The sequence below is a fragment of the Dendronephthya gigantea genome, unplaced genomic scaffold, assembly GCF_004324835.1.
Source record: "Dendronephthya gigantea isolate DGI-Jeju-01 unplaced genomic scaffold, DenGig_1.0 000194F, whole genome shotgun sequence".
Taxonomy (NCBI): domain Eukaryota; kingdom Metazoa; phylum Cnidaria; class Anthozoa; order Malacalcyonacea; family Nephtheidae; genus Dendronephthya; species Dendronephthya gigantea.
Window position 1 is genome coordinate 144019 of NW_021163204.1, and position 144179 is coordinate 288197.

General features: G+C 36.7%; 14 protein-coding genes and 1 pseudogene across 14 annotated transcripts; 3 read left to right on the forward strand and 12 right to left on the reverse strand.

The window, feature by feature from the left end:
- Positions 1 to 12521: 12521 nt before the first annotated feature.
- On the reverse strand, positions 12522 to 17171 carry LOC114539005 (poly(U)-specific endoribonuclease-B-like). Its single transcript, XM_028559840.1, has 6 exons — positions 17102 to 17171; positions 15855 to 15945; positions 14612 to 14808; positions 14171 to 14331; positions 13278 to 13484; positions 12522 to 12825 (listed from the first exon to the last, which is right to left on the reverse strand). The coding sequence occupies exons 2-6, from the start codon at positions 15935 to 15937 to the stop codon at positions 12607 to 12609; spliced, it is 867 nt and encodes a 288-aa protein (XP_028415641.1). The 5' UTR covers positions 15938 to 15945; positions 17102 to 17171; the 3' UTR covers positions 12522 to 12606.
- A 2710-nt stretch (positions 17172 to 19881) lies between these two features.
- LOC114539003 lies at positions 19882 to 34062 on the forward strand. Its single transcript, XM_028559837.1, has 19 exons — positions 19882 to 20393; positions 22432 to 23007; positions 23515 to 24033; positions 24548 to 24657; positions 24738 to 24787; positions 25208 to 25341; positions 25667 to 25942; positions 26326 to 26487; positions 26614 to 26723; positions 27477 to 27523; positions 27878 to 28017; positions 28486 to 28785; positions 29253 to 29537; positions 30063 to 30353; positions 30453 to 30743; positions 30828 to 31112; positions 31469 to 31588; positions 31725 to 32589; positions 33177 to 34062. The coding sequence occupies exons 1-19, from the start codon at positions 20033 to 20035 to the stop codon at positions 33313 to 33315; spliced, it is 5061 nt and encodes a 1686-aa protein (XP_028415638.1). The 5' UTR covers positions 19882 to 20032; the 3' UTR covers positions 33316 to 34062.
- Positions 34063 to 35930: 1868 nt separating this feature from the next.
- Positions 35931 to 38107, reverse strand: LOC114538992 (alpha-1A adrenergic receptor-like). The gene has a single exon (XM_028559828.1). It carries the CDS (start codon positions 37464 to 37466, stop codon positions 36423 to 36425), a length of 1044 nt encoding a protein of 347 aa, XP_028415629.1. The 5' UTR covers positions 37467 to 38107; the 3' UTR covers positions 35931 to 36422.
- Positions 38108 to 40091: 1984 nt separating this feature from the next.
- On the reverse strand, positions 40092 to 45932 carry LOC114538990. The gene is made up of 6 exons (XM_028559827.1): positions 44345 to 45932; positions 43593 to 43929; positions 43076 to 43339; positions 42507 to 42719; positions 41894 to 42387; positions 40092 to 41615 (listed from the first exon to the last, which is right to left on the reverse strand). Exons 1-3 carry the CDS (start codon positions 45505 to 45507, stop codon positions 43235 to 43237), a joined length of 1605 nt encoding a protein of 534 aa, XP_028415628.1. The 5' UTR covers positions 45508 to 45932; the 3' UTR covers positions 40092 to 41615; positions 41894 to 42387; positions 42507 to 42719; positions 43076 to 43234.
- Positions 45933 to 46208: 276 nt separating this feature from the next.
- On the reverse strand, positions 46209 to 54463 carry LOC114538991 (annotated as a pseudogene).
- Positions 54464 to 55296: 833 nt separating this feature from the next.
- On the reverse strand, positions 55297 to 62502 carry LOC114539004. The gene is made up of 3 exons (XM_028559839.1): positions 62372 to 62502; positions 58025 to 58150; positions 55297 to 56989 (listed from the first exon to the last, which is right to left on the reverse strand). The coding sequence occupies exons 2-3, from the start codon at positions 58142 to 58144 to the stop codon at positions 56117 to 56119; spliced, it is 993 nt and encodes a 330-aa protein (XP_028415640.1). The 5' UTR covers positions 58145 to 58150; positions 62372 to 62502; the 3' UTR covers positions 55297 to 56116.
- Positions 62503 to 62803: 301 nt separating this feature from the next.
- On the forward strand, positions 62804 to 69902 carry LOC114538994 (LIM and senescent cell antigen-like-containing domain protein 1). The gene is made up of 13 exons (XM_028559829.1): positions 62804 to 63043; positions 64547 to 64592; positions 64934 to 65000; positions 65285 to 65405; positions 66036 to 66076; positions 66809 to 66839; positions 66968 to 67048; positions 67909 to 68004; positions 68291 to 68345; positions 68475 to 68567; positions 68662 to 68713; positions 69094 to 69169; positions 69525 to 69902. The coding sequence occupies exons 1-13, from the start codon at positions 62907 to 62909 to the stop codon at positions 69694 to 69696; spliced, it is 1068 nt and encodes a 355-aa protein (XP_028415630.1). The 5' UTR covers positions 62804 to 62906; the 3' UTR covers positions 69697 to 69902.
- A 2399-nt stretch (positions 69903 to 72301) lies between these two features.
- LOC114539011 (5'-nucleotidase domain-containing protein 2-like) lies at positions 72302 to 87202 on the forward strand. Its single transcript, XM_028559848.1, has 15 exons — positions 72302 to 72460; positions 72974 to 73048; positions 74336 to 74391; positions 75052 to 75145; positions 75505 to 75579; positions 79360 to 79416; positions 79722 to 79782; positions 79937 to 80039; positions 81545 to 81646; positions 82094 to 82175; positions 82333 to 82419; positions 82538 to 82591; positions 83381 to 83467; positions 84506 to 84570; positions 86995 to 87202. Exons 1-15 carry the CDS (start codon positions 72302 to 72304, stop codon positions 87200 to 87202), a joined length of 1365 nt encoding a protein of 454 aa, XP_028415649.1.
- LOC114538997 lies at positions 76209 to 78733 on the reverse strand. The gene is made up of 3 exons (XM_028559832.1): positions 78253 to 78733; positions 76804 to 76957; positions 76209 to 76627 (listed from the first exon to the last, which is right to left on the reverse strand). The coding sequence occupies exons 1-3, from the start codon at positions 78698 to 78700 to the stop codon at positions 76555 to 76557; spliced, it is 675 nt and encodes a 224-aa protein (XP_028415633.1). The 5' UTR covers positions 78701 to 78733; the 3' UTR covers positions 76209 to 76554.
- Positions 87203 to 88295: 1093 nt separating the features above from the next.
- LOC114539018 lies at positions 88296 to 89013 on the reverse strand. The gene has a single exon (XM_028559856.1). The coding sequence runs from the start codon at positions 88866 to 88868 to the stop codon at positions 88296 to 88298; it is 573 nt and encodes a 190-aa protein (XP_028415657.1). The 5' UTR covers positions 88869 to 89013.
- A 2738-nt stretch (positions 89014 to 91751) lies between these two features.
- Positions 91752 to 92554, reverse strand: LOC114538999. Its single transcript, XM_028559834.1, has one exon. The coding sequence runs from the start codon at positions 92521 to 92523 to the stop codon at positions 91951 to 91953; it is 573 nt and encodes a 190-aa protein (XP_028415635.1). The 5' UTR covers positions 92524 to 92554; the 3' UTR covers positions 91752 to 91950.
- Positions 92555 to 96762: 4208 nt separating this feature from the next.
- On the reverse strand, positions 96763 to 97423 carry LOC114539002. Its single transcript, XM_028559836.1, has one exon. The coding sequence runs from the start codon at positions 97390 to 97392 to the stop codon at positions 96820 to 96822; it is 573 nt and encodes a 190-aa protein (XP_028415637.1). The 5' UTR covers positions 97393 to 97423; the 3' UTR covers positions 96763 to 96819.
- An 11144-nt stretch (positions 97424 to 108567) lies between these two features.
- Positions 108568 to 110310, reverse strand: LOC114538998. The gene has a single exon (XM_028559833.1). The coding sequence runs from the start codon at positions 110304 to 110306 to the stop codon at positions 108744 to 108746; it is 1563 nt and encodes a 520-aa protein (XP_028415634.1). The 5' UTR covers positions 110307 to 110310; the 3' UTR covers positions 108568 to 108743.
- Positions 110311 to 112150: 1840 nt separating this feature from the next.
- On the reverse strand, positions 112151 to 114223 carry LOC114538996. The gene has a single exon (XM_028559831.1). It carries the CDS (start codon positions 114083 to 114085, stop codon positions 112526 to 112528), a length of 1560 nt encoding a protein of 519 aa, XP_028415632.1. The 5' UTR covers positions 114086 to 114223; the 3' UTR covers positions 112151 to 112525.
- A 12390-nt stretch (positions 114224 to 126613) lies between these two features.
- On the reverse strand, positions 126614 to 137787 carry LOC114539012 (isoaspartyl peptidase/L-asparaginase-like). The gene is made up of 6 exons (XM_028559849.1): positions 137644 to 137787; positions 137407 to 137471; positions 132339 to 132529; positions 128249 to 128548; positions 126869 to 127041; positions 126614 to 126792 (listed from the first exon to the last, which is right to left on the reverse strand). Exons 1-6 carry the CDS (start codon positions 137785 to 137787, stop codon positions 126616 to 126618), a joined length of 1050 nt encoding a protein of 349 aa, XP_028415650.1. The 3' UTR covers positions 126614 to 126615.
- Between the last annotated feature and the right edge of the window lie 6392 nt (positions 137788 to 144179).

Genomic DNA, 144179 nt, shown 5'->3' on the forward strand with positions numbered 1-144179 from the left:
AGAATTTTAAACTACGGGACTATATAGACTTTTATAAATTAGTGAGTTTTAATAAGTTTGTCTAGTAATGGCACATTAAATGCATGAGCATGCTTTTATAGCATTTAAAATAATGGAACACTATAGACATTGCATACTCATTGGTAATTTAGCATTTTAATTAGTTGTATATAAATAGGAGGAAATATCATTGTAAACATTCCACTGAAGAAGCCATAACAGGCGAAACGTTTGGAGATACACCTCGTGTGCTTTAATTCTATGTCTGAAGAAATCTTAACCAAAACCAAGTTCATATAATATCCAGACATGTTACCTCATAACTATTCATATATATATATATATATATATATATATATATATATATATATATATATATATATATAGTCTACTACGAATCAAAGTATATTTGAATATAAATAATTATTAAAGCTTATATATTAAATTTTCGATCGTATTCCACAACCTTCATTAGAACTAAGACCTAATACAAAATTCAGCTAACGTTTATACAGGGTGTATAAAAAAAAACGCAACCACTTAATATTCATGAATATCCTCTTTGTTCTACAACACAAAAGACGTTTGGCCCCTGGAATGCGAGAAAGCTTGTAATCATATTCTAGCGGCACAATCAATTGTTGTACAAAATCGTGGCTACTATTCAAACCTTTCAAGTTGGTAATTAAGGTAACTATCCAAAAATTCTCCCTTTGTCTAACATTCTCATGATGTTGATCTATCAACATAAATTTAAGACTCGAGTGACCTGCCCCATGACAATCAATAAAGTGATTAACTATCCCACACGTTCGTTTCTTATGCTTAATATGTGACTTGTAATTAGCCAGTCTAAATTTAAAATTAGCTGTAGATCCAACTCCCTGCAAATCACAAGCCACACAATGGGCTAGATAAACAACATTCTGCGAGGTACACGTAAAGCCTGGTTTCCATATGACGCCGACGTCGGCAAAGTATTATTGTCGGTGATTATTGATGAGTGTAATCTTTTGTCTTTCTGAAATCATTTTCTCCTTGGTTGATTACAGACAATGAGTCGGCGACAGGTCGGCGTCATATGGAAACCAGGCTTAAGCGACTTAAAAATATTGTACGACCTACCCGTGATGGTAGAACGAAAGGACACACTGGGGACTAGGATGTTTTTACAACAATCACACCTCTTGGCCGCACATGCCATAGCTCCTTAGTTTTAAATGGATTAGAAGGAGCCAATAATTCTTTTAAATTGCTAGACCGTTTATATGAAACACGAATAGCACCTTCCGGTTTATGAAAGGTTTACAAAGGTTCACTTGAAAGGTTTGAATAGTAGCCACGATTTTGTACAACAATAGCATTTAGCCTTAGGTTTTCTTATTATTTATGCAAGTTTTTTACTATATAAACGTTAGCTGAATTTTGTATTAGGTCTTAGTTCTGATGAAGGTTGTGGAATACAATCGAAAATTTAATATATAAGCTTTAATAATTATATATATATTTATATTCAAATATACTTTGATTCGTAGTAGACTTTGTGTTTGATATATCTATGTTTCGTCTACTGAGCAGATCTTGGACATTTGTTACTATATATATATATATATATATATAATTATATATATATATATATATATATATATATATATATATATATATATATATTTTATAATTATTATAATATTATATTGATTTCCCACCTTTTGCAATAAGCGAAAAGAGATTGCCGTATTCGTGGCATCAAGCTAAAATTTTTGAAGCGCTTCATCGCTTCATAGATCTTTCGGGACATAATTTTCGATGCATGCAAGCAAAGCATGTTAGTTCAGTTATCTTCCATTTTGGCAAGAAGAAGAGAACCAGAAATCGTCGGGGAAAGTTTCTTGTTTTACTGAAACGAAACATTTTTTGCCTGCAACTATTGACTTTTGACGTAAACTCTTCAATCTCTGTAATATATTTGAGTAAATTGTACATTCAGCTCCCAACAACTGATATAGCCACCATTTTTAATTAAATTTTTTTTGGTAATCAAAGTATAATGTTTCTTTAGCGGGTAAATATTGCACTAGCGTTAAGCGAATCAAATTTTCCGTTTCCTATATTTGTCAATAGATGTTTTTATATATTTTCTTTTTGAAACGTCTAAACTTCGGTTAAACGTGTTCTTTTACATACCGTGGATATTATGACATTAATTATATCAATGCCAAAAGTGAAAAAGTTTCTATAATATATTCATTATTTCACAAATTTTATATAATTTCTTGTACATAATTCTTCGATAATAATGCTTAAGAACGGACACCGGATCGACAATAGTTATAATGCTTTGGAAAATTTTAATTAGCATGCAGGTGGAGTTTCACTGCGCATTTTATTAATCTCTCTTCGCAATGATTTTTCCAGCTAATTTCACGCAAGATTGGCAATAATTAATCCAACATGTTCATGTTTACCTCCTAATGTCTAGTACGACGAAAGACCATAGATAGAAGGCATATTTAATATTAATAATTACCTAACTTATTACAAAACTGGAAATGATATGTAAGAACTTGTAATAAAATTTCATGCAATAAAAAACACAGTGTGAAGGCCCTTTTTCCCTCGTCGCAAAAATCCACTCGTTCGCTCCCTGGGATAGTTTCATTCAATTAAATTAGGCCCTAAAACCATTTTCATTGGATTGGAACCCTCGCATTTTTATTGGATTGGAACCCTTGAACTCTCGGAAGGACTGGAAATCCGCCGTAACATGCCAAAATGAAACGAATAAATTTATTTAATTGATGAAAATACCTAACAATCAAACATGATGGCTTTAGGGATCGACGCATTTGTTCCCCGTGCTTGAACTCGTTTATGATGAAAACAGTAAATTCATTTCTCAGCTAGGGGAGTGAAAGCGCCATATGTTTACACGGCGACATTCGAATTCATCAAAAAAAATTCCTATTACGGCTGCTAGTAGCACTGAACTCTTGCAATATTGCGTCGGAAAGTAACGAAAGTAGTCTAAAATCCTCTAAAACCAGCACACATATAGTTTGCTAAAATGTTAAAAGCAACATGCAAACTCCGAAAATATTATCATGTTGCAAACTCAATACATAACTTATTAACACCTAGCTAAGATATGACCGGTGAAGTTCCCCAAGACCACTGAGCTATAGCTCAGTGTCCAAGACATGAAGAAATGAAACCTCGCATGAAAGAAGTTGACATTCAAGTGAGTTTTGCAGCAACAATCCTCTAACCTTGCATAACATATTGCTAGAATGATTGTACTGCTTGCGAAATTATGAATTTCTGATAATTTTGTAGCCAGTAAATTATCAACCCCCCCGTAATAGTCCTAACTATTTGGATTAAGTTTTTATTCCAGGAATGTAAAATCTTCATGCTAACGAATTATAGAAGTTCTAATTAGATAGATCATTTGTGGAAGAGTTAAAAATGTCCACTTCTACTTATACACAGAGGCATTCATGTGAAAAGTTTAGAAACATAAGGATTGTGCTTTCTGATAATCAAGCGTTCGGCGAGACTCGAGAGCATGCTTCAATAACGTATTTGCATATGGCTGTCCTCATAGGTGGATAGCAACGACAAAAGACAGGAACAGGGAAGTTTTGAAAAGAATGCATAATAACGAAATTCCCTGCCACTGTGGAAACCCTGCGTGTAACTCTTATACCAACCGTCTTATAATTTCTATTCATTTTTATTTCTTCTACTTAGCAACAAGAATATGGAGAGAAATTACACCGACTAATTTGGGGGAGGGATTATATATTTATACATCCGTATTGGTAATCCGTGTAAATTTTCTTTTGCAAAAAGAATAAGGGAATATTTTGACTTTAATTCCAGCCTAGATTTGCTTGTTTGCCTCATATTTTGGTCAGTAAAATTTTCCTTTTTTGAAAAAGAAATTATACGCTACAAACTATACAATGCTTGACTTTCTGGATATTTTACCAAAATAGCATAAGATAAAAGGCAAAAATACGTACTTACAGGTTTCGTGTTTCCAGGAATTACCCACCTCGGGAAACTTCTCAATAACCCACCTGCAAGTATTTTCCTTATATATGGTCCTTTGGTCCATTGGTAACTTAGCTAGTATCTACATATAGTTTTAATCAAGCGGTTTAAGTACGGCGCTGGCATGCGCCCTTTTTTGCATCATTCCTGGCAGTTCTTTCCACCGTTCTGCCCCGATAGTTAAAGATTCAACTGAGTTGAGATAACCGTGCTCTTCATTCCATCCACCAAACACGACAATAACATCATTCATGATCACGGCAGAACAACCTCTCCTTTTGTAAATCATTGATGGGAGCCTCTCACTTCGACCTGTCTCAGCGTTATACTTTATGACGTCATTTAATACCTGACCATTTTTACCTTGGCCGCCGACAACGATTATGATATCGTTACCCCAGATGACGGTGGAAAAGAAGCAAACAGGTTGAGGCAACGATGGACATGGTTTGAACTCATTCCTAATCAAATCATAGGAAACGACGTTGTCGGTAGCTTCTCCACTGTAGACGTTTCTGGTTCCACCCAAGATAAACAAATTTCCATTGACAATTTCCGTTCTGTGATTTTTTCTCGACCGAGCCATTGTCGTCAGCAGCTTAACAGTATAAGGTGGGGCAAGAGCAATCTCGTAAATGCAATCCGATATTTTTCGTTCGTCCGAGTTTAGTCCGCCTGTTACATATAACTTTCCCTGATAAACTATGACGTCATGGTCTGACAAATTGATAGGCAGTTTACCATCAAAAATTCTCCATCGCAAAGGATGTTGGCTCATATTTAAAACTTCAATCTTATCAGTAGCATTCTTACCATCGAAGCCACCAACGACAAAGATGTCATCGTTGTAAGCACACGATGCTGATCCTGCTCGAGGATGATTCAACCGTGGTATCGGAGTTGACTTTCTTTCTCTCATGACGTATTTCTCGACTGAATTTGACACCATTTGTAAGCCATACCAACCGCCAATAATAACAATATCTTGGCTGTTGGCTAAACCTGTTTGACCCACAGCCTTAGATTGGTTCATCATCGTCATTAGTTTCTCAAACTGCTCTCTCATCTCTCCTATACTGTGCTGAATAAAAAAGCAACGTATAGTCATACATGCCAAATGGCTGAAAAAGCACAGTCTCTGAGTGGTTTAAATTAGTAATACGTATATATTGCTTGAAAACGTCATTTGTGTGCCAACGATAGTTATAGTATAGTAATCACATACACTCATATAGGCCCTAAAAATATAACCAAGGAGCAGCGTGGCAGGGTTTTCAAACAACTCTCCTGACGAAGGTCCTCAAGTCGAAACGTTGAGAAGTGTTTTGTCTATTTTAGGCAGTTGTTATACCACATTTCATGCTATTTGAAACTACACATAAATTATGCATGATATCGGCCAATTCTGCCACGGAGCGGTTAAAAGCCTAGTGCAGAAACCAGTACGTGGCATAAGCCCCGTTTACATCATTTTTTATTAGCACGGCACGGTACCCGTACACTATTTTATTAGTCAGCTAGGCTACTAAAATAGGGCGTACCCCTCAAGTCGAAACGTCGAGAAGTGTTTTGTCTATTTTAGGCAGTTGTTATACCACATTTGATGGTAAGTTACTTATTTTTTGTTTAAAAATTCGTTTTTTTACAGTCAATCAAGATCAAACTAATAACATAGCCTTTGCTTGGGCTAAATTTTCAGGCTCGCTACGCCATTTTAAGAACAACAAACATATTTTATTACCATCACTTCATCCTGTTTCTCTTCCACTCTTGCAAAATGATAATTCATTTCATCGACATTAACCTTTATTAAGAATAGAGATATTTAATTCATATGTACAGCATACGTCTTAGCTAGGCTTCAGACATTCTTCGCGCATGCAATATCACATAATTAACATTTTACTCGAGTAAGGGGGTGGGAATTTTGTCTGCGCTGGCCAAAAAATTGCGCGCGTAAAGCTTTCTTATTACAATTTTTACGTTCAAAGTGGGTTTTTGCTGTTTTCAATGCGGCAAGTCAACGAGATTTTCCTGAGATTTGTTTTCAACAGGTAATATTTTTTCAGTTAAGTTCAGACCAACGAACATGCATTGCTAAAGTTTCGTCTGGATCAAGGATAACCAGGTACAATTTTAAGCTGCGAGAAGATGAGGCAATACGCTTGTTAAAAACATTTTCAATTTTTAGACAGCTATGGAGCAAGGAAATTTCTGTGGAAAACTACGGGTAAGTGAGTATATATATTTTAGCTTTTTAACTCACAGAAAATGTTTGAACATTTTATACTGGATCGTCACACAAGACGTGATTGCCATTCAAACATTGTTATTTTCGATAAAATCAGATATTTCATGAATTTTCACCGCAATTTTGTTAAAAATCTAGTCGAATTTCTAGCTTTAAAAGAGCCTTCATTCCATGGACTTTTTATTTCTAGAGGAATTGTAGTCGTAATAATTCGGACTGATGCGAATTTTGACACATTTTTAAGACTGGGTTCATGATTGTCATTATTAGTGGCTGCTCAAATCACCTTTAAAATTACTAGTACTATTTTGTTTAGATTGTTTCAAATTTATGTTCAATGCCATCATTTATATTACTATAGCAGTATTTAAAAGCTTGTTTTTTAATCTTGTGTGTTTTTACTCTTGTGTTTGTGAAGTTTGAAAATATCCTCTTTTTTACGCCCAAATTATGGAGATTTGTTTGAAAGAAAAGTAAATTATTTTAAGATTTTGCCTAGTGCCTCAAAACGAATCTGGGATAAAAAAAATCTCTGTTAATCATAGTTTTTGTGCACAAACTTTTGATTACTCTTAAAATTCGCCCTCTCTTGAGATCGTTAGCCCTAAACATAGGCCTATAAAACGAAATTTCAAAACGCATGGAAGACATTATGAGTGCTTTGCGAAGGTACTCCGACCACTGCCCGAGCTTCCAACGAGTGTGAAATTCCTATTGTCTTTATTCAAAATTCTATTTATCATCCCACAAAATGCGCATGCTTTGTTCCTCTTTGCTCTACCGGCAAAAGTCGAAAATATCGATACCCGTTCAAGAAAAAGCAAGTGTACAATAAGCGGGCTTTAGTTTTCTGTGCATTCATTTTGTTTGTTTTGGCTTTTATACTTTTAAAAGCCTTAATTTTCCTGAGCTTCTAAGGGAAAACTTTCTCGCGTGTGTCACGCGCACGCCACACGCACTTTTTTGTTCGCGCATGCTCAGACAAACATCCCACCTCTTGTATGTTTAAATATCGGGTGCGTCGCGGCATAAAAATCAATAAAAAGTTAGTTAATTTCAAAAAGGAAGAAGTATAGAGGAAAAGAATGACTATATGATGCTTCTCAAGATCTAGACCTTTCGAATTCGCAAAACTTGCTCTTAAAAGAATAAAACATCACTTTTAAATTTCTTGCACATTTGCCTATAGGACTTTACCTAGCGTAAGAAAACGTTTCTTACCATCACTTCATCCTGTTTTCTTTCCAAACTTGTGAAACGATCATTTAATCCATCCAAATCATCCTAAAGATATAAAAGTGCATATACTATTACACAGAACTATTACTCAGCTATGAGGGTTCGTACTTTTTGATCAGTTAATTTGTCCAGTTGCATGTTTTCAACGCAGTAATGCAGAATTTCTCCTCAAATTTGTTTTGATCACAGAATAAAATAAGCAAAGTTATTCATATGCATATATGTCAATAAACAACATGCACGGATACAAATACGAGTGAAAGAGGAACGATATATTACTGTATATATAACCTATTTGCTTCCTAGTGTTTTAAAAAAATTAATATTCCTTCGATATTCCGTGTTAGCTGTCATTAGAAACATATAGTTTATCTGTATGATCATGCATGGCTTGGTGTGTCGTCTCGCAAAGGTAACCAATTACAAAGGGCTATCATGACATTGCATTAACTTCAAAAGGGTAAATTTGTAGCTCTTTCGATAAAACAAATGTCACTGCAAAACTTTTCTGTCGACTAGCTACAATATAAAATGCACATTCGATGCATATATTATGTTCAGAGAACAAGTACTGGTACCAATTGACGTTTGGTCCTTGACGATTTTGTATCGTTTGGGGTGCATGTTCAATGCAGTAGAAAAACGGATTATGTTTACTTCACTTTTTATGACTTTTTTTCGAATAATAGTAATAATTATAAAATCGATAATATAAGCTTAGATCTAGCTAATTATTTCAAATCGTTTGATAACTAGATATCGTATTTATACAAATGCAGTTGTTTTCGATGGTTTGGAACCCCCTTTATAAGATTTAATCCCTTCAAATTTACCAAAAGAGGATAATCCGATACTGTTTCAAGTCGTAATCTGCAGTGGGCTTTCTTAATTTATCAAATAATTATCTCCTCTTTTGACTTAATACCTTGATATCTTTGCAGTCGTGACATTTGGCAATCCTAAAGGGACAAAGATCTTTTTCGTGGGTTTCAATGTCTCTTCTGTTGACCTCATCCCCACACCCTTCATTACTACACATGACAGGTGCGTAACCACATTCCTGGACATGTTTTCGAAGATGTTCCAGACGGACGTATTCAGGACATCCTCGATCATTGTGATCACATTTGATTTTCAGTTCATCCAAACAATTCTTCAGAAATCCTGTTGGACATCGTAAGGTTGCTTGATTGAGAGGATCTCTGCAAACTGGACATGTTTCAGAGTTTTCGACGAGATGTCGTGATATGTGAACAAGACAAAATACATGATCTTTGTGCGAACATTTTCTTGGATCCTTTGGAACATCCTGACAAATGGCACAAAGCAGGTCCTCTTTCACTTCACTCTCAAAACGGCTGACATCATAACCTCCCAAGTCTTCTTGCCACATCTAGATCTCTGTCATGCATGTGCTAAATTCGTAAAAAATAGGCTTTTATAATAATTATAACATTTGTAGTACGCGCGTGCTGATTGATCGAGAAGCGTGTTTCTATAACTGTATAACTTTTCCCGCCGAACTTGACGAGCGAAGTACTGTATAATATTTCTACTTAATGTGTTTATTGAGTTATTTTACAAACGAAATAGAAAACATATTTTCCTGTGTTACTATACAGTTATATAAACACTTGTGGGAGTTTGGGAGAACTCGAAATAACGTGATTATTTCTCGTTCTCGCATGCTCCCACGCGTGTTTCTTTGATTGTATAGAAACACGGAAAATGTTTTCTATTTCTTCAATACAACCATTGATATCCCACTTATTTTTATATTAACATTGTGATTGCTTTCTTCCTGTGATTGGCAGTGGCGTATCCAGCATCGATAATTGGGGGGGGGGGCATATTCATATATTAATGTAAACAGACGGTAAAGACAATTGATTTGAAAAGAAATTAAGCCTGAGTATCACGAATGTATGAATATGGGCCCCCCCAATTATATATCGTTCTGGCTACGCTACTGGTTATTGGTTTTTGATTGATAATTATTGGCATTCAAATGCGTTTGATGTTGCAATGATAATTAATAAAGTTAAGCATAAATTATTCCACTGACCTTGGTACGATACTGTACTGATTAAGTGTAATATATATTCTCAAAAAGTTCAATAAGGATATAAACGATAAATATCGGAGTTCAGGTCGGAGGGCGTGTTTAAAACAACAGTATTGAAATGTGGGAATTGAACAACTCTGTGTTTAAATTAAAGCTTAATTTTGCATGCAGTTTATAAGAATGCCAATTATGCAGTAATTATGGAGTAATCAACAACAATAACATACCTAAATATAAATCTAGAAATCAGACAAACCTCACAGTGACTGGATACATTGTCTGACTGAAAATAGGTCACACTTTGCTCGGTTGCCATGGTTGTAGCACGCATAATACAAAAATTGAAACATATGGCAAATATTGGCGTTAATCTCAGAAAAGTGTGCAGTAGTCAGTGACCCATAATCCTCATCTGTTCAACGTTTTACAGGAATATTTTTAAAAGTATACCGAAATTATACTAAATGGTTTTAAAAAAATTGTTGCCGTAATAGCTATATAATAATGATATCATACTAAATGAACTATCTGAATGTACAGATAATATTATTCTGTTCGTATTGTCGTTGTTATAGATACGCAATATGTATAAAAATTTTATTGTTTACTTATTGACATAAGCCTACCTGAGATTAAAAGGGATAAACGACAGGAAAGGATTTTGCTTACTAACTACACTATACTTTCTATGGTTCACTTTTGTATGGTTATTGGGCCCTAAATCGGAATGTTATTCCATAGAATATTTCCGGCAAATTTCCAAGTCCATCTATTTTCAGGTTATCAGAAAATTGGAATTCTTATTTTGCATATCAATTATTAAATATTTTAGCGCGACGATGATATCATCATGATTCTTGCCCACGGTTCAAAATTTCCATCATGATTCAAAATTTCCTTTTCGATGACTGGGCTTAGCATAAACGTTATCCTATTCTACTGTTCTATCCACTATATATATATATATAGAACGTAAACAGTGCAGATAAGAGAAATACTTTGTTCTTCTACTGTTGCTATATATGTATGTTTATATAAGCGCAAACGAACTCCATTCCAACACCTTTTTAATTAGTAACTACGAATGATGGAATTTCAGCGCAAAGCAATATATACGCAAAATCCCGGTATTCTTTTGCATTTTAGCGCAAATACGAACCTAATTAACTGCAGATATTGTTTTAATCAAGGCGTCCATCAAATACCGCATGATAATCCCGATGTATTAAATTTTTATATTCAAAGAAGCTTTGTTTGTTGTAGTTTGTGGCACTCGCTGGAAGCTATATATTCAAATAATTAACGATTAGCGAAAGCATTCATGCATTTTTACATAATTCTTTGAAAGATCAGACGAACCGTCTGCTAATTCATTTGTCGGGTTTTATTCCTTCTCCCTCTTTAGTTCTGCTCGCATTGAGAACCCGATGATAGTTTTATATTTTGGAGGGTAGAATTTCAATATTTGCGCAAATGGTGCGAAGCATTTCCCATGGTAGTTCACTTAGATTCCTGATATCTCCAGCTAAAATGTTATCTAAGAGTAAAGCAGTCTTACCATTAAGAAGCTTACCAATAATTTTTCGCTGCAACAAAATTCGATTCTCGCCCTTTCCTTGTGTATGTAATGCAATCTTTGACAACGGCTTTCCTACATTGCATATTATATCAAAGTGTCAGGCAAGTCAGTCAACCTTTCCTGACCTTAAACTGCTTAAAGCACTCCAATTTCCTGTGCAGAAATGTGGTAAATTTCAACTTGGGCCAATTATTTCACGGAAATTACAATTTTATGAATGAATTTGCATATGATCGTGAATAATAGCTATAGTGATTAATTTTGGTAATTATGTTTTGCTGATTCTATTGTGAAATGTTGCATTTCCTGTACACCGTGACATAAGTATAAAATTACATATTTCAATAATGGAAGAGTTAGGGATTTCCAAGTAATACGAGATTTCCAAATAGGAAAGCTGACAGGAAAAACACGAAATTACTTTGGATTAGAACGTCGCTATATCTGCGAATCTGGTCCGTACATGTCGCGGTTGAGCTATCAAGCTTCAAGCGAGAGCATTTTATGCAAGGCATCTCAACATTACTACTTATATTGATATTCATTGTCTGCTGGCCACTCTATCAATCGCTGTCAATGTACTTTATCCCGGAATAAGCCTCAATAGTGAATCAAGTGGCAAGTGACGTGTTTGGCGACACGTACGTTGACCGGAAGTAAATTTTGGTTTTTCGTTAAATCACAATCCTTGCCCCGTCTTTAGCGTTACTCGTGCCGTTCGTGCTGTCAAAAACGTCACCTTCTTAAGCTCACTAATACTTCGATCTCCTCGTCCTCAACCCTTAACAAATTTCGCTTTGAACGAATTGAACCTTCGCATTGTGAAAGCAGTGGTTTACTGTTAACTACTTCAAATAGGGTGAAATAAGAATGTTTTTCCGATAAATGATATGCTATCTGGCCATGTACGTGTATAAACATGCAAATTGTCTTGGAATAGTGCAAAATTAATAGACTTAACTCAATTGCAATCGTTTTCTCCTGGCTAAACCAATACTAAACGAGGTTGAACGAGGTTGAAGTGGATTGGATCGAGCCAGAGTCTATTAGTCACCAGTTTATACGATGACGAGTCTAGGCACGATGCTATTGCTATGTTAACACAGTATACAATCACAGTAGTGTACCTGAGTAAAGATTTGCTATAAGATGCGTTTCTTGAGCATAGAGTTTGCTTTGTAGTGCATCTTCGTTTGGATTTTACCATTCTTGAGTTGATCAATTAAGAAATTGATTTCGTGGTAAATCATCACTGGCTATTGCCGTCATTTAAAAAAGGTAAAGCTAGCTACTCAGCAATTATAAAAACTTCATCGCAGACATATTTGCCTAACATCTATTGATTTAACCAACACTCGAGTATTATTTAATACTGATATTTCACAAAGATGCTAAATTCAGCTTTAACATGAAAAATTAAATTCTTAAGTAGGCGGAACCAACGTATTTCCCCAAGGGATGGGTTGTGATGGGGATATTTTGCCCGTTGATTGTACACGAGCACGACTTTCCTGGGTTCACCAGGAAGCACAACGTATACACAGCGATATCAAATTCAGGACTCGTTCCAAGGAACATGCTCGTCACGAGCTTTTTGTATCTTCCCCAGTACAATTGCAGTTTCAGGCGGCTGGGCTATAAATAGACATAATGACGTAACAATCAGTTATCAATCAATCCTTTAAAAGTCAAAGGGCTACGAAACTACAAAATTTTTAGTGCATTCACCACACTTCAAAATACATGCAACTCGAAAGTATTTCACTAACGTACATCTCGTATCACAAGCGTAATTTTGAATCCGAACTTAGGTCATTTGGCGTTTCCTTATTTCAGTAATTTAACGTCAAATGGTTTGCACTGAAACTTCACTTTGCAGTTTTAGGATGGGAAGAATCAATCACCCGGCAAAATTCAATTGAAAACGCCTTAATATATACGCGTTATTGGTTGTTGAATTTATATGTAAAACAGTATTAATTTTGCAAATTTAAATCAACCATTTACAAGTCAGAGCTGCAGTGAATTATTCTGAACTCGACACTGCAAACTGCCATGGACGACGCCTTAAGGGAATGTTTACTTACTTCAACATTATAGTAACGCATGAACCCGCGATAGTCCAGTTGCTTATTCTTTTCCAAAAAATAGAACTGAAGCCAGTTGTGAAATCCAGTCACCGCTCCCCTCGATATCTCACCAAGAAAGACGTGCTCGAAACCGGAGGAATCACGGTAACTAAGTCGTCTGTATCGATAAAACCATATTTTAAACATTTCTTGCAAAAAGTCGTTCTAGTAGGAATAATTGCACGTAATTAGTTTTTATTTCGCGTTGTTCACCACTTTTTTTAATGTAAGTCATTCATAACCTTCTATACTATATAGTTAAAGGTGATGCTCGGGTACACACTTCTTTCTTTTCACTCGTTATGTCAAAATGGCGCATGAAAAACTAAGAAGCCCTTCTCGTGCATGCGCTGTGGAGCATATTTTGTATGGCTGCTCGTTAAAAAGACTGGTAAACATAATAACGAGACACTAATTTTGCCGTGTTTACTTTTTGCTTCATGTCAACAGTAATTCGGATCTAATTTGGTAGCAGGGATAATAATCAGATCTAATTAGTAGATTAGAAGTTAATTATCATGCAGAATAGCAGCATTCATAATTAAATTTCATATGTATAACTTGACGCGATAACTGATAGCATTGCGGATTCACATTATTATTTGTTCTTGGCCTAATTACTTTTCTTGGAAAACGTATACGGTCTCGATGTACTTCTTTCCATTAAAATCGCGTCAGATCGCGTTGACAAACTTTTTTATCAAAGTAACGCCTGGTTGTTGCGTCGCATTTGAGTCGTATCGAAATCGTTTAAATTGCATTGGAAGCTATACCAAAATGCAACGCACAAACTAGGTCGAAAGAAATCGGCGAAATACGGAGAATACTCCGTGTTAACAGAATTACATTACCATCGATGGTGGTGCCTTCCTTTTCATCACAAGATATTTATGCAGCTCTCTGAACGGTCCAGTCGAAGATATCGCATGTAAGAATGCCCAACTCTCTCTTGTTTCACTCGAGGTCATATCCTCAGTATTTCCAACAAAACGGTCATAGTTGTCTAGCAAGGCTGGGCATAAATAAAAGACTCTTAATACTTCAATGGTAAAAAGGAATCGTCTGAACTGATAAACTTCTATATATGAGCCTCGAAATGGCCGTTTGACAGCTCTCAGTGGTGTATAATTTTCCTCTATTTAACTTTTGACCCTCTTTCAAAAAGATAATCAGACCGCGATATTAATTAATTTCATCCAATTAATGAATAACTCTTTTTGACTTAATTCATATAATGCCTTTTCCATGCACACGAACTTCAGGCGTAGGTTTTAGATGATATATTCACATACCAATAAAGGCTTTGAAGGTCGGTTTGTTCAGCACATTTCGATCAACATAAGAGAATAACGGTGCATAAGCTCTATCGGTGTTCGATGAGGCGTCATAAATGCGTCCCTGGATATTGACCTGATAATGACGCCCAAGGGAAATGCGATTTCTGTCCTGTGACCAGAGCTTGTTACAAACATTGTTAAATTCTGAAGTGCTATTCAGGAAAAAAGAGAAATGGCCAGTGTTCGTCGACCCTCCCGACGTAAGGTCTGCGGTAGGGCTTATATAGGTGTATTTAGGCAGGAGTTAGAGCGCCCACTGCCCCGAGTTTATTTTAATAAGCAATAATAGAAAAATTCTAAATCGTTAAAATGAACTGCTTCCAAGTTTTGATCCTAGTTTCGCAAAATTTTGGCCTTAAAGGATTATGTCTCAACGCATTTATCACAAAGCCTTTCCCTGCTCCAAACACGAAGCATCACAAACCGTCTATAACTAAGTGGTGTTACTCCAGTGGTTTCTAACGAACTGTAACCCAATGCATTGACCCGATCATCAACAAAAAATCCCTAGTCTTTCTTTCGTGTTATATGGCGTATCTCTACATTCATAATCAAAAATAAGAAAAATTCCTTTGCGTGTGTTAATAAAGAAAGACGCATATGTAATCTTTCCTGACAACCACGCTCTCTCGAGAGAGAGAAACTTGAAATGGTGGTAAAATATACAACTGTTATTAATTTCAATATTCAGCTCTTTTTTGTAATGGTTCCAGTTTGATCAGAATACCTGTGTGTAAAATGTTTTAATTCTTTGCACTATGGTGAAAAATAGTAGGTTCAAGAATGGTTCCCATGCTCCTCGCGCTTATTCCAATCTTTTTAACATTTCATGGAATTGAACGTACTGTTCGTTGAAACCTGTATATTTATGCGATATAACAGCTATCTTGTAGTCAGAGAAACGAGCCTGGAATTTTTCAATCACTGTGTGTCATCCAGACACAATACACCTGAACAATTCTGCTCAAATTGAGATTAAAAACACAGTCTCAAAATCCAAACTTAAAAACGGCTGCGCTCGTCGCTGGCGAAACCAAAAAAGGCGATAAATGTGAAAAGCATCTCATGGGTAATGACTTATTCTTTATTTTATAACTTCAAACTCGCGATGAATTTCACGTATTGATATTCCAAAATAAGCAAATCATTTATATTAATTACATTGACATAACTGAACAAAGATTATTACTATTGTTACCTCGCGTGTGTAATAACGAAGAAGTTTCCAATTAACATCATGAACAAAACGACATTCATATTTCGTCCCGTTTCTATTACCATATGAATACCTAAGAGCAAACATTTTGGATATCATTGAAGACCACCCGCGCTATCAAAAAAATATGAATGTTAAGTATTCAATATTTACAGAAGCTGTTTAAACAACAACCAATCTCAGCTTGCGTTTAATTCCTATCGATATCGAATGTAAGCTCTCGTCATTATTCACAGCTCCCATGGATAAATGCTATTGATTTGGTGAAAGCTCAGTGTTCAAGTTATAAAATGCTCGAACTGCGTTCTAGTCTGTTCACCGTTCTTACCGAGAAAACTGTTGCCGTTAATAAGGCGCAATTTATGTAATAATATATATTACGCAGATTGACAGGTCTAAATTTATTATATGCTATTATATTGCTCATATTTTATCCGAATTCCATTAGCCACAAAATGTGAATTTTAAATCGGCTTCCCCTTGTATATCTAATCCCCGTTCGGCGTTCAGGGGGGCAGGTTTTCCGTGACAACTTTTACTTGCCAAGTTTTATTTGCCCGTGTATACGCAAAAAAGTTGAAAAGTTTTCCTTGACCTTGTCAAGGAGCCTTGTTCAAAACGTTCATGCCAGCTTTTCAACAAGGAAATAATGCTCGTGTGTACGGCCGTCAAGGCCGAAAACTTGAGAAGGAATTGCGCAACAATATCTTCGAGCAAGTTGAGCGTTTTTTAATCATTTTTTTTTTGTTTTAAGATTCGGTCGTATTGTCGTAAAATATACTCGACATATATATTTTAGTAAAACTTCTCAAGAATTATTTGTCAAATATTTCGCGTACAAACGAGAAAATAAAACTTCGCAAGGAAAGGCTTTATATGGTTCTACCAATTGTTGATGGTTCTAAAATCATAGCCGATTGTAAAGGAAGGGAAAATTCTAACGCTGTTAAATCTTTCAAGACTGCCGGACAACGGAAGAGAATAATACTTTGATACACAACTCCGTCAAAACACTTGAAATTCCGTTTCGATCGTCGCTCTGTTATGTCCATCGCTCGGCTGTGCGAATTATTATATTAAATCATAGATACTACAGTCACACAGCATGAAATAATTATAATATCTTCACGTCTTTCATTTTACACACACAAAAGTTTATATTATGAGGGCCGGATGTTTATTATAAATGGCTTGGTTATATAACTGGTATACTTTATATACATACTTACCATAAATTAGACACGCAGCCTCACCACCAGCACTCCAAAACAAGAACGACTTCCTACTCGACAATGTCTTTGAAATGTTGATAATATTTTTTCCGACGTCATGTCGCCTGTATTTTTATTGGATAAAGATAGGACTGTTTACCATAAAACGGCCAATGAAATTTGAGGGTCAATCTGGCGTCATTGGGAAGGTTCGCTTGATGAATCTATCAACATGAGATTAATATTGAAATATAATTTCGGGCTTTCTCTTGATCAGGATAAATTCAGGAGAAAGGTTTGGGGTCGAAGAGGAATTTACAAACTCTGCTCAATTTGCTGTCAACCATGAACTATCTGATAGGTATTAGCGCGCTTAGGTTTTCTACAACATTTCTCTCATATATCATGGTCAGACGGCGATGGCCATTGTCCCTGATCAATGACGAAATAAACGATTTGTTATTTGGAACAAATTCAGTGGCGTAGCCTGAATCGATAATAGTGGAGAGGCGTATACATATACTCATGTGATACGCGATCAATTTCTTTTGAAATCTTTAAAATCTATTTACATGAATATATGAATGAATTATGAGCCCGCCAAAGTATTGATGCTGACTGCGCCACGGAATAAATTTTCTTGTCACCTGCAATGCCAACAATGCACGATGCCTGTCATGCAGTGACAAATGAAAACCAAGCTGGGCAGTCACGATTTGGGAAGCAGTATTAGAAATTAAAGTCACTATTAGGCCTAAATCTTTGAATCAATATCTATTCTTAGGGTGGATTTCCACTCGCAGAGAAATAGTTGCGTATAGCGAAATATTTGCCTATTTTTTTTTTAGAATTTTAACGGATGTTAAACTTGACTCCTTTCGTTTCAAAAGAAAACAATATACAAATAATATACTATTAAAACATTAAAGATGCCTGCGGAGGAAATACAGCCTTACTTTTTCATGTAGTACAAGAATCATGGAAGATCGTGGTTGAAGGGGAAATTACAAACTCCGTTCAATATTATAAGCTTCTTTTGAATTGATTGTTCTTACAGTCTGCTAACATGCATGAATATATTTATATTTCCATTATAGCCTTATAGTTTCCATTAGTCACCGTCAAATAGCACGTACTTATTTCTATGATAGAAATTTCGAGCAAATAGGGCAATTATATTCCCAAACCACTTAAGTCATTCTCGTATTATGCGATTTACCGTGCTCGTGTTAAGAAGACCTTTATGTACAGCTTGCAGTCAATGAACCCGGGTTGGTTAGCCAGCACTGTTCAACCCAACTACGAATAAATCACTATTAGCGTCTGCGCGATAGCCGGATCGACCTTTCACACGTATCAAGCCCGCAGGAACCCTTCTCGAGACCCTGGTCGAGGTGTGAAGACGTGAAAAGTTTGCTTGTTTCTTGATACAAAGTTGGGCTTGATCCGTGCTCGTGTAAAGCGTGAAAGTCTGTTGCTCGGAATGTTATCCGAGCCAGCCCGGTTCAGATCAGAATTGCTGACCCGGGTTGGCAAAAATTGTTCTTATAGCCTGTGTTCAGGTAAACAGAAGGTAAAAAAATGACCATCTATCGCGTGCTGAAAATCAACCTGGGCTCGTGTAAAGGGTGCCTTGCAGTTGATGTAGCCCGCAATATATCGAGTATATTGCGCAAGTGAGAGAGTTATGATACATGCATGGATCAACTTTATTATAACGATAATCTTTGAATCTAAGAAAATTCAAACAAAGGAATAGCTACCTTAAAAAAACACATATAGAAAATACCCCAGCTACCTTTATTCACTAAAGATTTAAGGCGGTGTTACAGAACGTTACTTTGCTCGCAACTCACATGCAATACTAAGGATATAATTTGTGCATACGAGCGTCGTTTTCGAGCGTTTTCTAAATCGTTTTTTCTATAATCATTATTGTTTAGACGCAATGTCTACACGATCGAAGGAAAACATGCTTAATATACTAAATTAATTTTAACTTTTATTGTAAATATTGTTTTAACTTTTATAGACGGTTTTTGAAGCCGTTTTTGCATAAAAACGAATGCGAATAACCTCGAAATCATTACCGTGTGCACATAGCCTAATTTCATATAGGTACATATTATACTTATAAATTATATTCAGACCCATTTCCATTCATCGTAAGAGGGGATTCATTAGGTCTAAGAAACCTGCAACTAGTTGAGAGAAGTTTAATGTTATTGTGATACAAAAATTGAAAGGTACAAAAGAGTTGAAATCCCTATTAAAACCTAGTTTTCATTGGGTAGAATGTACATGTCGTTGATGTTCATGCCGGATGTGATAAAGTTGCATTCTACGACGTGCGCAGCCAAGCGAGGGTAACTTGAACGCCGAACTTTAAAGAAAACATTATTATTATTAGGCGGATTAGTTTCCTTGTGTGGAAAAACAAATGTTTGGCGACAAATATTGACGGGCAAATAGAGTATATAAACTGCCAAAATAAATAAATAACATAATCGCAAAACTTGTGCAGAATATAATATAGTTCATTTAATATTAGCAAAGTGCTATAGCAAAGTTCATTAAAGGCGGGCTTCTAAAAAAATATTAGAGATAATGTTATATACCTCCTGTGACTAAAAATGCTTGCTAATGGCGTTCGCGCAAAATATTGACAACAGGTGACTGGTGCTCAGCCAATAGCAATAGCTTGCGGTTAATCATTAAAAAGATGACCTGCAAAACAGATGCGACGTGCTAAAGCATTAGTAATTCTAGTGTCTCTATTTATAAAGTACGAAATATTTTGCAGGGAAACCAAGGAAACAGGAAACAAATTGCTTGAAAATTCAATTCTCTAAAGTTCTAGAGGCAATACATACAGATTAAAAGTTTGATAAAGAAGGTAAAAGAAGTCTTCGTAAGGGGAAAGTTTTGGAAGCACTGACGGTGTTAAAAATGTCGACTTCGTTCGATAATTTGGTGGCAAGGAAGGGAAGTCCAACGCATAGCCTGCGTAGTGGCAGCACTGAGGCATCGGGCTCGAATAGAAGCGAGACTCGAGATCTTTCTCGACAAACAGCCCAACAACAAAGAATTAGTCAACGCCGCGCGATCCAAGCAAGAAAAATTGTGTTTTTGGTCCTGATTCTGCTGCTTATTCTCGGCGGACTTGGCTATGCCATCTACAGAGTTGTTAGCAACGATTCAGACGAGACAACAACAACAAAAATAAAACTGGATGAAAATGACAAGAAAACGACGACCATCAAGACAAGTTCTATACACGAGATGAAAAAGGAAACATCTGTTTTACAAGGTGCGTATATGCGATTCATATATACTCGTGTTGCATTTCTTTGACAAAATAGATTTTAATTCATGTTTGCAGTATAGTTCCGTCCTCGTATTGAAAATATAAAATAACAATTGACCGAAACCTACATGAACCAGTATTGAAGACCAAGATTGTGTGTATTTTATTTCATTGGAAACAAACGCGTACAATTTGTATACCTCGTGTGTGTATAATTACATAGTTAACCATATACTTGCATGTATTGATTGAGCACACTCGCATATGTGTATATATATTTTAATTTTTAAGAGCCTTGAAAGCGATGGCAATATTAGGCAACTTTATTTCAGATAGCCTGATCGATATTTTTTCTTGAATGCACTGGATTTAGCTATAAAACGATATAATTTATGGCGAATGTAATTGAATCGGTGATGGGATAGCGTTTCATTATTGAAAACCATCCATGCAGACGTGATCTCATTAACACATACCTAGCCTTGGAATTCAATCAAATTTAATCGCAATCGCAATAGAATGCTCTGTTTAAATATACAGACCAATATTATACTGAAATATCTGTAAACTTAGTGGCAACGGGTGTCTTGAAAATCTGCATTTTTGTTCGTACACATGCATGCACATATAATGTACAAGTCAGTGCCAGTGGCCTATATATAGCCAGCCTGACGATTTTTTTCCGCTATGTAAATTTCGAGTTATTATAATTATTCATTTCTGTAGAAATTTACTTTTTTCACAGTCAATGAACACAAAAATATTAGCATAGCGGGACAAATCGTCAGGCTGGCTACGCTACTGCATGAATTACGAGTTTGCTATTAGATAGAGCAACCCAAAACATACACGGCGCCTCTCTTTTTATTTGACTTGATTTCTTCTTGTAAACGGAAGCTATAGACGTATAAATGAAATTAAAAGAGCTCTAAAAAATAAACTGCATATAAAACATGCAAGCAGAGAAGAGATTATCGGAAGGAAAAATATCCCGCTCCCACGCGGCCTGGGAAATACGCCGGTGGAAAACCGAAAAAAAGTTAAGGTTAAACGAAAAAGGTTATAGGGGAATATTTTTACATTTATGAACTGTATGGCTACTCATGTGAAATCTTATCCATATTGTAAAATATAATGGAGTCTTTTACGCCCAGTCAAACATAATGATACGATGATTTTTACATATGAAATAATGAAAAAAGTATAATTATAAATTCCTCATAGCAACTACACGCATGCACTCCAGCTGATTTTTTTATTGAAAGTATAAGAAGTCTTGACTTTTCTCTATCCAATTTTAAGTTTATTGTAATTTTTTATTTCTTTGAAACTTGTTTGTTTTTATACGGTCTATGAGTTTCCAGCAATATCATTATATAGCGGGACTAAATTGCCAGACCGGCTACACTAGAATCTGCTCATTATAGTTCAACGACGCTTTTTGACTTGCAATTGAATTTGTTGACCCGGGTTTTATTCTATTCGAAATCAACTTTGTAGTTTTCCTGTATCGTCTAAGATTTAGGTTCAAAATTGTTTCGAGTTTCCGTTTTGATCAGCGGCTAAATAATTATTAGCTACATCTGTCACCCTCATTTGATATTCAGTGAGGAAATATAGCAGCGGTGTATAAAAGCGTATTTCTGTATAACAATAATTAAGATGGTAAATTAAATGCGTCTATCGAAAGTGGTTTAAAATGAGTTTTTAAGAAGGCAATTTTGGTAGACTTATGTATAAGAGCACTTTCATCATTATGCATGCATATACTTGTTCCAAAAATTTGTCGCGATATATACTCATTATGTTTCATTTGTTTCCGTGGCGGGAATCACAATTTAAATTACTAATCACATTTAAAATACACAGCACCTATATAACAAATATATATATTCGTCGCGTTTTCTTGGCCCCTAATATGGGGCGAAGAAAACGCGACGAATATATATATCCCTAATTGGATTTGTAAAAATAGTTACTAAAATTTCACCCCCAGTATTTTTCCACAATTTGGGTTAAAACATGTGATATATTTTTTAAGAATCAACAAGAACGGTCATGGTGTCGAAAAAGAAAGAAAAGCGGTACAGTACTGATCACATTACCTCAACATTCTCGACAGTAAAACAAGCTCTAGGGTCGGATCAAGGAACAACCTCAATTTTAAATGCTCATGCGACCCCGAACCTTCAGTCGACCAAAATGCATGAAAGTTCATATATCGCTCAAGGAAATCAGGCAAGTTCATCTGCTGCACCGGATATGAAGTCCAGTCTGGATAACATGGCCCAAACGACAAATAATGGTATACAAACGCCAGCAGCTGGTGAGCATCCTTCAAGTGACTTTATTAGGAAAACCAGCAGTACGAATCTAGGACTTAAGATTACTAAAACAACATTGCATCAAAGTTCAAAAACCAAACAAGCAATTCAACCAACAACATCTGTGGATCCAGCCAAATCTTCAAAAATCAGCAATGTTGAACAAGTTAATACCAGAGAAACAAAATCCTCAATCATGGTTACGGAAAAAGTTAAGCTCACCACAACGAAAAACTTAAATCTTAAGGCAACCGAAACTAATCTTCCTTTCCTTTCGGACTCAGTCACAAAAGGTATGATTTCGTCGTCTACAATAACTAATTCAGTGCATTTAATTAGCTCAACAACCCTTCGCAATGACCAGAACCAAATCTCTTTCTCAACAAATGATTTAATCAAATCGTCAATTGCATCAAGAAGCGAAACATCTTTTTTGACGCCATCGAAAGTTGAGAATGACCTATCTTCAACTAGTGCAACTAACCAGTTTTCTCAGCACTTAACAACACAGTATTCAACAACTCAGTATTCAAAAACTTACTATTCAAAGAATCCGAAATCTTCAGTTAACATAATAAATAACCTCCAAACCACGACCATCTCTGAAAACACTCCATCTTCGCTCGTTGCAAGGGATTCTGTATCCTCTGTTTTACGCTCAGAGGAACCCAATGCAACGATCCAATCAGCAAATAGTATTCATCCACAATCTTTATTGACCAAGAATGATAGCACCATCATGGTTTTCTCTCACACAGTTTCTTCGGACTATAACATAATGCTCACTTCCTCTCCAACAGTTACCCCAGAAAACGAAGGAGTTACTTCTAAAGTGCTGCCGTCGATACAATCGTCGATATCTGCTGTGAAAAATATGACTGCCTTGTGGAACGTTGAACATGCGACGTCTACCAATGTCCTGCCTCTGATTTTGCAAACAAGTAATGCAACAACGCATATGACATCCAGTAGTATCCTCGGCCAATTACATAGTTACAACGTTACCACAACGAATCCCCTTCATGCATCTGCCAGCGCTGTGGTTTCTGTTGTATTAGAAAATGGGACCAATTCCTCCTTGGGCGATAGCGGCATGGCAGCTACAACAATTCAACCAAGTAAGACCTTTGTAACTCCAGTGGTTTCGAGCTCAGTGACCATCCCCCCTTACTATCATCCATGGAGTAACTGGACAACATGCACGCGAAAATGCGGTGGTGGTTACATATATCAGACCCGTAATTGTTCGGAAGAGGGGCAATGTGGTGGTCTGGGACCAAGTGTAAATACAACCATCTGCAACTTACATAAATGCAATGGTAAGTTTATGAGTAGGTCATGCAGCAATTTTTATTATCTTTTAGCTACTCGATTTTTCAATTCCGTAGCGTAGTATGTAGAAGCTGTAAGAAGACAGGAAGGTCCTGTCTTCTGGGTGCGCTTTTTAACCGCGTTATAAATGGTAAAAGACAGGAAAAATACTCATATGGAAAATGTGTGTGACAAACGCTATTTGAATGGTAAAAAAGGCGGGATTACAGGTTTCAACGAGTATTTAGAATTTTTAGCGCGTTTCTATATTAATAAAATACTATTTATTACTAGATAACAGTGTTTATCCCGCACAAGTTCACTGGAGAGCAAGTTTGCATAGGTTGAAAACGTCAATCTTGCTATTAATTGCAATAACGAAAAAATATTATGCAAATAATGATAATCCCTACGTGGAACAATTACGGACAATTTTAGAAAAGTAAAAATATTATTACGCAGTCACTAGTGCAAGCGGTCCTTCGCATTAATTTTTGATAATATTTGTTAATCTGTTTATAGAGACAGTATTTGATGTTTCGCTTAATTTAACTGGTTTGGAATGGACCGATGATTTCCGCAACACATCATCTGAGGCATATTTGGAACTCGTAGAGCAGTTTATGAAGGAGGTAATCAAATTAATGCTTGTACAAAATGTTAATCATGAAGGTCTATATAACATTCGATATCCTTTATGTTATTTTATCAGCTGCGTTCACTTTATGGACCAAACGTAACGATTCAGGTTGACAACATAAGGTACAGTAACGTTCATTGTATGAACCTGATCACCTACTGTATGTTACCGAGTTTTCAAATGTATGTTGTCGAGTTTCCGACATTTTTATGTAATATTCCACCTTTGACTTATGTACGAGTAACATTTGTTTCTGATTCGATCATTTTTAATCACATTTTTTTAAATTAGCGTTGTTTTTACTTATGCATTACTGGTATATTGCTGTATTGTCTCTCAGCTAAAAATCATAAGTCAACTCAAAACGAAATATTCAAAAATTATCGAATATTTGCATTCCAACAAATCAATTTCGTACAGTTTTTTCACACACCGTTGCTAAAGCTTTGGATCATTCATTGCTGATCCGTAAACATAAGGATCTTTCTCCGTCGATCAAAAGTTATTCTGATATTAATTTCGTTTTTACTTTCTCCTAACAGCAAAGGAAGCGTCATTATTTCATTTACCATCACCTTTGCTACATCAAGCCATATCAATAACCTAACAAATGCAATTAATGAAGGAAAGATTGGCAACCTCTCCGTTTCTCTGGTGGAGATTGTTAACAATATTGGTAAGCGAACCATTTGGGTTCTATTTCAACTTGTTTTCTTACCTTAATTGCGGCAAAAGGTAGTAGTGAGAGTACGTTTCCTCTTGGTAAAGGGTTCATACCGTCAGCAGATATAAAGATAGCACGTTGTTATTAAATTCTACCGTCAATCGACAAATTAGTTGCGTTGAATCAAACATTTATCGCACGCGTATTATTTTGTAAACTAAATTGCATGCGCTCATTTGTTACTTAACCACGAATGTTTCTTACTCACATTCGAACATACTAAAAATTAATATCTTCGCACAAAATTTTTAATGGAATCTGTTGATTGTATATTCAGTGCCAAGAGAACCAGATTTTGTTCTGGTCCACAACACCACGACAAATTCAACGATGATACAATGGAACAGGATTCAGCCAAGCAATGCAAACGGAATTCTTCTTGGCTATAAAGTCACCTTAACACCTGGCAATGCAAGCTGGACGTTTCATAGTAATGACGCAACTTTAGTGAGTGTTTCCGATCTCATTCCTAATACAGAATACACAGTCAATGTTTTTGGATACAACGTCAATGGCGATGGAGAAATGAAAACCGAAACATTCAAAACAAAAGGTAGTTTTGATAATACTTTGATAATTTTCTTGTATGATTGCATGGCGACTTTAGTAATTATAATAACTAATGATAATAACTAATAATTATAATAATAACTAATAATTATTATTATTGCACTGATGAAGGTCCGGGTTAACGGACCGAAAGCTTTGCAGTATTTAATACTTACGTGGTGTACCTACAAGTTATTATAAATACTTTGATAATTGTCGAATAATTACACAAGAAGTGCTTATTCTGTTGCAGATATCAAATAGATGAATCTCTCTTTCCTTTGCATCGTTTTTTACAACAAATTAAATCATTCTTCATTAGTCTTTCCTCTAACCGATGTGTAATGTAATCAGTTTTATGACAGTGTCTCTAAAATACTTTCCTAGAACTCCCCCCGTACTTTCTGCTCTGGGGTGAATGGAGTAATTGCTCGCGTGACTGTGGTGGAGGTGTGATGTCACGAAATCGTACTTGTTCAAAAGAAGCCATGTGTTCACATCTGGGAGATTATCAGGAAAAGGAGTTTTGTAATGTTAAAAAGTGTAATGGTTAGTATGAAATCACAATCTATTTCTTACAATTGTCGAAGGGTCATCCTGACATGCATGTTAACGTGAAGCAAAGTACCCGTGTTACCTGACGTATGCATACCTAAAACCATTAAGTTCATTTAGAAACAACTTACGACGTCAGCCTGAATATGACTAATGTCGAGTGGACAGATGACTTATACAACACAAGTTCAAAAGCATATCAAGACCTTCTAGCAAAACTTTTGGAGGAAGTAGGTTCTGCAAATATCTTTTTTCGCTGTTTCCTGTTAAACGCACTCGGGCAATATTAATATGATAATTTCATTTCGGGTGACACTCACAGATTCGTTCTTTCCAAAGCGACAATAACAGTATGAAATAATCATTATATAATAGCCTAATTTATTGCATGATTTAAACTTGCGTTCAATGGACCTTTTGCTTTATAGACCAACTTTTGATTAAGGCAACAAAAAAAGAAATTTCCGAAAAGTGCATACTAAATTTAGTAAAATTACCAAGTTTTGCTGCAAAATATTGTAAAGTACGTAAACTACGCTTCCGGCCGTAGTAAAAAGTTATAAAAAAATGGCAAAACTTTGGATGGCTATATTTTCCGTAATACTTGACATTTTGCGGCCAACTTGGCAATTATACTGAATTCGATACGCTCTTTTTAGCTGTGGTGACCTATTTTGTTCTTGTTGCCTAGATTGTAAGTTGGTCTATTATGCAAAAGGTCCATAGGCTGGGCCTCGGCCGAGACTAGATTAATGGGGCGGGGGTGCATGCATATTGCTATAATAATACTATTCGTTCTTCTCCCCGACGGAGTTCTTTTGTACGTATATTATTTAAATGCTAGTTTTGGCTCTATTAATTCGGGAAGAGTCTCCCTCCATTTTTGGAGGCCTTATAATTATTCTTTTGGAGTGCTGAGTGTATGTATATAAGGTTCGCATGCGATGCAATTGTAAAAGCCGTTTTGATCTTTTTATATGCAGCTGAAGAAGAAATACCCAAATGCAACGTTTGAAGTTGATGGCATTACGTATGTACCAAGTACAGTCATCTTACATAATCTTAATAAAATTTGAAGCCATTTTCCTCATAAATATTTCTACAAACCAGCTCGATCAGAATGACCGTACTAAAAAACAAGGAAATACATCCCACATGCAGACAGTTAGACAACTGAACATCTGAACTTAATAGTCACCCATATTAATTGGAAGATTTGTTTACTAAGTGTACATGATGCATACAACACAATACATAAGTAGAAAGTGTGCATGATATCCATCGTACCCTTACGATATCCATCGTACACTATGAAATGTTGTCAGCATGCGGATTTAGCCAAAAAAATCTGAATCATTCTTTATGGCGCAAATATTTTTTTCAGGAAAGGAAGTGTACTTTTTCTCTTTAAAATAAAATTCAAAGAAGACACGGAGACTGACGCAGAAAGCCTATCCGACGATCTTGAAAATAATGGTCTCGGAAATTACACAACCACGGTTAATAAACTTGAAAACACAAACCGTAAGTTCTTGTTGGGGAATTATGTTGTTACATAACAAAACAGAAAATTTCTTTCCGATAAAACGATTTTATGTAATGTGATTTATTTAAGCACGGATGCATTTATTGCCAGCCATGAATGTGGGGTACACCTTGCCTTGCTAGTCTATTTATTTTATGAAATGCATGACATTACATAAATATTTCATTTTGAAATTCACGCGAACAGAGCAGTGACACACTCCGTGCACTGTTTAAAAGCGTTTTTCCTGGTGGAATGATCTGAGTTTTTTTTATCTAAGTTTACAGGTTATATAGTTCAGTGGCGGATCTAGGGGTGTAACAATGCTATTGGTTATAGATTTGAAAAGAATATTTTTACATTAAAATCTACCAATGCGATTCCGATTTAAGCTGTAGTAATTTATTCTACACACCCCTGAATTCGTGACTGATATAGTTAACTAAGATGTTTCGTACGTTACACAGTGCCACGTGTGCCACCTGGTTCAATTGAGGTTACCATGGTAACTCATCACTCAGCTGTAATAAACTGGCTAGCGATCTCCGATGAAGACTCGAACGGAGCAATCCTTGGTTATAAGATCATACTGATACCTGGGATTAACAAAACAGTGGAGTTTAACGAGTCCGCTAAGGCGTCGGACACTGAATTTAAGCACGTTCTTGAAATGCTCACTTCAAACACGACCTACCGGTTTCAAATTTATGGATACAATATAAATGGTGATGGTCCTAAAAGTGAATCAGTGATTTTCACAACAAAAGGTATATATTTGCACCGAACAGTTTTCTGTTTACAGTATTTTCATGTTCATGTTTACAGTAAATGTGGATTTCCACTTACAGCGAAATCGTTCGCTAGCGAAATATTAGCATATTTTCTTTTGAATTTAAATGAGCATAAATAAATTAGTGCGACTTGAGTGTTCTCACTTCTCAATTCAAAAGAAAATATGCAAATATTTCGCCAACGAACGATTTCGCTGTAAGTGGAAATCCGCCTTTAAACAGTATTTTCAGGTTAACTCGACATGACGTCAAATCGGGAATTTCGTGCAACTTAAACAAAAACTTATTGGCAATTCCTAATTTGCTCATAGAAGAAATGCTTATCAATTTTAATCGGATTAGATGTCACTTTAAATCCAGAATGCCAAATTAAAGTAACATCCAATCCGATTATAATTAAATTGCCAGCATTTGACATCAATTTATTTCTTGTTTGATATCAGTGCAAATACCAAAGGTTGTCTCGGCAAATATCTCCGAAATTACAACAACTCGTGCTCTTTTCTCCTGGCAAAGAATAATCGACAATAATGAGACGTATGGTATTCTAACTGGGTACAAATATATCATCAATCACCAACCAGGGCAAAGTTTTGTAGTCACCGCACACCAAAATGAAGCTTATTTGGATAATCTCCAGCCAAACATGAGCTACGGAGTACAAGTCTTTGGATATAATCATTTTGGCGACGGTGTAATCAGCGATCTATTTAACTTCACTACAAGAGGTAGGTGCCGCCATTTCCTGCTTTTTAAGTCTTTTGTCGACCATATATAGCCTTGTCGTGTTTGGGTTATTGTCAGGGACTCCGGAAAAGAATTCGACCCCCCTCGATTAACGTTCAATTGACAGCTATGCCAGCAGCCCTCCCTCCCTTGCCTTCTATTGTACCTGCCGGGGAAAGACGGTAAAGATGTGCTTTTATTTCGAAAGATTACATTCTAGATCCAAAGTAGATAAAGAATGTGGCCACCAATGAGCTACAATTAAGAGCTCATAATCGACTTGTCAAAAACTCCGAGACACCAAAATTATATATCTTTGGAGACAGAAAATACGACGTAATGAAGCTCCAAAGACCATGTTTTGGTGACATCTTTTTTCAGGCACCGCTACTGGAGTGCCCCTTTGCACTTGCATCGTTCCGGTTGTCGCCGTGTAAAGTTCACTTGCGTGTTCACAAATTTCCAATCAAAACTCTAAACAAAATTAACTGTCGATAGTTATTGAATAAATCATATCTTCCTCCTAGTTCAAATACCAAAAGTTTCTGAGGCAAAGATTTCTAATATCACGAGAACTGGTAGTGTGTTTTCGTGGAAAAGCATTATGCACAGTGAAGAATCCTATGGTGAAATTTCTGGATACAAGATAATTATAGTTTCATGGCAACATGGATCCTGGAACATGACAGTTTTCCCAAATGATAGCTTTATTGAACTAAACGATCTTCGCTCTGGAACTAGCTACAACATAACAGTTCTTGGTTTCAATGAGTATGGCGATGGAATTATTAGCGATATTCTTCAATTCAAAACGCGAGGTAGAGAGTTTTTTATAGTTTGATATAAAATTTTAGATATATTATTATAATTATTATTATTGCCATCATTATACAATACGTCTTTTTCTGCTCTTATAGCTCAGATCCCAAAAGTATTGGGATTAAGTATTTCTCACATTACGAGAACCAGTGGTGTGTTTTCCTGGAACACTCTGGAACACAATGAAGAAACCTATGGTGAAATATCTGGCTATAAGATTCTTATAGATTCTCTTGAGCATGGTTCCAAGATTCTGATAGCTCGCCAGAATGAAAGTCTTGTTGAGCTGCAAGATCTTCACTCTGGAACAAGTTACAACATAACAATTTTCGCCTTTAATGCGTATGGTGATGGACCTTTCAGCGACGTTCTCGAATTAAAAACGCGAGGTATGTTATTTATTTCATATGTTATTCTGATTTACATGCATTCAAGCCTAGTCCGGTACATAATACCAATTTATTAATTCGTAGGCATCATCCCAAAACCAAGCCTAGTTTCAGTTTCCAACATAACAACAGCAACGTCAAAGCTTTCCTGGATTTCGATCCCACCCAACACTGAAACATATGGCAACATTGACGGTTACAAGATTATCACACGTGTTGGGTCTTTCGTCAATAACACGATTATTAGAGATGTTACATCTACTGTTTTAAGAAACCTTTCATCCAATTCGACGTACTGTTTCAATGTTGTTGCATTCAATGAATTTGGGGATGGATTACCCAGCGACGAGACGTGCTTTACGACATTAGGTAAGTCAATAGCTCTGACTGGTTGTATTAAAAGGAAAGTTGAAATTAACTCAGGCAAGGAAAAAGTTAAGCAAGAGTATCATAATAAAGAATTATAGAGTAAATCGGTTAAATTAACAGTGCTAAATAGGCGGTTGATGTGTTTTATACATTTTGAAATGCCTTCCTGAACTTCTAGAAGTTGTTCATTCATTTGTTAAATGCTGCGAACTGTGTTGAATGATTGGATATTAAGATTTCATTCCGCAATTTATTTTCGCAATTTCCATGTCGAACGTGAATGCTCTACTTTTCTATATGCCTAAATATCGTCAAAAAATTCAATCTCAGTAAAATACTTCAATTTATCACCACAGTGGAAAAAGAAACTGTTATTTCGAGCTCTTCCCAACCCGAGGCACTTGTGAGTACAACGATGACAGGAATGAAACCAAGTAGCAGTGTGATAGCTGAGAGTAGCATTTCACAAATACAAGGTGAGGTATATCTAAGTTTATGTCATATATCAATAACATCACAGACGAAGAACATTCTGACAGGTTCCATCATTTTCATGCGTTTTATATTTTATGTATGTGCGTATTATACTAACACGTGTTTCGCATATACTAGCATATTCTACACAATCATCATCCGCTATGACAACAGTTAACGATGTGTCTTCGTCGATGGTTATGATGCCACACTCCTCGTCACCACCCATATCATCACATTGGTCCAGCTCGTCGTTTATTTACAGATCTACAGATTCACCAGCACTCGCATCGATCGACACAAAATCATCGTCAAATGTTGCTTTAACCACTGTTAAACTAACTTCTACTATTGAAAATCCAGTTACGACGCCACCGTCCAAAACTACGTCTCCTCAGGAAGCAAAAACATCCACCATTATTCCAACAAAGCCAAAGACGGCAATCTCAAGCGTCGTCAATGCGACGGACGTTGAATACATTGTCGGTAAAATTCGCCTAGTCAACGAAACATTCACCTCGGATTTAAATAACCCAGAAACAGAAGCTTTTAAAACTCTTGCAAGCCAGATTGAAAAGATGCTTGCAGATTTTTTCCGCTCCCACAGTCTTGTAATCGTCAGCGTCAAGGTGATAGAATTTCGACAAGGAAGCGTGGTCTTTGACTTCTACGTCGTAACTCAGAAATCAAATGGATATCAGACGACAAATTTTTCAACAGTCCTCCAGCAAGCTAAGACCAGTGGTGAAGGACTGCAAGGCCAACAGTTTGATTTTGATCCAACCCATTTCTCCACAAAGCAAGTCGAGCCTACAATGGCACCAACGTTAGCGAGCGAGGCGAATAAAGGGTTACAGAAGAATGACGAGGAGGAGGACGATGCGTTGATTGTCGCTGTGGTAATTTGTGTTCTTCTGTTCCTTGGGGTAGCTCTGGTCGCCTTTTACGTCGGAAAGAAAAAGAATTGGTTTAAGAGAGGAAAGAGGAAGATCGTTCCCGAAAAGTAAGTCAACAAATATTATAGATCCTTGTACTGAAATTGTTAGGAAGTCAGGAAATGGTCCCTTCGATCTCGTTCTTTCCCTTCAGCACATGCAATTTTTTCGCTGATCCTCAAAAAAGATTGCCCCAATCTGGTAGCAGCATTATCTGAGCATTTCACTTCAACGCTGTGACAAACTTGATTCAAATTAGAACATTGTTATATAACAAATTATAAAATAAAATTAAAAATTTTAAATTAAGGTACAGGAGAATAAGGAAAAAATGAGCACGCCTGTTCTCGAGAAAGAAGATAAAAATTTCTTCTGGAGACAAAATTATCAGAATTTTTTTCGGTTTGAGTAAGAAGAGAAATTAATAACAAGTCATTGCTGATTAACGCGCTATTGATGCGAAAAAAATTTTGCCAGTCGGTCTGAATTAGCTGCTATAAAATATTTGAAATCCTCAAACGAACCTTAAGCGCAAAAATCATTTGAATGTCGGAAAATAATGCAATGAATCCCCCATTCTTAGGACAAGTGCGAACCAGGCCTTACTACACATAATATAATGTAGAATGTAAAATATGAGTATTTTCCTTTTCAGCGATGATGATGATGATGACGACGACTATGGCGACTATTCTCCGCCCACAAACGATAAGGTTCGACTGAAAACAGCCCGGGCTGGAAGAAGAAGTCATGGGGCGAGAATAAATGAGGGAAACACCACAACAGAATGTTAATATAAAGTAATATTTATAACCATTTTAAGAATAACATGAGACGATTGTTGTTGACCATTCTCCAAGAGAAAATAGGCTAAATTCGTTTCAAATAATTCAATTGTTGAAGGTGGGCGGCAACTTTCATAATTTGCAACAAAGATACCTGGCCACAAAACCTTAGCTTTTTTGTAGCTGCATTAGTTAGTCTTTTTGGATTGCAAAAAATGAAAATGAGCCGTCAATAATTTTAAAATCTCACTGTTATTCCTGAGCTGTCTGAGTAGTTAGTTTAATTAACTACTCTTATTCCTATAAATTCATATTAATTCGAAATTAGGTTAAAACCACTGTGTATCTCTAGGAGGATGGTAGCAATTATTATATAAGGTTGTTTTCGTATGATTATAAAAGGTTTATAGCAACGATACAAAATGGAACAGGTGATAATGAATGCACGTTCTTTTACCATACGGAAATCACAAATGACTGCAAATGTGATGATATTAAGCAGTTTAAAGAGATCCTATAATTATACAGCACTGATATGATATATCTTAAGCACAAGGGCCCAGTCAAAACACGTTTATCATTCATGCAATCTATGCATGAATATTAAATTATTACTATAAGAATAGTTTATAATAGCTAATAGTTTAGTTGAAAAGACTTTAATGCATGGCAGTCTGCTGAGGCTGAAAAAACTCACATTAAATTATACTAAAAGTGAAAATCTATCCCATATATTACAACGATTAAAAATTAGAAACACAAGAAAGTTTAAATATTCTACGCCAACATGCGCGGTATGTAGAAAATGGGAGCATTTTTGTGAGAAATAACTGGCGACCAATCAGTAATCACAAGGCGTCAAAGAAAGGTTGACAATATTCATGCTACCAATTTCGCGATTGAAAATAATGGCATTCAAATTTTTACAATAAGGTACGACTGATTTCTATACATAATTTTACTATTTCTATATCTTTTTCATAATTATATGCCGTGCATGTAACAGCATGTATAGAACGAATAAATTTGAAAGTTGTTTACATCAAGCGCTTGCATATGCATGTAAATAATAAAACAGTTGTTTATGTATAAAAATTAGTTATTTATAAGCCTACGTCTTTATCACGTTCAGTTTCTCCTATAAAGGCCGACACACACCGGACGTGACCAGCCAACGCGATTTTAATGAATTTTTAAATTTTCAAAAGTAACTACATATGTTTGATCATGTTATGATATTCTTGATAACAGACCTTGACGCATTATGACGTAACAAGCCGTGAAACCTGCATGGAATTTTGGTCTTAATAGTCACGCCGGGAAGTTTTGAAGTTTGAATTTTTCCCGGCCGTGACTATCAATTGGCTGTTTACATGAGCCCGGTTAGCCGAGATTCAACGAAGCGTCTTTGAGGTATTGAAATAAGTCTTTATGACACCAAACAAGCACATGCTATTGTTGTGGTGATTATACAGGAGAGCAGTTTATGAATAGGAATTTAGTTTCCACCTACTCCTATCCCCCCTATTGCTGTTTCTTTGTAATAGTTATTGGGAAAGATTTATTAAATCATTAAATCATACTACCGCCAGGATGAGGTTATCTGCTCATTTCAATACCTCAAAATTATCCCACGCTTCGTTGAATCTCGGGTAACCGACTCATGTAAACAGCTCCTAACAGAATTCCCTGCAGGCGTTACGGCTTCATCGTAATTATGCATAAGGTCTATTACGGAAGTTTAGCAAACTTTGACATGTCTAAGGCCCATTGTTCTCAAATTTCACCTGCGAAACTGTTGCGATCCTAAATATACAAAAGTAGGCCGCATAGCGCACATGAGCGATCGAAATAATAAATATAACAACAGAAAATGACTGATTATTGTCCGAGCGCGAGATCTGTACGGTGAAATATCACACTAAGGCTTTTTAGGGTTCATGCGAAAAACTTTGGTCTGATATTTCACATGCAGCACAGATCGAACAAGGATATTCTGTTTATTATTGTTGTAGCAAAAAAGCTTTAAAAAGCTTCCCAAAAAAGCTACATTCCACGCAGACACATCATAGTTTTTTAGTATTCCTATACATCTGTGTCTTCAAAACAATGAGCAAGACTTTTAGTCCCTTAAAGTGGAACAAAAATCCGAAAATTCGGGGTCTGGCTCATTGTTTAAAAGTTGTTGATATAAGAAAATAAATTTCTAACAAATCAATTGCACTTATAGTCTAAGGCCAAAACACAATGACACATTTCCGATCCGTCGAGTTTTTCAAGGAATATATTTAAATGTATAAAGCCGGGAAAATGCATTTTTGATATTTCTGTAGCTCATTACATTCATTATGTTGGCTGGCTGACAAAATTATTTTTAAGTACACATCTTGCATTGAGTTCCGAAATTAACATAATATGACATGTTTCTGACAACGTTTCTACCTGCCGACAGATATAGAGACTCCAGGAAGATAAGGGATATCATATTTATAATATTATTTCCAGTTGTAAAATTAAAACAATTCTCCAGCCGCTTTTTTAATCTGAAGTGCATGCGCTGATAACTTGCTAAAGTTGGCTGATAAATTGATCAAAAATGATACCAAGGCTTGCGACAAGCTAGCTCTATTCACCTTTAGGGAACTCAATAAATCACAATGATTTAAACTTCATTTAGCGCATTGAGCCCATGGTTTAATTTCCTCTCAATTCCTTTTAATAATTTTGTCCAAGTCCTGAAACATGCATGTACGTGCAGTTCATTAATTTTGTTGTCAAATTCTATTTATATATACAGCAGGTGCACTTTTGACTTCCTCAAAAGACCTGTTGTCGTCGCATTTTTCAAACAATGTACGTTGGTTTAGTGTCTGTAATATAATACAAAGAGGTCCCACCCAAAACATAAAACGGCTGAAAAAGCACCATGAACAATGAATCATCAATAACAAGGGATGTCCCATATCTGCATGCATACACACTCTAGGAACAGGCTTAAGTCAGTTCTGATCGACCGCTGTGAAACGCAAAAAGACCACTTAATAAAGTATAATATAGTCATAGTTTATAAATATAAATATTATGGTATTTACAAAAGACGCGATCTAAAGTCTTTCTCAATACGTCGGATTTTTACAAAGAAATATTTTCAAAAGAATACGTCCGTAGACTTTTCTGTATTTGCTATGCCTCATTCCGTAAATGAAAGCATTCACGATCGAGTTCAAGCCATAAAATTCGTAGTGGAAGACCACAAACCATAATCTGACAGACGACTTGTCACACACGAGACGCAACGTAAACGCAATAATCGTCGGGGTGAACACACAGAATGACAACACAGCGACGACAATCAAGAATGTCCTTGCCATTTTGAAAGCATGAAAAATTCGATGACTACCGTCTCTTCTTTCCGCGTTGACTTTTCCTCTTTTACTTTCAGCCAAAATTCGTTTTTGCTGTTCCCGAGCGACCTTTAGCATACGAAAATGTAAGATGAATATAAAAATTAGAGGAATGTAGCTAAAGGAGAGCTCTACCATGATACCAATAATGTCTGTAGGTAGAGTGCACGCGCTTCTAAATGCCGGGCTAATTTTCCACAAAAAGGTTTGCGCCACAAAGATGAGGCAAACGAGAAACCAAATGGTCGATATAACTTTGAACACTCGTCCACGGGTCACTATCATATGATACTTGAGTGGTTTTACAATGTACACGTAGCGATCCAGAGTGATCGCAAGGAGTGTGGCTACGGAAGCAAAAAGAAAGGACCAGATGCTGGAACGGCTGAACATACAGAACAAATGCTGATCAGTCTCCTTGTTCATTATTGTCTGTAAGAATTCAATGATCCATGTTGGGTAAAATGTCACACACGCGAGGAAATCTGCAACCGCCAAATTCGCTACAAGGTAAGACGTTGCTGACTTCTCTTTGCTGAAAAATATGATCTGAATTAAAACCGTGGCGTTTCCTAATAGTCCAACGAGCATTGCAATGAATTTAAATACTACAGAGCACAGAAGTATATTCGTAGAAGCTGTTTCCATGTTTGTGTTTGAAGAAATTTCATGAAGAAACCTCTCTGAAACCCCGCAACTTATTGAATGACAAATGTATACGTATAATATGCTGTATATATATAAAAGGTTTTGCATATTGCCTCTTCAGACGGTCGCTATAGCAGCATGATTGTAATAAAAATTGATGAAAGTTAAATTTATTGCACTATCGATCGTCATATCCTATTGACATGACGGACATTACTCAGTGTGTACAATGAATTGAAATTCCCAAGTGCGCACAAGTATATTCGTAGCAGCTGTCTCATGTTTTTGTGTTTCGGGAAGAAATTTCAGGAAGAAATCTCCCTGGAACAATTGAATAATAAATGTGCATTATGTACACTCTGTTATAAATATATGAAAGCTTTTACATATTGCCATAGCAACATGCATAAAATAAAAATTAACGAACGCCAATTTTATTATATACTATCGGCCGTCATATCCCATTCACGGGACGGATTATGGCAAGTAAATGTTTGCACTGAAGATATTATAGTCTATACGAAACGTGCTAAATTGCATGTACTGATTTTTTCACTGATTCTTTTTAGCCTCTATTTCAAGCAATAGTTAACAGAATATTGATTTTCTGTGTTTCTATTTAACAATTATTAATTATTCGCAGAAGGCGAGGTGGATACAATCAGGCACCGAGGCCGAGGCAACTATAAATATTGTTTTAGTATAATTTCGAGGTGTTTACAAATAATAATCAGCATATGCATCATTTCAAAAAAAATTTAAATGACTTAAAAATTAATTTCTTAGTTTAAATACAACTGCAAAAGAGGAATAATAATTATAGTTAACGTTCTAACGCATCCTAAGGCTCACATCAGTACGATAGCACACCAGCTCTTACACTATATTTTTGCCCACTGCCGATCGGTAGGGATGGAGACGGTATCCGAGCGAAACGATCGGGCTAGGGGTGAAACGGTGTTTCTTTTGAGTTTGCTGTTTTCGGCGCAGATAATAACTCTACGAACCATGCTATTTTAACGGTACCTCCTCCATCCCGTGATCAACTGTCACACGTGAGTCACTGAAGTGAAACCTTGGAATAAACGATACGAACATCAAAGTACACACGCTCACACAAAAGAAAAATACCTGTAAATGTGGCGATCATTAATGAATTTACCTTTACCCCAAACACCAATTCAACGACCAAAACGGGTGTGAAAAGAACTGTGCTTAATCCTGCAAAACAAAAACTAACAAAAAACCCAGCAAGATTAATAAAGACGCTTCTCTCATAGAGTTCACAACATCGCGTGAAGTCGTTAGAGAAAGAGGAGGGATGGGTCACGCAAGCAACTAACAACTCGATCAGGCAAACTGGGCTCATATTTATACTCACCGGAGGGGGCAACCGGACCAGCGTCCTAAGATACGAAGACTCGTATAACATTAACTTCCTTTATTATTTTATAATAAATACATTTACCGACCAGTGGCTATCACTTTAGAGACAATGAGTCTTGACCAATCAGAATGCATGAAAATCGATAGTCACCTCGAAATTTACATTAAATAGCAAAATTAGCAATCTGAGTGATGTATTTCTGAGTTAACTATAATTTATTGAATTGAGTGTTGCACAACCGGACCCTGATCAAGGGCGATAAAACTGATACTGATGAGTCTGTCATGTGATAATGATGAATATGGCCTTTAAATCATTCCGCTTTGCTTGCTTTCGTTTTTATTTTGCGACTTTTACTTTGCGTCAACCTTTTCTGTGACATTATACACCTTAACCCCGATATTTCGTAAAATAGTTATATCTGACAATGCAACAGTCGATTGTCTTCTGCCTTGTAATAAGGACCTTAAGAAACGGGATGACACAGGTCACACAGCTGAAATTCTCCTTTAAATGAACATTACGATAAAGAGTCGTTGTATATAATCAATCGTATGAATTTAATGAAGTATAAGACATTCATTTGAAAACATTGCCATCGGGTATACGTTTCGAAAGAATTATATGGAACCTGATATATCAATCCGCTCGCTGCGTCCCAGTTAAATGCAGATGTTGCACATTCGTATGAACGTGCACGACGTTTAATTAAGAATTAAAAAACGAGTCGCGTGCCTTTATGGTGTAATAATGCACGATGGGGGAATGTTGGGAGAATACGAGAGAAGCTTGTAAAAGACGAGGCGTAGCCGAGTGTTTTACAAGCTTCTCGAGTATTCTTCCAACATTTCCCCGAGTGCATTATTACACCATAAAGGCACGCGACGAGCTTTTTTAATTCTTTTATAATATAAGAAGATATTATAGGGCAACAACAAAATTTATTTATTTGATCAATAATGAAATTCTTCTTACATGTTATTTAAGATGTTGCTTAGCAACAAAAACTTCAAAAGCCAGAAGCGTGCATTATGGCCTCACAATGCACGCGCGGTAGCCATTAAAATTGCTCGTTATATCATACTTATATTATAAACACCCATATAGGTCTTCAACTGTATTAATCTTTTTCAATGACCCATTGCATTGATAGCTACTGTCATCGTGTTCCCTTCCTACATGGAACATGCGTTAAAGTCCCTAATACACATAAACCAATCTACACAACACTAAATGCAACTATAATCAGTTGCGTACGGGAGACGATAATTGGGGGGCACAAATTAATATAATTATTCATGTTAACAGACCTGTTAACAAATGCGCCCCCCCTCCCCCCCCCCAATTATCGCCATCCCCCTAATTATCGTTTCCTGCACGCCACTGACAATAATAAGTGAGCTGGTGAGGGAAAGGAACAAAGTCACATTCTTAGGTTTGAGTATGCCCGTCAAGGGTAAGTATGGTAAACACCTCCGGTAAACATATTATAGATAAACATATTTGCCTATATTACTACCTGTGTTTCAACTCGAAAGCGACAATACGATTTTATTCGAAATAATTATAGTATATCAGGGAGAGAGATATGCTAATTGGCGACTTACCGTGAAAATCGTAGCCTGCGTAGCAAGCGTTTCCGCTTGGTTTACTAAATGTATATATGTGCACTAGGTCCGTGTGGTTTACTAAAAGTATATGAGCACTACAGGTGTAGTGATTGAGAATGTTTACTAAATGTGTTTATGGGAAGGGAAGTGAAGGGAAGGGAAAGGGGAAGGGGGAAGGGAGGGGAGTGAAGGGAAGGGAAGAGGGGGAAGGGAGGAAAGGGAAGGAAACGCTTGCAGACAAACCCCCCCCCCCGAATTTGAAAAACACCGTTCGCCAGCGAACGGGGCGTCTGATTGGCTGTCCAGTCATATCCGCGTCACGGCCACTTCCGGCAGAGTGCTATTCATCGGCAAAATATGGCGGACTTTGAGAGTGAGTTAGAGAAAGCATTACAATATCTAGCAGACCGCGGATTCTCCCGAGTGTTACGTGAAGAACAAAAATCTTCGTTAAAGCAGCTGTATACAGAAGGCGATTTACTCGCTGTTCTTCCCACTGGATTCGGGAAAGGTCTGATAATATATTTTGAATGTCGAATTATTTTTCATAGATTGTGCCCCACAGTTCCACATGTTCTTTTATCCATTTATGGAGGTCACGATAATCTAGGTTGTGAAAAAGGCTTCTTTTAAACTCTGGAAAAGAAGGGGTCCTTTTCGGCCATCTGTCTTGATAAAGGCAGACTGACTTACAAGGTCATCCGTGATTTGTACCACAGCCTCTCTGTCCTTTGAAGAAGTCCTGTGGCCTCTGATACTTGTATTACAATCATTGTTAATAGACTGGTAAATACTGTCAACTGCCTCTAAAGTTCCAGCAACCCTTTCTGCATTGACTTTATCTAAATTTGGTCCCAATGATCGTCACATGGATTTCAGTACTCTATTTTGCTGCTCCTTTTTCAAATCTAGGGGTATGTTTCCTCCTTGCTTACCATTCCCATTAAAAAATCTATTCCACTTTGCACTGTAAGCCTGTTTCTCTGGGAGGAAACATATGCATTTCACCAGATGTAAGAGGACAACATAGGCATACTTATATAGTTGCCATTGGTCTTAAACAAGAGAAGGGCAACCTTGTAAATATCAAAGAGCCTGTCCCCATCACCTTCTTTGATTGCATCTTCAAACTCCATCACAATTAATCCAAATGTAAGTTTGGTACTATGGTAATTGCACAAATAATCTTGAGCAACGACTTTTTCTTCCTGGGGGATCTCTTCTTGTGGAACAGTCTCATTATGTATGCCCACTTCATGTCTGTTAACAAAAATAAAAATCAAGGCAAATATATCTGATAGCTACAATATGTCTACAGTATGTACACTGTTGGGAGACAAGATTGTTTGTGAAAATTGATTTGATAAACTAGGTTTCAAATATTTTTTATAAAAAACAGTTAAACTAGTGTGGAAGTGAGATGATGGTTATTAGGTTGGCCCTGAACCACTATTTTACATCACATTCACCGGATTTTTGGATGCTGGTTGCGAAAAGTGTTTTAACAAAAAATATGTAAAATCTTATAAATAAGTTACCTTTTCCGTGTGGTTTTGCTTTTGAAGACTTCTCCACAGCCTATTCTGCAGTAGTAATACCCAAGTGGATCACGCTCATCTACACCATTGTAGGAGGATAGGCCATGACGGACTATCACTCAAATCTGTTCATACTAACAGTCTAATAGAGGGGTTGAAGTGAATAATTTCTTTATTTGCTCTTTTTACCCAATCCATTCCACATTATACTTGTACATGCTTATTATTCGTGCTCTATTTATGTTTTGTTTTTATTTTTGAATACCTCACTCTTCCTGAATGCAATTTATATGAGGCATCACAGTCTTCAGCTCTGCAAACCCACCTGCCACTCTCTTCTTGCTGGAGTTGATCTGTTTGTTCAACTAGGCCAGTCATTTCACCAGCATTGAAGACAAATCTCTTAACATGCTCCTCACAAACATCTAGCAGCCATTTTCCTTTTGTGGGTCCAGGAGCATCGGAGTCAGGTAGAGTTACACCATTGGGGGAATCTGTGGTAAAATAAATGGATTGCATTAAATACATGCGTTGTATTAAAATCACTGAAATTCCCTGAAGGAGTGGTTAATTTATTGAAGCTAAGTAATAATTGCCCATTTAAATGTAATACCATCTAAGTTTTTCATCCCCATGTGCTCCATGAATGATGCCAGTAGGCAATGGTGCCAATGGCTTCGGTTTCTCTTGAGTGGAACTCACTGTATTCGTTGTAGTGATTCTCTACTCCTTTGGCTGCATTTGTTTTGCCTGTGCGATTGATGCTTGCCATGCTTGTCCCAATCTCACCAGCAGATGAATGATCCACAAACAATTTGTACTCAAACTAAATAATAATACATTTAAGTGAATTTCAAAACAGTCCAATATTAGGGAGCTATTTTTGCATTTATAGCAAAATCAGGGACCGCAGAGCGAATAGGTCTCCCCAGTAACTCATTGCATCATAAGTCATTGAGGGGCACTACAAGCACTTTTTGCAACTAATTTGATTAAAGTAATGCAAAAAAGAGAACAAAAGATGGAAATGACTAATGTTGGCAAAATTATTGGGGAGGGGGCTATTCCCCCCTCCTCTGCAGTGCCTGGAAATGTGGGCTTGAATCATGGAAAACCAGAATAATTTTTGAAACATTTTAAACTTGAAATTTATTAGGTAGCATAAATGGTAGCATAGCATACCTTATATAGTGTATACTTGGCATGCCAGTCGGCAAACTTAGTATCCAGTCCGTGTAATTGCTCAAGCGGATCCAGACCATCTCGAAATGACCATTTCACATTTCTAGATCTCTCTTCGTAGAGCTGGTCTCCATGCATTGGTACACAAATCAATGGCTCTCAACTGTCACCAAGCGTTGGCACATACTTTTTCTGGTTGTGTTGCATAAGCTGAGCCATGTCTCCAGCTACGTTGGGGTTTAAGAATTCCATTCCTAAACAACACTATACAAAGAAGAGACAGAACATAAGAACAGAGAGAGAACATAACTTTAAACAACTTTTGATGCAAAGAATGAATATTGTATTAGAACTCCTTTCATTCTTCTCAGTACTGTGCAGCAAATACTGTTCACTCAGACCAAATTTTCACCTTTTTACTTATTTTAGTAACATGTCACATGATTTTACCCAACCTCCTCATCTATTAAACAATAGGACTGAGCAGCAGATGTGTCTCAGAATATGAGTTACTCACCACAACAGAACGGGGTGCTATTTCTTGTGTATGCTTATGTTTGATGTGGTGGATTGTACATTTCTTGAGAGAGCCAAAATACTGCATGTACTTGGTGACAATTCTGCTAACAAGCACAGCCCACCGCTTCAACAAGTTGGTGTGGACCTTCACGTCAGGAAGAAGTTCCCGGAACTGCAAATCTTTGACAAGCCTCTGACTTTTGGTATCTTCCATATTGGGGACTTGTACCCTATCCAGAACAGCAAACTGGTGGGTCCAATGGATAGACCGATTCATGTGCTTTTTGGTCTGGACACGCACATACTTTTCATTGTCTATGTTGTCTCCCACAATTCTACAATCATAGAAATACTCAATTAACCCTTTACTATGCCGCTCCAAACCGCCCACTTTAAATATTTTACTACAGTATGTCTAACACCAGACTATTTTACTCGTCAGAGGAAAGCTCTAGGAGGGAAAGGGTTAAGAAAGATCATAGACATTTTCACATTTGAGTATAGGTTATATAACGTGACCGAGGGAATATAAGGTATATAACCGTCTTATAGTATAGTTGAGAGGGTTCACTAAAATACTCGATCAATTTCAAACACTTTCATTCGAGATTTCTCAATATTTCTGCACGGGGTTTAATTTATTATTTATTCAAGGCAAATAAGTTAGAAACTTTATATATCCTGCGGTACATCAACGTGAACCGACTCAACTATACTATAAGTATTAATAAAAAACGTATTTCGTATTACCTGTAAAGTGGCATGTTGCTCTTATCCAGTTTACTCTCAACAGCATCCAAAACTTCATCTGTACAGGTGGATAGCTCTTCTTCACGCTGTACAGTTGCAATTTCCTTAAGAAGACGTGTGTGTCCTCGTTGACTGAAAGTCTTGTATTTCGACACTGTTTCTTCGTCCAGTTTTATTTGTGATACAATATCCATATCATCTTCCTCCTTTCTTGTTGCCTGCTTCATTTGCACTTCTTTGAGCAACAACTGAGCTCCTGTTTGCTCTTCTATTTGCGCTTTCCAAACGCAAACTTTTCCTTCAAGCTGCTTGCCCATCTCCACCTGCGAACAAACCATTTGTTTCGGGGACATACAAACACCAAGTTTATTCAATTTCACAAGATCGTCGTGCTTGGTCCCACTATGAAATAGTACAGTGGAAATCCTGTGATGAAGGGCTGACGCTTTCGGATTCCTTAGCTTGCAAATAATAGCAGATGCAAGGGCCACATTATTTGTGTTGGTGCCTGTGCTTTTGACATCGTTCGACTGTAGGCAACTAGCATGAACAACTATGTTGTAAAACATTGGGCAAAACACTCGCAGTTCTTCTACGAATATCTTGCTAGAGAACCCAATAATTTCGTCAGGCTTTGTTGCCAACAACAGACTCTCGGTCTTTACATAATTTGCGGTTTCATTTGCGGCGATTTTGCTGACTGCTTTTACAACTTCTGAATACATCTCCGAATGTTTCATGAGAGCATTTGCAACAGCGTGCCATTTCTTCTCGCAAATATGTCGGACCAAACGTTTCGAGTCCTCTTCGCGGGGGATTCTCACGAGTACGTTGCCAGACTCGGTTCGCAAGACAACCTTAACTTGCAGTCCACATTCAGGGAGATCGTCGATATTAAGGTTTTGATCCACGTTGTCTTGTTGATTATCGAATGCAAGGGTTTTCCTAGATCTCGTAGGTTTGTTCTCTTTGTTTACGTTTGGTGACAAAACACGAACCGATTTGCGGGCAGGACTCTTTCCTTCTGGTGACGTTAAGAAGCGTTTCCTTGCTGGATTTGGTTTCACTGGAGTTGATACTGCTGTTGTAGGTGTAGACGATTGTAGAGAGTTTTTAAAATAAAACTGTACATCGAACCAACATTTCGAATTTTGCGAGCACATGGATTACAAACACGAGACGAGTCACCTTCAGATTTCACCACTATAAGTCCAACATTCTTGCAGATCTCGGCTAAAATCTCTCCTTGGCTTCCTTTTCTATTCGACGGTTTGAATAGATTTTCGGTAGATATGTGGCTTGCTTGTTTCGAGTTACCGAATTTGACCTTAAAGTTGCATTTGCATAACCTGCAGTTGTCATTAGGGTTCATTTCATGATCAACTTATTTCCATGTCGCACGTAGAAATCGAAATGTCAACTTTGATCTCGCACGTGGCTTAAACGTATTTACTTCCGCCAATGATCTGATTGGATGGATTAATGACAACCGTATAGAGGGAGTTTTTCAATTTCGGGGGGTTTGTCTGCAAGCGTTTCCTTCCTTTTCTTCCTTCCCCTCCCTAACCCCTTTCTTCTTTCCTCCCCCTTCCACTTCTCCCCCCCGCCCTTCTCCCCTCCTCCCTGTTTGCATTTTAGACGACCTGGTGCTCCATCATTCTAGACCTAGTGCACATATATACATTTAGTAAACCAAGCGGAAACGCTTGCTACGCAAGCTATGAAAATCGGCGTTTAATCGACGCACTGTCAGAATTGTTGAAGACGCTATTGTTAAATCGGTATTTAGAATTTTTGTAGGGCGCAGGTCAGACGTGAAGATAGAGATCCATGTGATTTGTACGAGGAGGTTTGTTCTCTGTAAAATGCCCAAATGCTCGCTGTCAAAATGGGGACATTTGGCTACATCTAACTTTCAATTCTTTTTATTTAAAGTTCTTGTTACAATTCACAAAAATATTTTTTAAAGAGCGCCGCCCCCGATTCAGCGCCGCCCTCGACTAAGCGCGGCATCTGAAGTTCTAAAAATGTAAAGAGCGCTGCGGTGCTCAAACGAGTAAATACGGTATTTGCGCATGTGTAGTTCATGCATGTGTAATTCATTTAAATGTTTCAAAACAAATAGGCTAACAATGTGCACGATTGTGTCGAACCCAATGTTCTTTTTCATTTCCAAGTCCGTTTTCATTTTTCATCTTGACTGTAAACTGTGCTCATAATTTCAGCCTTGACAGTGTTTGCATTAAGAATATATAGCGCGCACGCAAAAATTAGGTAGTTTTTTGGGACCCTGTAACTTGAAAGCAAAGCTATAAATTTTCTTTAACCACATACAAATAGCATCCTATATTACAAAAAAAATGCATTAGGACAGTAACTTTAACTTGTAACTACATGCAGACCTTTAAAAACCTGTCTCAGTCCTAACCACAAGAGGGTCGCCATGTATGCACCCTAAATTGGTACCCTCTAACTATAATTTTAACAAATTGGGAAACATTTTCTTACATAATGTATACAAAATGATGCAAGGTGTACATCTATCAACTTTTTTAGTCTCTTTTTGCGCTTGTATATAAAGCTAAGAATTGCAAAAAACTGCATGCGTCGTGCTTTGATGTTAAATGTTACTATTTTTGTTCTGGTGGAGATGTACCTAGTTGGGACCCTATAAAATCACTTCGATCCAGTTTCCGAGGGTTATTTAATATATTTGATACAATAAATCAATTAACTGTGCATTTATGGCATTTTCCAATATCGTCTTATATTAAAAATTAAAATTATGATAAAAAACTGCGTGCGTTGTATTTTTTGCTAAACGAGTGTCGCCATTGTTATTCTCGAAATATGTGCCAATTAAATTTACTTTAGGCAAGTTTTAGGGCCCCATTTGAAGATAGCTTAAACAAAAAACAATAAACTGTTAACTCATTGCTTTTACCAACATATTCTTTGCGTTATTGAAGCTACAAATCACCAAATAACTGCGTGCGTTGTCTTTTTGTTGAGAAGTGTCTCCATTTTTGTTTTCGAAAACGGAGTTCTACATGAGCCCGCAAAATGTGCGGCCGTATCACGGAGAGCGCATGCACGCGAAAACAATAGCGTTTCCAGTCCCTGTATTTTGGATTGTTTTTGATTGCAGCGAATTAGCCCGGTTTTCTATTCACCCTGCATAATATTATGGCTTATAAACGGTCTAAAACGTGATCTGCATTTTGGCATGATAAGGATTAGTTTATATATAGGCCTTTATTATGCAGCGAGCATCAGATCTTTTATACTGGCCGACGATGTTCCTTTTATGTTGTGTCTCATGCACATATAGTATATGCATGTGTTAAGGACTGTAAGAAAATTTCTGTAGCGCATTTGGGACTGCTTTAATAAATTACTTCCAAGATCTCTATGCAAAAATGCATCATGCCGACTATATTTGATTCAATATTGCAGCACCTTGATATATAATTAACATTTATTTCACCGAAAATCTCGAACGATATATTAGGTATTTGCTCTAGCTCTATATGAGAACTGCTATAAAAAGGTATTTTTGAAGTCGCCAAAAAACGCGCAAAACCCACACAGAAATAAAGGTATAAAAATACACATTTTTTGAACATAATCACTGGATCTTATAGTTTATTTTAGCTGAAAAACAGAAAGCATTCTTTCCGTCGTATGCCCAGGAATAATATCACTCACGAAACTTGGTGAATTTTCAAAACCTGATCTTTTTGTTTGAAAGCTACTGAACCTACGGTAAATGTTAACATGAATATATACGCATTCAACGCCATCCCCCACATCCAACTAACCCTGAAACCGTTCCCCCGTTCAATAGTCTTTGCCAGTTAAAGCAGAGAGAATACGATGACAGTCATGCCATAATAAGTTGGTGCACACCGTGCAAGCACTTTGCTGTTGATTTTCTGATCACATTGAGACAAGAGTCCATGAAGGACAATGAATCCGCCGATGGCACAAGACAGGGCTCTAGGTTGTAATTCAATGGCTTGTTCCAACCATGTCTGGGCCAATGACATATCCCATATCACTGGCTTATCCCGTGATGGAAGCTGCGCATCAGATCCAACCAGGTTTAAATCACCACTGATGGCCCATCCTTCAATAGCACGATCGAAGGCTACGGCTATATCCGACGGTGGCAGGTTCCATCTTGGGTCAGGTAAATACAGAGGAATATGACCATAACCATGGGTATGGCCATGCGAGAGCTCACCACCTACTACAAGCACGACCCTTGCATCAATCTTTTTTATAAATTTAGCAAGGGACTTTCCAATTTCCATCATCGCTTGGCTAACTTTTTTCATGGATTGACTAAGAATTACGTACTTTGGCTGTTGCTTAGATTTTTTAAACTCTCGTTCTAAATACCAAAGAGGCACGACTTCTCCCCATCGAAGTGGCGCTTCCGCCATGTCGAATGAATTCACACCTTCAGCATCAATTTGATCCTCTTCAAAATGCTCAATAATCTTCATTGCCAATTCACTGTCTAAAGGAACTTCCACTTTGAATTCCTCCCATTCCCCTTTCCAAAGAGCATGCATTCCCTTTTGCAAAACTGTTCATGTAGACACCGACGGATTTAGATAAAGACATTCCATGGGGTGTATGCAGCATTAGAATGTCCGGTTTGAGTTCGGAAATTTTCTCACAGGCCGTAGTCATTGCATCGTAGATGCCGGATAATTGTACCTACAAGGAACAGTTAATAGAAAAGTAAAGGCAAAAGGAGAAGGCCAGCTTAGACAAATGTATTAGAGTTGATAGAATTATATGGCTATATAGACGTTGAATGCGTTCACAGAAACACCTTGATGATTTACTTTTTCGCATACAGTAAATAATTATGTTGTTAGGACTTGGGAATAGGGACCGATCTCTACAAGTGAGTCTCGTTTTACAAGAAAGCTATATGGATTAATACTTTTTACTCATATAGTTATTTTGTATATGCTATGTCGAAGAAGGAAGCGTCATGCATGCATGCATGGGGGTTTGTGTAGGGTCATTGTCCAAACTTTTGAGAATTTCTAACAATGATGTGAGACAAATTTTTTCAGAAGTATTCCCACGCGGAAATATTTCAACAATGTAAAGGATATTTGCGTTGACCAACAATCTTGGGTATTACAAGTGTTTCTATGGTAATTTCACGGAACTGTTTTGAGAGTAATAACTATTTATAACCCAATGTATGACATTTGTCCACAAAATATGAAATTGATACATAGCCCCAATGGATAGAAAATATGTTGCAAAAAGCTCTTTGATACCGAGCCATGCAGTCAATTATTTTTATATCATACACTGGCTATAATTATATACTCCTTCGTAATGGTGCTTATAATCAGGGCTTGCTATACCTAAAGGATGGTGAATGGATGTACTGTATCTATGCACTCTTTATGCAAACGATAGAAAGTGGAAGATTTCAAATTTATTGATAATTTTTCGTCCGCAATTGTCGGCAAAAAATGTAGCTGTACGCTTCTATCATGATACACGCAGTATATGTTATAACTAGTAAACATTAACTAACAGGATCTTCTAGTCCCCTACAAAATCTTTCTGGCAGATTTCATTCTATAGATAACGAGCATTTAGACCGCACCTGCAAGTCCTTTGGAAAACTGTTATACCGGTCACGGCAGGACTTCACTGGACTCAGAGAACCTTGTCCATCAAATGGTATCGTGGAGTGCGAAAGAACAGCTGCTCCAACAAACACCATTCTCCACTATATTGAAAATAAGAAGAAATAGCATTTTTGCAAAGATTGTCATGATTTTCCTCCCTAGAAACGGCCTTACAAATTGGATGATCGTGACCCAACTTGATTCCTCCGAACATGATAAGCAATATATGATCAATTTTACTCACGTTGACATATAGACATAAAATGCATGAAAAGAGTTAATGATAACAGATAATTATAAAGTAATATATACTGAATAAATTCCGACGTATATAGTTAATGTTTCATTTAGAGATCATACCTTTAGGCACGTGCTAAAACGCCTTGACTTTGCCATAGATGTCAATACCCAGCAAATATTTGGGATAGTGCTTCGCGAAATTATTGCACTAGGCTTACGCTGAGTGTTGCATTACAGTACGTCAGCTTGGCAGCTTGCCCTTTGGGGAGTTTGGGCTTGTGCCGGTTGTATGCAAGGACTGCACGCACTTGGTTAAAACATATATAGCGCTAAAACTCAGCCTCATAAAACGCAGAATTTCTAGACGACGTCTTTGATTGTTTATGCTAGTTTGTTTAATATCCAAAAAACCTAAATGGCATAATACAGATTATAATTTCTGGTTTGTTATTTGTCACACGTCTCTAATTATATGTTCAACAGATGCTAGGGTTTGTGTTTTGTGCATTATCAAAGTCTAGCTAGGCTAAATTTCAGTGAGCAATATTATGATGTTCATTGTGCGACTTCTTTGTGGTTTTATCAGTTTCATTACTCTCATACAATCTCTATCATTTGTAAAATTCGAGTTTTTCTGCGTTCCACGTTTCCGATTCGAGGAGCTGTCGAGGGAGATGAAATTATAACCAAACAAGACGCCTACTCAGGCGTTTACTCTAGCCTCCTCCGCAGGCATCTCTTATGTATTCATATACTAGGTATTTATATATATATATTTGGCTTGGGTTAGGTTTACTCCACATGCAGCGAAATATAATGCAGTTTGGGAGAATGTTGCCTCTGAAGCAAAGTTCTCATAAGCATGGTTCTTATAGGCTAGTTTATAAATCGCAATCATGTGCGATGACCATTGAATAAAGATCTAGAAAACAAATCAAGTCGACATTTACGATCTATTATACTAAAATGCATAATCTCCCTTCCCTTAGATCGCTCAGAAAACTTCAATCACATTGTGCTGAAATGTGCATACATCAATATATATATGAAGTAAATTTTGTGAATTGAAAGTCTAAATAAATTTGAAAAATGCATGAGCTTAATTCATTCAACCCAGATCAAGTCTTTTTTTATACCTTATATGGTTAACAAATAAGATAATATCAGGCCTGATAATATGTAACACGCAAAATTCCTCAATCATCGGCTTTTGTCTGTTTTCATTTAGAGACTTCCGACAGTTGTGCAATTTAATTAGCACCTTCCCAAGGCATATGTCGCGTAATGCTCAATATGCGTGGTGAACTTTGGCTTCATGAAAGCTACAGAAGTATTAAAGTCCAGATTGTAATCATTGCATTACTGGCATTCAAAAAACGATAAACTTTTGAAAGAAAGCTTTTTGAGTTTTTGACGTGAAATTTGACGTTAATGAAATAAAAGCATGCACTGAATAGCAATATATACTGTAGCCTATAGCTTTCATGTCTGCATGACGCTCAGACGAAATCATGAAGCGCACGAAATAGCATTTGATTCGGCTAAAATTATGTATCCCCATTACAAGTCTACTATTCTAGGATTATTTCTTTGTAACACATTCTGCGCTTCTTCTATAAAGTTGTAACATTGCAAATGTTAAATCTAATGTTGAGCCAATCCAATGCGATTGAACGAAGTTCCGACAAACGTTTCAACAAACGGTAAATCAACGGATGAACGCTTTTGGAACACTTTTCGAACGTTTTTTGCTAAGCGTTCGAACGGGCAATTTCAAACGATAAACGATCTCGAAAATCGTTTCAACGAACGCCTGGAGCGTTTGAACGGCAAACGAACGGATAACGAACAATATTTTTCAACCAACGAAATAGCGTTAACGTATGTTTTCCCGTGGAAGGTCACAATTATGGCACATGTATGCAAGCCTCATGCATGCAGCTATATACAGGGTTTCTATGACATTATACACCTCGATGGCTCGATCCCGACATTTCGTAAAATACATATATCCCAGTGCATGACAATACTGTTGTCTGTTGTGTGTTGTCTTCGCAATAAGCCATAAGGCACAACAGTCTATTGTCCTCGTAATACAAGGACCTTGCAGGAACGCGATGAGACAACAAAAAATCAAATGAACGCTACGATAAAGAGTCGTTGTATATGATCAATCGTATAAATTTAATGACGAATAGGACATTGAAAAAATTGGGTTTCTGTTTGTGAGCAATTATATGGAGCCAACAAATCAAGGCGCTCGATGCGTCCACGTTAATTGCATGCACTTTGAAGACGTGAAAACCGGAGATCTGCGGTTGTAAACAGAACGTGCATCTGCGGTTGTAAACAGAACGTGCATGGACGAGGTTTAAAACACCCATATAGGTCTTCGACTATATTCATTTTTTAAATGACCCATTGTATACGTATTGATACTACGGTCGTCGTGTTCGCTTTACATGGAACATACGTTAGGGTCAATTGATATAATTGGAAGTACCAACAATCGCTTTGTTAGCTATATTAACATGCTAAATACACATACAAAATAATCCACACCGTACTAACTATGTATGCAAAGAAAATATACATTAAGGATACATACAGTATATGCTTTCCAATTAGTTCATCAAGCGACAACTAAGATCATTATATAACACGCAGATATTTTTAGAGCACGCAAAAAAATTTTCTGGTTACTATATACCTGTAGGCCGGTAGATCGCTGTAGATGTGCTGCACTTGTCCTTATTCCTAGCTGTTACTCTTGTGCCTCTCGTTCTTGTAGAACGCCTCATGAACCGATATGCGATTATGTCATCACTTCCCGGCGGTTCATCACGCTCGGCTTCTTTATCCTGACCTTTAGGAATGCTCTCTGGAGATCTCCGGTGAGCAGGATGGGGAGGAATCGAGATCGAACCAGAATCGACCAGAGAAGATTTTGCAAGCAGGGACCCGGGTTCAGGCAATCATTCAGAGACGGCGACGTCTTGGATTCTCTCCGATGCGTCATACACGATGCGAAGCTTAGTCGTTTCTGCTGTGTTCTTGACAACCGCTTTGTTGGGAACGTAGAACTTCCTTTCACTCACTACTGATGGAGCTAGCTCGATCACTCCGTCCTCCAACTGCTGTACGATGACGTCATTATAATCGTCGTACCGGTCACTGGTACTGGTCACTGGCTTTACTAAAGCCCCATTTACACTACACTCGATTTATTGGCACGGCACAGCTAAAATGGGTACCCGTGCCCATTTCATCCGCGCCTGGCCTTGGCTTTGGTAGCCTGACCACTAGTGAAATTGGGCACGGGTACCCATTTTAGCCGTACCGTGCCGATAAATTGACTGTAGTGTAAACGGGGCTTTAGTTCTCCAATCGTCGTCGACTCTCTATTTCATTGGCAGGCAGAGGGGGGTAATTTGGTTTCCACGAGAGCCCCGTTTCATACCATTCCTGAGAACTTCGCTCTAGTTGTTCCTGGAATACTTGGTACACAGGAAGCTGATCGTTCTCTGCATTGTCTGCATGTCTCGATCGTCTTAATACCCGAATTACTGAATATTCTTCGTTTGCTGCGTTGTGTCTACGACGATTGCAGAGAACTTTAGCGGACTTTCGAATTAGCGGGATACAAATTGGACGATCAATGCAACAACGTGATTTTGGTTATTTTCTCATTTATGTAATTGTGTGTGTCTCTGAGTAGAGAAAGAAGTTATATACAGATGATATTAATTGAAGATGCATGCAAGTGTAATTTGAACTATTAGTTTAAGTGTCAACCAATCAAGTGCGTTATAGTGCGTTGCTATATAATTATGTGAGGTCTGCCTGCGTCAAGAGCATCTTCGTTTTCTCGAACTCGGTCCAAGGACTTAGAATCATCCATCCAAGCTTAGTTCACTCTGCCACTGGTTCTCTTTCTTTCCCGATGAGAGGTTTCGTAGCTGTCTTTATTCGGGCATAGTCGCCGCTTCCGAGGATAACGTGTGGATGGGTAATTGGTTTTTCGTGAAGTGACCATCCATATGTACCACGCTAAGGTGTTGGTAACGCCTTATCAACTTTTCGTACTCGGGCTGTTCGATGAACAGAAGCTCGCTCTTATCGACCTTGTTTAATCGCATGGCACCATTTCGTATCTTTCATCGAGGTAAGTTATTTTTACGTCATATATAACTCAACTTTTGCCTTGCGGATGTCAAGAGCATGTCAATTTGTTCGTTTTTAATTTTACTCGGCTTGATGACAAGTGTGTTAATTAGCTGAGCTGAGACGTAAGAGCCCCAGCGCCAGAGTCTATTAAAGCACGGCAAATTAAAGGATTTATTTAATCACGACTGCAGGAAATATGCCCTCACGACTGCCACCATCCGTCATCAACTTCTTATCTCCGGAAGCGTGTTGCTCAGTTTGATCGGAAATAGAAGTGTGATGACGTTTGTTACAATCTCCGCAGGCAGATTTACTGGTACAATCATGAGGTCTCACTGCCTTTTGCAGCGGTCTTCTTTTAAAATCTAGCGCATTTGCATTCGAAGCCTTTGCGGAGGAGAGAGTTTCATTGCGCAATTAAAACAAAGCCCCTTTTTTGCTAGGATTTTCTTTCGTTCGTTTACTGACAAATCGAGATTGGCGGCTTTCCTTTCGAGATTGGAACATTTTTCTCGAGTTGTTCTCCTCGCGTTTCCCGCTAGAGCTAGTTACGTGGTTTTTCCTCACCCACTCATTTACGAGTTACGACATGAGTTAACTTCAAGAAATCACAGAATTTCCACTCAGGGTCATCACGCACCAAATCCCCTCGAATTCCCGATATCTTATACGTAGAGTCATTGGTACGTACCCCTTAATACCGTTAAGTTTCCCCACAGTCTCAAGTGCTTGAACAGAATGTGTAAGTTTACCACAAAAGTAAATCCAAAACCTCGATCTTCCACGAAACATATGTACGATTGCCGAATTTTTCTTTCAAAATAGATTTTGCTCTATTATAGCCCTCAAGCGCAAAGGGAAGAGACTCGAGACTACGTTTTGCATTCGGTTCAAGCAGCTCTAACAGATAGGTGAATTACGTTATTGGTGCTAGTGAACTTTTATCGACCGCCTCAGAAAATTGTCCCCAAAATTTCGGCCAGCCAGAAAGGAGCCGCCAAACTTGGAAATGACGAGTTTGGGCAATTTTGCCGCCCCAGTCGAAACTACTTTGCATTCTTTACCTTCCGTTTGAGGCTTGGGGGTTGAAGACAATTCAGCTTGCATTTTCATTCGCGCTTCATGCAACAACTGTTCCTGTTTTAACTCTTCCGTGTGCGTCAGATCTCTTTTTGCCTTTTCGGCTTCAGAAACGAATTGTTCTAGATTTTGAACATTGGTTGTAGTTGTCTTTTATATTCTTTCTACGCGATTCCATTTGTGGCAAATTTGAACATTAAATGTGCCAACAAGCAGACTCTGTTCGTTATTAAGGTGATACAATGTTCGAATAAACGAATAAGAGAAAAGAATGAAAGCAACGTTACGTGTCAGTGAGAAATTTTATTAGATCATAGTTAGCTAACTGCATGATATAGAAAACAAACTAGTTAGAATAAGTCAAAAGGAGTTGGCCTATTGATAATGTTAGCATCTCGGACAGGATTAAAAGCTTTCAAATGTGTAGGCTTTCGCGAACAAGTAGACAGCTTCAGGAATTCAAGTTAAAAGTACTTTTACGGCTGAGCCTGAAGTATTAAGCGAATGAGATTCAGCTCAAACGCTAGATGAAAGTATTTTTTGGCAAGTAATGTCTGTTTTTAGTTATATTTTGTATATTCCATTCAAGAATTTGCTAAATGGTCTTTGCTTGTTAACATATGGAAAATACAATGGCGATCATGCCATAGTAAGTAGGTGCGAACCGTCCAAAGACCTTACTGTAGATTTTCTGATCACATTGCGAGAGAAGTCCATGTAGGACAATGAAACCGCCAATGCCACAAGACTTGGCTTGAGGTTGTAGTTCAATAGTTTGATCCAACCATGCCTTGGCCAACGAAACATCCCATAACACTGCTTTATCACAAGATGGAAGCTGCGCATCAGATCCAATCAGGTTTGAATCACCGCTGATGGCCCATCCTTCAATAGCACGATCGAAGACTACGGCTGTGTCGGAATGGGACAGGTTCCATCGTGGGTCAGGTAAGTACAGCGGAATATCGCAGTAACTATGGGCATGAGTATGCGAGAGATCACCGCTGACTGCAAGTACGACTCTTGTTTCAATTTTTTTCAGAAATTTAGCAAGGGATTTTCCAATTACCAACTTATCTTCGCCCATGTTTCCCCTTCTCATCGATTGGCTTAGGATTACGTATTTCGGTTGCTGCTTGGATTTTTTAAATTCTCGTTCCAAATACCAAAGAGGTACAACCTCTCCCCATCGTAGGGGCGCTTCCGTGCGGGCAAACGAATTTACACCTTGAGCATCAATTTCATCTTCTTCAAAATGCTCAACAATTTTCGTTGCCAGTTCAGTATCTATCGGAACTTCCACTTTAAATTCGTCCCATTTTCCATTCCAAAGAGCATTGCCTTTTGCTACATTGTTCATATAGATACCGATTGATTTAGACAATGATATTCCATGGGGGGTATGCAACATTACGATGTCCGGCTTGAGTTCAGAAATTTCCTCACAGGCTTTTGTTGTTGCATCGAACAGACCAGATAATTGCACCTACAAGGCACAGTTAATTTAACAGTAAACAAAAGACTTGCTCAAGTCAGAATAAAACTTCAGGATATTTCAATTTCAATCTTTGTGTTCAAACACTGGATACAGCCTGACAATAAATGTACAAATTAATAAAACTTCAGGATATTTCAATTTCAATCGTTGTGTTCAAACACTGGATGCAACCTGACAATAAATGTGCAAATTAACAGGCTTTGGTACTTTTTCACATTTATAGATTTTTTTATAGTTAAAAATGAAATAGCTACTTAAAGATGAGGTAAAGTCCGTTCTGCGCATATATTCCGCGCATCAACACATTCCATCAGTGGGGGAGCAACTTTTGGAATGTTAATGATATGCGATATTAGCGCGTTGTATTACAAACGGCAGTTCGGGAGCAAAATTATTTTATTTTATGTCGCAAGGCGAAGAGGCTCGAATTGCGAGTCACGACGATAACTTATCTTATCATAAAGCTGCTAGAAAAAGCAATATTATGCTGAAAGGAATGCTCCAAGAATTTATTTGTTGAATAAGGCCCGAAATGGCGAGGCTATTTGTTGTCGCTACAGACGCCACCTTCTCGCTTGTCCTACAATTACAAATATATAACGTTTTAAATAACGGCCGGTTTATTTACAAGCTTTGCTTTATATTTTCTTCAAAATATAACAATATTTTCTTCAAAATATAATAAAAAATAAGCATATTCATCACAGATCACAGCCCGTCGAGCGAGAAGAAAATAATAAAATTATAACGACGCATACGTCATGTAAAGATTATATAACCAACGTAAACAAACAATGTTATGCGCAGAATATATGCTCAGAACGGACTTTACATCATCTTTAATCATGCATGTTGTTTTAACTGTAACAACGTTTATTGTCCTTTAAATTCCTCCCCCCCTCTCTCTGTCCACGGAAGCTGTTTTCTGATCGTAAATAACCAATAATTATTTAGCCAAGGATGGCTAGGTAGGTAGGTCGAGAAAAAAATTGAATTAGGACTATATCATTGCAAATTTCGTACCTGCAAGTCTTTTGGTAAACCTTCATGCCGGTCACGGCAAGACTTCACTGAACTCTCGGAACCTTGTCCATCAAATGACATCGTGCCATGAGGAAGAATAACTGCTCCAACAAGAACCATTTTTCACTAAGAGATTTAAAAATAATAACTATGATAGGCTATATACCTTGTTCATATAGAAACCATGCAATGCAATTTCGGTTGGGTATATTATTACTAGCCATTTTAAAGCAATAAGCAATAAATATCATACACGAAAAAAGTTAATTCTGAAAGCTCAGGGATGGGGGAGTTCTGCTCAAATAGACTGTTTCAAACGATAAATAGAAAACTATTTATTTGGAAACATTTTCTAACTCAGCACCGACCATGTAGGTGCTTCTGACAGTGAAATCTGAGTGAATTCCCTTGTTTAAGAGAGCGTTTAAGAGAGGTTTAAGAACAATAAAATAATATTATAGTGTCACTTTTTGGGGCAACACGGTATATTTAAAATGATCTGGTAATATTGAAATAAATAAAACTCCAGTAAATTTGTATTGAGGGGGGGGGGAGAAAAGTAGTATCTAAGTTGGCTCTTTTCGTGAGTCAAGTTAATTAATACCTATATTAACACCCCCCTGGATTCTTTCGCTACGCCATTGGCCGTAAATGAAGAAACAACTTTGTGAAACTAAATATCTTTATTATCATTATGCATAAACTTATTTTTCATATTCTATATTATATTCTGCAATTATTGTCCACGCACTTCAGAATAATGAATAACATTATAAATAATATTATGCAAAAGGGAAATATTCGTATGTTTATACCACAAACGAAGTAGTGCACGAAAATTATCAAGCTTTCTTCTAATATCATTATTTGGTTGGCTCTTTTCTTTTATTGCTGGCTGCTACATACACAGCAGAAGAAACCGACAAGACGTTAATAAAATATATTTGGTTCGGCTCCAGGCTTGTCTTCAAATTACCTTCCTTTCCTTTGCCATTCCCAACCTATACTTTCACAACCACTAATTCGTAAAACGTAGATGGAGGCCAGCATGTTCTGAAGGCATCACACCTTTTTTCGGGTCGACCATCACTTTGTACCGCAACAGAATTCGCGTATGGACGGGAGACAACAAGCATCTTTTTGAAGACGTCAAACCTTCGATGTTCACGCATCCGGATCGAGGCTGCTCACACTCAGGTGGAGACCCGGTCACGCTCAACACCTGAGTGGAAATTGCCTCGGACCAGGACGAATGAACACCGTCACCGTTACGTTTTTAGCTTTGTTTTGGAAAAAAATGCGATGGTAGTGGAAGCCATCTCAGCCCCTGAAGACATTGTACATCGTTCAATTTCGACACGATCGGTGACGTCTTTCTTGGCTAGTCTTTACACAATATATGTACCAAGTAAATGCGAACCTGATTGAGACGAACTGTTCTTCTTTTTCATCATCAGCGGATACAGAGCCAAGGAGAGGTTAATTAGAAGAAAGGCATTTTAGTTTGCCCAGCCTGACATGAAATAATGTTATCTGTATCGAGATCACCAGAAAAGAGTTCCACCAGTCCCTAAGTCGTGGGTTTCTTTGGATGATAGCTATCTGTGAAACAGCAGCAGCCAACGTAACGGGGATTTAAGTAAGCCACATCAACTCTGAACTGACCTCCTGAAAGAAAAGAATAATCCGTAATTGTGACCTCTATGACTTACAAGCATTATTGACTACAAAAATTACATCAGCCGTTTAACAAGGAATTTTAAATTGACAAAGGAACAATAAAAATTTTCCAAAAAATGAATTATAATTCAAAACTATAGATCGCGCTAACCTCTAACTTTAGACGACCAATATCAATTGTTGTTGTTTAGATCATCCACTGGTTTTGGCATTTCTTCTTCATAAAAAATATATTTTCTTTCGCAATTACGAGGTTTTTCTTGAGTGCGAACAACAAGTGAGGTTTCTTCAACAAAAGGTTCCTTACTTTCTTCAAGCTTAGCGCCAGAGATGTTTTCTCCTTTTTTAATATCTTCATATTCATGATCCAATTCACCAAAGACAAAGAAGGCCGAAATGCTGGCATTTTCATTGTTAGAAAAATTGGCATTGATTTCCATATTAGCTGTTCTACCCCCAACGAGAATTTCACTTGCGGTGACAAGCTCTCGTCAAGATGCTGTTGATCTAAAAGAAGGTATACAAATGAGACTCTTTAGGCCAAAAATTCGCGCGCGCAAATTAGCGAGTTGGTTGCATAGCAACTAGAAAAAAAAATTATATCTGGTGCATTAGAAAATTTCGAAATGAAAACAATTGCACTTTTTATTTACAAAACGAATAAAATTAGTACCTACCTTGAATTTCTTCGCTTGTAAGTGAACGTTTTAGTTCCTCTACATGACCTCGGTTATCGCTAGTATTTTGCTCAACGCCGGCAGTTTCAATTATTTCATCCCGTGTTTTTGCTTCGCTAAAGATATTCAGTACTAAATTATGTTTTTCAATCTCATCGTTTTCCACCACAGCCATTATATTTGTTGTACTCTGATTCGCCATTTCAAGAGACCAATCTCAAATACTTAAATTTGCTCGAAAAACGTAAGGAATTAAACGTGCGCAGTTTAGCTAAGTCAATTAAATGAGTTATGACAAACTAGATTATGACATCAGCGTTTTCGGTAATTAATTAGCATGGCTTTAATGACATCATCAATTTGGACGCGACCAGTGAACTGGGACGCGACAATGAAGTCTACGGCCTAGGGTCGGCCCGCACGTACGTTGTTACTTGAGGTTAGCAGGCCGTGAGTTGGGCAACGGAAAGATGTATGCATGGTTGATGATTTTCAACCTCGCCAGCTTCAAGTCCTGAGGGCCCTCATCTTTTCTCCTTTTCATGCCAGGTTTTTTCAAAATTTCCCTGCATTGTAAGGGAAAAGCCAGGGAACAGGTGTGATAATTTTTTAGCTAGGTTACTGACTTTAAAAAATTGGGTACAAAATCTAATAACCGATTATTGCAGTTGTAACAATTTTTACATTAGTTCAATTAGTTCTATAATTGTTTTCAGAACATGCATTCATTGAGAAAAAACGAAACTCAAGAAAAACACTTCTTGACATTGCAATCTTAGGGCTTGTACATGCTATCTGACACAATTTTGCCCATGCATTTCCTACCCACTGATGACACACAATTTGAACATCTCATTAAAACAGTTATTAAAAAATCTCCAGATATTTTAATTTTATGGCTAGCAATCTAATAGTCAGTTATAATTGTAGAAATAATGTAATAAAGATAGTACATAAAAATGAAATAATAAAATGGCAGAAAGGAAATCTATGCGATACTTTGTCTTGGTCAAATTATAATAGCACTTAAGCAGGCTTTACCTTTATATTCTATTAGGGTCCTTAAGATACACCAACTGACCAACTCTAGGATGCTGACGTGACATATATGAAATCAGCCGCTCGTGTTTCTAACCCTGTTTTAATTAATAGTTTTTGATACAGCTATGAGATATATTATGTACCAAAAGGATTTGATAGTTTTATTTGATCCTGTTGTGAAACTGAGTTTTTCTTTACAATTGCATCATAGATTTGGTGTATCTTAAGGTCCCTATTGTCTTTACCACTTGTGTAAACAATAGCATAGGAAAAAACCCAGGTAAGTGCTCTTAGGACCTGTTTACATGAACTGAGCTATACAAGCTAGGCAAGGTGAAAACTGCATATAATGAAGGACTAATGAGGTTATTAGCCTTTGATGTGAAGCGCTTTTTACCTCGTCTAGCCGGGATAACTTGCTCCGTGTGAACATGCAGGCCTTTGGATGTGTATCTTAATTTTTCTATATTCATTTCACAAGAGTCTGAGAAAACAAATCATGTATGTGGACACAGGCAAGGGCAAGTAAGGGAGACTAGGGAGTCCCATGACAGAACAAAATTTAATCATAAGTGAAGCCAATTTTTACAAGTTGTGTCACAGGCAGCCCGGTCACTGCTGTTACATCATGATATAATAGCATGACGTAACAGCAGTGACCGGGCTGCCTGTGGTTGTGTTGGGCAATTTTTGCTGAAATCATTTGGGCATAATTGTGAAGCAAACCACCATCTGAATCAACTTTGGGGTTACGCATAGAAGTCTGTTTTTAGGTTAGTGCATTTTAACATGAAAATCATGCAATTAATTAAGAAGTGTAGATGTCAGTGGATTGTAGGCTAGGAAAAGTTAGATAGTCAGGTGATAGTAAATTTGTCATTAATGATCATATATAAATTTTTACATGCCCTATAAAATAACAGTATAGCAATCAAAGTACTATAGTTACCTTAATTTATTTCAATCTTGCGTCGTGTAAAGCTTTCTCGACCTTTTAGAGTTTAAACTGTGACATAGAATATGGTTAATGAACTCCACCGTACCTAATAATAAGGTTCCAATTTTCAAAAGAATGTTCCTATGGAAAATGGAACATTTAGTTTTCCCAGTTAAATTTTTTCTCTGTTTTCCTTAAAATTCCGGCAAAAAAGTTTTTATTCCTAATAGTGGAATTTCTTCCTAAAGAAAGACGGCAAAATTTACAATAAAATATTTATTCATAAAGAACAGTTTCACCTGCGCAATTCATAGTTAAAGCAAATAAGGGAAGAAATGCCAATATTAAATATCATAGTGCAAACAAGATCGCTGTTTGAGACAAGGAATGTAGATTTTCCTCACAGTTCAGCCGGCGGAAAAGAACAACACCCGTCGTTTCCGGAATGCAAATTCCTTTGCCTCAGCCATCTTCGCCCATCAGTGTTTTTCAGTTGAAAATATTGTGAGAAATCTGCTGTGGATTCTGGCAGTCTTTTGCCGCCAAAATGCCGGTCCAAAATGACACGGCCGAGCCTAATAAAGGTTTAACTGGTGTCGTCTGTAGTTTATGTGAAGATGGCTTCGCCGCTGAGGAGAGAATGGTCAATTCAAACGGCCAAATTCTCCATGAAAGGTGTTTTATGTAAGTAGATACTCAAATCACCGAATCTGTCGTACAGTATTTCTACTTTTGCGTGAAGTTTGATGCTGGAATAGCATGAGTTGATATTTATGGTATATATTCTGCATAAGGAAACATTTTTCTGTTAGGCAGTCTGATTGGAACTTGAAAAATTGTAAGAATTACAATTTAACCATGTTTACACAAATGAGCTATACTAGAATTGGTCCTTGGTACACACCAGGGACCGATCCGACCATGTTTTTGTCAATCATAAGTCACAAAATCAGAAATTAACTCATTGATCAGCTTATAATCAACCGATTACTTCTAATCACAAATAGTTGTGTTTAGTATTTGCCATTGGCTAACTGTATTGTAACAAAGTGTTATATTTACCATTGGCTGACAGTCTGACAGTATTGTAAGAGTGTTGAACATGCTCCAACCAACTGAAACATACCTTTGGCAAATGACAGCTTTTTTCATCAACAATAAATTCATATGTATATTCTGAAGAATCACTATGTTGCAAATAGAAATATATTGTGTATGGTATATGCCATCTAGAATTAGGATAATTAAGGATTCATTGTCCATGATAATCTTAAACAATAGACATATCCAATAAATGGTGATTTTATTTTGATAGTTCAATTTACAATTTTGGAATAAATTACATATTGTACTGTCACTATTCAAGGAAGATGTAGATGCATCTTTTCTAAGTGGTCCACATCATATGTAATGACCATCAAAGTGTTTTAACTTTTGTTTCTGACCAAGAGATTGCTTTAATCTCCACATTACCCAGAATCTATATGGTACAAAGTGGTATATTGTATGGCCCAGGCTCCAGTATAATATTAATATATATATATATATATATATATATATATATATATATATATATATATATATATATATATATATATATATATATCACATTAAATTATAACAGGGAACAATGTCAATGAATAACTTGTTAAATGTTTGGTCAAGAAAAACTTCCTCTGTTGCCGCATTACTGGTAGCTATGTATGAACCAATGGTCCTGGGATGGCACTGGCCAACCACACTCGGATAGGTTGTATTCCCCACACCAATATAATTGGTGGTAAAAAGGCTGCTTACCTTTCTGTTACAGGGTGGGACAGTGGGCCTCATTTAAATAGATAAAAAGTATTCCTTTCTAAAAAAGATAATCATTACCATATATCCAATTACTGGAACTGCAGGATTCTGTTACCGGTACTTATATATCTAAATTAAAGGTTTCTTTGTATAACATGCTCTTTCTTATCAACAAATGTACATTATATGTGATAATCTCTTCATGAAATAGAAAGCATTCAAAGCAATTCTTCTTGACACCTCCAATCATACAGTTAGTACAGCATGACACTTTTTTGTCCATGTGACCAATTGATAAGCCAAATTATGATTATGAATGATGAAAAGCCATGGTGGATATTTCGATTGTCACCAGACTATATCTTCAAAATGATTACCATATATTTTTAGCTGTGTCCAATGTTTCCAAACATTTCCTGACGGATTGTTCTATGAGGTAAAGTGCTTTTTATACATACATAGCCATGTGTACTGTAAATTTTTACCATCCTTTTACCATGTAAAAGAATCCTTTACATTTCCATATGCGTATTTTAATTCATTATGTAGTATATTGCATTTAAGATTTCAAATATTTGTTGGGTAGAAGTACAGTACTGTATGTATATGTAGGTGGATTGATTGAAAAGTCCAAAGATTTGTGTAATTTCACACAAGTCTCTACACCAAATTATAAGAAAGAGTTTATTATAAACAGGAACTGTGACTTAAGGCTTTCAATATCTTGATTCTACTTTAACATATTTAAAATACCTTTTTGTTTGATCTGTTTTTTAGTTTGATGGCCGTAGATACTGTGAGCATGATTTTCAAGCACTGTTTGCTCCTTGTTGCAAAGAATGTGGTATGTTGTCTGAACATTGTAGCTATTATCCTCAGTATTATGTAGTAACAAAAATTAACACCTTGTGGGGTTTTAAACAACACATTGATGTCAAATAGCTCTGATTTAGGAGTGATTTTGACAGTTCTATGGTAACCCTGTGCTATGGTAACCCTGTGCATTTAGTTTGTATTTATACATTTATTTCCATGTTTTCCGTGTCATTCTTTGAACCAAGTTTTGTTTTAGGACAAGAAACGGGTTTGTTGTAGATCCTGGATAAAACTTTAATATTTTCTTCCCAGGTGAATTTATCATTGGTCGTGTGATTCGTGCAATGCAAGCCAGCTGGCATCCTGAATGTTTCCGTTGTGAAATATGTAATGATGGTCTTGCTGAAAGTGGCTTCATTAAGAATGCTGGACGGTAATTTTTTTTGTTTTATTTCAATAAATTCATATCTGAAGCTCTTCTCAACAGGCTTACAAAAACAACTCAGTTTGGCTTTGACGCCGAATATTTTACCTATACTTTTAATAATTTAGTCGGCTTTTCGGTTATCGCAACAATGCTTACAGTACGTGTACGGTCCTTGCTGTACATGTTTCAACCAGAAAAAGTATTATAATAGCTGAATGAAACACACGATATTAGTGGTTGAAAGCCGTTCAGTATGAACGATCTGACGCAAGAAATTTCATTCACTTCCCACGTGTGACTTTAAAAAGGTTTAAGACTTTTTTAGTGATTTTAATTTTCTATATGATTTTAAAACAATTGTATGTATACCAAAAAAGTCGCAAAAAATTCCGACCTCGGTCCGATATTTCTCAGTAAAGACCTCGCGCTCGGTTAAGAGGTTATTATTTCATTAATTAACCAGCAAGACTTCATTAATTAACCAGCAGTTAGTTCATTGAATGACCAGCAAGACTTTATTAATTAACCAGCAGTTACTTCATCAATTAACTAGCAAACGGCTAGAAAAAAAGACTAATGCAGAATGTTAAGTCTTGCATAAATCTGTGATGTAATACATTTGCTTTTTGTAACCAGGGCCCTGTGTAAGAAATGCAACGCAGACGAGAAGACCAAACGTAAGGCTTATTCCTGTGTTATTTTTACGTGTAATCTTACCAGCACAGCTTCGTCAGGATACATGTACGTCTTTGTTGTGGACATCATGTGCACCTTTTAATCACGGTGCCAAGTTAATTACTCACCCTAAGAGGCGAGGCTGTTGGTTGAGATCGAACTGAGATCAATTTCAGTCGACTAGCTTAGAAAGATTGTCTAAAATCGATCTGAGGTTTGTCCGGAATTAACAGTAAGCTCTGTTCTTTGTATATCGGCCTAACTCAGCCTCACTCCCATGTTTTTCCTGTCAATCACACGGCGCTTGAAGGAATATTTCTCACTACATAGGTTTCAAGGATTTATTAGATTACTATGTAGGTTTGATAACAAGAATGTCATATATGGAGTATTAGAAATATGAATAACCGAGTTAACCCAGTGTTTTTAGGCGCCATATTCCATGACAATTATTCGCAACCAGCTTCATTCAACTCATTCATTTACATGCAACCAAGTTCAAACTGCCCTGTTTCAGGCAAAATTGATCTCGTACTGATCTTGCCGGATTGATCTTATACCGAGTTAAATTTAGGCCCAAAGAGGTTCATATATGTACCTGTATATCTCCTCATATACTTATATTGATATATCTCAATATATCTGTAACTAGGTGTAAAGGTACAAGGTCCTGCATGCATGTAGTTATTTATTGCGACGCTTCCTTACTTATCGTTGCTTCGATTGTTTTTCAGGCACTGGACGATACGTGTGTAGAAAATGCCAGTAAGTACTGTACCTAGTTCAGAGAAATCCACTGTTCCTTGACCAAGTTGGACATTTCAAAGAAAATACAGTATGTATGTATATACAGCTTTTACTCAAGACTAAATTGATTCTCGTCCATATCGTAGCACATACATACCTGAAGGAGAGCATATCATGTATATGGGCGAACCAGTGCACCCGTGGCATTACAATTGCTATTCCTGTGGGTATGTAAATTCATGTCTGTTTTTTTCAATATTTTCTTTTCTTTTTCAATTGTAACGCGAATCACTGTCTATTCCCCCGGAAAACAACCAGATTTTTACGATTTCTTCTAGTTAAGCTAGCTAATGATGGATGAGATTAAGCATGTTATATGTTCATGATAAGTTTCGCGTACATTGTTTCATGTGAGCGACATCTTTATGCCCAGCGCAAACTAGGAAAATTTGTTCGAGGTAATCACCTGGGATGTGAACATCGGGAAAATTACTATCGTTTTTGGATAATGGTTATAGATGTTTCCAGTGTCATGACTGGCGCATTTCTACTCCAACCAAAAATAATCGAAAATAAAAATAACGAACAAACATAAAACTGCAGCTTAACATAAAGTATGAAAAACATAAAGTATTTTTGAATCTGACAGGAGACATTCTTGCTTAAGGTATAACAAATTTGTTTCCGCGAAAGAGGGTAGGCACACGGGGTTTGAAGAAAACATCCCGTTCATTGCCCGGTCATAAATGTGTCCACGAGAATGTTTCCATTTTGCAAATTAACGTTCCTGTACCGTCTTATATATACTGTGGTTGTACAAACCTTTCCGAAGAATTCTGATAACCAATATTTACATAAGTACTGTAGCTATAATTTTCCATTTACACAACGGTAAATGATGTACTCGCGTTAAATGCAACTAAGATAACCTATTATGAGACGATAATCCTCGATAATAGCCATCTTCGCAATGCCTTTCGTCTTAGCAACTGAGCTTCTTGATCAATATCAAGACTCAATGACTCTGAGTTGGTCATATATAAGTTTTGCGGTTTGAAGGTTGCATGATATCTTTTTGTTCTTTTAGCAAGGAGCTGGATCATCTGTGCCGTAAGCGGTTCAATGAGTTGTATTGCTTGAGATGTCATGACCTCATGGGGACCCCAATTTGTGGAGCTTGCAGGTAAGATTGTAGTCCGCAATAACATGGTAACCGACATACAATCCTCTTCACTTCAAGGTGGTCTTCACCCCGCCAAGGGGCGATGGATGCAATGCTAAATTCAACAGTCGCTATCTTCTGCCCCACAACAACATAATTGCAAGCTTACATTTCACGACTATATATGAGTATCATATGCCAAATATTATAGATTATATCATACTTCGTATCGCATTTCGGAGTCGAGTTTGAAATTTCACGTATGTATATCATACACGTATGTATACTTTATTTCATTTTTTTTCAGGCGTCCAATTGAAGAACGGGTTGTGAATGCGCTTGGCAAACAATGGCATGTTGAGGTAATCAATCACGATAATTTCGGAAACATACATGATGTGTTGTCCGCAAGAAATGCACAATTGAAACCCAAACTATCCCTTTACGCTTACGATGTTTCATCAACATTCTTTCGTGCTTTTCTCGAGTAGCATTTTGTGTGTGCCAAGTGTGAGAAACCTTTCTATGGGCATCTTCACTACGAGAAGAATGGGCTGCCATATTGTGAGATCCATTATAATGAGGTATAATCTACATACTTGACGTGAAAACTCTTTGATGATGTAATGTATGTAGTAGGACATGTATTTATATTTTTGTTTACATGCACTTTTATAGTTGTTTGGAGAAGTCTGCTTCAAATGTAATCATGGAATTATAGGTGGCGAAGGTACGTAATGCATTTACTACTGTTTTTATCTAATCCTAAATTTAGTTTTTTAAACTAAAATTGTATCGCATCTGGTATATACAAGAGACCAAATAAGAATGTACAGTACCTAAACATTTCCCGCTATGTTTATGAATAAGCTCCTTATGCAGAGGTTAATTGTTCACAAGAAAATTCCTGGTTGAAGAACCAGGATTTGTCTCACAAAGCCCAAAAATTTAAGGAAAAGCTTCGTGGTTTTTTGATTGTAACTATGTTACTGCATTGGAATACAACTTCGATAAATCTGCATGTACTGTAGAACTTGAATATAATTTCACCGCGAGTTTAGTCTTTGGCCTTTTAACATACCGGTACCATTTTTAATATTTCCATCACAGCTGTTAATGCCTTGGAGAAGTTCTGGTGTGACAATCACTTCACTTGCTTTGGTTGCGATACTCAGCTTACATTGAGGTACAATATGCTATATTTAGCTGCTTGGACAGTTACCTATGCATGGCTAAAAACGCACATTATTTATGTAACCTGATCAATATTTATGCGTGAGTACGAATTTCGACGTTTTTACCGAATTTCCTTGTTAATTGGGACATGTCGCAGCTCTCGGAAGCTTTCGTCCAATTGAATAATGCTTTTCTATGCTTCCTAAAGAACGAAGCTATGCTATTAGTTGAAACAGCTAGAAATGTATTGTAAAGTTCAGCCAATGAAAATCATTCTTGCGAGGAGTTGCGACACTACCCGGTTAATTAATTATGTTATGTATAGTAATATATACTTATCTCTTGTGACTTTATCTCTTTTCTAGGAGTAAATTCCACGAGTTGGACATGAAACCACTGTGCAGGAAATGTTACGAGAAGATGCCTCTGGAAATGAAGAAACGTCTCCGTCGTGCTGAACTTGGTCAGCCCAACCCCCCGTCTACGAAGTCTAGCAAGAAGAGCAAAGATAAAGACAAAGATAAGGACAAAGATTAGAGACTTGAAGAATGGTCGAGAATAATGTGCAATATATAAAAAGGTACATATCTGAGGTTAGATGGAAATTAAGGACTACTTCAATATAGTAACATTTTTTTAGATTTTTGAGTATAAACGAATATCGGAAATTTTTTCGGGGATAGCAACTGTCTGCTATAGATGGTCTTCACGTGATGTCAGAGCGGCCATATTGGTGTGCATTTCATATAATATGTAAATTCCTGGACATAAGGGATATACTGTATGTGTATCAAATTTGCACCAATATTGGCGGACGTTATGACGTACTTTGAAGGCTATGTTTATATTTGAGTTTTGGACGAATTTTTTTGTAGTTAAAGAAAGAATTTATAACTTGAATTTAGTTTATTGTTTGATGTATTCTAATTTTGCCTTCTGGTTTTTGGGGTTTAGAACATGCCGCATATAATTACTACACCCCCGGCGTTATTGAGCCTGTTTTCCACTGGCAGAATTTATTCGCGCGAACTAAAACGTTTGCAACATGATTGGTTAGCGGAAATGCTTTTGCAACGATTATTTTAGCTGATTAGTTACGATGTCTTGCCACTTCGGTTTTCGCGTTGCGCGAACGAATTCGCCTAGTGGAAAACGGGCTTTTTACTGTAAACGTTATCGCAACTTGGCTATAAGAAAGGCCACAACGTGTTATGGAGATCTGATATGTGGCGCTAAAGCTAAATAATTACATATGATGCCGTTTGCCAGACTTCATCGAATGATCTGTTTCGACTTACGCAAACCAATCTTTCACGTTCTTTTTGCTCACAGATCTGAAATTCCGACTTGTATGCGTAATCAGTTATCTTGGTCTCTGCCGAACCGAAACTGGTTGACAAAACCACAACGTTCGACAGTTTAGCTTTGTCCTTCATTCAATTCCCTTGCACACCGCCGGTGTTAATGGCAATTATGAAAACGCGTGGCACTTCTGGTGTTTTCGACAAATTACATATCCCTAGGCATGCAAGTTTTATTCATTTTCGGAAATTACTGCATATTCCTTCCAATTGCCGCTGGTCACTGGTATAAATTGTTGTCGCCAGTCACTAATACGTTTTAGGGGAAAAAATTATACCCTGCATAATATATGCCTACCAAGCCATCTTAAGTCAAAAAGTATTAATTTCCCAGTTTTGTGATAAATAGAATAGAAAAATTTTATTTAAAAACTCTCCAGTTTGGCGGTCGAGATTAAAGAAAAAGAGAAAAAAATTTCCGATGATTGTCCGACAGTGGACCGACCGCCACCGAGCATCGACATATTTGAGAGCTTTTTTGACACAATGGCGGGAGTTTTCAATCGCCGCTGTTCAACTCTTTTCACAACATGGAAAACTGTTCAAAATGGAACAAAGCGTTCTTATTTTTTGGAGCAAACTTCAAAAAGGCACTATATCTCGTCAAATTGGCCGGAAGAAGTCTCAGCAAGCAAATTAAAAGACATTTACAAGTCAAGAAAACATGCCAGTCTAAACGGTGGGTCTCCTCGATGCTTTTTTAAAACGTCGAAATTTTCGTTTTTAAAATGCATGACCATTTATTAAACTAGTATAGGCAAAATTTATTTTTTGTTAATATGTTTTATCATGTTTTCAACAAGCCTATTGCAATAATGGTGTTAGTTGAGTAGTATATGTTTATTCTTTAAATTAAATGCCCGACATTATTTTACATTTTTACTGTTTACAAAATTGAACTCGTACAGTATGTCGTCCAGTTTTCGGGTATTAAATACCTATATTCGGACAGCTGAGTTTCATTGCTAAATTTTCTTTTTTAAACAAAAGGAAAGTTCAAACAATATGTTCATTTTTTTCATGTTGCGATTAATGTTTTCTGCGATTTCACGCGTTTTTTTACTTGCCTTGCTAGAGTTATGCATTTTTAACGAAGGTAGGTCAATTTTTCTTTCAAAATTGGGTAGTTTGCCGCGCGAAAAATTTGTATGGGCACTTCAAGAACTAATTTCTTAGGAGCCCGGTCACAAAATATAATGATTTTTACATGAAAAGGAGTTAAAAAACCTTTTTGTTTCAGGTAAAAAAGTTCGACTCTTCGCATATTTACGATGTAGTGAGATTTTGAATCTTCATGCCTATAATGTATATCTCGTCCATTATTCGGACACCGACGTGCTGTTAAACAAGCAATAATGTAATCCGAGCTGTCCGAAAACCCGACGTCAAAATTAATGATGAATTTCAACAATCGCAAGAAAAATAACGAAGCTGTGCGCATTTTCTCTTAACATAAGTTTCGAAACAAACATGGCAACAAATCTTAAAATTTTGAACTATCGAGCGATATTTAAAGGCGAAGAAAAACAAAAAAAATTGTCCGAAAACTGGACGAAGCCTGTATTAAAAATATCGACATCTTAATGAGAGCAATGATGAAAGATCCGCCATCAGGAAAATGATTACAAGAGCCCATGTCTTGGAGCGCACATATCTTCTATGAGTCCTTGTGCATTTTCCACAGTTGTTGTACACTACATATGAGGTTATATATGCTCGAACATGCTGTCGCGTTTAATAATTCTGAATCGAAATGTATTTTAGAAACCATGTATTACAAAATGATCCACGAGAAATCTGTGTTTGCAAACAACGAACTGAGTCTTCGAGATATTGCTGTATACGGATTTGACTATGACTACACTTTAGCTCACTATACCAATGAATTGAACAATTTGATATATCAGATGTCATTAGAAAAACTGATCAATGAGTACAGTGTAAGTATGGGGAAAAGGTATTCAAGGGCAAGGGTAGCTATGTCTAAAATCTAAATGTCTGATTTTTAACGGGTAAGAATACATAGGAGTGATGAAAGGATAGAATATCAATGTCATTGAAGGCATCTTGATTCTTGAAGAATAGTGAAGGGAGAGGGCTGAGTCCTCTCAACTTGACATAAAATCTAAAGAAAGAGGGTTGAACCCACCTTCACAGAATACCCATTAGAATACCCATCAGAACGGCAACCATTGCTTTGTGTGTAATTGTGATTCGTACAAGCAAGTACCGTAAATAGAAGAATCATCCCCCCTGCCAGGACTTAAATATAGCATCATTTTAAACATTGACCGGGGAGCGATTGCATTTATTTACAGTACTTCCTGAGTGTTTTCTCGTCCCTTATAATTATTAGCAACATGAGATGCAACTATCATCGTTACAATGTTTCATCAACTCCGGGAAGTTTCTGGGACGTCAAAATACCAATATATTTTCTTTTACAATTATAGTATCCTGAGGAGTTACGAACGATGACGTACGATCCTGAATTTGTGATACGAGGATTACATATCGACATTAACAAGGTAGCTATATTGTAGAACCTTTAATTGAATAGGGTTTTTCTGAAATCCGAATATTGGTCTTTGCAAGTGACGTCAAATTTCGTATATAGCCAGGGGCGTAACTTCACCCTAAGCGTTGGGGGGGTGTGAAGCAAATTTGCCCTACCAAAGGGCGTGACCTGCAACAAATACGCGGAAAAGGGTGTGGCAACCAAATGCAATTATAGCTCTTTTTGATAGGCTGTGAGACAGTTATATATTTATTACGCAAACCCGGCTGCATAAAACTGAAAGCGAGATTTTGATATATATTTCGGAAATTATTGAAATCTACGAGGCGCCACCATGGTTGGCGCTGAGAGAAAGATTTTCGAAAATTCCGTCCTCTAGATCGTCGGAAATGCCCTTCTCAGACTGGCAACTTTCTCTCGAATTGTAAGTCGCACCCACGCCTAATTTTCAAGACTTCCCGCACCCGAACTGATTTTCAAGAAGCGATATCTCCTGCAAATTAAGTTAACTGAAAAATCTCAAGTTCTGCGCATTTGCAGTCTCTCTAACCAGCGAACCCCTATTTGGATCGATTTTACTAACTTACAATTCTTATAGCTGCATGTAAATTTAAAGTTTCGTTAGTTTGTTTAGTATTCATATGGTTTTTTTTTATCAATTTGGGCAAAAATTGTCCAGCCTGAACCCAGCGGTCTGCCCTGCAAATTCCCAACAAATTGCCCTACCAAAACACTGTTTTCAACAATTGGGGGGTGTCACACCCCCCCACACCCCCCCAACAGTTACGCCCCTGTATATAGCCTTCCGCGATATCAGTTTGGCAACTTAAAACGACCACAGCCAAGGCCGTAGCTAAAAGCTTAATAATAATAGCAAATATATTCTTATTTCCGTGTTCAAATATAAGCGTGAAAAGCAATCTATGAAAATAACCCAGACAGCCTTTGTCCTGACTACAGTATACGAGAGGTTTATTCATTATACGAAGCACGTCATATCTAGACTCATTTAAAAATATTCTAATTCTATTATGCATTACATTGCTAATCTCGCTAAATATTGTGTAGCTAATTATCAAAATTCCAGGCTGCAAGCATGTTAATTACACAGTCGAAATTTTTACTGCTTTTGGAGTCGGTTATGCCTTATGATAGGGATATGGTATTTTATTGTTAAACGTACCAATCCTGGGTTGCCACATTACCACCAGCAGGCGATCAATATAACCCCTTCGCCGACAGTAAGACCCATGTCCATGTGTGCATTTAAATTACTGATGCTGAGTTTTCGTTTCAGGGGATTATGATGAAGATCGATTCCTATCAAAATATCATGCCAGGAACGGCTTACAGGTTTAATAATACTGTACTGATAATGTTTTTCAAAAAGGTTTTCGCGTCTGTCAGCTCACCATCTTAACGCAGTTTTACATCATGCGGGTTCCTTGCAATACAATTAACTCTTGAACAATTTGACAAATACAATTTGCTATCGTTTTCTTAGCATTCCGAGTAGTTCCAAATAAGGAAGGCACATAGTTATAACATGTTTATTGGAAAAAAATGTCAGGTAGAAGTCGGGTAGAATATTTTACTGGTTTTACTCCCACACGTGCTGAAAAAATAACTTCCATAACACCATTCCTCAACATAAGGGGTTTATATTCCGCGCTGTAAATATTTCTATAGTGTACAGGCTTATATTGGACATTTGTTGTGTTACAAAGAGTATAAACGAAATAACTGTCTCTAAAGCTACATGTTTGGATGAGATTTAAATAGAATATTCCAGGCTGCAGCTTTAGCATTTTTGGGCAATCGAAACTGCCGAATCCTGGTGGAGTGGAAGTGGCTAGCACATGTAGTACAAAAGTTTTACTAACGTTTAAGACAATGAGGAATAATAAATATAATTACAATGACATATTAATACATTATTTCATTATAATAAAGTAACAATGCACGGTCCGTTTCTAGGTTGAGTTCGCCTATATGCCTATTTAATCTTTCTAGAGGTTATCAGCAAATTAGTGAAGAAGACATTCATCGATATTATAGAGGAACACACATTGGAAATGATCAAATAATCCCAACAAGAGATAATAATGTAAAGTTTTGTATAATTATATAGCGACGCCGGATTCAATTTACCCGCGAGCTACATATGAATCATAGATTCCCTAAACTGTACAAAAACGTACCTTTGTTTCACCTCTCAAGCTTCAGGCGAATGCATTATCCGCATTACAATTAATAGTACAAGTTTACATGAAATAGCTATGACGTGCTTTTTTTCTGTGGACTTTGGGCCCCTAACGAGAGTTGAAAAAAATTCTCTAGGCCCAAAATTCTCTGGGCGGTTCTGGGAGAAAATACGCAATTTTTACATTTGTATCAATTTGCATTTCGTTTTCTATAAATTATTCGAACTTTACGATGTTTAAATAATTTTTAATTGTCTCTTAGGATCGGCCAAGGATGAGGCATATGATAGATTTGTTTGCGAATAGTGAAGCAACTCTTATGGCAAATGTTTTTGAGGTATGACCAGTGAACTGCACTTCTTTTAAACAATTTAAGTGTTCTGTCGCATGCTCATGAATTTAATTAAGTTTGAATTTAATTTTATATTCTTCAAAATCTTGCGAGAAAACATGCTATAGGTATACAGGCGTTGTAGGCGAACTGTATACTCGATAATACTCAGCCTTCCTTACAATGCGCATATTCTGAAAAACGTTAACTGCGGTTTCATATTTTGCTGATATTTTTTTCAATCTAGTATTGCCTTAGAATATTAATATCATATGTATACTTGTATTATTATCTTTTTATGTCCGTTTTCCTTGCGGACTTCTTGCTGCGTATTGTTTTTTTTTGCCTTAGTGTTCTTCGACTAGGATGGAAATGTTGTTGGTTTTCATCATAGTTCCCTCCTTGATCGAAATGCACTCAGTAGTTGTCCTGTACTTGCTGGTGAAAGTGGCTGTGCGTTTAAAAGCTCCAAAATGTCCCGTTATTTGAAAATTCAGGGTCACATGACTTGTGTCTTTTAGTCCCAAAACAGACAAGTGTATTCCACAATAGTATTTTGACGAACTTTCTGAATTCAGCTCAACACGAATGTTTGCTTTATATCCACAGATCCAAAACTGTTTCGACTCGATAGACTTCGAATCCAGCAGTTGCCTTTTAGAAATGGTCAAAGTGTGTTGAGAAATTCCACTTCCAAATTTCTTTCGCTCTCTAGGCGTTACTTCGCTTATTATTTCCCTGTGTCCTGGGGATAAAGCATGATACGTCATACCTTGATACATCATATATTGAAAACCAGGCATTTTACTTGCTATTGGATGATTCCGGACCACATTATACAAATAATCGACCGTTATTTCCTCAAACCGAACTGACTTTAGTAAACCAGAATCTTTTTCAAGAGTCGTTGGGTCAACGTTGTTTACTTCCATCCAGTGCATAAGAGCTTGAAAGACTGTATTTTCAGAGGCAGTCATAAGATCAGTGCTTGTTAAAAGATATTGCACAAATGTTTGAGATTGACTCGTGAATTTTTCTGTTTGCCAATGGTTTTCTATAGGAGTAAAATTTTCACCCATTGTTACCAGCATAGATGAAATCAAATCTTCGACATCTTCAAAATTGTGCTTTTCTCTAATAACGTGCATAACCTGCTTGCAAATATCAACTGTGGTTACGCGGGTTCGCAGAACATATTTGCATTTCTTAAACACAAATTTCACATCATACTTATCAGCCAACTCCATTACAGCTAACAGTTCCTCTTCGGTGGCTTTATTAAGTGTATCTGATTTATAAATGGCTTCAAGCAACTTCAAGTGAGTTGTTTCCTCAGACTCGTTGACTTTAATATGCACTTCTTTGCCGCTTGATTCTTTCATACCTGAACAGATATATAATAGAAATATGCGATATGCGTAAATGAGGCATTGATCCAGGCAATGAATTACATCAAATATAAGGATTACTATATAATTGTCGTCCACAGTTAACGAGAAGATAATAATTATATAATCTCATTATATAACAATCTCAATAATAAGTTTCACCAACATCTTAAAATCTATTGTTTATGAACTGCAACAACGCGTTCAAAATGTGCCGTAAAAACTTGATACAACCAAATGTTTGCATCATGCATGCAGTAATATTATGTTATAGTATTCTTTGGGGCTACGTTCATTAACAAAAACTTTCCTTCCTGTGCCATGTTTCAAATGAGCTCTAGTTTGCACTATAAGCTGCTACTAAACCTAAAAACATATTTGTTTGGCAGCGATACGACGATCGTTATATAGTTAGTCTTTGAAAGCTCCATTCTGGTTGTGATAAAGCCAATATTATTATTTTTTCTGTATAACTATGGTAACCGATCTACTAGATTGCTTAAACACAATAGATAAAATTTCTGAATAATTTCCTTCATATTATTGCATGTGAATAACATTTAACTATTATATATTCGAATATAAGAAAAAAATCTCACATTTTTAGAAACTGTATCGTGTAAGGTATGAATGTATAAAAGACATGCACCCATCGTCATTCCGCCTCAAATTTTGGTATTCATCAAAAACTTGTAACTTCTGTGTTTAATAATAAGCTAACTAACTAGTAACATATAGTATACTTTCTAGCTCCCCAAAGCTAACCTCAATATTACCATTATGTTCAAAGACTGAACATGCATCCACAATCAAACAGTTCAACACAATGAAATTTCATGTGATGCACGCATTTAGCTAATCAGAACTAATATCCGCTGGGAAGTATGATACTAAATTAAGGGCATTTTAAAACCAAATAAATTTAATATCTTATTGTATTAAAATAACGGCATTAATGCTTGGTATCTGTCATCTCGAAATTCCAAACTACAGTTCTATTACACGCAAGGCATGCATGACGCCATTACTCTCCATAAGTAAAAAAGAAAACGACTATTATATTTTCGTCATACATCGCACAATGGCATTGTTCTACAATGCGAAAATGATGCATGACTATTGTATAGTCGCTTCAGTGCCAAAGCTGAAGTGTTTCATAAGATAACTATATATGTACAAATTTCACAGTCACATACGAGTCATGCAGGTAGATTTAAATTTAAACACAATAGTTACTATAAACACAAATCTCTAAACTGATTGCAGTAAACTAATTCATTATTGCACGTACCTGAATAGAAAAGAGAGCGAAAATATTTGCTCTGTACAGCAAGCCAGGAACTATGAACATATATCTTATGTTGTCGCATGATTCCTTTCTGAGCCAACTCTGAATGTTCAACAGAGACACTCAGTGAACCTTGAGCCAGTTGGCCATGATCACGCGCTTCACTGTCGTGCACGGTAATAAGATCTTGCTCAGAAACACTTCCTGATTGAGTATCTTGAGGAACTTCGTTTGAAGCAGTCTTTGGGTTCTCATCGGAATTCTGTTCCACATTCTCCGCTGAATCGATGCCATTTTTGGTTTTCACCGGATTAAGATATTCCTTGGTTTGCCAGCCATCTTGCATAACATCAAACACGAGTACACGGTCGTGTAGTTCAGGCATATTAAACTCTGGTGCATAGATTTTAGATATGTCAACTAAATCTTTGAGTTTCAAATCACAGGACATTTTGATAAAATTATAGCCGAAATAAGGCAGCAAACTACGAATGTAAACCTAGCAAATATCTGAAGTTCCGTTAATATTGGCGTAACTTGATATGTTGCTGACAAACATTCCATAATCACCAGCCAGGTTTCGAGATGAGGGACCCATGCAAGCTCCCTACAACCACGCGCGACATTGACATATATGTATTTTTAATCAGCTAATTCAATAGGGATTGTCTTGCCTTTCTGACTCTAAACTTCAAACCCCAGATCCCAGTCCGGCCAGAATATTTGAGCACCATCATAGTTCATAGTTTAAATAATTATTACATGTGGTACACATACCACTCAAACGTAAGTGTTTATTAAACCATTCACCATGATGATGTACCTCACAATCTGGATTGTGCTGGTGTAACAGTTACATACACATAGTGCATTAGGTCCGTTTTCCACTGGGCGAATTTATAGGTCTGCAAAAAATTTGCCGCGAGAAAGTAGGGTCGTTTCCTAATCTAGTTATCAGTGATTTTACATTATAATACTCATAATCATTACGTAATTCATACTCATTCACAATCATAATGAAAAATATCATCTACTAAAATAATCTTATCACATACAGTGCTATATAGAAGACTGAATAGCTGGTAAATATATAAAATTCCACTTTTTCAGTATTTTGCACAGAAGAACATAGAATATGATCCAGCTTATGTCTTTCGAGATTGCCAGGTGCAGTATTCATTATAAGCTATATGAGGCCTAGGTCAAACGTCGCTCTTTTCGTGCACCGAATCTAATGCAAATGTAGCATTAATTAAAGTCTTTTTTCAGCTCATATGCACAAGGTTCGGCACATGAGAAGAACGACGTTTGACCTAGTCCTACCGAATAAACGCTTAGCATATATTTTAAAAATACAAAAAATCCTACAGTCGCAGAAATGTCAAGTTCAATAATTAAACTATTGTGAAGTCTAGGTATCATCAAAATTATATTACTATTCTATAATTTTTGCATTTAATTTTTCTGTTTAGGAAACTGTGAGGAAGGTTCATAGATCAGGACAAATTGGTTCCACTGTCGAGAAGGACATCGGTACAAAAGATGTCCACCAATAAATATAAATTTCATCATGTATCATAATTATTTTTCACTGAACGTTAACTGTACATACTGCATCAATCATAGCTAACTGTTCATAAAATATATCCATCGTAGGTTAAATAAATGACATCAAATTTATTTACAGGTCAGTACCTTCATCCCAACCGAGAATTACAAGAATTCTTACAAAGTTTACTAGAAAGTGGTAAACAGACGTTCCTTATAACGAACAGCGACTTCAACTTTGTGTAAGCTAAGACTTCAAATCTCAATTAATCCGAAACATGTAGTGTATTTTGGCAATCGGAAATTTAAGCTACGCGACGCCAGATAGCTGATCACGTTTGAACCCGTTTTTTCTGTGAAAAGTCTGGTCTATATGGACTATTTAATTAAGCCCGCGCACGCGAGAGCTATAAGCGGAGCTAACGACCTCGCGACGCAGTTAGCTCAGCCCGTAAACCATCCGCACACGTGAGAAAGTTGCCTCTCGAGGCGAATTCCTCACGAAAAGCTATCCGCACACCAGAGTAACTTGTTGAGCTAACAGCCACGCGTGGTCTTAACCTCGCATGCAGCATTAGCTCACGTGTGCGCGAGTTTTACATGACACCCTTAACTTAGCCGAGATTCAGCGAAGCGCGAGATGACTTTGAGGTATCCGCGAAGTTAGTCTTTATGAATCCAAACAAGCAAATGCTATTGTCCAGGGGCCGGTTGTATGAAAGCCGGATAGCGCTACCCACCAGATAGTGATTTTTTCAACCGTTCTAAAAATGCTTGAAAAGCTATAAAATCTCAGCTTTAGAACTAAATATTATTAAAGAGGATCCTCGACTTATAGGAATACTAAGATTTAATCAAAGTTATACGTAACAACAGGTGATTTAAAAGCGATTGAAAAAACCACTATCCGATGGATAGCGCTATCCGGCTTTCATACAACCGGCCCCTGGTGATTACACGATCGTCAGCATCATTTTATATCCTGAATATCGGTTCCTACGGTCTATAGTATACGGCCCTAAAAAGAAGTAGTACAAGTTTACACGAACTAACTAGAAAATTATAGATTGATCATCATCATCATCACTTTCAGTACTTAAAACACGCTAGCCCCACTCAACTTTAATATTAGTTGATTTCCAGGAGGGGCGTGTGAATAATACAAAGAAAATTGAAAATAGTACAATATTTACAAGAATAGAGATAAATGTATGAAAGACTTATTAATTATTCTATATTACAGATTAAATGTAAGGCCTAAATTAGCGCAACTTTGAACACCAACAAGGCCCTGTTCGTAAATATTACAAAATGCCTCTCACTAACACTGTTGGGTGTTGACCACTCGGATGCATGGACGAAAACACTTGCTTGCCAATATTTTACCGATGACAGGCCCACTTCTACAAACTTCAAACAGTCGCATCTGTTGTTCGCATGAAATGAAACATTGACTCATATTATCATATGTCTGCAGAATGTACCATATATATTGAGGATAGTATGTTATATATTGAGGATAGTATATACTTATAGTCCTTAATAGCTGCAGGGTTGAATAGGAATTACGCTCATAAGACAAACAGAACATTTGTCCCATGCATCCTTAAAATTTCGGGGTCTTAAGCTTGTTCCAGACGACGAACATTTCATGTTCCGAACCTAATGTTAATGAGCTGGAGTTTATGTGTTTTAAGTTAATATTATTGTCATGTACGAATATTAACAAATACAGTCTTTCCAACAGAAACAAAGGTATGATCCACATGTTAGGAGAAACATGGATGGAGCTTTTTGATGTAGTCATCACAAGTGCCAGGAAACCGTCATTTTATTTACGGACTGACAGGTTGGTTGAATAAAATTATGTTGTTGAAATGATTAGACTTTTCAGCCTGGTTTAACAAGGTTTCAGAAGGTTTAACCTCGGCCTAACTCGGTCTGACAGACATTTCTTAAGATTTTTTTCGATATTATTATTGTGTTGTCGCTCAGCTGTTCATAACATTCCGTTCGAAAGCGAACGGCAACCGCTATCGTATTTTTCCTCTTGCGGTCGTCTGCGGTTTCCATCGGTCGACCGCAACCGAACCGCGACCGCAGTGTTAGGTTATCTCTACACAGTACTTTATATTTTTACGTGTGTTTAAATGCGATTTTTCTTAGTGGCCAAAAACTTTATAGCTATATAACACTAATGTTTACATATTAAATAACTGTACTAAGGAGTGCCGACCAATCAGCATGCAGTAATTTTATCATGACATTATTAAGAAAAGTAATCAACCGTTTCCAGGCCATTCCGATCTCTAGACAGTAAAGGCAGAAAAACCTGGGAAAGAGTTTCTCATTTTCACGGAGGCGAACTTTATACCGAGGTAATATTGGAATAGTTATGCACGGTTCATATAAATTATCTCCTTTTCATTGATAGTTGTATCAAAATGCTATTATATCTTGCATTTAATCAATTTATGCAGGGGCAATACTGTGGGATGCCACTCCAATGTATACGTAACTATATATTCTTTTTAGGGAAACGTTGAGCAATTCATGAAATTTACCGGTTGGTATGGACCAAAGGTTCTTTATTTTGGTGACCATGTCTACAGCGACTTAATGGTAGGAATATCTTTAATAAAAAATCTGTTTTCTTCGTTTCGTTTTTGGATGTACGGTACCTAAAAAATATCATTGGTGTAAGCATACAGCCGAAGATGATTCAGATTTTTTCTATCAGGGACCGATATTAAAACATGGATGGCGAACTGGGGCAATTATTCATGATCTTGAGGTACTCCTAATATTAATCCTGCTTATTTTTGAACAATCCAATGCTACTCTTGACTGGTACTGTGAGATTGAACCTCGAAGTTATGCACAGCCTAATCGAAATTCGTCACATAGCTTCGTCCTATTAATTTCTGGATTTTAAACTATTTTTTATTCCCCAATTAGAAATACATTGACTGTCCACAAATAACCTAACACTGCGGTTGCTTTTGACCGATTGAAACCGCAGACGAACGCAAGGAGAAATAAACGATCGCGGATGCCGTTCGCTTCGAAACGGAATGTTATGAACCTCTGAGAAAACAAATCGAAAACAACTTGAAGAATGTCTGTCAGACCGAGTTAGACGGTCTCACTGCGGTTCGACGTGGGCCTGACATCGGTTCAACCGCCGTATTCGTTAGGTTTTTTCTGGACAGTCTGCACAGGAGCGAAACTCTTTTTTCATTAAGCTATCTGGATCGAAACAATCCCAGTGACACAGCTAATTTCGGAAAATATCTACAAATCTATGCAGATTTTCAAAGTATAAATATTTTCATTACATCTATATGTTAATGGGGAATTTCGTTTTAAACTAATCGGCATACTTGTTTACATTTTTCTGGTAAAGCACATCAGAATGCCCAAATTTATAATACTTCATGCAAAATTCATTCTGATTTAGTCACGGAAGATGTAAACAAACTTGCTGATTGGTCTAAAACGAAATTCCCCCTCTGCTTCTACCTGTGGAATACCAGTGATCAGAACCACATTCATGTCCTTTTGTAAAAATCCTATCATTTAGAAAGAGATTAAGATATCAAACACAGAAGAGTTTCGACGTTCAGTAACTTGGTTATTATCTCTGCAACAGTTAATTGAAGCGCTTCAGGTAAATAATGTTTAATTGATCTTAAGTTCTGTGTTTATCATCCCCAATAAAATTATAACTAGAAATACATTGCATGCAAAGTCCCCTCGCCTGAAGCAATAAGCATATATTTCCATCGCTGAAATCATTCTACAATAGTCGTTTCTGCTGAATGATCGAAGTCGTAAAGTAAAATGCTATATCTTGGTACAATTATAAAGTCGACTCTTGAGCTATCAAATTCGACTATAATCATAATTGTGCTACGAATAGTTTTAAATACTACAATTTTTAGCGAAATTTCAATAACTTTTTAAACAGACTAAAAATAAATACTTTCCAAATCATGACGAATAAATTCAAAGAGGTGTCAAACATTTGTTGATAAATCCACATATTAAACTTACAAAATACTTATAATCTACCCATTTACCTGTTCAAAAATACTTTAAAAATGCTTCAAAATCGTAGTTTTTTTACCATCCATTCGAATGAAAGTTTTCCTATCCGAAGGCATCTTTCACATTATATTTTATTCAATTTTACGAGTCAATTTTTCGTATATTTTTAAGAACATTCAAATGAAAAATATTATTGTTTTAAATTCAAAATATCAGTTATGCTGACGTGATCCCAAATTTTAATTTAACCAATCGCACGTTTGTAAACGTTTGCTAGTTACCAGTTTTAACTCGTCTTAAACTCACGCATGCGCATAACTAACAAAAACGCCCAACGTCCATGACATAATGGCGGACAACTTTCATTTCGCATTTGCATTCCCGGGCGTAATTAAAACCTCCGGGCGGAATTAGTACCCTCGCCCGGTGCTTCGCACCGGCTCGGGGATCATACAATAAAATTGTTAATTTGAAAACGCCTAACGACGCTTCAAAAACTATAGGATACCCTTGATTTTGATTGTTCATAGAAAAGTGAAAACAACTGACCGTGATTACTGGGTTAAAACATGCATCCCCACTGCATTTGACTTCATTCGCCAGGAGAATATAAAAATATTACAAAGAAAATAAAGAAAATTATCATATTTTTTCATAGAGTGACAACTCTGATGAAGCATATGAGTTGCTAAGAGAATGGAAAAGAGAACGCTATATGTTAAGGTAAATTCAATCTTCACTTCATCAAGCGTAAAGGCTTCCAACTTTCATATAATTGAAGTCTTTCTCGGCCTGTCCTGTCCTTTCCTATTCTGTCCTATCCTCTCTTGTCCTTGTCTATGTCCATGCCGTTCATGTTCATGTTCATGTTCATGTTCATGTTCATGTTCATGTTCATGTTCATGTTCATGTTCATGTTCATGTTCATGTTCATGTTCATGTTCATTCATGTTCATGTTCATGTTCATGTTCATGTTCATGTTCATGTTCATGTTCATGTTCATGTTCATGTTCATGTTCATGTTCATGTTCATGTTCATGTTCATGTTCATGTTCATGTTCATGTTCATGTTCATGTTCATGTTCATGTTCATGTTCATGTTCATGTTCATGTTCATGTTCATGTTCATGTTCATATCCATTTCCGGTCTACGTCATACACGTGTAATTTACAGCGACAGTAAGGTTGCTAATTTTGCAGGGTTATGACATTTTTTTACATTTGTTTCCCACCTGAATTTTGCAGTTTTTACTCATCCCAAGACTCCTTTTAAAGTAATGGATTTCACTCCACTTTCCCATATTAGACCTTATTTCTCGATTTAATTGATTTAACTCGATACTGTAACGGAAATAATTTATTGCTCTGGTTGATAGTTTTCAAAATAGGGGTAAAATAGAAATTAAATAAAAACATAACACAGCTGAGTTTATCAAAGGCTGCCAAAATGCTTTTACAGTAAACGTGTGTCTCTAGGTCAACAAATTGTCGAGGATATTTTCGAGCATTTCCTACTTCGTAAACAAAATGTTCCATATTTGCTACAATGCATAATGACGTATTAAGCCGTGACACGTGCAGGGAATTCTGCCAGGTTTTACTAGTCACGGCGAAAAATTCAAACTTCAAAATTTCTTGCCGCGACTGTATACTATGACCAGATTTCCCAGCAGGTTTTACGTCATTATGCATAAAGTTTATTGGAAGTTAGCAATGCAAGCTATAATACAAATATTCATGCAAACAATGTTTTTTAAATATTTCTAGCAAAGTGAATGCAGGTTTTTATTTACGGTGAACTTTAATTATATAGGAGTGAATCATTTAAACGGTTTTACATAATTCTGATATCGCTCATGACAAAAACCATCTCAAAAGACTTTAACAAGTCTGAAGATCATTGTTATATGCATGGTAGTAAGACTTATTTTTACACAACGATACCATGTACCACGCCCAAAGCCCCAAACCTCGACAGAGCACAGCCAGAGGTGTCGTGGAGGTGTGATTCAAATTTCAAACGTATTGTAAAACTGGCCAATGGGCAAGCATATAGGCTTATTAGTTATTATGACACTTAGTTAATATTTTTAGCCCAGCAATCTACTGCACAGTCAATTTATAATCTAATGATTAGATAAAACCAATGTAGACAATTGATATCCAGTTTCACCACCGAGAACAGAACATCGATTGATACGGACATAATTTAGGGAAGAATTCATGCAGGCACTCTGGAGAGTTACTTCAGTGATCATAAAGCAATATGGGCGTCTCTAAAGCAGTAAAAAATAATAAAATACCTCCGCATCTATTCTCAGTGGTCAGAAAATATTAAAGAACTTTCGTTTTTCCAACCCTCATAATTGAGCCAATCCATGCCGAACAAAACCAATCACTTCCTTCTCCACGCTAAAAACTAAAAATTTTGTAGACATCCAACACCACTACTCAGTGCTCGCAACATGTACGCACCCGCGTACCTATTTTTATAATTTGATACCAATAAATAGATTATATCCTGTTTGTCTTTAGGCATGCAAAAATGTTTACTATAAAAACTTTCATAGGATAATAATTTGAATAAAAGCATGCATAATCGTAACTAATTAAGCACCTCAGAGAGTCGTATTCTATTAACAGCGTAGGCAAATTTATATGGAATCAGTCTTTCTACAGGCCAGGGTGTCCCAAAAAACCCCAAAACTATTCAAATCAAGTATTGTGAAAATTTGAATGACTAGTGTTCGCGGATTTTTGCTCGTGGGGATAAACGTAACAGAAATTTAAAAGAATTAAGGACATGTCGAAGTTCATGGTTATCCATATTATGTAAAGCATATTGGTAATAAATGTCACATGTGGGTACACAAACAAATTTTACCTTCATTCATTCATTATGCATAAAAATGCTTCTATCAAACTTTAATTTATACACTCGTGGGTCCCAACAAGATGTTTAGGCATTCAAACTGTAGCTATTACATTGTTATGGGTGATTTCACTGGTTTGGGGTATTTTTGGGACACCCTGTATATTGTAATTCTATTTCAGTGTTTGTTTTATCATTTATCCCAATTATTTAAAAGGCGGCCGTTCCACTCTTACGGGTCGTCAACCTGAACTTATTTATTTTTGTGTTGCAGAGAAGAGCTGAAGAACATGTTTAATCCGCAGTTTGGAAGCGTATTTCGTACATATCACAATCCATCTTATTTCACTCGACGACTGGTTCGCTTTGCAGACATCTACTCATCATCAATCTCTAATCTTCTCAACTATTCCAATGATGTTACCTTCTACCCAAGAAGACAAGCTCTGCCTCATGAACCATTTATCGAACTTTTTGCTTGAAAAGTGATGCAACTGATCAACAACCTACTGCATTTGAATAGCGTTAAAGAAATATATGTTATATTTACAATGTTTTTTACAATTATCAATGTTTTTTGTTAAACGTTTTCCTTACCTCTTCTCAATCGTGCCAAAAAAGGTCTTAATTACCGCGTATACCATGTTAGAAACTTCCTATAAAGGTAGGGGTTATTTGCTTTTACTTGTCGTTGCTCTAGAACTTTCCACCGTTTGCCGACCTCTGCATGGATCAATAGTGTTAACAACGATGCATAATTATCGCAACGTTTTAATGCTCGAATTACTTACCCCGGGTGTTCCTACGACCAAATGATTGTGTTCAAATGTGTATATAGGTTTCGTACATGCGTCAACTGCCTGATGAGATTAATATTTTTGAAAGTGACTCCAGAAAATAACGAACCTTACAGAAAAATTTATGTCAGGAGTACGAAAATCAATATCTTGAAAAAAAATTCTTGGTATGCAGAAATACGCAAAGGCGAAATATTCGGATACTAAGCGGCAGATTACATGGCCGCTTTGCCGGGCTAGCCCGTTTCCAAAATTCTTGCAAGCAATTTTTGACGTTTCGATTACATGCGAACTTTCAGCCCGGCTTGCCGGTTATGTCAACCGGGCTAGCCCGTCTTGCCGGGCTGAAAGTTCGCATGTAATCGTTTCAGCCGAGCAAACCGGGCTGCATAAATTTTCTTTGTTTGCTAAATTCAAGCCCAGCAAAAATTACTCACATAATCGTTTGGTAAATTTCAGCCCGGCAAAGCGGGCTAGCCCGGTTCACGTAATACCCTCTTAAAACATTTCTAAACGTCTGATCTATCGATCTAGAAGTCGGCAAACAGTGCTAGAAGTCTGTCGTTGCAATGTTTTTACGTTTTATACTTTCACTCCTAGACCTAGTGGAGAACGGGCTTAAGACAAGTTCAAAAATTAATGAATACTTTTAAAAGAGACTTTTATCGCTTCAATGGCTGCTTTATTATTTAAATGAAAACATAATAATGGAATAAAACAGGCAAAAAAACACGCTATATTAATGTTAATTTCGTTTAAATGTGTTTATAGACGAAGTTCATTGACTAATGATCTTCCAATAAGCTCGGTTGTAGTAATTGGCGTCAGCTCCGACGCATTTTGGAGATTCAAACCCAGAATTTGCTAACCAACCACCTTCGCTGCCACGCTCACCCTTGAGTTCAGGACCGTCTTGGAAGAGATAACGTTGAGTTTCAACATTGACAATGAAGTATTTGCCATCGCCTTGTGGTTCCAGCTTCCAGTAAGCGCGGTTGTAGTAATTAGCGTCAGCACCAACACATTTTGGCGATTCAAATCCGGAGCTTGCTAACCAACCACCTTCGCTGCCACGATTACCCTTAATCTTCGGTCCGTCTTGGAACAAATAGCGCTCGGTTTCCACATTCTCGATGAAGTACTTGTCTTCGCCTTGTGGCACAAACTTCCAATAAGCTCTGTTGTAGTAGTTGGCGTCAGCTCCAACACATTTTGGTGATTCAAAGCCAGAGCTCGCTAACCAACCACCTTCGCTGCCACGTTCACCCTTGAGCTTTTCACCATCCTGGAACAAGTAGCGTTTGGTCTCGACGTTCTCGATTAAGTATTTTCCATCGCCGAAAGAAGCCATTTCAGAACAGTTATATACCTGCCTTGTGCTTGTGCTTCACAAATAACCCAGTGATTCGTTTAATTGCAGGGCATATATTGTATATATGCCACACATTTATATCAAATTATCAAATCAGTTCTTTCTAGCATAATTTTGCATACCAGTAAACAAAAGACTTCTCGATTGTGGGACTATAGGTCACGAAAGAATAATTATATGATACATAGAAGAGTATATGAGAGTATAAAACAGTATAAAATTGCACTCATGCACTCCGTACATGTTAAATTGACTATACAAATACAATTACAACAACGTATATACTAGAATTAAAAATGCTGAAAAAGTAGGTGCATATCGCTAACCCTATATTTTGCGTGCGTCATCGTGGGTTAACCCCCATGGCGAAGACCCTAAGGGCGTCGAAATGTCGAGAATTAGTCTTTTCAGGCATTCTCAGCAATTGTTATAAATAATACCACATAATAATATCAAAATGGACTTAATGGAGGGTAATGTATCCATTTTAATGCCCAATTCTTTATTGCATTCCTTTGACGTGTGAGCCCTGTTTTGTTGAGTCATGTATAATTAATGACTTAAAACCGAAGACCAATGCCTTTTCTGTTGAATATCAGTTTTATAACTGCAAAACCTTACGTCTTTGTTTCGTGCCATGCAGGTTGTGATGTGTGAAATCTGTTGATTTTATGTATTTGTACGCTTCATCAATAATTTTAACCTCTTTTAAACTTTGCCTGTAAGATTCTGCACAGTTGCTATCAGAGCAGGTCAAGGCCTTCTTATATGTATTTGAAAACGAATGTTGCGGCAAGGTAACCTGGTTGAATTATAGCCGTGCATTCCAGGCTATAATCACAACCGTTAACTTGGTCTCATTCATTTATACGTATATATATATTCTCCAGCACGCGATTCAAAACGGGTGCATGTGTAATAATTTATATTAGCCACTTAAATCTCTTTTTTTTGCCATAGCTAGTCTGCACCGTCCTGTCGTGTATTATCATTATTATTATTAATGATAATAATAAATATTTATATAATTTATATAATAATGAATATTTATACATGCGATAGCTTTGCATCACACGCATGCAATTAAAAAATCTAAAAATATTATACCAAATCATGCAAGCCTACTGTCTGCCTACCCTTATCATGGTCACAAATTTCGGACATGCTCTGAATTTTCAGTTTTTTCTACGGCATTACGGTGTTCGTTTTATATGCATGGTTCAACGTGATAAATGACTAAAACTTTGGCTCAAAAATGCAGGAGAAATAATGATCGAAATACTGATCAAAAATTTTAAAATTCTTCCTCAAAACGTCAAGATTACCTTGCTCCCAACGAGCTTAAGAAAAATTACAATCGACCTACAAAAAGGCCGGATTTTTAGCGTTTCGTACTGTGAACATTACATGTTTACTATAAAATCACGAATCTCTATTTTGACCTTGGCTATATGCAAATTTGGGCGAAAGTAGAATGTTAATTATGTTTGAATTTTCTGGCCATGCATGCATGATATCATGCAATCAATCCTATATTTACATGTTACATATTTGCGGCTTTGTTCACACTATACCAGTCTCACATGGTTTCGGCATCACTTTAATATGTTTTACGGTATTTTTTGTCCCCAGAACACTTTCATTTCGTTGATCATTTAAAACTATCATGCCATCATATATTTCGGGGTAAAACTCCCTCTGACACGGCCAGATTTGACATTGCAATCATGATCATGCTATGCCAGTAGTGTAAACAGGGCCGTCATTTCTTAATAAGAAAACTGAGCTACGTTATCGTAGAGAAGTGACTGTAAGTAATTATGCAGTTTTTCCTTCACAAATACAATTTAGTGATTTTCATACAAAATTAGCGATAACAATGTATAGTTGTAGAAATTGCATAAATCTTGACTCGCGATGAGGCATATATTTAGATCAGCTTCGATATACCATATCACGCCATTTATTAGCCATCTTCACGTCGTCATTGACCTTCCGGTCCTCAAGCAATATCTGCCTAATTGAGATAATTTCGCGCTAGCTATTAATATAAATACATATGCATGGAGACTGTTTCCAAAATACGTGTCTTTTTTAACCCCTAGATATACTCTAGCTCTCAAAGATTAGGTGACGCTGAACATAACACCCCTATACCATGCAGCAAAGACTGACAGTAGCCACACACGCGCAAAATTCCTGGTTCATATGCAGTTATTTCATATCAAAGCCCCGTATTTTCAAGGCTTTTTTTGCCACAAACATTCTTCACGGTATTTAATTAAGAAAGCTTTGTCCGATTTGTTTTTTTTGGCACTTGCATGAGAGGAACAATTATTGTGCAATTTTTTAATTATCATGCCACTCTGTCATCACTTCGCGTCGTGTGACGCCACCAGTGACGCTTCCTACGCACTATCACACTCTTTCAAACAACCTCCCACCCCATAAAGGTCACGTATTTTTACAAACGGTTCCTATATGCTGGTAATGTAATATAAGCTTTCTGACAAACGCATTTAGTGTTTTGTTTAGTGACCACAAGAAAACATGACAAATAAATTGGCGAATTTGAAAAATACTAACGCCATCCTCTTCAACCATTAGAGACTTCTGGCTTTGCGTTTACCACAAATATTTTTCTAATTCATACTTGCAAATAATAATCCTCGTTATTTTAAAGAATACTAGTATAACTTGCTTCCCTCCGGAAATTTTCAATTTTGTTTCCCAATGCTAATATATCACAGGTGTTATTTCCTACAGTATATGCATACCCAAATATGATGACTAAAATTGTTCATATACTAAATTATGTATAAACTACAATTGAGTGTCACAAAAAGTGCGAGTTCAGGTGGGAGAAACTTTATTAATAATTCCAGCGTAAGAGCAGAGAATGACAAAAATTAATGATAACTTTTAAAATAAACTTATCGCTTCGATAGGCAATTTATTAATTAACATATTAAATGAAAACATATGACAGGTATAAAATATGGGCAAGATAAACACGCTATATTAATGTTAATTTTGTTTAAAATGTGTTTATAGACGAAGTTCATTGACTAATGATCTTCCAATAAGCTCGGTTGTAGTAATTGGCGTCAGCTCCGACACATTTTGGAGATTCAAACCCAGAATTTGCTAACCAACCACCTTCGCTGCCACGCTCACCCTTGATTTCAGGACCGTCTTGGAAGAGATAACGTTGAGTTTCAACATTGACAATGAAGTATTTGCCATCGCCTTGTGGTTCCAGTTTCCAGTAAGCGCGGTTGTAGTAGTTAGCGTCAGCACCAACACATTTTGGCGATTCAAATCCGGAGCTTGCTAACCAACCACCTTCGCTGCCACGATCACCCTCAATCTTCGGTCCGTCTTGGAACAAATAGCGCTCGGTTTCCACATTCTCGATGAAGTACTTGTCTTCGCCTTGAGGCACAAACTTCCAATAAGCTCTGTTGTAGTAGTTGGCGTCAGCTCCGACACATTTTGGAGATTCAAAGCCAGAGCTCGCTAACCAGCCACCTTCGCTGCCACGTTCACCTTTGAGCTTTTCACCATCCTGGAACAAGTAGCGTTTGGTTTCGACGTTCTCGATAAAGTATTTTCCGTCCCCGAAAGAAGCCATTTCAGATCAGCTATACCTGCTTTGTACTTCACAAATGCCACGTATAATATCAAATTACCGAATTGATTTGGTATATATACATAACAACCAGCTGATATGCATGAGATCATTACGTCAAAAGGCCTGGCAACAAACTTTAATTATCGATTGCCTGGAATGATTTGTCAGGCGTTCTTCCTACTAATTCACAAACGACTATAAAACGAATGCGTTTCTGCATCACTGCATGGAAGGAATAGAAGTACTCAAAATTGTCTAGTTCCGAACTCTTAGGAAGTTAAGGAAATTTTGTCGAGAATCTGGTTTCTGATTGGTTTATATTTATACTCAGATCAGTTGGGACAGCCTAAAATAGACTAGACACTTGTCGACAAGTGGACTATGTCACGAAAATGTTTGTTCCAATATAACCAGGGAGCAGCGTGGCAGCGTCTTTAAACAACTTAGCATCAAAATAATGTGGTATAACAACTGGCTAAATTAGACAAAACACTTCGCGACGTTTCGACTTGAGGGCCTTCGTCATTAGTAACGTTGAGAAGTGCTTTGTCTATTTTAGACAGTTGTTATACGACATTTGATGATTTGTCACGAAAGTATGGATAGTGCGTGACAGTATGCTCGATTACGTATTAGCTACGCACATACGGTACTGTCTAAAACAGGGTTGCCAGATTACTGAATAAATTAGCCAAATATTATTACCATAATCGTTGTTTTCCTTGTTTCAAACATAGGAATCAAAGGGCTGATTATGACAATATTTAGCTTCTTTTTTCAGTAATCTGACAACCCTGGTCCTGAAATAACCTAACACAGCGATTGCGTGTTATTATCACCACATCATGCATATATTAATAATACATTGAACAAAAACATCCGCACGATAATACTCGCGGTTAGTATAGGTTGGCTTTCCTCGTTATAACATGATGAACCCTCTAAATATTGTCGGAATAATCGATGTGGATGGATTTCATATTAGTAGCAAGTTCTTCTGTATGGGGCTGGGAATGTTTAGACGGTATTCATTCATAAGTGGAAACATGACAGTTAATTCATAAACTGCGTTCAACTAGCTTAAAATTTTTATTATCATTACAGTCGTGCCAATATTATTATCATTACAGTCGTGCGAACCGTTCCGAAAAATGTTGAGCAGTTAATTTCCTAACTTGAAGGAACACATCTGCACAATTTCTCAACAATTTGAAAAGTTCCTTAAAAAGTTCCTAACTTGCTGTTTTATTGACCAATCAGATTGCTCAAATAATGAAACATATAATTTGATTGGTCAATGAAATATTATCTCATGTGTTATTTCACAACTTCTTCATCGTCTTGTAGTGATTTAATTGTACCAGCTATTCGAACGATTTGAGTGTCCAAATGACCTCTATTCGCTTTATTACACAAACTAATTAGTTAGATCCAATTTACTTCTGACATATGAATGGAATTTATACAGTTCTGCCTCGTACCCAGGCGCTTTAGTATTTAAGCTTTTTATGAAGGCTTTTGAGCATCGCATTATAATAGGCTTAATATAATTAAATGAAATAGCCAGGTAAGCGTGGAGCGCAAGGGTGTTGATAGGGAAGATTGCACTAAGACCCAGAGCTCCCGAGGGTGCAATCTTCCCATTAACAACCTCGCCTCCATGCTTTAATTGCTCTGTACTTCATTTTAGCCTAATAATAATGTGTTGCTAAGAAGCCCCTTGTAAAATGCCTAAATACCAATGGGCCCAGGTACGAGGCAGCATGTAGTCTGTTGTTAATAAAGCAGTACTGCATTCACTTTAAGTTGATTTGCCTCCAATATCACATTGCCAGACTGTTGGTGCATGTGCAGAATATACAAAACATCAATCCGATTTTTCCAAACAAAACATCAATCCGATGATTTGGCTACGACAAATAGTATCATGAACAACTGACTTTTTTAATGTGAGTCTTGAGTTAAATAAAAAGATAACAACTTCTTCCAATGTGTTACTACTTTCAGCACGGAATGCGAAATAGCTAAAGCTAATTAGCCCGAAAATAATTAATAAAATAAGATACGAGATAACGCTGCACGGCAATTATTTACATGCTGATTGACAATGGCAATCTTGCTTCTTGAAATCATTAATTCCACTCTCTTTGCATTGTTTATCGCCCCGCACTTTGGCCAAAATACTTTTTTATATACGGAGTCTGGGATTACATTTGAATTGCTGAATGAACCTTGTAAATAGGTACTTTTTAATTTAGTCTTTATTTTACACTTCATATTTCACAATAACTTAATCATGTATATAATTGAACAGACCCCAGCTTTAAAACATATTGTATTTCACTGATGTGGTTAAATAGATGCTGCCTACCCTTATCATGGTCACAAATTTCGGACATGCTCTGAATTTTCAGTTTTTTCTACGGCATTACGGTGTTCGTTTTATATGCATGGTTCAACGTGATAAATGACTAAAACTTTGGCTCAAAAATGCAGGAGAAATAATGATCGAAATACTGATCAAAAATTTTAAAATTCTTCCTCAAAACGTCAAGATTACCTTGCTCCCAACGAGCTTAAGAAAAATTACAATCGACCTACAAAAAGGCCGGATTTTTAGCGTTTCGTACTGTGAACATTACATGTTTACTATAAAATCACGAATCTCTATTTTGACCTTGGCTATATGCAAATTTGGGCGAAAGTAGAATGTTAATTATGTTTGAATTTTCTGGCCATGCATGCATGATATCATGCAATCAATCCTATATTTACATGTTACATATTTGCGGCTTTGTTCACACTATACCAGTCTCACATGGTTTCGGCATCACTTTAATATGTTTTACGGTATTTTTTGTCCCCAGAACACTTTCATTTCGTTGATCATTTAAAACTATCATGCCATCATATATTTCGGGGTAAAACTCCCTCTGACACGGCCAGATTTGACATTGCAATCATGATCATGCTATGCCAGTAGTGTAAACAGGGCCGTCATTTCTTAATAAGAAAACTGAGCTACGTTATCGTAGAGAAGTGACTGTAAGTAATTATGCAGTTTTTCCTTCACAAATACAATTTAGTGATTTTCATACAAAATTAGCGATAACAATGTATAGTTGTAGAAATTGCATAAATCTTGACTCGCGATGAGGCATATATTTAGATCAGCTTCGATATACCATATCACGCCATTTATTAGCCATCTTCACGTCGTCATTGACCTTCCGGTCCTCAAGCAATATCTGCCTAATTGAGATAATTTCGCGCTAGCTATTAATATAAATACATATGCATGGAGACTGTTTCCAAAATACGTGTCTTTTTTAACCCCTAGATATACTCTAGCTCTCAAAGATTAGGTGACGCTGAACATAACACCCCTATACCATGCAGCAAAGACTGACAGTAGCCACACACGCGCAAAATTCCTGGTTCATATGCAGTTATTTCATATCAAAGCCCCGTATTTTCAAGGCTTTTTTTGCCACAAACATTCTTCACGGTATTTAATTAAGAAAGCTTTGTCCGATTTGTTTTTTTTGGCACTTGCATGAGAGGAACAATTATTGTGCAATTTTTTAATTATCATGCCACTCTGTCATCACTTCGCGTCGTGTGACGCCACCAGTGACGCTTCCTACGCACTATCACACTCTTTCAAACAACCTCCCACCCCATAAAGGTCACGTATTTTTTACAAACGGTTCCTATATGCTGGTAATGTAATATAAGCTTTCTGACAAACGCATTTAGTGTTTTGTTTAGTGACCACAAGAAAACATGACAAATAAATTGGCGAATTTGAAAAATACTAACGCCATCCTCTTCAACCATTAGAGACTTCTGGCTTTGCGTTTACCACAAATATTTTTCTAATTCATACTTGCAAATAATAATCCTCGTTATTTTAAAGAATACTAGTATAACTTGCTTCCCTCCGGAAATTTTCAATTTTGTTTCCCAATGCTAATATATCACAGGTGTTATTTCCTACAGTATATGCATACCCAAATATGATGACTAAAATTGTTCATATACTAAATTATGTATAAACTACAATTGAGTGTCACAAAAAGTGCGAGTTCAGGTGGGAGAAACTTTATTAATAATTCCAGCGTAAGAGCAGAGAATGACAAAAATTAATGATAACTTTTAAAATAAACTTATCGCTTCGATAGGCAATTTATTAATTAACATATTAAATGAAAACATATGACAGGTATAAATATGGGCAAGATAAACACGCTATATTAATGTTAATTTTGTTTAAAATGTGTTTATAGACGAAGTTCATTGACTAATGATCTTCCAATAAGCTCGGTTGTAGTAATTGGCGTCAGCTCCGACACATTTTGGAGATTCAAACCCAGAATTTGCTAACCAACCACCTTCGCTGCCACGCTCACCCTTGATTTCAGGACCGTCTTGGAAGAGATAACGTTGAGTTTCAACATTGACAATGAAGTATTTGCCATCGCCTTGTGGTTCCAGTTTCCAGTAAGCGCGGTTGTAGTAGTTAGCGTCAGCACCAACACATTTTGGCGATTCAAATCCGGAGCTTGCTAACCAACCACCTTCGCTGCCACGATCACCCTCAATCTTCGGTCCGTCTTGGAACAAATAGCGCTCGGTTTCCACATTCTCGATGAAGTACTTGTCTTCGCCTTGAGGCACAAACTTCCAATAAGCTCTGTTGTAGTAGTTGGCGTCAGCTCCGACACATTTTGGAGATTCAAAGCCAGAGCTCGCTAACCAGCCACCTTCGCTGCCACGTTCACCTTTGAGCTTTTCACCATCCTGGAACAAGTAGCGTTTGGTTTCGACGTTCTCGATAAAGTATTTTCCGTCCCCGAAAGAAGCCATTTCAGATCAGCTATACCTGCTTTGTACTTCACAAATGCCACGTATAATATCAAATTACCGAATTGATTTGGTATATATACATAACAACCAGCTGATATGCATGAGATCATTACGTCAAAAGGCCTGGCAACAAACTTTAATTATCGATTGCCTGGAATGATTTGTCAGGCGTTCTTCCTACTAATTCACAAACGACTATAAAACGAATGCGTTTCTGCATCACTGCATGGAAGGAATAGAAGTACTCAAAATTGTCTAGTTCCGAACTCTTAGGAAGTTAAGGAAATTTTGTCGAGAATCTGGTTTCTGATTGGTTTATATTTATACTCAGATCAGTTGGGACAGCCTAAAATAGACTAGACACTTGTCGACAAGTGGACTATGTCACGAAAATGTTTGTTCCAATATAACCAGGGAGCAGCGTGGCAGCGTCTTTAAACAACTTAGCATCAAAATAATGTGGTATAACAACTGGCTAAATTAGACAAAACACTTCGCGACGTTTCGACTTGAGGGCCTTCGTCATTAGTAACGTTGAGAAGTGCTTTGTCTATTTTAGACAGTTGTTATACGACATTTGATGATTTGTCACGAAAGTATGGATAGTGCGTGACAGTATGCTCGATTACGTATTAGCTACGCACATACGGTACTGTCTAAAACAGGGTTGCCAGATTACTGAATAAATTAGCCAAATATTATTACCATAATCGTTGTTTTCCTTGTTTCAAACATAGGAATCAAAGGGCTGATTATGACAATATTTAGCTTCTTTTTTCAGTAATCTGACAACCCTGGTCCTGAAATAACCTAACACAGCGATTGCGTGTTATTATCACCACATCATGCATATATTAATAATACATTGAACAAAAACATCCGCACGATAATACTCGCGGTTAGTATAGGTTGGCTTTCCTCGTTATAACATGATGAACCCTCTAAATATTGTCGGAATAATCGATGTGGATGGATTTCATATTAGTAGCAAGTTCTTCTGTATGGGGCTGGGAATGTTTAGACGGTATTCATTCATAAGTGGAAACATGACAGTTAATTCATAAACTGCGTTCAACTAGCTTAAAATTTTTATTATCATTACAGTCGTGCCAATATTATTATCATTACAGTCGTGCGAACCGTTCCGAAAAATGTTGAGCAGTTAATTTCCTAACTTGAAGGAACACATCTGCACAATTTCTCAACAATTTGAAAAGTTCCTTAAAAAGTTCCTAACTTGCTGTTTTATTGACCAATCAGATTGCTCAAATAATGAAACATATAATTTGATTGGTCAATGAAATATTATCTCATGTGTTATTTCACAACTTCTTCATCGTCTTGTAGTGATTTAATTGTACCAGCTATTCGAACGATTTGAGTGTCCAAATGACCTCTATTCGCTTTATTACACAAACTAATTAGTTAGATCCAATTTACTTCTGACATATGAATGGAATTTATACAGTTCTGCCTCGTACCCAGGCGCTTTAGTATTTAAGCTTTTTATGAAGGCTTTTGAGCATCGCATTATAATAGGCTTAATATAATTAAATGAAATAGCCAGGTAAGCGTGGAGCGCAAGGGTGTTGATAGGGAAGATTGCACTAAGACCCAGAGCTCCCGAGGGTGCAATCTTCCCATTAACAACCTCGCCTCCATGCTTTAATTGCTCTGTACTTCATTTTAGCCTAATAATAATGTGTTGCTAAGAAGCCCCTTGTAAAATGCCTAAATACCAATGGGCCCAGGTACGAGGCAGCATGTAGTCTGTTGTTAATAAAGCAGTACTGCATTCACTTTAAGTTGATTTGCCTCCAATATCACATTGCCAGACTGTTGGTGCATGTGCAGAATATACAAAACATCAATCCGATTTTTCCAAACAAAACATCAATCCGATGATTTGGCTACGACAAATAGTATCATGAACAACTGACTTTTTTAATGTGAGTCTTGAGTTAAATAAAAAGATAACAACTTCTTCCAATGTGTTACTACTTTCAGCACGGAATGCGAAATAGCTAAAGCTAATTAGCCCGAAAATAATTAATAAAATAAGATACGAGATAACGCTGCACGGCAATTATTTACATGCTGATTGACAATGGCAATCTTGCTTCTTGAAATCATTAATTCCACTCTCTTTGCATTGTTTATCGCCCCGCACTTTGGCCAAAATACTTTTTTATATACGGAGTCTGGGATTACATTTGAATTGCTGAATGAACCTTGTAAATAGGTACTTTTTAATTTAGTCTTTATTTTACACTTCATATTTCACAATAACTTAATCATGTATATAATTGAACAGACCCCAGCTTTAAAACATATTGTATTTCACTGATGTGGTTAAATAGATGCTGTTGCGAAGTTCAAAGTTTACAATTTTTCAATTACTTTCACTTACTCTCCAGTCAGCAATATAGACGAGTTTATTGTGTCGAAATGTAGGAAGCGATCCTTTTTTTATGAAGACCAATCATAGTATTTCGATTTTCAGTTTTCGCGCGCGAAAGTTTGGCTATGGCGAATGTATTGTTTGAGGTTTAGAAGACATTTTTTCTGAGAATTTGCTATTCAAAAGCAATTGCATCCCACTTAAGTAGTTCATATCTTCTCCTCGTTTTGTGTACGACAATAATCATGTCGCAATTTCACATATTTTGAATTTGTGGCATGTGAACAATATGTTTATGACAAACAGATAATTTATGCACAGGAATTTAATTATAAATAATAAATACCTTATGATATTTAAATTTAGCAGTACAAAAACAGATGTCGGGCGTTTCTAACGAATTGTCAGCTTTCTCGGACTGACCGTGCAGCTGTGTGTAAATACATTTTTGTTTTGTGTTTTTCCACAGAGTTAAAGTTAAATAAATTTTCTATGTTGTACAGAAGATTTCAACCTAAAATAAGGTGACAGATTTTCCGAACCACCTGCCCTTCCGAATTGTTCGTATTGGATAATGTGTTATACACATAATCCTTATCAAAAGCAAAACGTTTGCCGCCAGTTTATTATTGCCCGTCTCAGCCTCGTCGACATGTCAGTTTCATTCTTCTGATGAGTTGAATTCCTTCCGCACGTAAAATCTTGTCTTTCCAGTAAAATATTAAGCAGTTAAATGTAGCATTTATTGAACCAATAGTTTTAGCCCAAATTTCACAATAACGTGAATCATTTTCAGAGATTATGCTCAGTCCAATTGAAATTAACGATGGGATTGAAGACGTCACAAAGCAAGCGACAGCTAGAAAACAACTCGTATTTTTTACGGAGAACGTCTTCTTTATCTCTCGGGATATGTGACTCCTTTTAGCAATTTTAAAAAGTTTGTAGTTAAAGTACAACAATGGAGGGGATAACATTATCAGAAAAATTAAAGCAAGAAGGTAGAAAGATATTACAAAACGTAGGTAAATGCAAAACAAAATAATTGGAATTAATGTAATTAGTCCAAGTAAAGCTAAAAGTTTTCCTTTTGTGACAGAATATCGATGAAATATGGGATAATATGTCCCTAAATATCGTTCAAAAGTGAGGACCAGCAGTGTTATCATTGAGAAGCCGAAGAACAAATTTGTTAACTTTATGACCAGACGCATCCAGCTGTCACTTATAACATCACTTCCAGTAAACCAAAGGACTGCTATGGACACCAGCAACGGTCCATTAGTTATAACCAGAAGCAAGTCGAAACAGGACAAAACCATGATCATGAAATGACACAATTTTTTCCGCAGTAGCGAGGATCTGCAGATGCTGAAAATTACCAGGGAATTTAGGCATATTCCTGAGATAAGAGAAACAACATTGAGGAAAAATATGAAGAACGCGTTGATAATATATCCAACATCCATACTAGGCAATTTTTGATAAGCATAAGAAATAATCCAAGGTTGCTCGCAGGTGCGACCTTCATAGGGTTAAATTAATGTATTTCTTAAAAATTTGCATTATCATGGCACTTATAATATTTGCACAAGGTTGTACGTACATGACATATATCAATTTTAGTATACAATATGATTGTATACGCGGCGCGCTAAAGGGGCTCAACTGAGAAACTACTTTTTATCATCACCTCGGGTTAGTCATAATTTCGGCTTAGTTTGTCGTGTCGAGCTTTTTCCTGCGTGACTCCTGTTTACGCCACTGATCATGGCTTCATCGGGTTGGCAACGACGCGATCGTATCCTACCGTTTCGAACCACGCGCGTATCAGAAATGTCTCGAAAATTTGTAACAAATATAATTTTGAAATGTCAAAGTGAATATTGAGTCGCTCTTTTACCAAAGTTATTTTGGACGAATTAAATGTTTATTCTTCAAACGTCTAGATCTCAATCATAAATATATAACTCATTGCCAGCAGTTTGCGGCATGGTTATTTGCATATATACTAATTTGCAACAATAAGGCTTTTTCTGGAATAAAATTAATGATATGATAATTTAGAAACTTTTAGGCTTTTACGTGCGCGTGCGTACGCGTCTCTATTACTGCAAAAAATTACTCCGGCGCCAGCGACGGAGTTGAAAATTCGAATTTTTTTTTAATTTTTCGTCGTCAGAAGTCTGTAATGGCGCGAAATATACTAGTATTTGAAATGTGTATGTGACCGTATTTATCTACGTCCCAGTCTTATCTCCCAAGAGTTGTAGTGCACAGCTTTGGCTAATTTTCCGATGCACGATTCGATTTCGCTCGCATGATACGGCAATTCCACCAAGAGGAACAAATAAACCGATTTAAGTTAAGAATCAATTTAATACATGTAGATTCTGGTCCTATTTTAACAATATCGCTGCTATTTCGCCGTTTAACAAGATGATGTGGTCGTGTATGGGCGCGTTGACACGTCGTAGTTTGCACAGGATTGAAGACTTAATATAACTGTACAAGCGCGAATTCCAAAGGCAAAGTGTAAGACAAAGCGAATGTATTATGCGGTTTATTTACATTTTTGAACAATTGAGCTTCTATACTTTTTTAAGTACGATGTGCTTCCGAAAGAAATTATGTCATTTTTATGATCATGGTTCTGCCGTGTTTCGATTTACTCATAGATATTAGATATTCAAGGCCATAGATATTCAATAGATCATGTCGTGGTCATACTCGTGCGAAAATTGGAACATCTGCGTATTATGGTGCCGCCCGCTCGGCTAGCTTCGGCGAGTTTCGGTGGACAAGGTCACACAAAATCTCTGCACGATCGCAATATGGCCGCTGACGGTTTGGCTAAGACAAAAAGAGAGCATGCATGAGAGCGTCAGCATTTTAACCGTCATTTTGCAAACTATTGTTTAAAAATATAAAATGAAATCATGGAGTCAAATATTAAAACAATAATAAAAGATTTAAAGATCATCACAGCACAGAAACAGTTGGTGAAATAGGAACGACTCGTAGTTTATAATCTTTGAAGTGGTAGGTGTCTATATTTTGCTTATTCAGTGTTTGCTGTAAGAATGCATTGTTATTTTGACAAGTACGAGCTTGGTATGTCGTTTTACAAGGAGCTAACCGACCGTTCAAGGCTTTACACCATCGCCTTAACTTTGAAAAATTTCTCAAAAGTGTACTTCAGAGTTACTTTGCAGCTTATATAGTCGCTAAAATCATTGAATAAAATAAATAATCAAAAAATAACATTCGACGTTTAGTGCTTGTATGGTTATAATAATTATTTGTGCTGTTTTGATGTTTTGAAGGTTTAGCTATAGAAAAGTTTAACACTCACTTAAACTGCAACGTAATGCTGCCAGCAGGCAAACAAGGTGATTTCTGTTCACCTAGCTTTACGGCTGTCTTTGTTTCCGAAAAATTTGCATGAGTAATTTCATAATATTAGCGTAGAAAGTTAGGTCTGGGTAGCGCACGAAATATTTTACTTCGTTTAAAATGGCGAGGGGTTGCTGCATGGATGTATTTCTAGTATATTTCACTATTGAAGCGCCTGGGGTACGAGGCTGTACAATGACAAGAAAAGTAACTTTATAGAAAGGTTACAGCGGCTTCTGCGCATTGGTTCTGCTCATAAAATCGGGTTACTCTCTGATTTAGGAATTGCCTAAATTTTGCATATTTTTATAATAATATTATTTTTTTAACATAAACCCTATTAATTTAGAATTACAGTGAACTGTATTGGTAATAAATATTCAGACTGGACAGGACATTTTAAGAGACAATTAAGTATAGCGATTTAATATATTATGTAAACAAAGCGTTAACTTTCGTTTACCGCGACTGTAACCCACCTTTACCATAATAACATAATTGTGTGTAATATAACTATTTATTATATGGCACGCGGTGACTAAAATGGCGTGCGCTGATTGGTTCTTTGCCGGTCTGGAATCCCCCAGTATTGGACCGTTGCCGTAGTAACGGTCCAATTGTCATATTTTTGAACAAAAACAAGCTTGCACTTTTATTTTTGACACGAAAAATATCGACGGAGAATGGACCAAGAAGAGCATTATTTGGTACATGTGAATATTATATTTATTCATCTTTGATTTTGTTTATATTACTGTATCATTTTTATTTAACGTGTAAAAAACAAAGTTTTGGAAGCCACTTCAGTGCTTAATAATAAATCCCTAATTAACCGAATACGTTCGGTCCATACTGGAAAAATATCAGACCCCGGTCTTTTATGTACGGACCTCGCTATCGCTCGGTCGGTCGGTTCGTACTGTCAAGACCTCGGTCTGATATTTTTCTAGTACGGACCTCAAATTCGGTTAATAAGTGGTTTATATTTTACTATTAAAGCGCCTGGGTACGAGGCTGTACAATGGCAAGAAAAGTAACTTTATAGAAAGGTTACAGCGGCTTCTGCGCATTGGTTCTGCTCATAAAATCGGGTTACTCTCTGATTTAGGAATTGCCTAAATTTTGCATATTTGGGTTTTTTGACATAAACCCTATTAATTTAGAATTACAGTGAACTGTATTGGTAATAAATATTCAGACTGAACAGGACATTTTAAGAGACAATTAAGTATAGCGATTCAATAAATTATGCAAACAAAGCGTTAACTTTCGTTTCATTACTGCGACTGTAACCCACCTTTAACATAATTATGTGTAATGTAACTATGTATAGCCATAGGGGCATTATGGTGCAAAGTCAGTGGCTTTCAAGTTAACGCCAAAGGTATCGTTACAATTATTGTGAAATGCTTGAATAATTATTAATTCTAACTTCCAATCATTGCGCGGTATTTTAGTCATATGTATACAATGTCTTTAATTCTCCATCAAGGTCTTATAAATTAGTAATTCACATCAATTATTAACTTTCGTGCATCCAATCTTAATTAGTATTCATAACTTTGTTGCACACAATCCCTAATATGCATTAGGCTTAATTTACTCATTTCACAAGATCATTAAAATACTCGTTTAGTGACCAAGTTTCTGAGGCAGACTACTTTTATACATTATATGATTACGGTGGAGTGGAATTGTAACCGCCGCAACGTTGCAAAGCGCAACTATATATTTATGTAGCTGCTATTTTCGTTCAGACAACAACAGTCATGACCGTTTTTTTTAACCGCAGCCTGTCTCTTGTAAATTTAATGTGCATGTGATATAATTCTATCCAAAAGGTAATTTTTAGCCAAGAAATAAAGACTTCAATTCTGTACATGTTGACATAATATTATAGCGTATTATTTTCCAATGGTTTTTAAGACTTTGATAAATTTCATTCCTTCAATTCGCAATATCTTGTTCTTCCAGTAAAAGATCAAGCAGTTAAAAGTTCCATTCATTGAGCCAATGGTTTTTGTCCAGATTGTAACAAGATCAATATCCTTCTCCTTAGATTTGATCTTTAATCCTGCGTTTATAAACGATGGAATTGACAGCAACCCAAAGCAAGCCACAGCCAGCACGCAACTTGATACACTCTTTATCGAAAACGTCTTTTTCATCTCCGGAGACACACGGTTTCTCTTAGTGATCATAAAAAGTTTGTAGTTGATAAACAACAGCGGTGGAGTGAATGTTACGAGGAAAATTAGGACAGCGACGCGAAAAGGAATTACGAATTTTAAATACATCAGGAGTACGACAAAAAGGAAGAGAACAAATGCCCCAAGCAAAGCTAGGAGTCTTCTCTTTGTCACCGAATTGCGATGAAAGATCGGGTAGTATACCGCTAAATATCGATCGATGTTCAAAACCAGAAGAACGAGCAACGAAAGGCCAATGAAGATACTTGACGGATTAATAAAACGAACCACAGGGCTAGTGTGTGCTTCATCTTCCTTGAAAAGCCAAAGGATTGCGAGATAAGCAATCAACGGATGGTTGGTTACAACTACGAGTAAATCGAAACACGACAGAACCATGATCATAAAATGACATAATTTCTTTCGTAGTTGCGAGGATCTCCAGATACTGAGAATGACCAAAGAATTTAGGCAAATTCCCGAGATGAAGAAAAACACATTCAAGGTGAATATGAGTATCATACTGATGAAATAGCCAACAGCCATAATCCAGCTTTCTCTCCGGACAAATAATACATGAAGATATAGCAGGTATGCGTGCATGTATTGCTATGGAGTCGAGTATGCTTAGCATAAAAAAATATGCGTGCAGGTGTTGTTAGTAGCAGTGACGTGGATTTTCCTGACACTTGTTTTAGGGATATTAACAAAAATATATTCCAAATGATTGTCTGATGATTGATGACTGTCACTTCTAAGGCAATTCGATTATTGTGCTGCAGCAAGTTATTTTAACTTGCGCTTGATAATAATATATGTATATTGATTATCGGATTATGCTATACATTCATGAAGTTGTCCATGCCTACATTGTTTTATTTTGTTGCAGTTGTTCTTCGTATACAATAGATCAAAGACATCATACACCTGTTGCACAGAGAAAACAGTGGCGTAGCCAGCCTGACGATTTTGTCCCGCTATGTAAATTTCGAGTTATTATAATTATCCACTTCTTTAGAAATTCATTGTTTTCACAGTTAATGAACACCAAAATACTAGCATAGCGGGACAAATCGTTAGGCTGGCTACGCTACTGAAAGGAAATCATCACACTTGTAGACAAGAAAATGAAAATTTTAATAAAAATGCAATCCTGGAAATAATCATATAGCAGTTATGTCTATATAACTTCTTTCTAAATAAGTCTTCTTCTGCAGTTCGTATATGAACTTTCCCGTAGTAAATTAAAAAGCAAATTGCAATTCCATAGAAATTAATAATTTATATTTTTATTGTTTTCACAAGTGACACTTGCACACGCCTTCAACCGGAGTGGGATGATCCTTATCCAGCCAATCAGCAGTAGTCGAGTTGGTCTTCTACTCAATAGATCAATACTTGAAAATGTACAAAACTTAAAATATTTATCATCAGTGACTAGTAAAAATTTCAAACATTTCCTCTGTGAACCTTAACTTATTTTACTACTTATTCGAAAATGCTCGACCACGCGTAACAAAAACACAATTGATTGACATAAGAACTTTGCAGCTACCTAAAGCACGTTTGTTTTCAAGGTTAAATTTTGCATACTAAGATATATAAACTTTACAGGTTTACCTGCACCGACAGTTGACAGTTCGGACAGAATGAGTGTCACTATAATTATAAGCTATTACATGAAAAGTAATTGATATTTGCGAAAGGCGAAAAATTGTATTTACTCATGCATTTTTGTGGCAAAAATCAATTACTCATTCACTCATACCAGTTGATATTTCCTACTATTACAACTACGACAATATGCATACACTGAATATAATAAACCCTTGCGTAACAAAATCCAGGAGGTCTATTAAGTACAATTAAATCGACTCTCGAGCTTTGACATTCAACCATAAAAAATTAATGTGCTATTAATAGTTTAGCCAAATTTTTCAATATACAGGGTTCACAAACTGCTTTTTCAACCAAATTCATCTTTAAAGTACGAAATCATATAGATCTTTACCGTTTGCATCTTGATCTTTGCATCACAGCTTTCTGCACAATTTTAGGAGTCAATTTTCTGTATTTTTATAAGATGATCCGAGAATAGAAATATTACTTCATAAGCTTTAGAATGGAAGTTATGCTATCGCGAACAAAAATTTTAATTTAGCCATTGTCGCAAATTTGCAAGTTACCAGTTTCAAAATTGACTTTAACTCAAGGATAGCGAACAAAAGCGCCTAACGGTTAAGACATTATAGTGGACAAATTCAATTTCGCTTTTGCATTTCCAGGTAGAATGTGAGCGATAAAACGAAGATGTGAATAAATACTTATATAGTTAGCATATCACGCAGTAGCTTGGTGGGAATACTCTAGCTGGAAATAAAAATAAATTGCTTTATGACCTGTCGTTAGAAGGGGAGATTTCTCTCTCACCACCCACATTGCAGATTTGAACATCTTAACGAACAAAGGCAAAGCCGGAAAAAAATTAGGAAGGTATAAAAGAGAGTTTGGAAACACGATCTCATGCGATCTCAGCGATTGCTCTTAAGTAACGTCAAAACTAAATGTTAAAAAAGCCAGGTTTTAAATTGAAAGGTGGCATGTATAGGTTTATTTTTAACACGCAATGGTTATCTATTCGACCAAACGACTAAAGAGAAAGCTGAATTGCCAGAAAGTCGCCACATAATTTTCTGTTTAACAATTAATAAGTTCATTTTTTTATTCGGTTACTGTCTTCAAAATGTAGGCTTAAGTTTTACGACACATAACAGTTACCTGGGTACAGCTTTCGAAATCAGCTCTTTGCGGTATGCGAAATGCAAGTTGGGTTATTCATTTTTATTGAAAAATTGGTATTTCCCTCTCAGCTGTGTGTCAATAATTTTGTTACCTTCCTGCGTAGTAAAAAAAGAAGTATACTGCAATAGCTAGAAAAATTAATATATATGACTGAAATTATTTTGTTTCTAAGTTCACGCGTTGAACAAGTTTGATAAAGAGAAAAAAAATACTTCCTTTTCGCAAAATTGTGCGTACTATAAAACAATATTTACTACTAGAAATACATGCATGCAACACGCAAAATATTTCCTGAGCTATAGCCAGACCTAACCTTCTAAGTATATAATTTGAAATGACTATATAAAGCCTATATATATACTGAGGTGATAAGTGGTGTTTCAAATTTTTTCAAACAAACACAGTCGTATAAAGGTACGTGGAGTGTTGTTTTTCGATTATCATGCAATTGAATTATAAGCATAACCTATGCACATGCAGAACTAGCAGAAGCCTTTGCATGTAACCTACCTTTAAGTTCAATTAAGTATTCAATTATTGTACCTTTTATATGATTTATATGATCAAGCAATACCACTTGATATTTTTAAAAGCTTATCAAAACAAAGTTTGCAAAATTTATCAGCGTGGCCATTATCTACGGCTACATCTTTTACTATTTGCCAGGTCATTCGATCATCAATCGAGTATACAAAATGACCAAAGTTGAAATTCGTGTCGCTTATAAAAAGTGTATTCGTGAAAAAGTTACTCAGGCTATAAACCGTGGATTGCTCAACTTTATCGTCATCAACATGAAAAGAACCAAAACTGGTAATGTAATTGCACATTGCTTTGTGCAAGTAATTTGGGTCAAAGACGTTCTTCACGAATTCCTCTGGCTTTAATGCTTTATCTAACACCGTCATTTCTGGGACAAATGCCTCGTTTCTTAGGATATCTTTCAAATTTTGAGATATTTGTTGTGCCAGCTTCCAAAAACTAGTGTTTGCGTTATCCGCATACTTTAGACTATAATCTGAGTTATACATAAAGACACCGAGGTAGTCTTCGTCTGGTTTCGGATTACAGAAGCGACGAGAATTGATTGCAAACATATAATCAAATACGAGTTCCTTCGACTGATCATTTTGAAGAAGGTAACAGAATGCTAGGTGTATTGCAGCTGTGATAGCTCCAGTTACAGTACAATTATTGGCTTTGCACGCTTTTACAAACTTTATTGTTTCGTCCTTACTGAACTCCTTTATTACCGGTGAATTTCTTGCGCCGTCTTGAGGAGTTTCTATATTCCTCGAAAACTGCGCATAATAAGGATTCAGTGGCTTTTTCTGCATGACTCGAACAAGCATTTTCTTCATCAAGTAATTAAGTATAGGTTGCAGGCCAGAGTAGGTAAGAATAAAATTAAACAACGAATGCCAAATTCGTCCGCGTATGATGATATTATGATAATACGGCAGCAGATCAAGACTGCATATTTCCTCCTCAACACAGCTAGAGCCATTCGCTAATTCGTTCATTCGGGCGAGTAATTGTTGACAAAACTTCACACAAGACACGCCATCAATACACGAGTGATTAAAGTTAAACACCAATGTATTTGCATAATTCTTAGTATCTGTTATAAATTCCTCTTTTAATATCACAACCCGCCATAACAGCCCATTGCTGGCTCTCTGTTTTGAAGTATGTTCATACCAGATATCTTTCCAGTCTGAGGACTTTACGTCTGAAGTGGTTATATCTAACATCGCAATAGCTTCTTCAATTTCCTTTACTATGAAATATTTATCCCCGTTAGACATTGTTGTTATGACTGCTCGAAGCATTGGTTGTCGTTTGACCAGCAGTATCAAAGCGTCGTGAACATGTCGATGCACCAGGCTGACATTCGATTTTATTGATATCGCTATGCAGATGTTGTTTGAGCCTGACCTTTCCATGGAAAAAATATCGAAGATTTTCTCGAAAAGTCCAAGTTGACGATGACTTGACGATAACATGTTTAGTGGCATTTCACTACGCTTGAGCCCCGTGTAAGTGAAATATTTCAGAATCTTGTACACAACAAATATAGCAACTAAGCTAAGAAGGATTTGATAAAATGATGCGGTAGTTAGCATCTTCTCGTATATCCTATAGCCACAAGAAGTATTAAAATGTTTTATCTTAGTAGATTATTTAGTTATAAACAAAGGTATGATCCTATAGTTCAAAGGGCGACACACAACCAATTATTGATAATTATTCAGTGCTTAATTATTAAATACTTGTACGCATGACGTATTTCGGATATGAAGTGAACTTGAAGGCAAATCGGATGCGCTAAGGCTTACCTAAAAAGGTCGTGTGAATAAAAAACTTTGAAACGTAAGGCGCTTTGTTTTTGAGGCCCGTGACGGTCCCATTGGAGTTTTTTAGCGGACGGTAATGGAGAATCCCCTTCAGGTTTCTATCGGGGTCAAGGGTCAATTTTTTGTCGCATTATGAAAGGACGAAGTAATATACAGGGTGTCCCCAAAAAAAAGCAATCACTTAAATATGCAGAACATTAATACAGCTCCAAAGCGCAATAGATAAGCACCTCTGGGAATTGAAAATGGCTCTTAATCCTTCATTTACAAAGCTAAAAGTCATTTTAGCTGAACTATGGTGCAAACCCGAACAATATTAATATTCTTGCATATTTAAGTGTTGCGTTTTTTTTGGGACACCCTGTATTTCAAAAGACATTTTCCCGGCCATGAAAACAACGAACATAATGCCTGTGTAGAAAACAATAGATCTTTATATATTCTAAATACAATAAATTTTATTTGGTTGGTTGATTAAGTCAGGTGATCGGGTCAGATCAGTGAACTCTAATAAATAACCGGAATGATACCCCCTCATTGTTTTTGGGAAGCCAAAATTCGCCGGAGTCCGGACTTTACCTCCAGACACGCGCCTTCATTTCACTGGGTCAGATAAGGTTGCACTGGTACTATTGCCCGTGGGAGAATTATTCGGAAGTCAGCCAAGTGGACAACATGTAAATTATAGCCCCATTTACACTACACTCGATTTATTGGCACAACACGGCTAAAATGGGTACCCGTGCCCATTTCATCTGTTCTCGGCCTTTGTTTTGGTAGCCTGAACACTATTAAAATTGATCCCAGAAGCGTAATTAGTTGCACAGTCAGTGAAATTCTAAAGTGCATACATATTATGGTATTTGCAGTTTTTTTATACACCCTGTATATAAAGCTCTGGCTGTTACATGAAGTGTACGTAAGTGACTAGGAATAAGCAGGCATAGGACAGCGGGCTCGACAGAGCACATGAGACTCGAGGGAGAGAACTTAGGATGTTGACATTACTTTCTATGTTCATATTATTGTTGGGATTTTTCTGTATAAACTAAAAGCGTTCTTCCTACACAATAGAGGGTGATATGAAAAATTTACATTGTGAAAAGGGCTTGGAGGTGGTCTTAGCTTTCGAAATCAACTTCTTTGGTATGCGAAATGCATTTTGGCCTATTCATTTTTCAAGAAAAATTAGTATTTCCCTCGCCGCCGCGTGTCAATAGTTTTGTTGTTCACGAAGACGAAAAGCTAAAAAAAGAAGTATGCTGCGATGCAACACAATGCATCTATTCAATCGCCGATTTCATAATTATCATTTTAAACTTTTACCTGCCAATACGCAGGTGGAAAAAACGTAACAGAGGAAGGCAGCCTCATATCCAAGCGCTGAACAAATTTCAGATAAAGACAAAACGCTCTTTTCAAAAGTGAGCCGCCCATCAGTCCATGTATTCATATAGACGGTTTAAAAACCTTACTTATTCACTGTCTATAGTTCCATATGAATGTCACGGGCCATTTTCCCCTCATGTCCTACGTGCAAAACAATTAATTGCTTCACGCTGCCATGACTTAAGCACTTCTTTGGTCCATTTGAACAGAAATAAAACTTGATATAAATGACAAAAATTTTATTCAGCTTGAAAAAGTTCACAATATAAAACGACCGAGATGCGCTATTATGCAAAGGAGATATAATTGGATTTAAAAACTTTAAAGGTGGGTTACAGTCGCTAATGCATGCATGCATGTAAACAAACGGCTTCTTTACATTTTCAATCACTATATTAAATCATATCAAGGATACAATACTGAACTGAATAATTTAAACTTGAAAAACAGGTTACAGTGGCTTCTACATGTGAATCAGTAATTCTTATAACAATGGATAGACTTCTTGATTTAAAATTGTTGAAATTTTTGCACGTTTCTAGTGCACGACCTTACTTTTCTGAACATAAACTTCAGTAAAGTATATTAAACTATACACATCACGCCATACTACTTGATATTTCAATAAGCTTATCAAAACAAAGTTTGCAAAATTTATCAGCATGGCCATTATCTAAGGCAACATCACTTACTATTTGCCAGGTCATTCGATCATCAATCGAGTATACAAAATGACCAAAGTTGAAATTCGTGTCGCGTGTAAGTGTATTCGTGAGAAAGTTACTCAGGCTATAAACCGTGGATTGCTCAAATTTATCGTCATCAACATGAAAAGAACCAAAACTGGTAATGTAATTGCACATTGCTTTGTCCAAGTAATTTGGGTCAAAGACATGACTCATCAATTCCCTTGGCTTTAATGCTTTATCTAACACCGTCATTTGTGGGACAAATGCCTCGTTTCTTACGATATCTTTTAAATTTTGAGATATTTGTTGTGCCAGGTTCCAAAAATTAGGGTTTAGGTTATCCGCATACTTTAGACTATAATCTGAGTTATACATAAAGACACCGAGGTAGTCTTCGTCTGGTTTCGGATTACAGAAGCGACGAGAATTGATTGCAAACATATAATCAAATACGAGATCCTTCGACTGGTCATTTTGAAGAAGGGAACAGAATGCTAGGTGTATTGCAGCTGTGATAGCTCCAGTTACAGTACAATAATTGGCTTTGCACGCTTTTACAAACTTTATTGTTTCGTCCTTACTGAACTCCTTTATTACTGGTAGCTTTATGTGGCCATCTTGAGGAGTTTCTATATTCCTCGAAAACTGCGCATAATAAGGATTCAGTGGCTTTTTCTTCATGACTCGAACAAGCATTTTCTTCATCAAGTAATTAAGTATAGGTTGCAGGCCAGAGTATGTAAGAACAAAATTAAACAACGAATGCCAAATTCGTCCGCGTATGATGATATTATGAAAATACGGCAGCAGATCAAGGCTGCATATTTGATCCTCAACATAGCTAGAGCCATTCGCTAATTCGTTCATCCGAGCGAGTAATTGTTGGCAAAGCTTCACACAAGACACGCCATCAATACACGAGTGATTAAAGTTAAACACTAATGTATTTGCATAATCCTTAGTATCTGTTAAAAATTCCTCTTTCAATATTACAACCCGCCATAACAGCCCATCGCTGGTTCTCTGCTTTGAAGTATGTTCATACCAGATATCTTTCCAGTCTGAGGACTTTACGTCTAAAGTGGTGATATCTAACATAGCAATAGCTTCATCAATCTCCTTCACTATGAAATATTTATCCCCGTTCGACATTGTTGTTATGACTGCCCGAAGCATTGGTTGTCGTTTGACCAGCAGTATCAAAGCCTCGCGAACATGTCGATGTACCAGGTTAACTTTCGATTTTATTGATATCGCGATACAGATGTTGCTCGAGCCTAAGCTTTCCATGGAAAAAATATCGAACAATTGCTCGAAAAATCCCAGTTGACGATGACTTGAAGATAGCATGTTTGGTGGCACTTCATTATGCTTGATGCCAGTGCCAGTGAAATATTTCAGAATCTTATACACAACAAGTATAGCAACTAAACTAAGAACGATTTGATAAAATGATGCGGTAGTTAGCATCTTCTCGTATATCCTATGGTCGTTGAAATGTTTTATTTTAGAAGGTGATTTAATTCTATAATATCCTTGCTCAAAGGCTCGACACGACCAAACAATGATATTGCGTAATTAAATACATTTACGCAATGACGTAATGTCGGATATGAAGTGAGCTTGAATTGCAAGACTGGTCGGATGCTGTAATGCTTACCGAAATCAGCCTCGTTCCCAAGCGCTCTAAATGAAATAAGTAGAGGAACACTACAGGCTCTTACATAGATCAGTGGCTCCGCAAAGCGAGCGCGCAAGGAATTTTGGGGAGGACGCGACGGAGAAATGGAGATTGTAGTGACTGTTACATGAAGTGTAGATAACGCAGGCATAGGTCAGAGGGCTTGAGAGTGCTCATTGAACTCAAGCGAGAGGACTGACATGCTGACATTATTTTAACACGGGTTCTTTATATTAATGTACAAGAATTATCTCAATAAATAAAGAATATCTTCGCTCACAATAGAGCGTCTGGCTGAAAATGCAAATATTTTCTGCCAGAAATACGATTTCTGACAAATCGAGCTTTTCGGCGTTTTACTCGTGCATTCTTGCGTTTTAGGTGGTTTTTTGGCCTTATGAAAGACCTGGAGCAACCGCTGAAGAAGTTCTCATTTAACGGTAATATTTTTTTACAGAATTTGGTTGCATTTTATATAATATTAAGTACGTTTTTAGAGTAGACTGTCAGTGAATCTTTCTTGTTGTTCTTAAATATGCTAATAATAATATCTATCGACCGTTATCATATTCTGATGATAAAATTATCCTTACAATAGCATCTTCAAGTCCTGATATATGGTTTGGATTTATCGCCGCTTGGGGGAAAATGTTCAAAGTAAGTCAGTTCGTAAGCGTTGCAATTTTATTCTGCTGAGTACATTAGGCTGGTATATTTTCCATTAACTTACATTAAAATGTATGTATGCGCATGTTTCTATGTTTTTAAATGTCATGCAGTATGTATATTTCAAATACTTTTTATGCATGTTAACTGGGCCAGGATACATGTTTAAAATTTACTCGTGCTCATACTGAGGTGTTTTTTTAAGAGATTGAAGTGTTTTTTATGCATTTTTTTATTGATCAATATTATTTGTAAACAGTAATATACTTGCCAACCTTGTATATATTTCATACATAAGAGATCATTGACATTTTCTAATTTGAATGCGTGAGCTACTTCATGTAATGCAAATTATAACGAATCAAAATACTAATTGTGGATTAATGCCATGAAAAAACACATTTTCGGGTAACCTATGGAGATGTCTGCTTGAATACTCTTTAAATGTAGTCTAGCAGGCAACTAAAGCTATCTTCTCTTGCAGATGGATGTCTGGGTCAATGAACCACCATACCTAATGGAGATTAAAATTTAATCTAAAATATAATTCATATAATTATACACGATATAATAATTACTCCGGCGTGAGCGATGAAGTTGAAGATTCGCTTCGGTTTTGTTTTGCTTTTAGTTTTTTTATGTTTTTCGTCGTCGCAAGTGTCTTTTGGCGCGAAATATACTAGTATTTGAAATGTGTGTGTGATCGTATTTATCTACGTCACAGTCTTGTCTCCCAAGAGCTGTGGTGCACAGCTTTGGCTAACTTTCCGATGCGCGATTCGATTTCGCTCGCATGATACGGCAATTCCTCCAAGAGGAACAAATAAACAGTTCTTTTGATGGTGTTCGATTAAGTTTAGATTTAATTAGGGTAAGAATATATTTTAATACATGTAGATTCTGGTCCCATTTTAATAATATCGCTGCTATTTCGCCGTTTAACAAGATGTGGTCGTGCATGGGCGCGTTGACACGTCGTAGTTTGCACAGGATTGAAGATTTAATATAACTATACAAGCACGAATTCCAAAGGCAAAGTGCAAGACAAAGCGAACGTATCATGCGGTTTATTCACATTTTTGAACAATTGAGCTTCTATACTTTTTAAAGTACGATGTGCTTCTGAATTTCGCGATCGAATAACATTTAGGTTGGCAAGGCATCTAAATGAGTATGAACTTTATTGTTTATGTTCCGAAGCTTTACATTGAAGACCGGCACGCGCACGGCACGGCGGGCACGCCGGAGTTAACGCCAGAACAGCCGTCTTGTTATATTATACCATATTACAATAATTATTATAATTCATGTATGGTGTTGCACACTGTGAGAGATAGAGAGGAGGGGGTTACGGAGATTGCTTGGCAATAATCATATTTAGTGTTCTTTGTGTTATTGCCATCTACATGCAACCTCATGGGTTATGTCCAACAGGTTATGATACATATTTGTGTTTTTAAAACACCTTTTCAAAGACATCTAGAGCCTGATGCTACTACCAGCCGTTAAAAAAAGGCCAGGAAAACATCCGTTGTCTCAGCATGTTGCTGAAACTTGAATCCAAGTCCAATAGGTTTGCATGTAAGTAAGCATTTTGTAATATAATAATTATGTATTCAACTTGTTATGTAACCTCTTTTCACATTTCTAATGAACTTGGAATATCTTTAGAATCTTTTTTAACGAATTAATGCATTATACATTTATACCTACTGGCTACTGTATTCTAGCATATAAATTGTCAATTGGCCAATGCATTTAAAGAGGGCACAGATTTACCGAAGATTTGAAATGAATGCATGTGGAATATAATATGGATCAAAATGTATATGTAAAACAGTCACTGTTGATGGCTTTATTATTATTATTATTATTATACATAAAACATACTCCCAATAGGGCTTTTCAGTATGTACTAACAAGGCTAAAAATAGGTATATTTCTATCTACAATTACGTTATTGACTATGCTATGTTTATAAAATATGTTTACAATTAAGAGAAATCCTAGTTATATAGTTATACTAAGATTTTAATACTTTAACTAAGATAGGTTTCCGTTAACGTTATTTGTTAACATATTTTTCTTTAAGTGCTTCTTAAATGTTTTAAAAGGTAGTTTTTTAAAATCTTTATCTAAAATGTTCCAGATTTTTATTGCTCTATAGCAAAAACTTCTTTGACCTGATGTTGTTTTGCATGGGGGAATGTCAAGGTCGTCTTTATTCCGGGTGTTCTTGTTGTGAACTGCATTTCGTTTTAAAAACTGGTCACATAAGTACGGCGGTGCAAGTTCGTTCATGCATTTATAAGCCATTAGTGTATCTCTGTACTGTAAATGTTCCTTGACTGGGAGCCAACCGATCGCCTGTAGTACTGGTGTTATGTGGTCGTATTTCCTTGTATTTGTTATGATCCTACAAGCAAAATTTTGTACTTTTTCGAGTTTTTTTATGTTTGTTGCCGATGTATTCGACCACACCGTAGAGCAGTAATACAATCTGCTCATCACTAGGGCATTGACAATCGTGTGGAGGGTTTCGCTATCGAAGCTGTCCTTTACTCTATTTATTTGGTACAATTTTGCCATTGAAGATGATATGACGTGTCGTATATGATGATCATAACTTAAATAACTGTCCATGAATAGCCCTAGGTCTTTGGCGTAAGAGGAAGGTGTGATCTCTTTTCCTAGGAACGAGATAACCAGTCCTTCAGTAAGGTTTCCGATTAACTGTCGAGTGCCTATTAGCATTAATTTTGTCTTTTCAGGGTTAATTAACAGCTTATTTGCGAATCACCATGTTGCAATCCTCTTAAGATCCTCTTCTATGTTACTTTTTGCATCGATTATATTCGTGATTGGAAAGGACATGAATATTTTCGAATCATCCACAAATGATTCTAACTTAGCTGTTTTTGGTGCTGTTGGAAGGTCGTTTATATAGATGCAAAATAACAGAGGTGACAATATTGCCCCTTGTGGGACGCCATGAGTGATTGAAAGAGTTTCTGATACTGCAGAGCCAATGCGTACGTATTGCTTTCTGTCTGAAAGGTAGCTTCTAAACCAATTTAGAGCCTTACGAGATACTCCAATATTGCTTAGTTTTTGAAGCAATATTGTGTGGTCGATGCTATCGAAGGCTTTGGACAGATCTAACAGAATAAGGGCAGATAGCTCTTTGTTATCCATTGCGTTCAGGAAAAAATCGTTTACTAATATATTGAGGGTTTCCGTTGAATGGTACTTTCTGTTTCCACTCTGGTGTGCCGTAAGGTGGCCGGTCCGGTTTAAAAAACTCGTGAATTGATTTAAGGCCGCTTTCTCACATACCTTCGAGATTACATTGAGCATTGAGAGGGGACGGTTGTTGGAGGCTATTTCGTGATCCCCTTCTTTAATATTGGTATGATTTCTGCTATTTTCCAGGCTTCTGGAAACGTATTAGTTGTAAATGAACTGTTGATGATATCCGTCAGGGGGCCTAAGATTACTTGGAGGCAGTCTTTAATAGTTCTCATACTGATTTTGTCGGGACCTGGTGATTTATTTGATGGCATAGATGTTAGTATGCGTTCAATTTCCGCACAGGTAACAGGTATGAAGTGGAATGACTCTTCGATCGGACATTGTAGGTTCTTGATTTCACAGGCAGACATGGAAGATATATTGATGTTATTATCTAAGGCCAGTTGCGTAGCTGTTTCGGCGGCTGTTATCCCTACTGACTGGAAAAACTGTTAAAATCGTTGGCAACCTCTTCCTGGTTTTTGCTGTATATTGGGGTTGTTTTGTCTCTTGACGGAATGCGGCTATGAATTACTTTCCAAAGTGACCCAGGTTTGTCTTTATGTGTATTAACTTCAGTACGGACGTAGTCTTTCTCTGCGACTTTTAAGGTGGATTTGATTGATTTTTGGACTGTTTTAAAGTTCTTCCAGTCCTCCATTTCTCGTGTCTGTTTGTATCGACGATGTAGCTGGTCTCTGTAGATCATTTGTTTTTTGATGTCAGCAGTAACAAATGGACAGGATCGACGTCGAATCTTGACCTCTTTAATTGGAGCATGGACAGCCAAAGTAGTAGAGAGGACATCATTAAGTTTTCTGAGTTTTGAATTGACATTGGAATCGAAAAAGATAGAAATGAGTTCTTGTGATCTTGTACCAAGATGGGTAATGAACTTTGAACTATCATAGCTTTTATAGCTTCGCGTCAGGATGCTCTGTACTGAGGCTTAGGAAGTTTCATGTTTTAACGCGGTGTATACTGGTAGGTGGTCGCTTATGAGTGTGTCCATAACACCACTTTGATGGACAAGGTTGGGTGATGAAGTTATGATTACGTCGATTAGTGATTCACAAGTGTTTGTGATCCTGGTTGGTGAAGTGATCAATTGCTTTAAGTTCATCTCGTACATGAAGTTTTCCAATGCTGTGGTCTCAGCGGTGACCTTCATGGTGTTGCAATTGAGGTCTCCCAAAATAAATATGGGTTTGTCCTGCATGGCGGCTTGCATATAACTTGCTTTTAGGTTGTTTTCTAGGCAGGACGGCGGGCAGTCTGGTGGTCTATATGATACACAGAGCAGGATAGATCTTAACTTTTTAGTCTGAAGTTTGAGCCAAAGCTGCTGGAAGTAATCGGTGGAAACTGATGATATTTCCTTCAGTACGGTGACCTTAATATCACTCCGAATGTACGCAGCTACCCCTCCTCCTCTTTTGTGGAGGCGGTCTTGGCGATAAATTTTATAGCCCTCCAAGTTGATCTCGGCATTTGGTATGGTTGTGTTTAACCAAGTCTCTGATAATGTTATTGCCTCAATCCTTGTCTTTGAAACAAATTCGGCGAATTGGATCCAATGGGAGGTATTTCGTAGAGACCTTATATTTAAGTGTACCAGACGGAAATGGGGGGACTTTGAAATGTTATAATTTTGCGGAGTGTCCCGTTCTATACTAAGGTCTTTCAGGGTCGAGTGTTCATTCCAAGACCTGCCTTCAGTGGTAGGAATGTCGATCATATTGGGATTTCGTAAAAGCTTGTTTTGCTTGGTATTTCGTTTGTTAATTAATTTAACATTGTGATTCGTAATCCTCACAGGTATCGGATAGACTTTATCAGGATTTCGTGAGGGATCGACGTGGCATGCATCGTTATCTAGACCCATGTTCCATTCTGGTCTACAGTACGATTGATGGGTTGGTAGGCTTGGCGGAAGTATTGTTTGTAAATGGGTGATTGGGGACGTTGGCTCAGAGTTGACTGCTGTGGGTGGTGTACATGGAAAGGCGGGAATTGGTTCTGGCCCAATGACTGGTAGGTAAGTGGTTTGTTTAGGCAATGTGATTGGTACGATGGTAACTTCCTTAGGTGTTTTACCTGATATGGTGGTGGGCTGTTTACACGTGTCCGATATTTGGCCGGTGTATGGTTTGTCAATCTCCGGTGAAAAGGAGGCCTGTTTCTGCGATCAGATTTCCGGCGGTTAGCGCTGTTATTAGTGTTGGCTTTTGGTGGGAAAGTCCGCCGGTTGTCCTGTCTACTCGAGCCAAAGGAGGACTTTTGGGATTTTGGGTTTTTTGTAGAAATGTGGGGCCGATTGGTTTGAGTGTAGTTACTGGATACTTTGGTTTCTTTTGGATATGTGTTCTTATGTATATCTCTGTGTTTCGCTTTATATGAACGTAGCTGTTCGTTCAGATGGTAGTGGGTGTATTCTTTGCTTTGTTGTTGTCTATATGACCTGATTTGCATCTTTTGATCTTTAATCGCTCGAGTATTGCCTTTGTTTTTATATGAAAGAGGGGTGGGTTCTTTGTGCATATGGTCGTTATCATTAGCCTGTTTGACATTTGGATTTGTGGGGCGGTAATTGCCGGATTTTCCTCGGCCTCGTTAGGCTTGCAAGTTGAGGGTATCGTATCTTCGAGTAATATGATGTTAGGAATTTGATCTTTATCCGGATTTAGCTGTCGTTCGCCTGTTCCTTTATTGACCATACGTTTGATTTCAATTAGGTCTCTTTCCATCTGTTTTATTTTTCCTGTTTCCTTTGAGAATTCTTGCATTTGCAATTCAAATTTGTTAATGTTGTGGCCAGGGAATGAACGACCTTCTTGTACGTTTGCTAAAGATTGTAGGGCATCGGTTTTTGATTGTAATATCTCGATATCGAGTCTAATACCGTCGAGATCAGTTGTGATTTGAGTACATGAACACTGATCAGAAAGTTTTTTGGGTGGCTCGCTACTTGCTCTGCTCTCGTCATTCAAGCGTGGTAGGCCAAGGCCAAGCGTTGCTTCGCCCATTAGGATGTTACAGAACTGCTTTTTGATTCTATTGGCTTCTCTGCCACTGAGTTGGAGCTTCTTCTGTTTTCTCCACCACATTATTGTCGTTTGGCCATTGCTGTAGGATTTTCGCTCGTCTCCCGGTGATTTCCAAGTACCGTTAAGATCAATATTCAAATCTACAAATCGTTTGAGAGATTCGAAATCTCCTGACCAGGAGAGTTTCAAGTGGGAGTTTAGTTCACCACAAATGACGTTGTTATCGTTGTTTGATTGTGTAGAATCGATATCTCCATCCGATGGTTGGGAATTACTGTTGGCATTCGAGTTAATCGAAGAGCGCAAAATCTCCTGGCACTCCGCCATGTCGTCTCCGCCAATAGCAACCCTTTGTTATACGATAATCAAAAATCTTATCCATACATTTTCTTATTTCTTCTTAATGTCGAATTTTGTAAATTCGAATGGATTCGCCTTTTGCCCAGCTTGAAAATTCTTTATTTGGAAACGATGACATTGCGATATCTAAACACTCCTCATTCGTGCATAAAATTTTCCCCATGCATATATTTCTGTGTATCGCTCTTAAAATTCGGGCGTTTAATTATATTTAAACACTTTTGAATAATAAACAACAGTGAAGGCGACTCATAAATCGTGAGCCGCTATGTTTTATTCATTTTCTGCCAGGCGCTTTCTTGCGCGCTCGCCAAAAATTCCTTGCGCGCTCGCTCAGCTTAGCCACTGATCTATGTAAAAACCTGTAGTGTTCCTTTGTTTATTTTATTTAAAGCGCCTGGGAACGAGGCTGATGCAACCCTATCCATCTAATCAGTCGCCGATTTCATAATTATCATTTTAAACTTTTACGTGCCTATACGCAGGTGGAAAAACCACAACAGAGCAAAGCAGCTCTAAATTCACGCCCTGAACAAATTTCACATTAACACCAAACGCCCTTTTCACAAATAAAACCGTCCACCAGTCCATGTTTTCATAGACGGTTTAAAAACCTCACTTATTGACTGTCTATAGTTCCATATGAATATCACGGGCCATTTTCCCCTCATGTCCCACGTGCAAAACAATTATTAATTGTAGCAGTTAAACTGCTTCACGCTGCTATGATTTAAGCACTTCTTTGGTCCATTTCAACAATAAAACTTGATAGAAATGACAAATATATTGAAAAACCGAGATGCGCTATATAATACAAACGAGTTATAAATGCATTTAAGTATTTTAAAGGTGGGTTACAGTCGTTAATGCATGTAAACAAACGTCTTGTTTACATTTTCAATCACTATATCAAATCATATAATGGATACAATACTGAACTGAATAATGTAAACTTGAAAGGCATTTACAGTGGCTTCTGCGTGTGCATCAGTTATTCGTATAACAATGGATAGACTACTTGATTTAAAATTGCTGAAATTTTGCACGTTTCTGGTGCACGACCTTACGTTCTGATCATCAACTTCAATTCATGTTCATTTAGAAATATAAGGAACCAAAAAGTATATTAAACTACACACAAGTCATCAAGCCATACCACTTGATATTTCAATAAGCTTATCAAAACAAAGTTTGCAAAATTTGTCAGCATGACCATTATCTAAGGCAACATCACTTACGATTTGCCAGGTCATTCTATCATTAATCGAGTATACAAAATGACCAAAGTTGAAATTCCTGTCGCGCGAAAGTGTATTCGTGAGAAAGTTACTCAGGCTATAAACCGTGGATTGCTCAACTGCGTCACCAACATGAAAAGAGCCAAAACTGGAAATGTAATTGCACTTTGCTTTGTCCCAGTAATTTGGGTCAAAGAAAAGATTCATTAATTCCCTTGGCTTAAATGCTTTATCTAACACCGTCATTTGTGGGACAAATGCCTCTTTTCTTACGATATCTTTTAAATTCTGAGATATTTGTTGCGCCAGCTTCCAAAAACTAGTGTTTGCGTTATCGATATCCGCATACTTTAGACTATAATCTGAATTATACATAAAGACACCGAGGTAGTCTTCGTCTGGTTTCGGATTACAGAAGCGTAGAGAATTGATTGCAAACATGTAATCAAACACGAGTTCCTTCGACAGATCATTTTGAAGAAGGCAACAGAATGCTAGGTGTATTGCAGCTGTGATAGCTCCAGTTACAGTACAATTATTGGCTTTGCACGCTTCTACAAACTTTATTGTTTCGTCCTTACTGAACTCCTTTATTACTGGTAGCTTTATGTGGCCATCTTGAGGAGTTTCTATATTCCTTGGAAACTGTGCATAATAAGGATTCAGTGGCTTTTTCTTCATGACTCGAACAAACATTTTCTTCATCAAGTAATTAAGTATAGGTTGCAGACCACAGTATGTAAGAACAAAATTAAACAGCGAATGCCAAATTCTTCCACGTATGATGATATTATGATAATACGGCAGCAGATCAAGGCTGCATATTTCCTCCTTAACACGGCTAGAGCCATTCGCTAACTCGTTCATCCGAGCGAGTAATTGCTGGCAAAACTTCACACAAGACACGCCATCAATGCACGAGTGATTAAAGTTAAACACTAATGTATTTGCAAAATCTTTAGTATGTGTTAAAAATTCCTCTTTTAATATCACAACCCGCCATAACAGCCCATCGCTTGCTCTCTGTTTTGATGTATGTTCATACCAGATATCTTTCCAGTCTGAGGACTTTACGTCTGAAGTGGTGATATCTAACATCGCAATAGCTTCTTCAATTTCCTTTACTATGAAATATTTATCCCCGTTAGACATTGTTGTTATGACTGCTCGAAGCATTGGTTGTCGTTTGACCAAGAGTATCAAAGCGTTGCGAACATGTCGATGCACCAGGCTGACATTCGATTTTATTGATATCGCTATGCAGATGTTGTTTGAGCCTGACCTTTCCATGGAAAAAATATCGAAGATTTTCTCGAAAAGTCCAAGTTGACGATGACTTGAAGATAGCATGTTTAGTGGCCTTTCACCTCGCTTGAGGCCAATGCCAGTGAAATATTTCCCAATTTTATACAGAACAAGTAAAGCAACTGAGCTAAGAACAATCTGATAAAATAGTCCGGCAGTCAGCATCTTCTGATCTTCTCGTTATCATATAGCCGCCAAAAATATTGAAACGTTTTATTTTAGGAGGTGATTTAGTTATAAACAGAGGTATGATGCTATTTCAAAGGCTGGACACACGACAAAGCAATGATATTGCGTAATTGGGAGATTTGAAAAGCCGCTTCGCACGAGCAGGTAATAAAGAATCGCCTTATTTCTATCGGGGGCCAAGGGTAAATTTTTTTCGCATTATAAAGGCGAAGTATATAGAGAAAATATGTTTGTGACTTTGTGAAACATTTTTCTCAAGCATGAAAACAACCAACTTAATGCGTGTTTTAAACGGCGATCATAAATTTAATATTATACTCAGTAGCGTAGCCAGCTTGTCGATTTGTCCCGCTATGCCAATATTTTGGTGTTCACTGACTGTGAAAACAATAGATTTCTAAAGACATGAATAATTATAACAAACCGCCTGTTCTGGTGTGAACTCTGGCGTGCCGCGCACGTGCCAGTCCTCAAAATAAAGCTTCTGAACATAAACAATACAGTTCATATTCATTTAACGTTCTAACAGATCCAAAGGCTCACATCAGTATACAATACAATAACACACCTGGCCAGCTCTTACACTGTATTTTTGCACGCTGCCGATCGGTAGGGATGGAGACGGTATCCGAGCGAAACCATCGGGCTAGGGTGAAACTGTGTTTCTTTTGAGTTTGCTGTCTTCGGCGCAAATAATGTTCCCCCTCTTAGACTTATCGTAATTAAAAAACTAATACAGATATCTTATTCAAATAAAGTTTGTTGAACGCTGTGATGTCTAACTTAAATTTTGATATATGTCTTGAACAATTCTGTACAATATTAGTCGAGATCGAGCCGTTTAAATAAAGGTGTATTTTTTGACGAAGCGAATAACATGACTAAATATAAAGAGAGATGTAAGAGCGTTATTTAATTTTGACATATCCACCGTTTAAGCTAAACGGGCTTGATACAACCGCCCTGATCTAGTAGCAAAACTACATGAAAAGTTAAAAATTAATGGGAAAAATATATAGATTCAATATGTAAAACATTTGGCTCCGGTATCGGCATTATGAAAGGAGTTAGAACATTTGTGACGTATGAAACTCTATAAAATTTGTACAATTCCCTCGTGATCCCATATTCTGATTATTGTTCACCATTATGGGACAACTGCGGTTGAATTGCGGATAAATTGCAAAAATTGCAAAGTAGGGCAGCAATTTAGGGTTATGACAATTGTCAGTTACGATATCAGGTCGTCAGATTTGCTTCATGCTATATGTCGTGGAAAAATCTGAATGACAGATTCAAAATAAATAGGGCAGTCTTGGTTAACAAAATACTAAACGGCCAATCAGCTCCAAAATAAACTTGATGGATAAATTTAATAGAATGGAAACAGATCGCGAACTAAATGGAAATGCCCATACTGATCTCTCAGTTAATCCTAAGCCTAATACTGAGTACTTGGAATAGCCTAACAATGGAAGCAAAGCGTCCATAATTATGTAGTTCATATGTAGCTTCAAAAATTTGACAAGAGTCCATATGTAGCTTCAAAAATTTGATATAAATATAGCAACCGAGTCAAACATCGATCTATACTAATTATTTTAGCTTTTTAAATGTGTGTACATAATTTAGATTTTATATTGGATTATTTCTTGTAACTTGTGTGACGCCGCTCATGAAAAACATCTTCTCATGATGAGGGATGTGTGTTTAAATAAAGTTTTTCTACTACTACCACTACCACCGGACTATTTCCTCGCGAGCTTGCTCGCGGCGCTAGATTAGGAGCTAGCGTTTCGCCATTTTCGTTGTTTCCTAGCTTCTACAGACGCCATAAAAGGCTAAATATATCCAATATAGAAATCGTTGGAAAAATATTTTTTGTAGGATGTTCAAAAAACACAACCGTGGACAACGAGCTGCTGAAAAAATGCAGTTATGCGGCTAGGTTACTAAACTATGACGTTATTTAAATTATTTTAGTACTTAGTCTTTCATCAGCTGTGTAAATTGTGTTATGAGGAATAAAGCATTGTTATATCGAAACTTCCGTGCTTGAAATATAATTGATAGCGCGCCGGCGTACATAATAATTATGGAGTGCCGGGCTGAATCTTCAAACATATTTAAAAATACAGTTGCAATTGCAGTTCTAATTGAAAGTTCAATTATTACAAACTAAATTCTCTTGTAGGTTTTTACTTATCACAATATCATTTTATATTAAGCGGATTCATAGGACATATACTCCATCTCATCATTCTTAATGGATGCCCAAGGCATGAATGTAGTATTGGTTTTGATCCCCACGTTCCCTTCTTTATCAATCGCTATGACTCCAGCAAAAGGTACTACACGATCGTCAGAGTCTAATTTTTTCACAGCATTATCTGCAGCTTCCTAATGTTCAAGAAAAATATTTTCAAGGTTTGTAATAACACTTAACAAAAGTCTGCATTATGTTTATTGCTATAACCTGAGCATTCTGCCCTCCTTCAATATTGTAAACAATCTCTTTAGCCAAAGTCAATTTTATTATCGATTCTCCATGTCCACAAGTTGCTGCGGCACCATGTTCATTTGCATAACCCCCGCAACCAATCAGAGGTGCATCTCCAACACGACCTTTCAGTTTGTTGGGTGTACCACCTGATAAAAACAAGATAAATTATATTTTCGTTAAAATGTCTGTAATTTTAGATATCGACAAGTAAAAGGCGTCGACAACTAAAAAGTGACGTCTGTGAAGTTAGTCGTCGACAAACGTAAACAGTCGAACTAACGACTTCCCCGATTTTCTCAGGAAAACTCGTTACTTGTCGACAGCTATAGCCCCTTTTGATAATTACGTCACAACATTATCGTTTAAATTTAGAATCACCTGGCCTTAATTAAACGAGATGGATTTTAAGTTTTACTCGCAGGAGTCACGTGCAATGATACAAAGCACAAGCATGAAAAAAATAGCTTTGACCAATAAATGTGGAAATAAGCCGTATCACTAAAACGAGGCTACCAGGCGACGACCGGAAGCCTAATTTCTACACTTTTCTAATTTTCATGCATGTATTGAAGCAGGATGTTTTGCATATTTGCAACTCGCTCATGAGAGTAGAACGTGAAACCCATATATGCATCTCAGTTAAGGAGGTTCTAAGTACAAAACGATAATGTTGTGACGTAATTATCGAAACGGTCTATCTCTGAGCTAAATTACTACGTGTGTGATTGAGACAGTCATCGAAAACTAAAAGTTGTCACGGCTGTCGAAGCAATCTGCGATTTGGGGTGGATCTTAAAATGAAAATATGTAACCACGTTTCAATAGATTCAACACATGTGTACAAATAAATATATATTTTATTTATTGAGGGATCCGAAAATCGTTTTTAAATCCATCAATTTTACATTTTTTAAAGCGAATTTAAAAAAAATTTTGCAATTAGTAATATTCATAATTCTTGTTTGCATTATTAATTAGTCCCTTTTTAAATTGTTGTTTTAAAGGAGTGTTAACACGAATATACGAATATCCCCTCGTGATTGAAGATTTTCCGCGGTCCCTTTAGGATAGTTGTCGACAACAAAACCGAGAGGTCTGTGGATGCTCCATAAATTACTAAGCACACTATTTTACAAAAAAAAGCATCATCCAATGCTGATTTTAGACGAAAGTGCTTTTGCAGTCTGTAATTTCTTCAAATTTTGTAGGTGTCTAAAAGTGCCCTAGATGTCGACGTTTCTCAGATTTTTTCTTAGCTGGGTTATTTTACAGAGTTTTGTCTTGCATCCAGGTTTTGGAAGTTTGTGTGACAGAAGCTGTCTTTTAAACATAAAACAAAAACTAAGCTAATACCTGTTGATATGGCACAAGCCAAATGACCATTTTCGTCCATAGCAACGGCTGCAACGGAATCGCAACAATATGAATCAAGGGTACTAGCCACACATTCATGCATGCTTTCAATTGCACATGCTGTTTTATCTTCTTCCGAAACAATTAGGTGATCTGGATTTTCCAGGATAGGCGTGAAACCTATTGATTTAGCAAACTTATGGGCTCCATCTGAACACAAGACGCAATGTGTCGATTTATCCATGACTGCTCTGGAGAGTGAAACAGGATGCAGAAAATGTTGTACTGCCATCACCGCACCTAAACGAATATGATTTACTTTATCTTAGGGTAATGGAAATTCCTCTAAATTTTACCCCTTTAAAGGGGAGGAGGGTTCACTATAAAATTTTTGAATGGTACGGTTTTGTAGATTAAAATTTTTTGTAGGTTTTATTTCCAAGACAACATGATCATATAAATGGCTTTTTTTCACCAAATTTTTTTATTACTTTTGCTACAGGGGCAAGGATTCCGAAAAATATTATTTTAGTTGTTTTTTAAGCCTTGAAATCGTGTTCCGATAGATAAATTTTGTGTAGGAAAAAAACACGGCATTTATGGCGAGGTATTTTCGGCTTTGAACCTTCAACGGTGTTTTTTCAAATGGGTTTCAAATATGACGTTTGAATTACTTCACCAATTCTAAGGTTAATTTACGTACATAGATAGTTTATCAGGTATAGTTATGGTTTAGCACATATGAATAGGTACGTAAGTGAGTTTTCACGTACGAACGTACGCGTATATATATATTTAATATTATAAATCGAAGTAAGTGAATATAATGTATTGTCGCATGTCAGAAGTCAACGAAGTCATCAACATCTAACAACAACTTTATCAACAAAACACACTTAGGTTTTTATATCTACAGCGCAATTAGCAATTCAATTAAACTGTTTACATATGTACATGATTTCAATCATGATATGGCTCACTGCCCTCTTGTCGTAGTTTAAAAGTCCCGGTTTGATAAATAACGGCATAATCAATTTCGATGTACGATTCTAGACTTCACCCGAGGGGATCTTTGTACCCGATGTGATAAGTCGTTTATCTGTGTTATCAGTAAAAAGGGCCCTCTCATTCATTTGACAGTTTTGGAGGTAATCTTTTTTGGGAGCGATTGTACAACCAAACCGCGTCCCCACACTGAAACGTCTCTCCTGAGCTTCCAATGTCATATCGTCGTTTCATTCGGTCACTCGCTATTTGTATGCATGTTCTTGCAAATTCGTGCTTGTTCTCTATTTTCGCCCATAGTCGATCAACATAGTCTTTAACTGACTCAATTTCTCCCAACCCAGATGGACGACAATAAACTAAATATAATGGCAAATTTATTTATCTTCCAAACATCTAAAGTTCGGTTAAACCATGGCCATTGAGGATGTAGCGCTGTCGTCGACCGCGTCTTATGAACACCTAACAAAATGCTCATGCTGAATTATAATAATTTCGACTCCAAAACGCAAAACGAACTGTTGCACGAACGCACTGTCACAGTTTCTGCCTTTTGATTCTCGAGAGGGTGTGCTTTTATCCACTTGCTAAAATAATCACCTAGACTAGGGGTTACTATCGCAAGTGAAGTGCTGCTTTGGATCCATAAATCAACGGCGCTTACTGAAATTTTGTTTTTACCCCATTTTTTTTTCAGTCCTACTCCAGTAACATGAGCAAGTTACATGCCGCAGGCTAAGTGGGTTTGGATCATATTTATTGCTCATCGTTTACACTACTTTGCTAAATACGCACACACATACATACATGCATGCACCATGGATACGTAAACTTTATTTTGACCAGTGAACAAAAAATACGGAATATATTAAATATAATTAATAAGATTCTTTTAATAAAATCTTTCTAAGTTCTTTTTTGAAAATTGTTTTTGCTACCATATTTTTAATTTTATCGCCCAAATTATTCAATATTTTAACACCCCGGTAGTTAAATGTTCTTTGACCTGCAGCAGTTTTATAGAGAGGAATATCCAAGGGGTCATGATTTCTTGTTGAACGATCGTGTATGTCAGAACGTTTTGTAAATTCATCTGCTAGGTAGTTAGGTACAAGTACAGTCCAGTTAGTAAGCCATTAGAGTTTCCCTTTCGAATAATAACTTTTCACTGGCAACCAATTTTGTTCGCGCAACGCCGGAGTTACATGATCGAACTTTCCTACCCCTGATATAACTCTGCACACGAAGATCTGCACTGCTTGAAGTTTATTGATGTTGGTAGATGACGTGTTGGACCACACCGTTGAGCAGTACAGTAGTTTCTTAATTACAAGTGACTCGATGACCAACTTTATTGTTGCATTATCAAAACTATCCTTCACGCGATTTATTTGACATAGTTTTCTGATACACGACGAAATTAGTTTCGATATCGTAGGATAGGTATGAATCCAAATTGATTCCCAAATCCTTAGCTAATAGAACAGGTCTTATAGTCTTACAAAAGTTAGCGACATTTCTGTAGGTAAGTTCTGTAGCATGGGTCTGAGCCGACCACAAGGAATTTAGTTTTTTCTGGGTTTATCAATAACTGATGCTCCAAACACCACTTGGCTGCTATCTGTAGGTCTGCCTCTAAATTAATAGTTGTCAGTTCCAAGTCACAGATGCAGAATGATTTATAAAGCTTTGAGTCATCCCCGTATGAATCAAGGATACTCGATTGTATACTGCCTGGCAGATCGTTTATATAGATGCGGAACAGAATTGGTGATAGTATTGTGCCTTGTGGAATGCCAGTGCATGGTTTTCGGGCGAGTCAATGTCTTGGTGGATCGAATGCGCACGTATTGGAATCTGCCTGTCAAATAGTTTTGAAACCATTTAACTGCTTCAGGTGAAGCACCAATACAACTTAATTTGCCGCTGTTTCAGCAGCGTTCCGACCCACAGCAACTGTTTTGGAGTCTTTACTATAAACTTTAATTTCCTTTTCTTTCGAGGGAATTAAATTATTAATTATTTTCCATAGGGATCTCGAATTATGTTTATGCTCTCTTACTTCGTTCAATGTAGGGTCCTTCGCTGCGGCTTTAATTTTGATTTTTACGTTATTACGATATTCTTTGTAAACTACCCAATCACCTTCATCACGTGTCAATTGATACCGACGGAGGTGTAGGTCCCGAGACTTCATGAGTTTTTTTATTTTTCCGTTAGTCAGTCAAACTATTTCCTGCTATCAAATGTCGCATGTCAAAGGTCAACGGTGTCACTAACATCTAACAAAAACTTTATTAACAAAATATGCACACTTGGGTTCTTATATCCACAGCGCAATTACCAATTCAATTGAACTATTTACATATTTACATGATTTCAACCATGCCAATTATGGTACAACAGGTTAGAGTAGGCAAGACTGGTGGTGATTAATTAAAGGAATTTAGGTACGTAAAGGTGTAAGGGTTGGTTGTTTGTCTTGAAAGTAGGCTTTCAATTTTTTTTGCGTCTGATTCTTTGCTATGCTTGGTAATGTATGCACTATCTGTTGCACCAACTACTCCTTGTCTTAAAACATTGTGCAATGGCTGGCTGTGAAAGTCGTTGATTATCACTTTCTACGTATATTTTAGAAATTTGAGGTAAATTTCATATTAATTTTTAACCCAAATGGAATGAATTTGTGGTAGCTTTATTGTCTAGATTTTTTAGGGTGGTCTTAATAGGGATTTTTCGATTGTTTAGAAAAACGATATAACAGTTTTTAATGATACACAAAAGTGCAATTGAACAACAATAAAACAATAGTATAAGCCAATGAATAACATTTCTTTGCGCTGGGTGAAACTAACCTTGATGAATATAACAATTCGCTGAATTATTTCCTTCGTAATTTTTTCTATCGCTTTCTTTCCGTATTTTTCTGTATTTTTTTCAAAGTAAATCTTTCAAGGTTTGGTTAAAATCTACTTCAGAGGTGTTTTCCGCAAACCCTTGAAAACTGGTTAAATCTTAATGTTTATGACCACCCTGGTAAAATTCATTGCTATACTAATTTACATACTTAATGATAAAGTCCTACCGGCTGTTAGTGTTTCTCCATCCATAATCATCGCATCGCATTCCACCTTCTTCTCACTGTTCACGAATGACCCACGACCAGCATTGAATCTCGGATCTTCCTCCAAGTGACGAACCGCCGCCTCGACTGCATCAACAGCAGTGCCGCCAATCTGTATTAGGAAATATTCAAACGAACTTGTTTTACTGTGGCTTGTATGCAAGAGCAACAAATTATGTTATTATTTTATCATTAGCATTTCGTAATTGCATACAAAATTCTTTTTTAAACGCCATTGTTCCCAGTTAATTGCAATTGCATATTCTGATTTGCCAAGCCAATCATTTTTAAGCTAGTAATTTGGTCATCAGAATATATTTATATAACGTAGCTAGAGATTTGCCAGGCGGAAAACGGATTCTTATTATAAATATGAGAGCCCAACATATAACATTTAAGAAAGCCATCAAAACAATTTAAAGTTTAAAAGTAAATATATTTGTAACGTTTCGTCGTTAACCTAAGATATCTTCAGACAAATGATATAAAATTACATGAAATTTGAATATATATATATATATATATATATATATATTTATATATATATATATATATATATATATATATATATATATATATATATATATATATATATACAATCTATTTACATATGTAAATTAATGACGGATAGGAAGTACTATACCTGTATACAATTATATACCTGTAAGGCTTAAAATATCTGTAATTTAATTATTCATGAATGTACTTCTATTTTTTTGTTAATGTTCCTATATAATTTTCAGCCCCTACGTTGAAGGGGTCACTGGCAAGCTTGATCTATAATTTTTCATTGACAAATGAAACAATTAATAATCTTTTCGTGTGATCACTTATACGGCGTGTGCAAGGTTAACCTTGACAAATCGTTTAATTTACTTATAACTACTATATATCACCTTCTCTGATTACATTTTGCTAACCTTCAAAAATTCATAACCCTTTTTGGCAGCTTCTTTTATTTCCTGCATGTAAGTTTTTACAAGACCTTTCTCGTTTAGCAAATGATTATACAAACCACCGTGTACAACAATCTGTGGAACTCTGTTCGGCATTTCACCTGTACCTTAAATATAAGTGCATACGTTTTATATAATGGACTTGGCATGCATTAAGTCGTTCATGTAATAATATTTAGAAGAAGGCTCTATTTAGATCATTTGAAACCTCAAGTGAGTAGTCATTGAACTGTTTTGCGAAACACATGAAACGATAGCATTGCTGCACGTCCGCATCGAGGTCAAATTGGTGCATCTTATACTTACCAAGACATAAAAATGACTAGAATAACAGATTGGTTATGTGCTCCCATGTATATAATTATAAAGGTATTTTTATCGAGCTAGTACGAATGAACGAGAAGATATTACTAGAAATTTGTGACATGGTGATTTGCATGTAAACTAATTTGCATATAACTTTCAACAATAATGGCTTTACTATAAACTCAATACATAAATTATAGCAAAAGTATACAGCACCTAAAATTGCCGTTACCCTGGATGTTGCCCACTGTTTGTTCGAATGTGTATAATTATACGCTTTGTATGGTTGATAATATTTTTATGTGCAACTGCAGAAAATATCTAGACCTTAGAGGAAAATTCATATTAGGAATGCGAAAAACAATATCTTTAATTAAGAAAATTTCTTGGTATAGTACACGTCAATTCATCAACAATCCAAATCGAAGTGTTTGTATGAATGTGAGTGATTTTATAAGTTCGTTGAGAGAACACGGCTAAAATTTTGAGCAATATATTTTTTAATTTGGCGGACTGCAGAAATAGCCATGCAAGGTAAAAGATTCGGTTGCGAAAACGTTTCTAAACAGCTGTTCTATCCATGTAGAGCTCGGCACACAGTGCTCCAAGTCTGTTGCCCTCACATTACGAAGTGTTATATTTCACTAACTTTTTATTTTAAAGGAAAATGCAAATTAGCGCACGAGCGACTTGCCTTTAGCAATGTAATGTATTCCAATTTGTTTTGATTTTTTATGGGCCTATTTTTATCCCGATTTTGCCACCATACAAGGCATGTATTCTCCGGTATTTATTTTCATACTAACTCTCCTGACGAAGGCCCTGAGGTCGATACGTCGAGAAGTGTTTTGTCTATTTTGACAGTTGTTATACCACATTTCATGCTAATTTGTTTGAAGACGCTGCCACGCTGCCACGCTGCCACGCTGCTCCCTGGTTATATTGAACGTAACGACATCAAAAGGTTTTATAAAAGGACTCTTATATTTCAATAGTTCGGACATATTACGGAAAAAATCTTAGAGACTTTAAAAATTTCAATTGAAACCGCGGTGTTAATATGTTAGCAAATGTGTTAGCATGCATGGTGAAAGGCGAATTGACAAAGAATCCTCGCGAGACTGACGAGGCTACGGAAACGAAAGTGATGTTTGCAACAGGTGGACCACCTTGTCCTGTTTCATCGTTTTAGAAATATGTATCTCATTTGGATCCAAATGACGAGTTATTCTTTCAACGAACAAACAGAATATAGTCACAGAAAGCGACGGGGTTTGGTATGACAGTATGATTACAGGTCAATGTACACTAACCACTACGGTTCCTGTTTAGCTTCCTGCCAGACTAATAAAATCAGAAACGCGGTATCCAATTTGTGAATGATAAAACTCGCAGATCAACTACCTCGTCTAATAATTGTCGCTATCTTATTTGCCAGTTTGTAAATTTCCGGATTCACTTTATATATCCTGATAAATGTAAACAAATTTGCCCATATTTTCGAACGAAATTCCCCGCTTGTAGACTAATTCATCGTTTTACACCTAAAAAGTCTTAGGATTGCCAACGTCACGATCATGCAATATCCATTTAATCATGTCATGTAAACGTACGCACACTGAAGTTGTGTTCGAATAACACCCCGGAGATTAAATTATTAGTGCTTTCCGGAATTAGGTCGACACCCTAATTTTTACCCTATGCATGAGCCCGCACTATACAAGTCTGCGTCATAAATTTCGGGGTAAGTCCGTTACTCAGTTCACGCTCAACACTTTGTCAACCCGTGTTTTCTGGTTTCGATTAGTACAATCGATCAGATCTAATTATCCGCGTTTTAGCTGCAACATGTTTCAACGTGCCGTTATAATTCTTGCCAGCGTGATACTGGCAACATACTGTGAGTTTTTGTCATTTTCCCGGAAGAAAAAAATGGCCCTTGCAAAGTGGCTGACTTAATTAAGACAATAAAATATAGAACTTGACATTATTGGATTCATATTTTGAACCTTTTGGGTACTAAAAGCTGTGGGTCAAAAATACAAAATGTCTACGGAAAACTACTTGCATTGCTAGGAAAGGCACTGTTGAATTTAGACCTAGACAAAACATGCAAAATGTTTAAGACGAAAAGATACGAAGTGTGACACAAACTGTTCAGATCAAAACTTGTGATGATATGCATGTTCTTCTGTACAGTACTGTTGTCTAACTAAATTGCATGATTTCGTAATTCTTTTACCTTGGTCCAGTGATGGATTTTCTGCCATTTTCTTCCCTAAATAAACGATGCAAAAGTCCAGTTAATTGTGCCTAGAGATTTTATAACACATATCTAATCACGTGTAAGTTCTGTCATGAACGACAGCAGACTTATATATGTCATAGTAGGCAAAAGGACGTTGATACAACGTTGTCACAACGTCCGCCTACGACGTCGAAACAACGTTGCAAAAATGTTGAAAATGCAAATCGATCCGACGTTGGTTAAAATACGTCTAAACAACGTCACTCACCAACGTTGATTCAACGTCTGCTTTCCGACGTTGAAACCACGTGAAATTAAAACGTTGAAACAACGTCGCAAAAATGTTGAAAATGCAAATCGTTCCGACGTTGGTTAAAATACGTCTAAACAACGTCACTCACCAACGTTGATTCAACGTCTGCTTTCCGACGTTGAAACTACGTGAAATTAAAACGTTACAACAACGTTGTGAAAATGTTGAATATGCAAATTGATCTGACGTCGGTTAAAATACGTCTAAACAACGTCACAAAACAACCTTGATTCAACGTCTACTGTTCGACGTTGAAACCACGTTAAATCTAAACGTTGAAACATTGTTATGAAAATGTTGAATATGAAAATTGATCTGACGTCGATTACAAACCGTGGAAACAACTTCACTAACCAACCTTGATTCAACGTCTGCTGTTCGACTTTGAAAACACGTGAAACTTTAAACGTTGAAACAACGTGAAAATGTTGAATGCGCAAATTGATCTGATCATGCAAAGCTTAGAAAAAACGTCACAAACCAATCTTGATTCCATATCATTTGAAGATGAAAAAACTACATCCCTTCATTTAAAGTTGAAAAAACAACAGTTTTGGGCGTTGTATCCATGTTGCACGCTATAAGTGCATAGGAACACAAACTGATATCGGATACATAATCGTTACTGAGTGTTTATGAAACAAGAATTACACAACGTATTTTTTATGAACCTTTAAGCGGGTTTCATTCGAACTAGTCCCGACTAAATGAAACACAAACAAGTCCATCAAAGTGATGGGTTAACCCTTCCTCCGCCTCCGCTTCTGTCCGGAGCATATTTTAACAACGAAGCCACATTTCGTGCGACCTCTGCCTCAGTGCTATCATGGTTCTTCAGAATAGCTTCTAAAACAATAAGATTGAAAAATCAGAGGAAGACCAACTGATGTAATTTTAGTAACAAAGTTGATATACCTTTGACTAATTTAAATACTTTCGAACTACTAAACGCAAACTTCCCGCCGTGCCCTTTCATATTCATCTTTGCCATGACGGTATTTGTCATTAATCTACAGGATATATATCTAATGGTCAGTTTATATGAAGCGAAAATGCCTAAAAGCGGTATATAATAATTTCAGAAGTAATATTAAGTGCGTTTGGGAAAATAGTATATAACAGTCCTTATTACTAGCAGTTATTTATTGGATAAAAGCAGATCAAATTAAACATTAGCTCACCAAGAAGAATTTAAGTACTATATACCTGGACATTATATTGCGAGCATTATCTTTGACACTTAATCCGCCAATACTGTTAAGTTTAGAAAGCTAAAATGCAAAATTGGACAAACTTTATCCTACTTGAATTACATTAATATAATATGTATGCTATTATATGTATTAATTGTTTAGAGTGCCTTGTAGAAAGATTTCCTCTTGAGTGTTTCCGACTGTTTCATACATGGTTCTTTAAAATCATATGATTACATGAAATGCTTACAAGAAGTTTTGACGTTTCTTCGTCAGAAAGACTGGCCTTCATTGCTTTAAACTGATCCAGATCGGTTATTTGTTCAATATTGTATTCTGGTTCGTTTTGAGCACATCTTTTCCCTACTTCTTGAACTCTGTCTCGTATGTCCATCAGCAAATGCAGCACTCTCTTCTGAAATTCTAAATAAATATTCTCGTTAGTTTTTTAAAATACCATGTTTGTTTCCTACGAAAGGTATAATTTAAATGTCTAATAATGTGTGTATTAGTAAGGTACATGCTTAGCATTAAACTTTGCTTACTTGCTTCGGACATTGGAAATCCGTTGTTTCCAGCTTCAGATGGCGTACTATTACCCGTTTGATTTATTCTAGGCCTTGAGGTCGTAGGAGATTTTGATCTCCCTCTCTTTCTCTTAGAATGTGGAGGCGAATAATGTTTGTTTCCTACGAAAGGTGTAATTTTTAATGCCTAAATATGCATGTATTAGTAAGGTAAATGCTCTGCATTATATTTTGCTTACTTGCTTCGGACATTGGAAATCCGTTGTTTTCGGCTTCAGATGGCGAACTATTACCCGTTTGATTTATTCTAGGCCTTGAGGTCGTAGGAGATTTTGATCTCCTCTTTCTCTTAGCATGTGGAGGCGAATAATGTTTGTTTCCTACGAAAGGTGTAATTTTTAATGCCTAAATATGCATGTATTAGTAAGGTAAATGCTCTGCATTATATTTTGCTTACTTGCTTCGGACATTGGAAATCCGTTGTTTTCGGCTTCAGATGGCGTACTATTACCCGTTTGATTTATTCTAGGCCTGGAGGTCATAGGAGATTTTGATCTCCCTCTCTTTCTCTTAGAATGTGGAGGCGAAGTCCCAACACAGAATTTTTGTGGCGGCAAAGGCAAACCTCCTTAACATTAACAACCAGTACAAAAACAGTTAGTTAAAGTAGAAATCCCTCTGACATATTCTATGCGCGAAAAAAATTAAATGAAGAACCGAACGTTCTTCTATGAATATTGATTAACATATATTTTTCCAACTGCAGATCAAGTGTTTCCTGAAAGTTTGGAATGAAAAAATATACATTGCTTATTCTTGCCTTTCGCTTTTTGATCTTCAGATCCATCTTCTTCAGGTTCAGAAGATCGGTCACTTGTTTCACTTTTGTCTGTAAATAAACAAGGGCAGATTTCGTTCTAAGCCAATCAGCGCGTTTGTTGACATTTTTGCTCTCCGCCAATCAGAATGCTTGAAAATAAAAATTGTAAACAAAAGGAGCGAGAAAATATTGCCGTATTCTAAGGCATCCGTGAGCCAGAATATTTACTTTTTATATTCGAAACCGAAAGAATGCAATAAAACATAAATATATCTTGAATTTTGCCGTGGGGTTTTTTAAATTTCAAAACATAACGTGAAATATCGACGTTTGAATTACTGCAATGATGGCGCTCTATGGCTCCAATATATCGTTAAACCCGATAAATTATTTGGGGAATAATGTCGGTTTCTTCTCAGGATTCTCCTTTCCGTCTCATGTTTTCATTTCAGTTCTGGATAATGCTACTTGGAATGAGTTGGATCCTTGGGACAATGAAAACACCATGATATAAATAATAACCATTGTTCGGAGCTTGCTAAGATGTTTTTTCACGCTCAGTGGACATTCTGTCAGAACATATGGCACCGTTTATGCAATAGTAGAGATTCACAGCACCAGCATCCCTGCATATCACCTCAAAGGCATTGAGATCCATTTCTGGTTGGGAAAAATTACCAATGTGAGACTTGATTTTTCTAAGATCATCACTGAAATTTCTTGAGCAGTGAAGAATAATCATCTGCAGAGAGAAATACACTGTCAACTCTTTGGCACTCTTTGTCTGCAACATCCAATATTTTCCCTGTATAAAAATCTTGACTGTCGATGGTATTTGCTTGGCTGCATGGGTGTTAAAGTTATTGTTGTTGTGTCACTTGTTTGGCTCTATGATGCTTCTTGGTTAAGTGCTTGATCTTCTACATTATTTTGACTTTCAGCAACCTTATCAGTGGCTATAATTATATCACCAGCCTGGCTATTAGATTGTTCTTGCTTCTCATTCGATTTTTGGCTGGATTCAAGGTGATAAATGGATGTAGTACCAGTACATTCAGGATTAACGTGCATCTGCAGCAGAGTATAGTAAAGTACAGTAAGTTAGCTATAATTATCATATTAATTTACCATAATTAACCTGTTGGAGGGTGGAAGGGAGGTGTATAGGATTACTTATATAATTTTATATTATAATGAATGTAACTCTCAATTTAATTATAATTTAATTATAACTCTCATCCCCTACACATTCCTTCCCTTTTCCCCATCATCTTCGCCCACCTTACTCTCTACCTACTACATTACACTACTAGGTTACAATTAGTAGCATCACAAATAATTTACAATTTACTTGATCATAGATCACAATATAAGATTAGGCATTCAGATGAAGTTTGAGGAATTAAGGCTGTGTTCTGATTGAGTGCCCGGCAATTGTGCTGGCACTTTTTCTGGTGCCTAGGCTTCACACAATATTTCTAAATGAAATTGGCATAATGGCATGGTACCCAGGAATGGGCACTACCTCCAGATGTATTATAATTAAATTGAGAGTTACATTCATTATAATATAAAATTATATAAGTAATCCTATACACCTCCCTTCCACCCTCCAACAGGTTAATTATGGTAAATTAATATGATAATTATAGCTAACTTACTGTACTTTACTATACTCTGCTGCAGATGCACGTTAATCCTGAATGTACTGGTACTACATCCATTTATCACCTTGAATCCAGCCAAAAATCGAATGAGAAGCAAGAACAATCTAATAGCCAGGCTGGTGATATAATTATAGCCACTGATAAGGTTGCTGAAAGTCAAAATAATGTAGAAGATCAAGCACTTAACCAAGAAGCATCATAGAGCCAAACAAGTGACACAACAACAATAACTTAACACCCATGCAGCCAAGCAAATACCATCGACAGTCAAGATTTTTATACAGGGAAAATATTGGATGTTGCAGACAAAGAGTGCCAAAGAGTTGACAGTGTATTTCTCTCTGCAGATGATTATTCTTCACTGCTCAAGAAATTTCAGTGATGATCTTAGAAAAATCAAGTCTCACATTGGTAATTTTTCCCAACCAGAAATGGATCTCAATGCCTTTGAGGTGATATGCAGGGATGCTGGTGCTGTGAATCTCTACTATTGCATAAACGGTGCCATATGTTCTGACAGAATGTCCACTGAGCGTGAAAAAACATCTTAGCAAGCTCCGAACAATGGTTATTATTTATATCATGGTGTTTTCATTGTCCCAAGGATCCAACTCATTCCAAGTAGCATTATCCAGAACTGAAATGAAAACATGAGACGGAAAGGAGAATCCTGAGAAGAAACCGACATTATTCCCCAAATAATTTATCGGGTTTAACGATATATTGGAGCCATAGAGCGCCATCATTGCAGTAATTCAAACGTCGATATTTCACGTTATGTTTTGAAATTTAAAAAACCCCACGGCAAAATTCAAGATATATTTATGTTTTATTGCATTCTTTCGGTTTCGAATATAAAAAGTAAATATTCTGGCTCACGGATGCCTTAGAATACGGCAATATTTTCTCGCTCCTTTTGTTTACAATTTTTATTTTCAAGCATTCTGATTGGCGGAGAGCAAAAATGTCAACAAACGCGCTGATTGGCTTAGAACGAAATCTGCCCTTGTTCTGTAAATAACAAAAATTACCTTAATTAAATTATCATACACATGCACGAACATCCATTTTACTAATTTTCTCACAATCCAATTTAAACCACGAGGTATATAAACGTTCTTTTTCATTCATATATAAGATCAATATATCCGCCCTTATTGTATTTTAATCCCCGAGCGGGCGCGGAGCGCCTGCGAGGGTACTAATTCCGCTCGGAGATTAGGAATTACACCCGGAACCCGGTAGAACATAGGCGAATCCAAAGTTGTCCAAATTCTTTGTCATGGACGGTCGACGTTGGGTGGTTTTGTAAGTTATGCGCATGCGCGAGTAACGTCTGGTAATCAACGAACGTTCTGATTGGCTAAGACAGAAAGTTTGTATTTCAATGAGAACGTCAGCAATTTATATTAACTGTCATTTCGTAAACATTTTTGTAAAAGCGTTTCATAAACTTTGTGCAAAGAAAGTAAAACGAGAAGAAAAAAGATATATGAAGCATGAGAGTTAGCAAAGATGAACGTGGATACGGTCAAGAAAAAGCCGTGTAAGAGGAATAATTCATAATCTGCAAACTTATAAATGTTTTCAAAGACAAAGGGTACGTGTTTACTTTGTTTATTTCGTATTTGTTTCGCGATAAGAATGAGCCGTATTTGTATACTTTTCAGCTTTGTATGCCGTTTATTTGTTAAATTTTCAGCTTTTTATGCAAACGCATAAACCTGTGAAAGGCTATTACACCTTTGCTTTAACTTCAAAAAGTGTTTTTGAAAGTGTAATTTGAATTTTGGTATCAAAAATACACACTATATTTATAAAGTATGAAACTTTTAGCCGCCGGCGTCGACTGCAAAATACAGAATAAAATAACATTTGAAGTATTTTCTATGTCTGTGAAGATTTTGTACTGTTTTAATCGTTTGAAACTTCGATTTTAAACCGTTACTTAATTGCTGGCATGGTATAATGCAGCGGGCAATGTTTACACTAGCTTTATGATTATTTTTGTATTGAATGATGGAAACATTAGCTATAATATACTCGGTAAAATATAATAAGACTGATTTGAGTTTTGTGTCATTCCATAATATAAGTTCAGGTGTACTTGGTTTGAAATAGCGAGGGGTTGCTGCATGCATGTATTTCTAGTTTTACTTTTAGTGCTTTTCGCATGTTAATAGGTCTATGGGATTAATCGAAAAACTAACCCTCATGTTAATTATATTCTTGTTGCTCATCATCATCACCACTCAATTCACCCGCACTGGTGAAGTTATACTCTTCGCAAACGTTTTTCTCATCTAAAAAATTGTTTCTATTAGAACAATGCATTTCTTGATCTATAATTAAAGAAGCTCAGAGTCCAAGACTGAAAACGTAAGTGATGCCCATAGTATTTTTATTGTTAGGAAGCATTATCAGCACTGAGTTAAAGCTATTTATTTTAATGTCGCTTTTGCATGCATGATAATTAAGGTGTTATTCCTTAGAAAATAACTGACCTGATGTACACTTTACTTTGATCAATGGAAAGCAATGCCAGTTTTCGGAGGGTTTCTGTTGCTCGTTCAATGCCTTTATTACATTAAGGCCTGATGGCCATCTCACAACATTTTTAGTAATCCAAGATGATGGTATCACCGCTTCCTCTTCACTTGTTTTCTCTTTCCACGCGGCTCTTGACCACATTATAATTTGACTAGAGAAACGCCAAATAATGCCATGATATATAACTAACTAATAGTACTAACTATTATTATTATTAAATATATATTAACTATAACTAACTATTTCTGCATGCTATTGCATGTGTAAATGCAGTATCAGTTTATGATCCATGCAACAATTTGATACGTTGTTTTTTCCTCGCATGCATGCACGCACATGCAGTATACTGTACGTGTTTATACAGCTAATTCAATTAATTGCGTTTTCCTTCCAAAACCATAAACGTTAAACTCAGAGTGCTCAAGGGATCATGTTTTCGTTAATTTAGAATTGTATACTTGGAAATTTGTTCAGCATATATTCATTAATTACCTCTGCATTTCCAATAGCTTCAGAATATCATATCCAATTAAATTGGCAGTTGCATATTGTCTAATTCAAACAATTTAACATGCCCAAAAGTTATCCTTATTTTACTTTTCAGTATACTTTTAGAAAATTAACAGTTTATTTTTCTTCAACTTATAAAAAATAAATACACATGCATCTATCATGTGCTAGCATATGACGTTCACGAGTATGCTGTTGATATTAACGCCTTTCTACACCATGATGCACAGGAAATACCACAAACCTATCATTGAAAGGAAGACATACACACTTACAAAGGATCTCACTTTCTTGCACAACGACACGCTTGGCATTCCGTCGTCCGTTTTGCATAAGAACTATATCGAAAAGTTTAGAATCAGCTGGGGTCATAAAAAAACTCTCTGTATGCCGCTCAGAGATAACATCACATAGCAGGGTCTTATCTGTCCTCTTCTCAATAACAAACGCAAATTTGTTGTTCTTGAGAAGAAAGCAACTATCTTTGAACCTAGTTGAGACATTAGTAAAATGCCAACTTGTTGGAAGTTCTTGCTCTGAATGCTCAAATTCTTCTAGCCTCTTGACAACCTGGACAAGTGGATTCTGAGCGTTCCGGACAAGTCGTTTAAGCGCCTGCATGTGGTTTTCAAAAGGAAAGCAGGATATATCATTTAACGACGATTGGAAGAATTGCACGTCATCCGCTAAATGAATTAGACTGTGAACATTA

Bases quoted from the DNA above. Each gene is read 5' to 3' on its own strand.
- LOC114539011 (XM_028559848.1), top strand. From the start codon at position 72,302: ATGATCCACGAGAAATCTGTGTTTGCAAACAACGAACTGAGTCTTCGA. The intron at 75,580-79,359 runs GTATGACCAGTG...CCACTTTTTCAG, and splicing joins TTATGGCAAATGTTTTTGAG to TATTTTGCACAGAAGAACAT. The intron at 82,420-82,537 runs GTAGGAATATCT...TTTTTCTATCAG, and splicing joins ATGTCTACAGCGACTTAATG to GGACCGATATTAAAACATGG.
- LOC114538996 (XM_028559831.1), bottom strand. From the start codon at position 114,085: ATGCTAACTACCGCATCATTTTATCAAATCGTTCTTAGTTTAGTTGCT.
- LOC114539003 (XM_028559837.1), top strand. From the start codon at position 20,033: ATGTCGACTTCGTTCGATAATTTGGTGGCAAGGAAGGGAAGTCCAACG. The intron at 20,394-22,431 runs GTGCGTATATGC...ATATTTTTTAAG, and splicing joins GGAAACATCTGTTTTACAAG to AATCAACAAGAACGGTCATG. The intron at 24,788-25,207 runs GTACAGTAACGT...TTCTCCTAACAG, and splicing joins ATTCAGGTTGACAACATAAG to CAAAGGAAGCGTCATTATTT.
- LOC114539018 (XM_028559856.1), bottom strand. From the start codon at position 88,868: ATGGCTTCTTTCGGCGATGGAAAATACTTAATCGAGAACGTCGAGACC.
- LOC114539002 (XM_028559836.1), bottom strand. From the start codon at position 97,392: ATGGCTTCTTTCGGGGACGGAAAATACTTTATCGAGAACGTCGAAACC.
- LOC114538992 (XM_028559828.1), bottom strand. From the start codon at position 37,466: ATGCAAAACCTTTTATATATATACAGCATATTATACGTATACATTTGT.
- LOC114539005 (XM_028559840.1), bottom strand. From the start codon at position 15,937: ATGGTAATAGAAACGGGACGAAATATGAATGTCGTTTTGTTCATGATG. The intron at 14,332-14,611 runs GTATGTGAATAT...ATTTATGCCCAG, and splicing joins GACCTTCAAAGCCTTTATTG to CCTTGCTAGACAACTATGAC. The intron at 12,826-13,277 runs GTAAGTAAACAT...GTCTATTTATAG, and splicing joins TGCGTTACTATAATGTTGAA to CCCAGCCGCCTGAAACTGCA.
- LOC114539012 (XM_028559849.1), bottom strand. From the start codon at position 137,787: ATGGACATACGAGACAGAGTTCAAGAAGTAGGGAAAAGATGTGCTCAA. The intron at 128,549-132,338 runs GTAGGACTTTAT...ATATTCGTTTAG, and splicing joins TGGAGAAACACTAACAGCCG to GTGCGGTGATGGCAGTACAA. The intron at 126,793-126,868 runs GTTATAGCAATA...CTTGAACATTAG, and splicing joins AAGGAGGGCAGAATGCTCAG to GAAGCTGCAGATAATGCTGT.
- LOC114538994 (XM_028559829.1), top strand. From the start codon at position 62,907: ATGCCGGTCCAAAATGACACGGCCGAGCCTAATAAAGGTTTAACTGGT. The intron at 65,406-66,035 runs GTAATTTTTTTT...TTTTGTAACCAG, and splicing joins TTCATTAAGAATGCTGGACG to GGCCCTGTGTAAGAAATGCA. The intron at 68,568-68,661 runs GTATAATCTACA...GCACTTTTATAG, and splicing joins GTGAGATCCATTATAATGAG to TTGTTTGGAGAAGTCTGCTT.
- LOC114539004 (XM_028559839.1), bottom strand. From the start codon at position 58,144: ATGGTTCTTGTTGGAGCAGTTATTCTTCCTCATGGCACGATGTCATTT. The intron at 56,990-58,024 runs GTACGAAATTTG...TGTGCCTTGTAG, and splicing joins GTTTACCAAAAGACTTGCAG to GTGCAATTATCTGGTCTGTT.
- LOC114538999 (XM_028559834.1), bottom strand. From the start codon at position 92,523: ATGGCTTCTTTCGGGGACGGAAAATACTTTATCGAGAACGTCGAAACC.
- LOC114538990 (XM_028559827.1), bottom strand. From the start codon at position 45,507: ATGTGCTCGCAAAATTCGAAATGTTGGTTCGATGTACAGTTTTATTTT. The intron at 43,930-44,344 runs GTAATACGAAAT...CTATGATTGTAG, and splicing joins AGCAACATGCCACTTTACAG to AATTGTGGGAGACAACATAG. The intron at 43,340-43,592 runs GTGAGTAACTCA...TTCTTTGTATAG, and splicing joins TAGCACCCCGTTCTGTTGTG to TGTTGTTTAGGAATGGAATT.
- LOC114538997 (XM_028559832.1), bottom strand. From the start codon at position 78,700: ATGTCCTGTGATTTGAAACTCAAAGATTTAGTTGACATATCTAAAATC. The intron at 76,958-78,252 runs GTACGTGCAATA...ATATCTGTTCAG, and splicing joins TCGCTCTCTTTTCTATTCAG to GTATGAAAGAATCAAGCGGC. The intron at 76,628-76,803 runs GTATGATGTGAA...TTACTCCTATAG, and splicing joins GTAATGGAGTTGGCTGATAA to AAAACCATTGGCAAACAGAA.
- LOC114538998 (XM_028559833.1), bottom strand. From the start codon at position 110,306: ATGCTAACTACCGCATCATTTTATCAAATCCTTCTTAGCTTAGTTGCT.